At 39.1% G+C, this 138,233-nt stretch overlaps 2 protein-coding genes across 6 annotated transcripts in view; one reads left to right on the forward strand and one right to left on the reverse strand.

The window, feature by feature from the left end:
- Positions 1-21,494: 21,494 nt before the first annotated feature.
- TPD52L1 (tumor protein D52-like 1) lies at positions 21,495-114,525 on the forward strand. Of its 3 annotated transcripts, XM_008572454.1 has the most exons (8): positions 21,604-21,727; positions 81,551-81,666; positions 88,898-89,046; positions 100,127-100,228; positions 103,571-103,585; positions 105,700-105,738; positions 108,740-108,800; positions 113,864-114,525. In XM_008572454.1, the coding sequence occupies exons 1-8, from the start codon at positions 21,709-21,711 to the stop codon at positions 113,990-113,992; spliced, it is 630 nt and encodes a 209-aa protein (XP_008570676.1). In that variant the 5' UTR covers positions 21,604-21,708; the 3' UTR covers positions 113,993-114,525. The 3 variants fall into 3 exon arrangements, with proteins under 3 accessions (XP_008570684.1, XP_008570692.1, XP_008570676.1); XM_008572462.1 differs by lacking the exons at positions 103,571-103,585; positions 105,700-105,738 and having other exon boundaries at positions 21,495-21,727; XM_008572470.1 differs by lacking the exons at positions 103,571-103,585; positions 105,700-105,738; positions 108,740-108,800 and having other exon boundaries at positions 21,500-21,727.
- A 3,977-nt stretch (positions 114,526-118,502) lies between these two features.
- Positions 118,503-138,233, reverse strand: part of HDDC2 (HD domain containing 2) — a 20,197-nt gene continuing 466 nt past the window's right edge. For 2 of the 3 annotated variants that reach the window (XM_008572480.1, XM_008572489.1), the window contains exons 2-6: positions 136,907-137,028; positions 135,084-135,186; positions 129,796-129,864; positions 123,118-123,256; positions 118,503-118,886 (exon numbers count right to left, since the gene is read on the reverse strand). In XM_008572480.1, coding sequence (XP_008570702.1) covers positions 118,786-118,886; positions 123,118-123,256; positions 129,796-129,864; positions 135,084-135,186; positions 136,907-136,965 — 471 coding nt within the window. In that variant the 5' untranslated portion in view covers positions 136,966-137,028 and the 3' untranslated portion in view covers positions 118,503-118,785. Of the gene's footprint in view, positions 118,887-121,133; positions 122,354-123,117; positions 123,257-129,795; positions 129,865-135,083; positions 135,187-136,906; positions 137,029-138,233 lie in introns of those variants that run through there. The other variant, XM_008572494.1, reaches the window with a different exon arrangement.

Consider the following 138,233-nt stretch of genomic DNA (forward strand, 5'->3'; position numbering starts at 1 on the left):
GGTTAAGATCCCCTTACCAGTCTTTTTTTTTTTTTTTTTTTTTAAAAAAAAAAAAGGATTTTGTGTTCTCAAACATATTACTTCCACTATGTCACAATGAAAACTCATATTTTATGAATGCAAGCAGAAGAAATACATAGCTTACAAGTAAATGCACTTCTATTTGTCTTTGATAATTTGCTAGTATATAAACCTTAAATAGAAGAAGACCAAAACAATTGATTTCATATACCATTGTCTCACAAGGATTTTCTTCTTTTAACAAGGCCCATTTGGATTTTATCACAACTTTGTCTTTATCAGTTATCATCTAAGCCGCTTAGTCTTCATCTGGAGTGAAACTAAAGAGAAAGCAATTTAAGTAGTTGTAGACAAAAATTTCATAACTAATCTGATCAGTGTTGCTGGTTGAAGTTACATTCCATCAAACCATTGTTACCATACAGCTACAGCAAAAACTCTAGTCCATTAGGCTGAGCCCCTCAAAAAGGTAGAGTTCAGGATTAGATCTTTCTTGAAGGTAATAGTTTATCAGGCAAAGTGAATCCAAGAAACAGCAGTGAGTGGCCAGGAAGAATGAGACAGGAAAGGATGGAACTCCAGTCCAAGGTTGCGTCATCGAGATGGTTTCCTCTGTGGGCAACTGTGCCTGAATCCCACAGCACCTGCTGGGGAGCCACAAAATGTGCCTCAGAATTGCACCCCCCATCCCAGGACAGAAGAAGAGGTATGTATCCACCTGCTCTGGTCCCCAACAGTCAAGGGTTGCTCTGTGGGGCAATAACCCTCACACTTCCACATTTCTATGTGAATCTCAAGGGCTTAGCAGTCTCCATAATACATCCTATGAAGCAGAGGCAGAGAAGTCCCAAGACAGAAATCTGAGGAAAAGTACTACCAGATTATACTTGCAAGTATGTACTTGCAACCGATTGCCTCTGTATGGCTGAAATAAAAACATGAGCCAAGGAAATGTGAGACAGAGCATAAGAAGGATCAATACAGAGTCGCAGGGATAGGCATTATCAAGGAAGAGAAGACATTTCAATTTCATGACATGTCAACTTCATAGACATTTTGGGCAAGAAAAATTACATTAGCCTCCAAAATATTCTCTCTCTCTCTCACGTTCTCTCTCTCCTCTCTCTCTCTCTCTCTCTCTCTCTCTCTCTCTCTCTCTCTCTCTCTCTCTCTCTCTCTCTCTCTCTCTCTCTTGTGTGTATGCCCTAGATCTGGCTTCCATCACTTTGTGAAAGTCAATTGTGTTCATCTGTTCGATTCCACGTTCAATAACATCAAGTCGGCAGTTTGATATAAGCAAAGATGAGAATGTTTACGCTACACAAACTGGGAAACTCTACAAACCAGACAGTTTTGTTTTTGGGGTTTTTGGGGGGAGACAGGGGCAGCAGAGAGCTGGCTTATCAGCATACTACTACTATGTGTGTGTGTAGTTGTATGTATATATGCACGTGTGTGCATACATGATAAAAGTATACATGATTTACATACATGATAAAAGTATATACTTACCTGTAATTTGTATTTTGGTAAAATAAGTGATAAAAATAAATTAAATTAAAAATAATAAATTCCCTGGTTCCAAAGTGAATCTATCTATATAGAAGCTTTTCTGTGAAGAAATACATGTAAAATATGAGTACAGTGTAATGCCACCACCTGCAAACCCATACATTAAACAGGGAGGGAAAAAGGGCACCAGCTCAGGTAATAGTAATATTACAATTCTTACCACTTGTTATGGGATGAATTTTGTCCTAAAATTCGTATGTTGAAGTCCTAACCCCTATTATCTTACAATGTGACTGCATTTGAGGATAAGGTCTTCAAAGAGGTAATTAAGTTAAAATGATATCGTTAGGGTGGGCCCTAATCCAATATAACTAGTGTTCTTTTTTTTTTTTTGTCCTTTTTCGTGACCGGTAAGGGGATCGCAACCCTTGGCTTGGTGTCGCCCACACCACGCTCAGCCAGTGAGCGCACCGGCCATTCCTATATAGGATCCAAACTCTCCTGAGTTTGCCACGGGCTCGGCCCAATAACTGGTGTTCTTAAAAGAAGAGAGATTAAAACATGGACATGTACAGAGGGAAGACCATTTGAAGACTCAGGGAAAAGAGGGCCATCTACAAGCCAAGGAGACAGGACTCAGTAGAAACCAACCATTCCAACATCTTCATCTTGGATTTCTAGTCTCCAGAACTATGAGACAATAAATTTCTGTTGTTAAGCCACATAGTCTGTGGTACTTTGTTTTGGCGCCCTAGGAAACTAATATACCACCCCCAGCAGAGAGAACAGGATGGGGATAGAATAGAAGGTAAGGCTGGGAGGGTTCCTGAGGAGTTCCAAGTCTGCCTTGACAGTCGGGGAGGACAGCACCTGCAGGGGCCGGGGAGCCCACCTTGAGCCTCAGGCAGCCCTGGAAGGAAGGCCAAAGATGATGTTATGGGTGAAATGGATGTACCCATGAAACTTACCAGGCTTTCAAAGAGCGCTCATTACTACATATTCAAAGGCCACTCAGTGCAAGTAGCCCTTCAGTCCTTCAAAGTTCCTCATGAAAAAAACAAGTGTGCTTTTACAATTCAAATATAGCAATTTGGGGCCTAAATTCTAACTACTGAACTCATCCTATTGCTTATATCTTCCTGTAATTTGCAAGATCTTAACTTATGACTTAGGATTTACAGTGTCAACAAGTTTAGTGGACAATCTGGTAATCAAAGGTAAAGAGTTTTGTCACAAGGAAGAGCACACAAAAGGGAGAAACCTCTACAAAGGCAAATGCTTCAATTTTATAATTATCTTTGCTGCCAGGAACTGGGGCTATATTGTCTATGTTTTTCCCAGGTGATTTATTAGTAAAGCACATATTTTAATGTAGGGCTGTCACATTTTAAATTTCACAATTCAGACATCCTTTGTCATATTTTTACTCTAACATATACTAAAATGTAAGCTTCTTGGGGTGAACACTTTAGATTCTAGTAATATGCACTGATAGCTGAATCAGGAGATAGTTACTAAAGCCATAATAATTACAATTATTACCCTGGAATCTTAGCCTTTTTTCCTTTAGTCAGTCTCTCTCTCTCTCTCTCTCTCTCTCTCTCTCTCTCTCTCTCTCTTTAAATAGAGCACTCTCTTGGTCTTAATACAAAGGAATTTAATCTTTTCTGATAAATATGAGTAAGAAAATTTTCCTTACCAGATATAAGCATATGAAATTTAAAAGAAAAAGATTGTAATAAGCTTCCATCACTTGTATCAACATTGTTATGGCCTGTATGCTGATTGCCTTTAAAACTTTAACCTATTACCACACTGCCATATGCTATATGTAATTAATATGTTAGATGTTATGTCTTTAATGCATGTGAAGAGAGGCAGGAGGAGATAAAGAGAAAAAAATTACTCTGAGATCCTTGAGCAATTGTTTGACTTAGTGAAATAGGAGGTGTATTAGTCCATTTTCTGTTGCTATAACCGAACACTTGGAACTGGGTGATTTATAAAGAAAATGAAATTTATTGCTTACAGTTTCTGAGCATGGGAAGTCCAAAGTCCATCTGGTGGTGGCAACAGTGACCCAGGGGTCTCACATTGCAAGATGGTGGAAGCAGAGCGAGCAACAGAGAGAAAGACAGACTCTCCTCTTTTAGAGCCCTCATCATAAGATTGGCTGAACTACAGTGGCAGTTCAATTATCAGCCTTGCAGGGTATCTACTGCTAAAGTGAGGGCATTGGTTGGGAAAGAATGGGACCCTGCAAGCTGGGATGGGGATGTGTGGGGACATGGAACCCCTAAATTGCATTGAGGCTTATTTACTAGAAATGAACTCCCAACCCTCATCCCCAGAGACAGTGGCTTTTCCACCTGTGCATTGCCTAGGGAAACAGTAATGGCTTCCCCTGAGGCAGATACCGAGCAAGACAATGTTGATTTTTCTCAGAACCATGCCCCCACCACTATTTTTAATCCATTCATACAGCGTGGTCCTACAATCCAACCACCTCTTCAAGGATCCATCTTTCAATTACCATAATAGAATTTCCCACACTCTTAACCGTCACCCTGGGGGCCCAGTTTCTAATACATAAAACTTGGGACACAGTTAAAACTTCAATAGTTTGGGGGGAACATAATTCAATCCACTACAAGAGGCTTTAGTTCAGAGTACCCACCTTTAACTACCCTGCCATGTAGTCTGAGTAAATTATCTACATTTCAGTTTCTTCATTTACAAATAAAGAATGCAATGCAGCATGAATCACAGGGTTACTGAAAATTGTAACTGAGATAATCTATATCAAAGCCTTAGCACAGTGCATGGAACAATGTTAAAGGCAAAAAATCAAATTGAAACAAAAACAAAACAATAAAACATTGTTATTATCTGAAATAATCTCAGCTACAAAATAGAGATAATAGCAAATCTTTAGGGATATAGTAAGGAATAAATGAGTCTATGTATGTAAATTGCCCAGAAAAATGCTTTGAACAAAATAGGTAATCAAGAAGTGATAGCGATTATCATCATTGAATTTGCCATTGAAATAAGGTCATTGACATGCCTATGTTCTAGAGTCCTTATGATCTGGCGCCGTCTTGTGTTCATATTGGGCACAGCAATTTCGATTCCGTTGTATGTGTTAAGCTAATAACTTAGATCAGTATTTCCTCAAACTATTATCATTTACATATTATTTTGCCATATCCAAATTAGTTGTTACTTATTTAACATTTCTATTTAAATTGACTTACTTCTTAAGGCAAAATCAATACATTGCCCAAACCAATTTTTTTATCATTATAAGCGGAAAACCGGTATATTTTTAATACACATTAAAATAAATGCATAACCATTAACATAGAAAATCTTAAAGTACCAATCAGAATCATACCTCATACAACACTTTTGAAAACCTCATTTTACATCAATAGATTTGATGATACGTAGGGTCAGGGAAGGCTTCACAAAGGAAACAGTTTAAAAATTGAATCTTCTAGAATTATGAGAAGTTAGCTTGATGGACAAGGGGACAAGTGACTTTCCCAACAGAATTAAGCTATATGTAAATCCAGAGCTGTGGAAGTGGCTGCCTCATTGGGGAAACTGCAAGTTGTTAACAAATGGCTGGACCCCCGAGTACAGGGGAGTGACTGGTTGGGGAGCGGAAGTACATGAAGAGAGGTGGGCCGTGGCCCCACCCGGGAAGGCCTCCTATGTCATGAGGAAGACAGTGGATTTGTGTCCTGAAAAGTCATCATTTTCTCAAGAATAGAGGTCCATGAAATTTTCCTCCCATCATCACTGAAATACGTATATTTGTGTGGCACGTGCATGCACGCACACGTATGTGTGATCAAATTTGGGAAATGCTAAGTTACATAAGATTAAGCAGCATTGTGTTTTAATTGGAGGAGGTGTTACAACACTGTAAAATTCTAGAAGGGAGTAGTGATATGCAGATTTCCTAATGTTTTGATCTTGGAATAGTTTACATTTTAAAATGTTGTCCGATTTGCTTCTATTTATTTTAGGAGATATATATATATATATATACACACACACATATTGGGCAGAACAAATTTTGAGAAATGCTCCTAGGTTATGGAGAGTTTATTTTTAATTTGTAAAGACAGTAATAACATGATTATATTTGTGTTTTAGAAATATCATTGATAACAATATGATTGCTGACTTTAAGGGGGAAAAAACCCTAGAGTCTGCCAAATGAATTAGTTGTTGGCTGGATCACCCAGAGTCCACTTGTAGAAAATGTAACACAATCACAGGCATATGTCATTAATTTTATACTATGAGAGCTAAAAATAGATTTAGGGTATCACAGTAATTTATGCCCGTTTAAAAAATAGACTCGTTAAATAAGGTAATGGTCCTTGTTGGAAGAAATGACACCACCTGAGAGAAAAAGAACTGACAGACTTCATAGAAAATTATAGAAATATCACATTTCAGTCAGAAATTAGTACAACATTAAGCAAATTTGAATAAAAGCAAATGGAGAATTGTGATGGTAGAATCAAAGGTATAATAAATGCTCCACGGCAATGCATAAATTCTATAATATAATAACTATAACTATAGTAAATATAAGTAAATAAATAAAATGTATTATGTACTGCAATATTCTCCTGCTGCTTTTATTAAAAATGACAGATCTAGGTAGAACACTTTAACTTATGAAATAGAAAGCAACTGTGACATTTATCATTGGGAGTTTTCAAAACCAGAGTGAGTAAGTGTGTATGTGCATTTATTAGTGCACGGTAGTGTCTTGGCAAAAGTGGCTTGGACAGAAGGAGAGGTGGAGTGCATAAGAGGTAATAAGATAGAAAGTAAACCTCTTTCAATACATAAGAGGAGTAAAAAGGGAAGAAAAAAATTTTCTACAGGACATTGAATTATGCAAGCAGTTTAATGGATCCTGTTTGCTCTCAGATTGATCTTATTCACCACCATTTAGAGTGGCTGCTGTACTCATTTGACAGTTATGGGAATAATTAGGTATTTTCCTTACTGATCTGGTTTAAAATGTCACACTGCTTGAAAGTTCCTGCAGCTTGTCAGATTGTGTTAATTCTCTTCATTTTTCTAGTGAATGCTTTAAACTGTTGACCTATCTCATGAATAGAGCAGCCCTTTTCTTCCTCCTATGAAAAAAACAGGTGATTGGTTAACAGAGATCGTTAGATATGCAGAAAGCGAGTAACCTGGTACAGATGTCGGTATATTTAAGAGAAAGTCAACTTTTTTTTTCTTTTTTTCATATTCTTCCACCAATATTGTGCAAAATTTATTTTAAGTGAATTTAATCCATTAATTTATATTTTTATATTTGTATTTTCCTTGAATATTCCCTAATCTTTTTATAGAATGAACTGATAGTAATTTTTAACTGTTCCTAAAAATAAAGGGAAAGAAAATTAGAAATTGGAGGCATTCTGGCATGATGTTAAGAACAGAGGCTGAGGAGTTTAATCTGAGTTCATATCATTGCACTGTTATTAGCTGTTTGACATAAGTCAGTTAAATAGTCCAAGACTCTGTTTCTTTGAATTTGGATTTGGCAAATGAAAATTTCTAAATCTCTAATTCTGATAATATAACCTAGACAGCCTGATACTATCCCACTAAATAAAAGTATAAATATTCTTAAATTATTGAAAATGTTAAATATACTTTTTAAATAGAGAGATGAGACTAAAATATAGTAAGGGAAATCTGAGGACAGAAGTGAATTATGAGCAGATATCTGGAGAGGCAAACGTTGGAGGCTTATGCAGATTCTTATCCCATTCTAAGAGAAATAACTCTTGGAACTACAAATGATGGGAAGCTAAATAGAAGAATACTCCTCATAAAGTTTGGACTCAAAAAGGACTATACCCTCAGGTAAAAAAAAAAAAACCAAAAAAAACCCCATTCAAATAAACTGTAAGCCACAGAAGCACACCACAAAGAAAATGACTCAGCTCTGTCTCTGGGTGGAAGTTTAAATACTGTTTCTAAGAATGTGTCCACAATGGTTGACCATCACGTGAGTCTGGAAAAGAAAGTTTAACACTTGAGTGAATAAAAAAATCAGTATTAAAAAACTCAATTGCATTTCTAAACATCAAAAGACTAAAACTTACAGTTTAAAAACACACTATTATTAATAGCAACAAGAAATACAAGGAACCTAGGAATGAATATAACAAAATATGTCCTAAGTCTTTATTAAAAATATTATCAAATGTTACTGAAAGATATTAAAGTCTTAAATGAATGGAGCTAGTTACTATGTTCATGGATAAGAGATTCTAATTTCTTTAAATTTATCTATAGGTTTCAGGAAATTGTGATCAAATTTCTAGCAGTAGATTTTGTAGAACCTGTCTTGGTAATTCTAAAACATATATGAAAGGATAAAGGGCTGTGTACAGCAAGACACATTTGAAGAAGTATAGCAAGGAGATGTTCTTGAGCAGATATTAAAATTTAGTATAAAATCATTTTAATTAAGATGCAGTAGTATTCATCTGGTGGTAAAATATTGACTAATGGAACAGAATAGATATTTTAGAAATAAAATCATATATATTTGGAAATGGGATATATGATAGAGTTGGCATTGCAAATCTGTGGGGAAAAAAGATGTACTAGTAATAAAGATGCCATCCCAGTGGATGGTATGGGGGAAGTACACTTGGACCCCGTCCTCACTATAAACAAAGTTAAATTCACTTAAATTGGAAGAAAATTTTATTTAACCGTGAAAAGCAAAATATTAAAACTTTTACAAGAAAATATATAGGAATATATTTGTAACTCCAGGGTAATAAATGTTTTCTCTTATTAAACACAAAAGCACAGAAAGTAGCTGAAAACTGATTAGTTTATCATATTAAAATTAGAATGCCTTTTTATCAAAAGGTATAGAAAAAAATTGAGAAAAGAAGCCACAAAGTGGAGAAAATGTTCGTAACCCATGTAACTGGCAAAGGATTAGAATACAGACTATGTAAAGAACTCCCCAAAATCAACCAGAAAATGCAAACAACCAAAAAGAAAAATTGGAAATAGACATAAACATATCATGAAAAAGGAAACAAAACAGTCACTAATAATATGGAAAGATACTCAATCTCATTATTATTCCAGATGAATGCACATTAAGAGTGTAATACACCAACCGGATTGACAACACTTAAGGAACATTCTATTTAATTTTTAAAAAGCTTTTGAAAATAAATATATATCGTTGAAGTATGTGCAGATGACTATAAAGAACAGCATTGATCATATTAGCCCATTCTATTTGCACAGACTTTACAATTTATAAAGCATTTTTACATGTTGTCAAGGATATGGAACAAGAGGAGTTTTTATGTGCTAAAAGAGTATAAATGAAAACGGAAACAATTTTTTAAATAATTTGGAATTATGTCATAAAACTGAATATTTGCATACCCTTCAACCTAGCAATTCCACTTCTAAGTATGCACTTTAATAGAAATGTTTTACAATTACACTGGAGTCTACCTGCAAGAATGTTCATAGTACCCCTGGTTTATGATAGCAAAAAACTGGAAACAACTCAAAGGATATTTAAGAGGAGAATAGGTACATAAATTGTACTACAATTAACCCAACCAAAATTACATGTGTTCCTTTTCTTAATGCAATTTTAAAGTTTTAAATGTTTATTCATTAGAAAGGCAATATATGTTCATTAAAGGGCAACTGGAAAAATCAGAAGTCGAATCACTTATACTCCCATAACTCAGACCATTATTATCATGTTATATTTCCTTCAGTCTTTCAAAAAGCATGGCTTATCTGCCTTTAAACATGGTTGAAATGCATTTTTTCTATGAAATATTTTTACCTTGGTTTTATTATTTGGAGAACCTTATATTGAATTCTTTTTCATGATACCATGTACTTTTATTTCCCTCTCTTTGGAATGTTAATTTTAAAGAACATTTAATGTTTCTCTAAGTAAATATACCAACTTATTTAATAACCCCCCCAGTTGAAACTTTTTGGGCTTTGCAAATTTTTATGATAATAATTCTCTGTAACTATGATTTAGTGCATAAAGTTTTTTCCGACTTAGAAATGATTTTAGAATAGGTTATAATAAGTAGGATTACTGGGTCAATTCTAAATGTCCCAGTCAATGCTAAATGTCAATGCTAAATGTCAAAAGGTTTGTACCACTTTACTCCCCCTCATTACCCATTTCACAGAATGTTAGCATTGAGTTAGCAAGTGGTATCATACTATTACAAAATATAAAATTATAGTTTGGATGTTGTTGTTTGCAGTCTGTGTAAATGGTATCACATTCCATCCAGTTGTGCAAGCCAGAAATCAGGGCAATATCCATGACACTTTCATTTCTCCCATCCCCCATACATACATAAACCAATATTAAGTCTTACTTTTTTTACTTTTGAAATATTTCTCAAGTCTTTCCGCTTCTTTCCGTTATCACAAACATCACCCTTGTTTGTTCTGATTTATTTATAATCCTGCAGCCATCTTTTAAAAACTTTTAGTTAATTATCAAATTTATAAAAATAATACTGAAAGCACAGAGTATAAAATAAATTCTGTGTGTTTTCCTGTGTTCTACCAAATTATTATGTTATTACCAATGTCAGATTTTTAAAATAAAACACTACAGAAGTTACTGAAGCCCTGTGTGCTTCTACTTGATCTTTCATGCTATTGATAAATATGCCTTTATTCATTATATTATAAATCATCATCTTGCATATTTTTAAAATTTATAGAAAAAGAGAATACAGTAAATATTCTGCACATTGCTTTTTTTTTTTTGCTCACCATTATATTTTTGAGATTTAACCATAGTGATACTTGTAACTCCAGTTAGTTTATTTCAACTGCTCTATAGTATTTCATGCGAATATTCATCATTTATTTATCCATGGTCTTACTGGTAGATATTTAGGCTGTTTACAAATTTTTTGCCATTACAATCAATACAGCAATCAGCATCTGTGCATGTCTCCTTGTGCATAGGGGCAAGGGTTTCTCTAAGTCTGAGGTGTAGATAAAGGTATGTATTTGATGAGTTGAAGCTTATACATAAACATCTTCAATTTTTCTAGATATTGCCAAGTTGTCCTCCAAAGCTGTCATGCAAATTTATACTCCCACCCAGAATTCATATTGCTCTTCATCCTACCAACACTATTCTTAAGTATTTCCCTTTATTAAAAATTGGTGGATATTTAATTGTATCTTGTTGTGACATGAATTTGCATTTCTTTGATGTCCAGTGAATTCTGATACTTTTCCGTCTATTTTTTAGCCATTTATGTTTCTTCTTCTCGAATCACTTTTTTATTACCTTTGCCCATTTTTATTGGGTTACTGTCTATTTTTCTTGATTTGTAAGTGATTAAAACATTCATTCTTGACTTATAAAATTCTAATGTTAAATGGTGATTTTACCTTCTTCCCAGACAATGCAGAATTCTGAGAATATTTTAACTCCTGACATATATGCAGTTGTGCTGTATATTTTCATTCCATGCAAATTTTAAACCTCCCAAGACATTTTTTTGTATTATTGAGAGTACTTCAAAAAGTAAAAATAGGGGCCGGCCCGGTGGCGCACTGCTACAGTGCGCCGCTTGGGAGCGCGGCGGCGCTCCTGCCCGAGGGTTCGGATCCCACATACAGACCGGCCGCTCACTGGCTGAGTGAGATGCGGGCGCAACACCGAGGGTTGCGATCCCATTGCCGGTCCCGGTCCGGTACGGGCGTGACACTGAGGGTTGCGATCCGTTGCCGGACACGAAAAAAGACAATAAGGAAAAAAAAAAAAGTAAAAATAGAATTAAAAGATAATACAAATCTTTCCATGAACTTTTTGAAGACCCCTCATACAGTCAATATTTACTTTGCTATACCAGTCATATTCACCATTTTTATTGCTTTTCATTCCATTCTGCATTTCTGACCTTTCATCCAGATTCATTTTCTTTTTGCTTGGAAAACATCCTATCCTATTTTATTTGAAAATCTGATAAGCAGCTTTCATGAATCAGTATGAGCTGCTTCCAGAACTACACTGTTTTTATTACTATATTTTTTGAAGTTTAACCATCCGTGGATTCCTGAGTTCAACCTTAACTAGTAAAGTGATAGACATGCACACATACACACACACTTGACACACTATTGAAATTGATTTGTCTTCATTTTATTTATAGTATTTATAGCATTTATATAATATTTATATATAGTTTATAGCATTTATAGTAATAATTTGTCATAATTTTTTCCTGTGACTGTTCTTATTGGGTTTTGGAATCAAGGTTATAGCTATACAAGGTCTTGTAGATTTACATGTCTAGAGATCTCAGTGCTCTTCCTATTGATAAGGTTTAGGACATGTAATCCTGAAATACATCCTATGAAATAGGACTTGCCATCCCAAAATATAAGGGTTTCAAAAAGTTGATGGAAGGATTTGTATTACCTTTTAATTCAATTTTTCTATGAACTTTTTGAAGTACCTATTTATACCACTTTGGCATATTGACTATTTTGAGCTAAAAGAAATTGAGAACCAGCCAAAGCAGAAGAAGCGCTTTACCTACCCCTGCCTAAAATATATATAAAACTTTCATTTTGTAAAGAAAATTTATATGCATAAAGGAGATTTTTCACTAGTAAAGGTATGAGACAACTGTGATCACCTGAGAGACTTTTATCTGCACAATAAAGGCAGCTTTATTCACCATGCATTTTCTCCCCTTACCCTCCTGTAATTTGTCTCCACCTCCTTTCAGAAGCCCCCAAATGGTATTCCTTTCTGTAGGTCAGGATGATATATAGTCTCAATCATATGGCCACTTCTTTGAGTCTCATATTTTTGGGGGACTCCTATGCATAGGATGTAATTAAAATTGGTTTTCTCCTGTTAATCTTATATCAGTTTAATTCATAGACCAGCAAAAGGACCTAGAAGGTAGAAAGAAGCATTTTTTCCTCCTCTACACTATTGTTTCCTACATCTTTTTTATAAATTATTTTCCAATTTGCTAATTTTGGTCATTTTTGATGAACAGAAGTTTTAATTTTTTGAAGCCAAATGTGTTCATCTTTCTCTTAATGGTTTCTTTCCATCACATCTAAATTTTGAGAGTACTCTTCAAAATTCAAAACAATAAACATTCAATTATATTTTCTTGTAGTTTTTATATGGTTTAAAGATATTTCATATTTTAATTTCTGTGGCATCAATTTTGATGTATGGGGTGAAAGAAATGTACAAATTGATTATTTTCAAAGTTCCTAATCAGAACTTTAAATGAATGATAAATTTTTTTGAATTTTTCCATTTTTAAATAAACTTTAGAAAATTTTTGTTTAGTCTTAGTAAGACCATTTCACAAATGTTCACTAATAGAACATGATTGTCATATGCTTAAACAATTTTTTAAAGCTTTGAAATTAATAAACTGACTTAAAACAACTCATGAGCAACAAAATAAAATTTACACTTTTTTTTTTTACACAGAATATGTGTTGATTGGAATTAGAAAATATAAAATGTAGATAACTCCTGAGTTAATTATAACTTAGTACTCTATGGGATATATTTGACTTACTATTTTTTCTGATACAAATTTGCTTCATAAACTTATTGCAGGAATGTTCCCTGGAGAAATAGAGTTCTGTTCTTTAACTATTACTAATGAGGACTCAGTACCAAAGAACAAGAACTCCTAAGAGAGATTTTGTAGAAATGTTTTTCTCTGCACAATTCCCTAAGTGCATTTTGTCTGCTGGCTTTTATTCAAAAGTTTAATAATAGAATATTTGAAGAATTAAAGTTTATAGTGCATATGAGATTTTTTAAATTCCAAAATGATTATTTTTAATATTATTAATTATGGGTTTATTTTTTTCTGCTTCCATAGTATTTTAAAACATTGGGTAACATGCAGTATTTCAAATTCAAATTTAAACTGCTTCATTCTATTTAATAGTTTGCAAAACCAAAAGTTAATATTATTTACTTATTCATATCCCTAGCAGAGCTGAGTTTCTGGTGGGGTCTTAACTGAAAAAAGCCTGCCTACCAGACCATATCCTTGAATTTGACATCAGCTAGTGTAACAGACCATACAATGGTATGTTCTTATTGACCTATTGCATAGTCTTTATGATTGTTTTGTAGTGTCTACCATGTTTATTTAAGACTCAGTTTAGACTATTTCAGAGTGTGAAAGTCAAGTCACTTTGAAGATTTGGAAAATTGTTATTGTAGTCACTAAGCAATTCTTTGCCATTTTGCAGTGTTATTTGTGATCTACCCTGTGACCATGCACGACAAATGCATACACTGTCATCGACATATCACCCAGATTTCTGCTTGCCAAAATAAATGAGCTTTCTGGCTGCTTTAACTTTTCCTAAGGACCTTATTACTAATCATTGTGACGTTCTACTTAACCTTTCTCTAATTTTTCAATGTCACTTGTAAATAATGAGTCCAGAAGTGTTTGGAAAAGAATCTGACACCTGACTTTGTTTCTGTTTTACGAGAATGGCAGTGTAATATCCATTCATCTTGAGGTCAAACTCTGCAAGGACAGCCATCAGAAACACTGCCACTAAACCTTTTAGTCCTCTAATCAGCAAAAAGCTGTCCAAGAGTTGTAAAGAAATTGCATCCTTGAATAAATAAGTAAAAAATCTAAGGAATGAGAAAAACCAAGTCATTGCCTGTGTGGTAGAGGCCTTTGTCTTTGTAGTCTGTCATTTTCAGCCTCCTCCTCGGAGTTCCCTTGTTTCCATTTCCTCTGCACATCCTGTGCTGGCCTAATCCTAGTTGACAACACATTTGTTTTCTTTCTTTCCTGAGTGCTAGTGAAAGATGAACATTTGTGAAAGGAAACAATAAAAACTAAGCAGAAAAAAACCCCAAAATATAAACAAAAGAGATGCAAGAAGCCTGAAAGTAGCCAATTTTGCAAAGTGTAGGTTTTGAAAATTAAGAAAACCAGATGCCAACCATGTAGTGACCAGTGCAGGCCTGGGCTCCTTTCCTCCCGACATTTCAGATTCTTTGTCTCCGATTGCCACATCCCATCCTGAAGGCCCATATAATTGACGTGTTCCCAATCCTCTTTGTTGCCCTTCTCTCAAGAAGAGAGATTGGCTGAGGACACTGGTCGGTCCAAAGTGTATTCCTGGGTAGAAATGATCAGTTCAACCCCCCAAAAGAGAAGGAACTTCTAGTACTTTCCTCATGCAGAGTTACAGACCAATAACCACACTAGTCATTCTTCTTTCTCTTTTTCTTCCAGGAAGAAATCAACAGGAAAGAGGCAAAGCCCCTCTTAGCCCTTTCTTGCCCAATGGCGAATGTTCAGGAAGCAGATAATAAATGACTGACAACATTAAAGAGACAGGAAAACTCCAAGAACAGCTCTTTGTGGAAATGAGGGGCAAAATCCTCATCCCTGCCTGGGCTGAGATAGGCATCCCTGTATTGCACAGGGTAATAGTTTCTATTCATAATGATTATGAGTATTCAAGAAAGAGTGGAAGCAGTGGTTCTCACCTGGGGGCAATTTTGCCCTCCAGAAGACACGTGGCATTGTCTGGAGATATTTTTGATTGTCACGACTCTGGGGCTGCTATTGGCTTCCAGTGGGTAGAGGCCAGTGATGCTCCTAAACATCCTACTAGACAAAAAAGAATTATTCAGTAAAAAATGTCAATAGTGCTGAGGTGAAAAAAACCCTGCATTAAAACCTTAGAAAGCAAATAAAACTTAAATGCATTTTAGAGATTGCTATTTAAAATGATTATATAGAAGTTTTTAAGTCTAAAGGAGTAAGCTTCAGTATATGGGAACCTCGGGATAAAATTAAATAATATGTTTCTTTATAACAAAGAAGAAAGCACTTTTATCCTCTAAAGTCTCTGAACATCCATGCATAATTTATGGATCCGGTAAATATGTGCAGAAATTTTTGTGAAACTTAGAAAAAAACTAAATTTGTTCACTAAGTTTTATGTAAAGCATTTTATACAGTGTAATTAATTTGTTGAGTAGTCACAACTTTTTGAGGGATAAACATGAAATATTGGCGCTTTTCCCAGTAACTAACTGTCCACTGAACTGGCTTGATAGGAGCTCTCTTTTAGGCAGCTGATCCAGATTTATTAATTTTCATTAGTTTTTTGGTAAGTAGAACAGTCTTATGTTGGTATATGACCTACATGATTTAGTTTTCTTCTTAATCTCAAAGTAAATCTTGTAGAAGAGAAAAAGTTTCCTCAACCCTCCTAGCGTTCCTGACTTGGTCTGAAATAAAAACTAACAAAGACAGATTAACAGGAGAAAACATACATATTTATTTTTTATTTTATTTTATATTTTAAGCTTGATATCTTCTCTTTTTTATTGGTTATGAATATTCATGAGATACAGAGCTGGTTGTCACCCCTTGTGTCCAAGATGTGAAGGCCAGATTCACACTAGCAGCTTGCCCATTACCGCAAATTGCGTTTGTATTCTGCATACACACTTATTTAATCAAAGTTTTACATGACACTAGAGGCTTCAGAAATGAAGACCCAAAGCCTATGGCAAACAGTCTATTTTTATGTTTAGATTTGACACAGCGTAGACAACTGCATAGAAATGTGACTGGACAGAAGGGTTTCATCTGATGGGAACAGACTAAGGGAGGAAACCTAGCAAGGCCTGTCTGCTGAGATTCTTCTTGGCCTCTCTGCAGCATTCCTTCCTGCTGGGTATAGAGCAGGGCCCTTCTGGAATGAGGGTCTTATGACCTACTATCAGACAAGATAGGTCAGAGGATTTCTTTATGGCCAGCTCTCCTACGCAGAAAGGCAGGGGAAGGTTACAGTAATATTTCTAGGTCTTCTGACTGGCTTTGGGGGAGGGGAATTCTAGTCTCTATGGCCTGCCTTGGTGGGAAAAGGAGTGCAAGAGAAAGATCTTGCTGCTGAGCCCCTTTCCTTCACGTCAAAGTATTCAGCATGCCAATGCACCATACTTTGGGGTATCATATTCTGAGCCCCGACAATTTCTTCTTCTATCAGCACTGCTTGGAAAATCTGTGTGTGTTGGTTATGAAGCAAAAGCTACTCTGATTTTCAGGCCCCTATTGCCCCTCTCCCTCTAGATACCAGTTCCTCTTGGCTGAGAGTGTGGGATGAGTACTGCGAGGCAGGGGAACCGCACAGGACTGCAGGATTAGCTGGCTGGGGTTGACAGCATGATCACTCACCTGCAGCTCCCCAGGTCCTGGTAGTCCCCAGCTCACGGCCTTGTGCTGCTCTCCTCTGATATTCACTTCACCTCTTGTCTTTCTACTTCAGTGGTCCTGGCAAGACTGCAGCCCCCCATCTCCTTTGGCCTCCACGGTCAGCTCCCTCGCTGGTGGACTCCACTTTCCAATCCTCATGAGAACTGGGAAGTTCGTGGAAAAGGAGGGAGGGCAGTACGGGGACCCTTCCTGAGCAATCAAACTTTGTCCCCAGTTCCTTACTCAGTAGTGTGATGTGAGCTGAGCTCAGCAGGTCCTCGGCCAGGCAGAGATCCAACACAGACACCAACTGCTTCTCCCTGTGCAGCGCTTCTATCTTCACGGGAGATCCTGTTGAACCCCTTCCTTCCTGTGGCTTGGGGGTGGGGGAAGAAACCACTGCTCTAAAAACACGAGGGCCCGATGGTACAGGAGGAAAGAACACATCAATTAGTATCTCATACAGCATCCTGCCTCAAATGCAGAAAACCAGGCACAGAGAGGCTAAAGAAACTTGCTTTAGGTTATACAGCTAGTAATTTGCAGAGTGACAGCCCCAAAGCCCATGTGCTCCTTTGATGTATTAGTAAGGTTCCAGGGGCGAGAGGAGCACACTTTACCTGTCCTCTCCTACTCCTTCCCCTCATTCCTGTGCCCTGCCCACCTCCCAAGGGCACCTTCAGACTTGTACATTACAAGTGACCTGGAGCTGGTTTAGGCAAAGACTGTTAAACATCCCTTCCCTTTGGACATTTAAGATTTCCACTGCATCTTCACCTCTGCAGAAAAATCAACTCTTGAGTGAACCAGGATTTCATCCACTCAAACCCCTGCCCATTGTTTTCCATGTAGAGTAGCTACAGAGATGAAGGAGGAAAGGGTAAAGATGGCTGATGTATTAAGCTTTAAGGAAGTTAAGGAAATTCACCACCGCAAGTGACAAGAAAAAGGAAGAATTACAAAATGTACAGTCTTTCTTTTTATAATATGATGACTTCAATCATCGTCTCCCATGGCTAAACCATTATTTGGAGGCTAACACAACTTCCCCGGCTAATTCCTTCATCCCTCAAGATGCAGGTGAAACAAACATCCTCCAAGAAGCCTTCCTTCATGTCCTTCTCAGTAGCCTGAGCGAGGACGTCTCCCTCACCACTCACAGGCTCACTGGGCTCACCTCTGGCACAGCATTTACTTACACATGCACTGCTTTATAAAAAGTGTGTTCATCCCTCCTTCCCACCAGATCATAAACTCCCCAGGCTAAAAGGTTCATATCCTTTATCTGTAGTCCTACCCTCCAGTAGTCCCTGGCACATAGAAGATATTCAGTAACTATTTCTGAATGAACACTAATATTTTATTATGATAAACAATGAAAAAAAATAAAGGGGTAGTAGTAGCTTAAAGTTTTATAATCAGAAAAATGAGTCAGAGTGTAGGAGAAGGTTAGATGATTCAACTTGGAAAGTCATTAACTATTTTTAGCTCGGTTTAACAGCTGGGAGTTAACCTTAACCTGGTATTTAATTTCCAGGGTAGGGAAGACCAGAACAACTGTGTAGCCTGTAAAAGTGCTTTAATCACTGATTCAGCACTTCATGCGTCTTTGGTCACTATCACCAAAAGTCATTTAAAAGCTCTTAGGCTTGTTGCTGTACAGAGCAATTTTACCAACGATGATTATAAGTCAGTGAGATCTTCAACATAACAAAAAAATACTGATGTTTTTGTACATGTGCCAGGAAACCATGAGCACTCCTTCTTTCAAACAAAAATGTAAGACTCATTAAAGTGTATTAGTGTTCTGAGAGTAACTTCAGCATGGGTAAAATATAACCTAATGGTTAGTCGTTTATTCAATGAACTTTTTTTCATCTATGACTTTGTACAAGTCTCTTTGGCAGGAATTGAGAGGCTTAATATAATATTGTTGGGGCTCAGAAAGTGATACACCAAAGTATGGCATTTAGCATGCTTACTTTGAACTGAAGTACATTTGTATTAGTCCGTTTTGTGTTGCTTATAACAAAATACATGGAACTGGGTAATTAGGAAAAGAAACAAATTTATTGCGTACACTTTCTGAGGCTGGGAATTCCAAAGTCCATCTGGTGGTGGTGACAGTGACCCAGTGGTCTCACACTGCAAGGTGATGGAAGCAGAGAGAGCAGAGAGAGAGACAGACAGACCCTCCTCATCTTTTAAAGCCCTCAGAACCACGCCCCTGACCACCATTTTTAATCCATTCACTATTGCACGGTCCTACAATCCAATCACCTCTTCAAAGCTCCACCTTTCAATTACCATAATAGGATTTCCCACCCTCTTAACAATCACAGTGGGGGCTAAGTTTCTAATACATAAAACTTGGGGGATGCAATTCAAGCTCCAATGAATTTGGGGGGGGGGACATAATTCAGTCCACTACAACATTGGAAGAGCCTCAGAAGCAAAGTCTCTATCTTTTGCCCTTCTTTCTCCTGCAATTCTTTCTCCCCCAAGGAAGGCCATAGAAACTAAAATACTACTCTAACCTTCCCCAGCCTTTCTGGGTAGGAGCTGGCCACAAAGAATTCTCTGACCTCCCTACCTTATCTAATAGGAGGTCATAAGACTCTCATTCCAGAAGGAATGCTGCAGAGAGGCCAAGAAGGATCTGAACAGACAGGCCTTGCTTGGTTACCCGCTTCAGTCTATTAAAATTACGTCATTCCCTTTTTTTCCAATCACATTTCTACACAGCTGTCCATTCTACATCAAACCTAAACAAAAAAATAGACCATTTTCTCTGGGTCTTTGGGTTTTCATTTCTGAGGATACCCGTGTGTGGCGCTAGGGCTGATGTCTGCAATCCTGTTCACAGCGCCAATTGTCTAGCTCTTAATCCTGTTCGTGATGCCAATTGTAAAGCGAGACGACCACGCCAGTTGTTGGGCTCTTTTACCTGCATCCCATCCTGTACTGACTGGGCCAATTGTCAAGCTAAGGCTGGGTCTGGAGCCCAAAGACCCCTCAAGCCTGTTCACAGACTGGGCCACAAACCCTTCACATACCAGGCCGGGTCCCCAGACCCCTCACACACCAGGCTGGGTCACCAGACCCCTTCATGCAGGTGTATGAGCTAGGTAACCGGCCAAAAGGTCCTTGGAGCCATAGGTTGGAAAGCATGGTTGCGTGGGGCAGACTCTAGAGGTGGACTCCTGAGGCCTATGCCCACCTGCCTGCTTCCCTAAATCAATCTCTCTCTCTCTCTCTCTGATCTGCAGAGGCACACAAGACTGCAACAAAAATAAAAAGATACATTGGTGTGCATGTGCACTAACTACACACACACACACACACACACACACAATGTTTACTGAACCACCCCCAACTGGCCCTGAGGCGAGAGGAGCCTGATTAAATTATTCTATTTTCCCAACACCATGACATGTAGAACTTTGATTAAATAAATCTGTTATGCTTTTGTCTTGTTAATCTGCCTTTTGTTATAGGAGTGTCGACCATGACCCCAAGGATGGGGGAGGAAAGGGAAAGTACCTTCCTACCTCTACAATACCCACCCTCAACCTGACGGACTTTAACATCTATTTCAAGAAAGAAAGGGAGAGAAAAACCACAAAAATGGCAAACTTCTCAAGACCAAATGTAAATAAATATTACACTGTATTTTACAGATGAAGACTGTGTAGATGTTGAGAAAAAGCGGATACAAGGAACAGCTTAAAGACCAAAGACCGTGGAGGTGAGAGGCCAGCTAGTAGTACTTGCTTTCTTTCTAATCACACTGCCTGGCAATCCTCAGACAGGGAAGGGGTTTCTCGTCTTCTCTGAAAACGTGGCTGCCTCATCAACCTACCAGTACAGCCCACAGATTTGGGATTAGAAAGTATACCTGTACAGTCAATGCTTATTATTCACAGATTCCATATTTGTCAGGTCACCTTCTCACTAAAATGTACTTGTAACACAAAAATCATTACTCTCAGCACTTTCCCTGTATTTTGGAGACCATAGAGGCCCAAAAGCTGTTTCCCAGCTGAGGCCAAACAGGAGACTCTGCTTTCTTGTTTCAGTTCTTATAACATAAACTAGTGCCCTTCTCCTGGCTTATAAATAGGCCAATTTTGCTGCTTTTTTGGCGGGTGATTTTGCTGTTTAAAATGGCCCCCAAGCATAGCGCTGAAGTACTGTCTACGGTTCCTAGATGCAAGAAGGCTGTGATGTGCCTTAGAGAGAAAAGATACGTCCAATAAGCTTAATAAACTTCGTTCTGGTACGAATCATACTGCTGTTGGCCGTGAGCTCAATGTTAATAAATCAACGATATACATCAAGAAAGACGTCTTTAAACAAAAACATACATAAAACAAGGTTATGTATTGACAGAAACGTTGGAACCAAGGCTTGCAGGAACCTGACTGTATCTCCACTAGGAGCAATGGCCGAGTACTGTAAACTCAGCTCACTCCCCCTGTCCCAGGGCGTTTGCTCCTGTACCGCCCCGCTCAGGGCCAACTTCAGTGGGCTCAGGCATTTTTGGTGCCGGCGGTGGCCGCCTCCCGCCTGCTGTGCAGAGTGGCCGGCAGGTGGCGCCCAGCGGGACGCTCTTTCCAGCGTGGTGCCAGGTGGACTGGAAGGGGCGGAGGTAACCAGAAGCGGCCAGTGGTGGCGGCCCGCGCTCCCCCACCCCCTCCACGCAGCGCTCGCGACACGCGTGCCGGGAGAGGGCGCGAGCGGCGGGTCCAGCTGCATTCTGAGCCCGGGCACTGTTGCCATCTGCTCTGCGAAACGCATAGGAGTCCCCGCCGCGCTCAGTTCGAAGTCGGCCACCATGGAGGCGCAGGCACAAGGTGAGTGGTCGCCGATCGCCCCGAGGGTCAAATCCTGGAGCGCGCAGAAAGGCTTTTTTCTTGCATCACCTAACTTTGCTCTCGGACAGAACCGATTGGTGCCATCTTACACGTCCGGAACCCGCTGCTACCCCCGCCGCCTTCGGGCTAATGCCCGCTCCCCAACTCAGGATTTCCCGTGGGGCTGGGGAACGGTGAAGGGGCTGGGGATCAGTGAGTGGAGAGGCTCCTCCGCAGGAAATGCGCCCATGGAATGTTCTACCCCTTTCCGCAGCCAGTCGCCCCCGACCTCCCCAACCTCGCGGGTGCCCCGAGGACCTGTTGTGCAGGGTCCGGAATCCGCGTTTCGTTCCCTTTTCCTTGGGGAGTGGGGCAGGGAGCCGACTCCTCTCGCCCGGGGCCGTGGACTCGCGCCCTGCGGCTCCCAAGTTGGGGGGTAAGCGGGGCGCGCGCCGAGATGGTGGCGCCGCAGAGACGACCCGAGTCACCGGCCACACCAGGGGCTTCTTGCCTTGCGAGGCGAAGCGAGCGTGACCAGCCCCCTAACCTCCGGCAGGTCACACGTGTGTCCGGGCTTCCCACGATCCGGGTGCGACCTCTGCTCCCCAGGCGCGAGGGTACCCCGGCCGCTGTCTGGCAGCCCCGCTCCCTGTCCCCGGCTCCCGGGGCCGCCCGCTGGAGGAGCCCGCGTCAGCTACACGTAGGGCGGCCTCGTATCTCGGAGTCACACTTAGACCAGGGCTGGGGAACTGCGGTGGAATCGTTCAAGGATGGGAGTAAACGGAGCGTGGAAACCGGGCTGACGTGGAGCAAGGGAAGGAATTAACCCTGGGAGCATCGCCCAGAGGGATGGGTTGCGGAGTTCAACCTTTAAAACAGTCATTGTCACCTTTCTTCTACAAATTCTGTGATGGCTTTTAATATAAATAACAGCCCGTTTTAAAAAAAAAAAAAAAAAAGAGGTTCACGACCCTGTGCACTTGCCCTCTAGGGGCAGAAGCGTCCCGAACGAGAGAGGTTTGGCGAGTGGGTGGGCCTGGAGTCACCCAGCAGGTTTACTGCCAGGATTAACCAATTATCTGAACAGCGCGAACCATACTTGTTCTTTCCATCAGCCAAGATCCTGCCCAGAAGGCTGCCACTTCCAATGGTTTCTCCCACTATCTAAATAGGAAAGAAAATTCACCAAGGGTGGGGCACCTGGTCAAATTAAAAAATGAAGGTGGAGTTGGAGTCCTTCACACTTGAACTGAAGCGGGCGGGATCACTACTGGAGCGTTTCAACCTGACGTGAAGATTAGAATTCTTTTGAGAGTCAAATACCGGCCCTGGCTGACCCCATACCAATCAAATTGGAATCCCTGGGGCCTGGGCATAGGGATATCTGAAAGTTTCCCAGGTGAGTCTGTTGTTCATTGAGGTTGGAGAAGAGCTATAGGCACCATAAGAAAAGTTCATCCAAATTCTGAAGACATCTGCAGCCAGGACTGGGAACCCCTAGTGTCATTAGTTTGCTTTACTGGCTTGCTTTACCTCAGAGAATTACCTGACAAATATTCCAGTGCTTTCCCTTGCCAAGCTCTGTGCTAGGAAGAGCAAAAACAGATTTGATTTCTGCTTCATGAACCTTACAGTGGAGGAAGAGACAGATATTAATTTGATAGCTATCTGATAAATTTAAAATTGCCACCGTGTTAATGCTAGGACAGATGGCCACATAGTTCAGTGTGAGCCAGAAAAACTTTAGGCCTAGTAGGCGATAATCAAAATAGCTCGGATGAATTGTATACTGTGTCTCTCTCTCTGTTTTTTGTGCTTCGCATGTATTGACTCATTTCATCTGCACAGAAGTAGCACGAGGTAGGTAGTGTTCTCAATCCCATTCTACAGAGAGGAAATACACACAGGAGGTAAATTTCTTGTTTACGACCAAATAAGTAATGAGCAGCAAGTTGATGCTGTGAGGCCTCATTCCCACTCAAAGACTAGGACTTCTAGGGGAAATATAAAACGTAAGTCCCTACCTACCTCTCCAGCTGCCCTCTGGCACCTTCCCCTTCCCTCCTGACTGGATGGAACCTTTGTGGGTGGGGAGGACTAGTAAAAAGGCAAATGAATATGAGAAGAGCGAACAGACTTAAGAAACACTTAGGAAGAAAAATCAAAATAATTTGGATTGGATATGAAGGAGGCAGTACCCAGGATGACTCCAACTTCTTGTGCAATCAAATGGGTAATGTTTACTTCTTAAGTCCTCATTTTCCCAGTATTTTAAGTAATTCATTTTCAGGCTTTTTTTTTTCGTCATTTAATCAACAAACATATTAAGTTCCTTAGGAATAGAACTTTTCACAAACTGTTCAGAGTTATATTAAAGGGAAATCTTTTTCCACTTGGCACATTTTTCTGGCTAAAATGAATATTTGCCTCATAGATTCTAAGATAGTCCTTGATTTCCAAAGGGTACCCTTCTATGTTCAGCACAGTTATGGTATTTTAGAGTTATCTAGAGTGGGGATGGCTTATCTTTTTTCCTCTTAATCTAGAGACCAGCAAAAATGAATGAGGTTAAGAAGGCAGCTGCTAAAGAGATTCCCCTTGTACTGTCCAAGGGGTCGTCCAGATGCTTTGGACATTATTTGCACATAGCTCAGTAAATGCTGGAAACTTTCCTATCAGTGAAATTCTGCAAATTCTGAAAATATGTTCTTTATCTTTGTGAAAGAATAGATAATTTACAGCAAAACAAGACTTTCTGGGGAGTTGGTAGGATGGAAAACATGAAGTGGGATTTGCATGAAGCCATTCGATGAGGAGGGGCTGGAGAACAGTATGGAATAAAAAGTCCACAGCAGGCAGCATTCCCACGGGCTTTCCACTGGTACTGGAGGGTTTTGCTTTAATGTGTATAAGAGAGGGAATTTGGTTAGGATTGTAGCATTTCCCTGAAACATGGCAGTCCTTTCAAGTAAAAACTTCCTGATCCTTTTAAACTACCTTTCAATATTTCATTATTCTAAATGGAAATTACTTTATTGTTTTTACCTTTCCCAATGTCTTTAATGTTAAAAGGAAAACATTTTCTCCATTTAACAATTGTGTATATTCAAATGAATAATACCACAAACTTGTTGGCTTAAAACAATGGAAATTTACTCTCTCATAGTTTGGAGGTTGGAAGTCCAAAATCAGGATCACTGGGTTGAAATCAAGGTGTCAGCAGTGCTGCACTCCCTCTGGAGGCTCTAAGAATCTGTTCCTTGCCTCTTCCGAGTTTCTGGTGGCTTCCCACATTTTTTTTCCACATGGCTCTAATCTCTGCCTCCGTGGTTACATTGCTTTCTTCTCTTCTGTCTGTGTCAAGTTTCCCTCTGCCTCTCTCTTATAAGGACACTATGATTTCATTTAGGGCCCACCTGGATATTCCAGGATAATCTCCCTATCGCAAGAAAATTAACTTAATCACACCTGCAAAGACACTTTTTCCATATAATGTAAAATTTACAGGTTCCAGGAAGAAGGACCTGATATCTTTGGGGGCCATTATTCAGCCTACTACATAACTAGTTTTTAAATTCAGATGTTCAACTCAGGAGGATTCTTTGAAGTCTATGAATGACAAAAAGTAATAAATATCAGATTGACCCTACTTGTTTGCAAATTCCATTCAGTGAAAATGTCACGTATACCTTATACTTTGCTTATAGGACATTTATTTACTCTTATCTTGTTCCAGGAAGGACATAGGGTAGTTTATATGGATATAGAAAACACAACAAGACAGTGTAAATTAGAAACAGATGAAAGAAAAAAAATAAGGATGAAATTAAGGATGAAGTTCCTGAAAAATGCATACAATTATATCCTTTTTACTGATACTGCATGGAAAACAAATTCTTCCTTTGTAAATGAAGTATGGTATTTTGTTATAAAACGATAGAATAACCCCTCCTCCCATTTCCAAATAGCAACACGTTCACTCTTTTATAGGGACCAGATTACCCAAGACAAAAATTTAGTTTGCATTTTATACTTTATATTTTACACTTTATATTACATTGCAGGAAATATAATCATAAACCTAAACAATGAAAGCTGGCTGTTATACATTTTGGTTAATGATTTTTAAGAGTATTATTAAGACTATTGATACTGACTTCAAAGCTACCTCTTATAGTTTTGTTCCCCCTTTAAGTAAAAGTTTTAAAGTAGGTAATGATGTGTACATTAGATGAAGTCAGTCATTTGCAGCAGATCATACACTATTGTTGCAATTAAAATTCTCATAAAATCTAATCATACAAAGGATAGATATTGTAGTATATTAAAACATACTTTGAATTGCCTTTCCTACATATGCTTTGTTTTCTTAATACTCTGGGTTGGCAGAAGCTGCGAAGTTTTAAAAACTTCTAGGCAAAAGAGGTTTTTTTTGTGGGCTATGGTAGGATTTTCTACTTAGCAAGATATAGTAAATAATAAGAACTTCAGCACATATTGATTTGTTAGATAAATATTTCAACAAATATTTATTGATTACTATTGTAATAGCAAATATTTGACAAGCATGTACTATTGGGAGACAGTAGGGTATAGAGCTGAAGACCCCGGAATCAAGGCAAACTGCCTGGTTATTAATCCTGCCATTGTTATTTACCATTAATATGACTGTAAACAAGTTATTGATCTCTCTGGGCTCACTTCATATATAAAGTGAAAATAATAATAGCTCCAATATGATAGGATTGTAATGAGAATTTAGCCAAGTTAATACATGGAAAGTGCTTAAACAATACCTGGCATGTGGTAAGTAGTATATAAATGTTTGCTGTTGCTTTTATCAGCGTATGCCAAAAACTTTATATGCATTATCTGATTGAAACCTATAATAACATCATGAGGTAGATACCTTTACTTTTTTTGTTGTTGTTACTTTTATGTTTTGTTTTGTTTTTTGTTTTTTGTTTTTTGGTGGCTGGCCAACAGGGTATGTTTAATACCTTTACCTTTAACTCATTTTATAAACATGGAAACTAAGAAAAAATTAAGTGAAGAAGACCAGTTTCATCTTCTGGCCCACGTGAGTCCAGAGCATGAGCTAAAACACTATGCTACACTGTCCCTCAGTGTGTACTGAGCAGCATGTGCCAAAGGGGAAGCAAAGATAAACTTGACATGGATCATCTTTTCAGGGAGGGTAGCAAAGAAGAGATGAGAGTCATCCCTACAGGTAATAGCAGGAAGAACTGATGAGATGATGTACTTCCATCCCGATGGGATTTTTAGAGTGCCAGAGTGCCAGAGGGTGATAGTATTTTAGTGTTTTTTTTAATGCCAGATAGCATGGTATGCACTTTTTAAAAAACATCATATTATTGAAAAATACAACAAATTCACAAGGAAGGTAATGTTATTTTCATTTTACAGATGAGGACACTTAATGACAGTAGTTTAACAATTTTCTCCAATTCATACAGCTTGGAAGTGTTGGAACCAGGATTTGGAATCAGAGAGTTTGACTTCATACTTTCAGATTTTAATTATTATTCTATACCCTCTCTTTAAGTTGGTGTGCATAAGCAGTGTGCAAAATTGCAAATAATGATTTTACTTTATAATCTATATGGTCAAAGGGATTTTAAAAGGGCAGAACTTAATTGCACTGTTTATTCCATATGTGGCAGGTTCTAGGTTTAGGAATATGAATTTGACTTGGTTTACCTGAGGTCTTCAAGAATAAGCCTTATGATATGGCAAGTTGGGGGCGGGGGTGCTCATTTATCTACAGCTTGCTGTTTTAGTTCTGTTTTCAAGGTGAAGCATTCTATAAAAGTCACACAATATATGATTCTTAGAAACAGTATAGAACTTTATCACTAGCTCAAGGAAAAGCCAGTTCAAATATGGAATGGTTTAAGTATGTTATTCCACTTGATTTTCATCCATATCCGATAATCTTAGGACTTCAAAATAAATAGGTCATATGATCTGTGTGCTTGTTTCCAGAAAGCAGGGTATGTATTCTTCAGATGCTGGCTGCAAGGACTAATTTCAATGAATACCCCAAAAAGGAAAGATCTTTATTCCCTCATGAGTATTGTAATTACTTCTTTACATGAATATGTTTTATTCATTTAACCATCTCCAAAGCAAATTAGCACAATACTACTTTAAGAAAATACCTAATAAAATTGTTGAAAAAAAATGAACAGTGAGAGGATTTGTTCTTAACTATTTTAGCAATCTCATTGTTAAATTTTCATGGTCTAAAGTGGCAAGAGAAGAAAAGATGGCAGTGCCTCAGTCATCAGCTGGCTTGCTCTCCACATATGCAGACGCTCACTGCTGCCACTGTTCTAGAATGTTCTGAACAACACCACTTAGATTTACTGAGTCACTATGCAGTTAAGAACTCATAGAAGATGACCTCAACATGTGGATTTTCAAGTCTGTTTTTCTACTTTTCATTGAATATTTAAGAAATAAAGGGTAATGTATTCAAACTACATGCATTAAATTAAGAATCCTTGTTAATGCGCCAGGGAAGGCAGTAGAACATTTTAATGAATTTGAATTGACTCAAAGGAAGCTTTGGGTCCTCAAGGAAAGACGAATTTTAAATCGTGTCTCACAGTGTAAATCATTTATAGATGTTGCATTTTGATGAAGAGGAAGTGAAATTCCCAGAATAAAATCATAATTCTCTAAGAATACCCTTAGTCACCAACATGTTGCTTCTTTCTCAAAAGGCAAAAATCTTTGCTGTAGCCAGATCATATACCATACATGGAAAATGCCTATATATGTTACACCTCCTCTTCAAATTTACCTGTGGTTGTTTGTATATTAAACAAATTACATTTTCCCTGACTGTGTCTAAAATATAGAATCCTCTTTAGCCCCTTGAAAATTGCAAAATGCATTTTTCTTATAATTAGAAATGTTTTCTTCATTCAATATTAAGAACACCTTGTCAGGATCATGGGTACAGAATGATTCAAGATGAAGAATTTTATAAAAGTCGCACAACATATGATTCTTAGAATCAGTATAGAATTTTATCACCAGCTCAAGGAAAAGCCAGTTCAAATATGGAATGGTTCAAATATGTTATTCCACTTGGTATTCATTCGTATCCAATAATCTTAGGACTTTAAAATAAATAAATCATAGGATCTGTGTGTTTGTTTCCAGAAAGAAGGGTTCTGTAGTCTTCAGATTCTGGCTGAAAGGATTAATTTTAATGAGTTCCTGAAAAAAGAAAGGTTTTTATTGTCTCATGAGTAATATAATTACTTGTTGATATGAATATGTTTTATTCATTGAGCCATCTCCCAAGCATATTCATGGAGGCAGAACTGATTCCTTAAAAAGAAAAAGACAATTTGGGATGAGGGTAGTGGGAGGGGATCTTTTCAGACCTCTCAGTTTTAGTGTCTGTTGGATATTTGTGGTTTTTCACTGACTTCCCCCCTTACATATGAATGAACTGAGAAGAGCAATAATGAGAGCAAAAAACATTGTCTATAAATATTTCCCAATGTTTTCTTCCAGAATGGATTCATTTCTACATAAAGACATCATGGAAAGATGGTTTAGTCCTTGGCCTTAGATAGTCCTTATTCCTTTGTAGATATCCCAGGGCTCCAACAGGAAATTCCAAGATATCCATAATACCTGCAAAGTTTATTTTAAATGATTGGAAGTCTCTCATAAGCATTGTAGGAGAGAAAAAAATTTTCTCTACTTTCTTAGGTTTCTTCCTAGGGCCTGTGAATTAAACCAATAATAGACAGATTAAGAGGAGAAAAGGTGTATAAATTTCTATATTTGCACATTTTACTTGCAAATAATTTTTTTAAGGTAAATGGGCCTTTAGAAGAATATGTGGGAGATATGATAGTTTGTTGCAATGTCTAGAAGAAAAGAAAGAGTTTCTCCTGGGGAGGGAATTTATCATAGTTGAGTTCTTTTTGGGAGGCTCTGCTTTCAGGCAGATAAGGGATTTCAGGAACTCAAATGTTTTCAGCTCAACATAATTCTTATGGCAAGATGACATATTTCTACACTCATCACTTGCTCATATTTTACCCAGTACAGGAAGGGCATTACTGGCAAAGAAAATATCTACTTATTGTTGGCCTACTGTGCATCTGGCATGGTTCCAGTCATTGATAATATGCTCCATCAGGTTCTCAGCCTGTTATTAACAACCCTGTCCCTCAAAGAAGGAGGTGCATTCTGAGGATTAGGACTTGCAGTCTTTCACTGTGACAATTTAGAGCATGTGTAAAAATAAGAACACATTCAGAAATTTTTTGAAATAAGATTTTGTTCTTTTCAAAAAAATCTGCATGCAGAAGATGTTAGGGGACTATCCACCACCCAAAGCACAGGTGATTACATCATGGAGTGCTTAACTCATGTACTTTACAGATTCTCTTGCATATCAAAAAAGACCCTAAGACCCTGGTCCCTCCTTTCCAGAAATTGTTTTGGCATTCACAGGGAAGGATAGTCTGTACTCACAAATAAGCAATCTTACACATTTGAAAAGCAAATCTTATACTGAAAAAAAAATGGTGTGGATTGAATAAACGAAGGTAAAACATACATCTGAAAAGAGATTTAGACATACATTTGAAAAGAACTGGAGTCACAATATTTTTTCCACATTGACTTAAATTCATTTGATTATGGAGTTGCTGACTTCTTTCATTATTAAGATATCAGGGCAAATAATAGATCATTGATATCAAGCCCTACAATTCCATATCTTACTATCCCAAATCTTACAATTAGCTACAGAGAGAACTTTTTATGACCTTTGCTAATGGAGGGCAACAGTGAAAAACTGTATATATCTAGCTCGATCCCACATTGTGGGTAGTTTCCATTAAATATACTTGTTTATAATGATGCAGGAATTCACACATATGAAAGTACAACTACAGCATTGTGGAGATCTGACCTCCGGAACTGAAAGAACTTGGCGCCAGTGTTCCACTTGACTCTTGACCTCTCCCCTAAGACTCACCACAAGGAGTATCCTCCCATCTCAGATGGTGCCCTGGACCTGCCTCTGCAGAACTGGCCTCTGTTCTCAGATTTTTGTCTCTTCTTTTTATCCCTTCCGCCAGGCTGAGGGAAAATAAATGTTTTGGTTTAGTGTGATAGGGCCTGTTATATATGCTGGAGACATAATGGCCCTATATAATAGGTTTAAATTTGGGTTCCATTTGATTTGGAGAAAGAAGATTAGCGCTCTGTCTCTGTCTCTAAACATACCAAACCCAGTGGTCAGGTCTCGGTCCTCATCTTAGTTGACCTGTCAGCAGCACTTGGCACAGTGGCTCAGTATCTCCTCCTTGAAGCTCTTTGTTCACTTGGCTTCCTGGACACTGAATTTCCTTTACTTTCCTCCTTCTTCCCAAGCCTCCTCAGTCTCCTTTGCTGACTGCCGGCATGCCCCTGGGATCAGTCCTTGGCCTGCTTTTCTATCTACACTGACTCTCTTGGTGGTCTCCTGTGACTCATGGTATTGAATTCAATCCATATGCCAACAGCTGCAAAATTTATTTTTCCAGCCTGGACCTCGCCCCTCTACTTCAGGCTGCCCATGTGATGTGTCTGCCTGAGTGTCTAACAAGCATTATGAACTTAATATGTCTAACATTGATCTCCTGATCTCTCTCCTACAGAATATCAGGTGCTCCCAAAGTCATCCTCATTTCAGTTAATGGCAACTTCATTTATTTCAAATGCAGAAACCTGAAGCTTATCCCCTGAGGATTTTTCCCCCCCAAATCATACTACATTTCCAGTGTGTCATACCAGCTCTGCTCTCAGAACACATCTAGAGTGGAACAACTTCCCACCACCTCTGCTGATACTCTTGGTCCGACATCTCTCCTGGGTTACTGCTGGAGTTTCCTAGCCAGTCTCCCTGCTTTGGCCTCACCTTTCTTCAGTCTGTCCTCTGCGTGGTAACCAGAGCAATCCTCTCAGTCACAGCATATCCTGCCACGCCCCCCTTGGAAATTCTCCATGAACTCCTCAGTTCACTCAGAAGAAAGGGGAAAGTCCTTACTGTGGCCTACTAGGGCACTATGGGATCTGTTCTTCTCCCATTATTTCTCTGACCTTATCTCCTAATGCTCTCCTCCTTAATTCCCTCTGCTTCCTTTCAGAGCCTTTGGATTTATTAATCCCTCTGCCTCAAATACTCTTCCTCAGACATCTTCTGGGCTTGTTTCCTCACCCTCTTTGGTTCTTTACCCAAATGTTGCTGGACAGTATTACCCTTAGATTTGGCAGCTGGACCCCGGCTCTTGGGAGACAGTTCTCCCTGGGTCTCTCCAGTTTCCGCACTGACTGGTCTTCTGAGCAAAGGCATCAACAGTGGATTGTCCCTGGACAGTCTTTTTAAGAATGTTTGCATAGTAGGCGGTCTTGGAAGACAGACACTGTTTCCCTTAGGGGCAGATTTATGTGCTGTGCAGGATAATAAATATATCCTGGGCCAGATGTTGGGTAGATTTCCTAGCAGCCCCTGTATAAATTGAGGTTTCCAAATCTCAGTGTTACTCCTGTAACACATGCCACAGTCTAAACAGGCAACACCTGGCCTTCATCACGTCACCCTTTTGGAATTAGGCTCAGGGGGTGGCACAATGATGTTTCTCTGGCTACTGCCATTGGTGTGAGTAAAAAAATTGCCTTTTGTCTGTCACCCAGTAGTCTTATGTCTTCTGCCAGCATACATGAAACTGGCAGGCTAATTTGTTGGCTTGCGGGTAGGATAACATCTGACCCTTCACAATTCTTGACATCTTTCTTAAGCTTTTGGCTTTAGAGGGCCACATGTTAGTCCTCTTCTGGCTGAGCCTTTGTTCAGAATGAGTAATTTACAAGCCCACCTGGAGCCGGTGCCTTCTCTTCTGGACCATGTTCTGGGAACCTGAGACTTCAGAATTCTCTGCCCAAACAGTCCTCAGTGTGTTACCAGGCTTACATGAACCTTCCATGGCAGACCTTGCTGCCAGAATGTACATTCCTAATCCTGAGAGATGACCAAGAGCTGGCTGGTTTTTGGGGTGGCAGTGAGAACATACAGCTTGCACATACAAGCTTGGAAACTAGTTCTCAAAGTGTGATTCCTTGACCAACACCATCAGCTTCACCTGGGAACTAGTCAGAAATGCAAATTCTTAGGCTCCACCCTAGGCCTACCAAATCAGAAACTTCTGGGCTGGGCCATTTGTGTCTTAACATGCCCTCCAGGTGCTTATGATGCACACTCATGTTTGAAGATTATGATGTAAACTCACTGGACTAGTTGTCCACATACATGTGCATTAGATTCCTGCAGGTGCATGTGGCAGGCAGACCCTAAGATGACCCCAGTGATTTCTGATGTCTGTTATAATCCCCTCCTCTAGAATGTGGTCAAGACCTGTGACTTGCTTCCAACCAGTACAATAGGATAAATATGATGGGATGTAGCTCCCATGATTACATCATGTTGTTAATACTCATTAGCAGACTGGAGTTGAGACCCACCCCCCTTTGTGGGTTGAAGTAGTAAGCAGCTGTGTTGGAGAAACCCACATGGCAAGGAATTTGGGGCAGCTTCGAGAAACTGTGGGTGTTTCCTAGTACCTAAGGAAAGCAGCAAAAACCTGGGTTCTTCTGTTACTGCCAGGAAATGAATTCTGCCAACAATCTGCATGAGCCTCGAAGCAATTCTCCCCCAGTCAAGCTGCTAGATGAGAATGCAGCCCAGCTGACACTTTGATTGCAGCCTTGTGAGACCCTGAGCAGAGGAGCCAGCTAATCAGTGCCTGGATTTCTGATCCACAGAAACTCTGAGATAATACACATGTGCTATTTTAAGCAGCTACTTTTGTGGTTAGTTGTTATATTGCAGTGGGTAACTATTGCAGAAGAGAGAACAGGCTGCATGCCTTCCTTTGTGCTCATGTCTTGGGTTCTGCAAATGTTGGTGATGGTCAGATCTGGGCCTTTTGTATATAAAATTGCACCCTGATATTTCACTGCATTGGTCACTGTTTAATCTCCAGCACCCAGAACAGAGCTTGACACATAGCAGGGCTCCATCAGAATTTATTGAAAAATGAAATGAGCTGCAATCTTTTTGAAAGTCTACTGGTTCCTGGTAAATGCTCCACTGAAACCAACAGGATCTTTCTATTTTCTTCTCTCAGTATCATATAATTGCATGAATGTTAAACAAATGTGAAGGAAATAGCTTAAGCAAACTAGTTAAGTAAATGAAAAAACTGATTCCATTCCCTAGACTTCTCCCATAGTAAAGAATAAATTGACCTGAGTGTGCTGTTCTTAGAAGACCAGAGTTCATCTACCAATATTACCATTGAATGTAACCCCTACTTTCTATCAGCAAGTTTCTTCTTACTCTACTGCAGCCGAGCTGATATGAGTTTATATATAGGAATCCAAGGGGAAGAAAGAGTCCACCTTCCCTGTTAATCTGTGCCCCATTTTTTAATCTCTTTTCTCTTCCTGGCTCAATCATTTGAGCCAAAGGACTTTCCACTTTGAGTCAGGCACATGGTCCAAGGACTGGTCTGTAGAGGACTTTGGTTGTCCTTGCCAACATCAATCTAAAATCTTGTTCTCTGTTATCCATGTTCTCTGTTATCCATGTCATGATCAAACTCTTTTGGGAGGCAGCCCAAGGACGAGGGTGCACTGGTCTGGAGAAGCCAGGAGGTCTGGGTTCTGGTCTTAGCTTTGCCACGACTGTCACTCTCTCTGAGGTCCTTTGTTTGCTCACCTCCCACCTGAGGGGTTGGATCAGATGCCTTTCAAAGTCCTGCTTAGCTCATACTTAAGAGGCCCATTTGAATTCATTCAACAGCTGTTACTAAATATATGTATACATTTAAATGTGCGTAGGTAAGAAGCTGTTCCTTAAACTATGTTAGCTTCTGTTTCCTATGTGGAAAGTTTGCAGCCAGCTTAAGTACTTTCATATTCTTTTTTTTTTTTTTTTTTTGTCTTTTTTCATGTCCGGCAATGGATCGCAACCCTCAGTGTCGCGCCCGTACCGGACCGGGACTGGCAATGGGATCGCAACCCTCGGTGTTGCGCCCGCACCTCGCTCAGCCAGTGAGCGGGAACCGGTCTGTATGTGGGATCCGAACCCTCGGCGGGAGCGCCGCCGCACTCCCAAGTGGCGCACTGTAGCAGTGCGCCACCGGGCCGGCCCATATTCTAATGCACTTCCTAAAATTTTATTCCGGATCTGATACTTCTCATTTAAAAATTGACTACGTGCCCAGGTAAGCTGCTTCTCTAGTCTGAGATGATTGTGGTCACATGGGAGGAGGTCAGGAGGCAGAAAACAGAGGAAAGACAAATAAGGTTTCTGTCATATAAAGGATCCCTTTGTGGTGAAGAGCATTAATGTTGTCACAAAGATTTGGATTCATTTCCCAATTCAGTAACTTCTTAGCTGTGTGACCTTTGACTTACACAAGTCTCAGTTTGCTCATCTACAAAATGGCGAAAATGGCAGCCACCCAGTGGGTTTTGTGATGATTGAGTAGATGACGTACGTGAAGTGCTTATGACAGTGCTTGGGTACTATTATGGCAGTGAAAAACAAAGGTGAGATTCACTTATTAATTTCTCATGAAGTATGTGTTGAGCACCCCCTGTGCCTGGCTCTGGACTAGGTGTTAGGGAAACAGGCGTGAATGAACCCAAGTCCCCCCTTTGTGAGCTTACCGCCCTATTTTTGTTGTAGCACTTACGGTTGTCAAGCTTTTGTTTTTAATTCCTTCCTTTGCCAGAATATTCTATGGATTTTTGTACACTACCTACCACAAAGTTAAAAATAGCTTTCGGGAGCTAAAGGAAGATAAGTAGGTTGAAGATAGAAATAAATATACATGAGCATACTTCGAAAAATTCATGGAAAAATAAAGTTAAAAGAGAATACAAATCTTTCCGTGAGCTTTTTGCAGAAACCTTGTAACTTGATGGAATTTGGTTATCTGGCCTGCATGAATTTTTACCTACTGAAACACACTGAAATTTTACTAACATAACTATAAGTGTTTCAAATAGTTGTGCTTTCAGGCCTTCTTTGTTTACTAGGATGAAAGCTTAAAGATATGTATAGAAGGCATACAATGCAATGTTCATTGTTTGGACACATTTTGAGGAAGAAGATGTTAAATGTTTTGCTTATATTTCCATTGCCTCTTTCATAACAATTTAATAAAGCATCAGAGGAGATGCCGGCAGTGCTTATCTTTTCATTTGGCGGATCTTATTTCTGATCTCTTTTGGCTGGGATGTTTATGATCACGGTACAGGTTTGCTGAAGGAGGACAAAGCCCATGGAGAAAGGTGCATGGTCTATATGGCAGGACTTTGGAAATCCTGGTGTCTATTGCTTAGCAGCATGCTTGAAATATCTGAGTATTCCAAAATGCTCCTAATGACAAATGGAGATTTCAGCTGTTACAATTTCAGATGTTTCAAAAAATAAATAAAGCACAAATGAAAACTTTTATTATGTATGTGTATATGTACATATGTACATGTACTAGGGTACTTCAAAAAGTTCATGAAAAGATTTGTATTATCCTTCAATTCTATTTTGTCATGATCTTTTTGAAGTACCCTCATATATATCCCCTTTACTATCACATTTATTTTGCCTTATTTTTCTTCATAGAACTATGACATTTTATATTATGCATAATTACTTGTTTTCTTTTTCTCCCCACTAGCTTTTAAGTTCCTTGTGGGCAGGAAATTTGACTGTTTTCTTTTTTGCTATTTCCCCAATGTCTGGAATAATGACTGGTTCATGGAAAGCACTTCATAAATACTTGTGGGGAAATCAATGAATTAATTAATAAATGAATGAATAGTAGTTAGTGGATATAGCATCATATATATTCCTGGCAGGGAAGAAGTGGGGGATGGGAATTTCAAATTTTATGAGAAATGAATAGTTTTTTTAAAATTTTATTATAATTTCTTATAAAAACTCCTAAAACTAGTGAAGTACTAGAGTGATAGTAAGAATTTTCATTACTCTACCATTGTCATTAAATCTTGCTCCCAACATTGAAATCCTGAAGACAATATAAAGCTTAGGAGTCAGGGTGTGTCAACATAAAGATAGAAACTGGGGTAGAACTAAGATTCTCTTCTAAAGAAAGGGAGAGTGAGGGGTTGTGCAGAGGGTAAGGGGGAAATATGGTAAGTGGGGAGGAAAGGATCCCCCAAGAGTGAGCCCTGGAGGGAGAAAAAGAAATACAGAGGGAGAGAGGACAAGATGCCTGGAGGCTGAGGATGGAAAACACAAGAGATGCTTCTGATTGAGTTTTCCAGGAAATGCTATAAACCAACTCCTAGCTTCCCCTATAATGTCTTTAGTAAATTCTGCATTGCTTATTCAGCCTTTTGTGGGGTTGGTTTTGTTGTGTGAGAGCTCAAAAGAAAAGAGGTCTCGGGATAGTTGTTGTATATTTTACAAAGAAACAGGTATTCTATTTCTCTCCGTCTCCATTGAACAAATATTGAGCAAATTTGTACATACTATCAGTGTGAGATATGCAAGTGAACGGTGTGTTTTGGGTGTCCATGTGTTTCTGGCTGTCCTGGTGTGGATGTTCTAATATGGCAGAAGAGGAACGGAAGGAGAACGCAGCTGACCGCCATGGGGGAAGGTTTGTCTGGACAGCTGATTTTTCACTGCAGTGAAAACCTTGGATTGGCAACACCTGTTCAAATTATTTTAATTAGACAAATCAAAGTCTCACTTATGGAAACAAAAGCTACAATAATTTGGTGGCGTTTTCTTTTATAATGCATGTGTGACCTGTTCTGCTTAGCCAGTTTATAGCAATTTATGAGAAAATATGCCCATATTCTTGTAATGCTTAAAAACTTTATTCTGCATGCCATGAGTAGTTATTGAACTAAACTTATAAAACCCTGATTTCCTTCCCTGAATGTGCCACCCCCCCACCAAGTCCTCACTGATAGCCTGCTAGAGTTTGAAATATTGATGAGTATGAATCTATTCATCTCCAAATTTCACTGACCTTTCAATGGAGAGTATTTTTAGACTTGTTGAGAATTTCAGGCAGAGGAAATCACCTACAGAAATATCAGATTATGTGGATATTCTTTTATAGAACTCAAGATGGATCATGTAAAATGAACATTTAAATCACCACTAACCCTATACTAATACAGTAGTATAAAATCATTTTTAAGTAAGTTACCAAGAAAGACTGTGTAATTTAAAAGCATATCCTTGTTTCAAAAATCTAATCTTAATACAAATAGATATAATAATTCTCATAACCAATTGTTTGTTTAGTTCCTGTGTAAATGTCATCATTGTGCTATTAAACTGTATCTGGTGTCCTAGTGGATATGGTAAAGGCTGTTACCGATAACCTTAATTTTTTGAGCTGTGAGATATATTCATCAACACATTGGTGAAGTCTTCCACTCTTTTTGAAAAATTAGTTTATTTTTTAATCTTTGTGTATTGATTGTACATATTTATGCGGTACACATGTATTTCAGTACATGTGTACAATATGTGGTGATCAAATCAGAGCAATTAGCATACCTGATTTGAAGTCCATTCTTGACCAGACCGGATGGCTAGCTCTCCATTGGACATTTTCCCTAACTCCACATTTTCCAAACCCACTTTCTGCTTTCCCATGTTAGAGCGTTCACTTAGGTGGTTTTGTCCTCCTGGAATGCTGTTCCCCTTCATTTCGACTTGTCAGATCCCACCCATACTGCTGCCTGTGAATTCTTGATTTTCCCACTGGAAAATCCTCCACTCTCACATTTTGAATCTGTTTTATGTCCTTAAGAAACAGCAGCATAATTTACAGTTGGAAAGGACTTAATTAATGTTCTAATTGAATCTCCCCATTTTGTAAAAGATGGCACTTCAGAGATTAGGGGATTGACCTGGGCCGGTGTTTTATGAATGGGAGCTCTGGAACAGGAACTGTGACCCACAGCCCTGTGACCCTTTCTCTGCATTACACAGCCCTTCACCTTCAACGGCACATTACAGTTATTCATCCATATGTCTTGTTGAACAGACTATTTTTGATTTAAAAGTTAACATTTTATTAATTAGAGTTTCCGATTCAGAAAACTTAACACTTTTAAGTCCAGCTTGCAAATCTTATTCTATGTATAAAATTAGCAAATGTTAATAATTGCTTCTAAAGCAACTTTGAATAGTTTAATGATATTCAAATAGTATGATATTAACTGACATAAAAATTCAGTTAATGTATTCAATTTCATTTTTAACTACTTCAGTTTTCTAAGTGGCTAGCCTTCCTAAGTACCTAAATCTTATAAATCTAAAAAGTAAATGTATAAGCATAGTGAATCTAAAATTCTCTTAGCTGTTCCAATATTATTTAAAAGCACACAGTAAGATTTCCACTTAAAAATCACAGGTTTAAATTAATTACCCAATTAAACATTTAAAATTGTAATTATGAGCCTGATAGCCCATCAATAGACCAAATTCTCTCAAACAAAATGTAAAATGCCAAGTATCAGATGCCTTCTCATGAGAACACTGGTTCTATGGTTTTGATTTATTTGCTTCTTCATTTCATAAATATCTAAAATATCTATGTACCAGGCAATGCTCTAGGCACTAGAAAAACACTAGCAAGCAAAATGAAAATTTCTGCCCTTATGAAGCTAACTTTCTGGGGAAGAGGCAAGTAGTAAACTACGTAAATTAGTAAAACATGTAGTGATCTACGTGTTAATAAATGCTAAGGAAAAATTAAATTGATGAAGTGGGGTATGAAATGTGGGGGTGGATGGAAAGGTGGTTGTAGATGATTCTGCCTCTTTCTGGGATTAATACTCTGCACAGAGACCTTATCAGCTAATTGAGGTTACTTTCCAACAGAGCATGGTTACGTTCTGAATACACTTGAGATTATACAAGGACCAGAGATTTGGTTTGGGACGTTGACTGGATTGCCACTGGTGACCCTGGTGAATACTTTGAACTTAACAATTGTTATGTCCACAACTTCATGGTTTTTAAATGGAAACCTGCAGCCCCCACATTACCTGATTAGATTTTGTATTTCTTTGGCTCTTAAAATATGTAAACATACTTTCCACCCAACTGGAAAGAGGTGGAAAGAGGAATTCCTTCATTTTCTTCAGACCACTCAATCTTAGCAGACACATCTGATGAATCCTGGCATCCCTCATGGTTTCATCCTGCAATGTGGACCCAACTTCCTGGTCACTTTCCTGATCAATTTTAGCTCTCCAGGAGGACAGTGAAATTGAAGGGGACAAACACTGTGCCTTAGCTCTGTTTTGTTTCTCACTACCGTGTCCTGTAGAACAAAGCGAGTTACCCACATAGATCCCTCAGTACGTGTTGTTGTAGGCTTGTATAGTGCAGCTCAAAGACAGAGTCAGGTGCTACTCAGCCTCCTGGTTGCAGGCAACTGCTCAAACTGGATTTCCTCACATGTGAACAGGAAATGTAAGAATCCCCATGTGCCTCAAAGCACTATGTAAACTAAGAACCACCATATGAACGCTAGTTTTCATTACTATTAATGGTTGAAGGTTTATTTTAAAAATCCCTCAAAGCACTTCACAAGCAGATAGTCCTTTCTGTTTCCTTTTAGGCTTTAGGATAATGTGAGTTGTACCACAGTTTCATTTTTACAATGCTGATAATTTTGCTATGTCTGGTATATATTTAAGGCATAGGTTCTTTCTCACAGGATAGTGTCAGTATAGCAGAATGAACTTTAATTTCTTCTGTTTTGCTCTATAGAACTAGCTTGCTTCTTTTTTTCTATTTATTCAATTTCCCCGCTCTAAATATTAGTGATCTTTCTATGGATAGAAATATTGAGAAGGCAGCTCTTATTTAAAGTGAGTCTTTTCTGCTCTCATGCACTATACCATTGTTTGAGCATTCTAAGAAAAATTTAGAAATGGTTTTTAAGAGGTCTCCTCTGCAGAGCAGCATCCTATGGTTCAATGGGAAAGTCACTTTCAGCCTAGAGTCTGCGTACATCTAAACCTGCCATTGCACAGAACTCTGATACTGTTCTGAGGGTGCCCTTCATCACCTTTAACCCCTAGCTCTGGTTATTGCTGTTCATCAGTTCTCGCTCTATCACGTACTGTGTTATAGTCAAGAATCCTGGGGAATCATCAAATGTCTGTTTCCCTTTGTCTTTTAAGTAACTACTGAACAAACCCTAGTTTATTTCTATGTAATTATTACTTCATCACGTATGATGTTGTAAGCTAGTTCATCTCTTTTATGAACAGAAGGTGAAAGGGAGGGAAGGAAGGAAAAGAATGGCAGGTCTGTACTATCACATTTTCAAAGACAAATTTATTTGAATGTGAGTCTTTTCCCAGAATTACCTACCACCTGCTATGGTTAATTGGACACAGCAAGTGCCAAGCATGGTTTATAATTTATTTTTTTAATTGAGCAAAATTTTACTTTAACTTTGAAGGTGCTAAAATTACTGACACGTAAGAATTTACAAATTAAATTCTGGTACGTAATTTAAAATATATATATATATATATATATTTATTTATTTATTTATACATATGTAACTATTCAGCTGTTTCTTGAACAGAGAACATAAAGGAGAGTGTTAATTACCCCATTCTGGAGAATTCAACTTACAATTGAAAACATGAAGTGGGACTGTTTAACATCTGTATAGAACACTTGTTTCCTTGTCCTTCTAATGAAACATGCAGATATCAAGAATATTTTCTATTTACTTGCTCAGAATACATTTAAATAAAGGAACAGAATCACACACCGGCTTCCTGCTCTGGGGGCTTACAGAGTTGCAGCCAAATGACTTGCTATTACCACAGCCCTCTATGTTTGCTGAATGCTTTCCAGTACATCTAATTCTGATTATTCATAGTCCTTTCTGGTGGCATGAAAGAGGCTGGTGTTGCTCTTGTGCGGATTACAAAGCTAGAAGCAGAGGAGGGGAAAAAATAATGGCTTAAAGTAATCTTAGAAGTTGGGTGGGCCTACAGTTTGTTTTTTTTACTAAGAAAAAGTAAAGGTGAAAAATATGATGGCAGTGAACCCAGTGATAAATATGATATCATAATTAATTTATTTATACAGTGGAGTTAATTAATTTTAGTAATTACGTAGTAAACCTGATAGTAAGTGATCTAAATGATTAGCATAAGGAACTATGCCAATACTAAAATTTAGGAAGACTAAGAGGTCAGAATATGAAATACCTTTTTAGGAGCACATAGGAATAACCAAGAGAACTGAATAGTAGATCTAAGAGAACCAAGAAACATTTGGGTCAGGATACCACAAAGAACTAAAGCAGATGGGGAGTTCAGTGATGATTTCAAGAGGCAAACTAGCTATTTTATCATATTATGTACATGCTGTCTATTTTCTAAAGAAAATAGAGAGAGAGGAAACCAAACCAAGACTTAACCAGCATCATGGGATTTAAATACAAAACTGTGAACAGATAAAGAAAGACAGACCTAAGTAGAGACATGCGCTATTTTAAGATAATATGTATTTAGTCACAAATATTTGGTGAACATCTCCTGTGTACCAGGCAGTGTATAGGGTCTGTGGATACAATGATGAACTAGAACAGATGCTAAAATGTGTCAGCATAGATATTATGAACATCTAGGCTTCATCAGGTTACTTTGGCATTGTGTGAGCCGTAGATCTTTGGACAATTTCTCTCTTCTCCATGGTTGTCAAAGTCCAGTATTTTCCAGGAGAACTGTTTGCAAGTCAATATTGGATACTGCACTGATTCCAGGGACTAAGAGTCTCTGGGACATTAAGATGATTCTGGGGCAGTTGGGCTTAATTCAGAAAGTTGGCCTTGGGCTGCCCCTCTCCAGGCAGCTCCTGTCTAGATCATGCTTTCTGGTCAGTTCTTATGGGCAAGGCTGCCCCTGGACCACCTCTGGCTTTAGGGAGATGCTAATGTGCTTCTTTGCAACTGTACCTTCTAAAAAACAGTTAAGCATAATGACCAAGAGTCACTAGGAAGTCAGGCCGGCATAGACGGTGAGTGACTTCCAGGGGCCTTTATTAAGTCAGTACTTGTAAATATGGGTTACTTGCTGGGCATCATAGAGACCAATTTAAACAGATTCTGTGCCTTCTCTAAGGCAGATGTGCAAACATCAGAAGCACACGGAGGCCTCAGGGTAAGCAAGCAGACATTGAACAGACACACAATTCTGCGTCACTTTTCGTGGTGGGGGAGCACAGCTGCCTTTTTGGGGAGTCGTGAGCTGAAGTCGTGAGCAAAGTGTTGTAGGAGTTGCATTTTTAGGGAGAGTGAGGTGGAGATGAGTGGTTCCCTCTCAAATTGTCAAGAGAGGATTGTTGAGGGGGTGGTTTTTGAGAGTTGCTTGAAGGTAGAAAGGGAGGGGGCCTGCCATCTGGATGTGTGATGATATTCCAACCACTGGGTACAGTTTCTTAAAGTAGCCTTTGCTTTTGGGATAATCTGAAAGAAGGGGACATTAAGTTACCTTTACTGAGAAAAGCTGAGGGAGTGAGGATGTTTGGAGCACTTGCTTAGCTGTCAGATGCCATCATCCCTATAACTTCCTGGCCTCAGGACCCTGGACAACTGCTAAGTAAACATTGCCATACAGGATTCCATTTTATCTTCTCCACAACACAGCTCTGCTCACAGATGAGTGAACAGAGGCCTAGAGAATTTAAGTCACTTGTGCACCAACTACTCAAAAATTACTGTGTGTGTGTGTGTGTGTGTGTTTACATACCACATATAAATTCACACACACACATGGTGGGAATTAAGAATGCAAGGAATGTTATTTTTTGAGTACTTCATGCCAATCAGTGTTATAAAGTATGAAGACAGCCAAAAAGACAAATTCCCCTTCTCTGAGGAATTTCCAATATAACCAGTTCTTATACAGTAAATAGGGATGGAAAGAAAATAGGAATGAAAACTAGTCATGAAAAAAATATTTGAAAAGCAACATTGAAGGTCATGAAGCATACTGAAACATCCAGAAGATTGCAGGGTGGCCAGCCTGGGACAAGGCTCTACAGGAGAATTTCTTGGAGGGGTGAGCTTTGAGACAGATTTTATAGTTAGAAATGATAGGATATAAATATTTGAAAGAAGCATAGGCAGGAGTGCCTAGTAAAGGTTGTGAATAGAAGCACATAATGATATAGTTGATATTTCTCTGTATGGCTGCACTGGAAAATCTTAAGGGAAGTATTTTTTAATAAAAGCAATAAACAAAGCATCACTGGATTGTATGAGAATAAAATTGGAAAACATTTATAAAACCTGTAAAAGTGACTGATATAGAACAATAAGACAGAGATCAAGTTTTAGCAGCATTTTATTCTGCAAAGCTCAGTTCCTGGCAACTTGATTGACACTCAAATGCTGGTTAAATGTAAGTGGATACTGATAGTGACTGGCAATGTGTAATATAAGAGCTAAATAAGTATTCTTGATGTAGAAGGGATATATTGAAAGGAAAACTAGGCCTAATACTAAAAGTAGTAAATTATTATGTCAGTAAAAGCTGGGAGTTTTGGGCCGGCCCGGTGGCGCACTGCTACAGTGCGCCGCTTGAGAGTGTGGCAGCGCTCCCGCCGAGGGTTCGGATCCCACATACAGACTGGTTCCCGCTCACTGGCTGAGCGAGGTGCGGGCGCAACACCAAGGGTTGTGATCCTGTTGCCGGTCCGGTCTCGTACGGGCGCGACACTGAGGGTTGCGATCCGTTGCCGGACACGAAAAAAAGACAAAAAGGAAAAAAAAAAAAGCTGGGAGTTCTGTGGGGAGAAAGGAGGAATGTCTATCATTTAGGGTCTGGTTGCAGGGGATAGAATCCACCCATCTATTTTAAACATGAAGGAATTTGTTACAGAGCCATGTTAAATAGCCTCAGAATCATTATATAGCAGAAGTAGTAGACTCTAGACTAAGCTTTCATGAACAAACCTCAAAGCTGCTTGGAACAACTGGGGTCCCACATTGCCGCTGCCCTGGCTACTTATTAAGAATCTGTTAGGATCAGGAAGCCAACTGCTATCAGGACCTGCCTTGTCACCAAGCTGCAGCTCCTGCCATTGGCTCCAGAACTGTGTTATACCTTCTCCTGTCTGCACTAGCAAAACGGATGTGTCATGCCTTGTTTTTTGACACTGAATTTAGGGACAGGACACTGGGAGCTCAGCCACAGAAAACTGATGCTTCCAAGACTGTACTTGGCTACAGGAACAGCAAAAGTGGCCAGTCTCTCACAAATCTCTTGGGAAGGCATCTAACTGACCAAACCTAAGTCACATTTGGCTCCCTGGTTCCAAGGAGGCCAGCTTCTAGGACTTCGCAGTGAAGTCAGTCATGTCTATACAGAGAGGGAGGATCCAAGCTCTCCTCTTGCAGGCACAGGAGGAAGCAACGTAGGAATAACATGTCTGGAAGGAAGAAATAGTATTGTGTTTGTATAGGATGACAAATATATGATTTGGTTTGATTACTAGTGTTAGGCATTTTGTTTTCAGAAGATTTTAAACAATTTTTTTTTGACTGATAAGGGGATCGCAACCCTCGGCACGGTATGGTCTGCACCACACTCAGCCAATGAGTGCACCGGCCATCCCTATATAGGATCCGAACCCACAGCCTCGGCGCCAGGAGTGCTGCACTCTCCTGAGGGAGCCATGGGGCCAGCCCTTAAACAATTATTTCTGAAGGGAAGGCAGCAACTTACAGAATTAAAAAGAAGTAGTCAAACTTTCAAATTAATAAGAGGAAAAAAGCGAATGAACTGCAGCTTGACTGAGCCAGCAAAAATGTGAAGAGGGAAAAGGAGAACACATCAAAATAAACTAAATTGTAAATATAAAATAGGAAGAAAAAGGAAAAAATCAAGTATACCACTGTTACATTAAAATTTAAAAGGTCTAAACAACCCTACGTAAAGAGAAAGACTGTTGGAATAAAGATAAAAACATGGATAAGGGTTGCTTATAACATATATACTTTAGGGCTGGCCCGTGGCTCACTTGGGAGAGTGCGGTGCTGATAACACCAAGGCCAGGGGTTCAGATCCCTATATAGGGATGGCTGGTTAGCTCACTTCAGAGAGCATGGTGCTGACAACACCAAGTCAAGGGTTGAGATCCCCTTACCAGTTATCTTTAAAAAAAATAAAGAAAGAAAGAAATATACTTTAAGAAATATTTTTTAAAGGTTGGAGGAGAAAAGGGATAGGCAAAAATACACGAGACAAAGAGCAAACAAAAAAACAGAAGAAGGAATATTTTTATTGGAAAGAATAATAGAAAAAAAAAGAGGCACAATTGGTGAAATCATAAACTTATATATGCAAATAGCATAGCAACTATAAATACATAATCAAAAGCTATCACAATTGCAGGGAGAATTGGTTAATAATTCAGTTTTATAGTGGTGTATTTTAATTAGTATAGTAGATAACAGTTAATGACAGAGAGGCCTTAATGATCCAATTATCAAACTGACTTAATAGTATAGAACTTTATATAGAATTTCATGTTCTTTCTCTAGCTCCTTTAGTGCCATGAAACATTTAGAAAAATTAGTCAAGTGCTTGGCCCAAAGAATAGCTGAAAAAATTCAAAAGAGCAGGCTACATTTTAAAATTATTGTCCAACAAAACTAGAAATAAATATTAAAATATAACCAAAAATTTTTAATAATTTGGATATTGAGAAAAACACTTGGGCCAAAGATAAAATCAAAATGAAATTCTGAACTATCTAGGAAACAATGAAAAGGAGAAACTATAAAGTCTATGAGACAGAGAAACTGCTAATAATAAAAGTTAATACCTAACCAATAGAAAAAAAATAGACTAAAAGAAGAGAGAATTTAAAAGGATGGAAGCAGAAATTAATGAAATAGAAAATAGCAACAACAAAAATAGTAGAAAGGATAAATAAATTCAAAAGTTAATTTTTGGAAAGATACAAACCCCTTGTGAACCTGTTCCCAGAAAAAAAGAGAGTAAAGTTAGAAATGAAAAAAGAAACATAACTAAAATACAGAAGAAATTTTAGGGTCACAACTACTTTACCCTGTCATTGTAGAACAAAAGCAGCCATAGATAGACATTATAAAGACAAGTGGGCATGACTGTGATCCAACAAAACTTTATTTACAAAAATAGACAGCAGGCCGGATTTGTCCTGCAGGCCATAGTTTGCTAATCCCTGAACCAGAGGAAGTGTAGCAAAATATAAACTACCAAAATTGATCCAAGGAGAACTTAAAATTTGAATAGATGAATTAATAAATATATTTAGTGTCATTCCACTTAAAGTCCCAACAAACATATTTTGGAATTGGATCAAATGCTCTTAGAGTGTCTACAGAAGAATAAATTGTGAGAATAGTCAAGGCATTCTGATAACTACATTTGGGGGAGATGGACTCATGGGCTATTAATATATACCATAAACTCACTTTCCCTAAAACAGCATGGCGTTGACACCATAGATAAATACCACAGAATAAAGACTTCACAATGGGTCTTAGAATTTTCTGGAATTCAATATTTGCAATTCAGTGGGAAATAGGCTTTATTTAATTATAATTGATTATCCATCTGAGAAAAGTAAAGTTTGACTTTTATTGTATGTCTTACAAAATTAATCTTATATAGATAAAATCTTAACTATAAAAAATTCAACTACTTTATATGGATTAAAATCTTAACTACAAAATAATATAAATATTAAAAGAAAAATGAGATGACCATGTACAATGTAGTAATTGGGGAGCTTGCTTCAACCAAGGGGGTAAATACAGAAAAAGTACAAAAGAAAAAAATGGGCATTTTTATCCTATAAAAAAATTTTAAATATTTGCATGTCAAAATATATTATCAAATTCAAGAGACAAACAATAGATGGGAGAAAGAATTTCAACACATATAGCAGTTAATGAATTAATATCAACACAATATGAAATACTCTAATAATTTGATATGCCAGTAGAAAAATAGGCAAATTTACAATTTACAGAAGAGCAAATCCAATTGCCCACCAGTATATGAAAAGATTCTTAAATTAACTATGTTAGGGAAATGCATATTTAAGTAACATTATGGTAATGTGTTATATACCTTGGAAAGACAAAAAATTAAAAGTATGATAACTCCAATTGCTGACAAAGATGGAGAAAGAGAGCATTTTTGTGTGTTGCTGGTAGAAGAGTGTATTACTAGAGTCTTTTTGGAAAATAATCAGGCAGCATCTATTAAAATTTAATTCTTCTCTGGGAATTTTCTGGAACTGAAATTACTTTATATAATGATATGTGCACAAAGATTATTCATTGCAGCACTGATTATAGTGGGCACCCCTCCCCGGAAAAAAGTGAAATAACATAAATATCCATGAAAAGGGCAATGTTTGAAACATGCAGCATTTGCTTACCATGAAATATTCAGCAGTCATTTAAAAGAATGAGTTATAACTGCAACATTTGGCACATACATCCAGTATGAACTGTTAAGCAAGAACAGCAAGACAGAGAGGAGTATATAGAATACGATGCCATTTTTGTCAAACAGTGGCAGAAAAATCTGCATGTGTGTGCCTATGTATATGTGTATGTCCACACACACACACACACACACACACACACACACACACACACACACAATGACAGAGAATAAATGAAATCTTGTGTTGTCTTAAATCCAGAAACTGTCAGGTATCATTTTGATACCTCCTCAGAGAGAAGATAATGCATTGAATTACCCTCTCAAACACTAGAAACTAAATCATGATTTTTTGTATGGGGTTGAGGAACAAAGGGTTTTAGCTGGGGGAAGTAGAAGGAGAAATAGGGGGACCACTTACATTTAAGATTAATTAATAGAGGTTTTGTTTTGGAAGTTTCTGTTGAGATGTCCTGGTTGCATGGCACCACCTATTAGGTAAGAGTATCCCATAACTATCCAAGCACATTGCACAATCTGCCCAGGCCCTCACAGTTTGTTAGGTTTCAGAACAGGTTACAGTATCTGAAAAACCAGTGACTCAAATGGAAGCTTTACAGCGCTTCCCTCCTCTGTTAAGGTATCCGCGTCATCAACCTGTTATCCAAGTGGAGAGGCACGTTTTTATCCTTCAGTGGATCTCTCTTCCCACGGCTGTGTTCAGAGGGCAGCTAACAGCGGCCTCACTCATCCGCTTTACTCCCACCCTTACTTTGTTGGAAAGAAGGAATTACATTGGTAGTGCGTGAACATTTAAATATTATATTAAATAGTAAAATTAAATGTCCTTAGAAGTGTTTTCAAATTTTCAAACATTGATACAGAATAGTAGGTATAGTTTATATCACATTGTGTTGTGTCGGTGTGTGTAGGCATATGTATGTATATGTGTGTGTGCGTATATATAAAATGACGATAACTAAAACAAAATTTCATGAAACATTACTTGCATTGCCTAATAATTTCTACTCTATTTTATTTTATTTCTTTAAAGAAATATGGGTCACAGCCCACTGAGTTTACTTAGTGACCCAGTACATGGGGTAGTGACTTGCAGTTTGAAAAAATACTGCCTCGAAGGACTCCTATCAAAACTGCATGCATGATGTATTAGTCTGTTTCTATTGCTTATAACAGAATACCTGGAACTGGGTAATTTGTAAGAAAATGAAATTTATTGTTTACAGTTTAGGAGGTTGAGAAGTCCACCGTTCAGGGAACACTTACAGTGAGGGTCTTCTTTGGTGGTGGCTTTACAGCAATTCAGGGATATCACATGGCAGAAAACGGTGGAACAAACAGAGAGAGACTCACCTCTCACACGCTATCCTTTTAAAGCCCTCAGAACCACACCCCTGACCACCATTATTAATCCATTTAGCATGGTCTACAACCTAATATCATCTCTTTCAAGGCCCCACCTTTCAATTATCATAATAGGATTTCTCACCCTCAACAATTACAGTGGGAATTAAGTTTCCAACTTATGGACTCTGGGGGACACAATTCAATCAATCCACAGCACACAGCGTCCCATGGTCAGAAGATTTCCATTGGGTTGGTGAAGCAGCTGCTCAGTGAGGTGAAATACAGACCCGGGCATGTTTTGCTTCACTTCATATACGCCAATAAGGCCAACTCATGTGAAAGACACTCTGATAGCAGGTTCTTAAAGGGAGTTTTAAGTCTACCTTAGGCAAAAGCATTGCAATACTTTTTAAGAATCAGCTTAAACTGGAGGCAAGTAATTTTTTGCTGCTTGGGTAGATGCGTTAGGTAACAATTTTTCTCAGATAGTTGAACCTGTCATGAGAAGACTGGTCATCTTGGTATAAATAGAAGGCATATCAGCTGATTTCACTTCTGCCCTGAGCTTTCTTGGATTACTGTTCCCACCTAGACTATTTTAAAGTCTATTTTAAAGACTATTTTAATATGCTCAAGTTGGAAAAAGAAGAATTTCCATACCAAACTGAACAACAGTTAAAACAACAATTAAATATACTCTTTTTTTTTTTTTTTTAGGTAGCTAGCTGGTAAAGGAGAGATCTGAACCCTTGACCTTGGTGTTTATCAGCACCATGCTCTACCAAGCGAGTTAACCAACCAGCCCTGTATATATTTATAATTACCCCAGTTGGGCAAACTGCTAAATTAATTCTTCTTTGGGCCAGTAGAGATCAGTTGTACACTCCATTCCAAATCCAGGATTTGTGTGGGTCATAAGGACAGAGGTGACTTACGTGCAGGCTTATAAAGTGGAAGTGTTTGAAAACGTGACTCACACTTTGACCATAAAGGAAAATGATGTTTGTTATACCTAACTGGACTTGGGAGCAAAGAATTTCAAAAAGAAGGTGGGAAATGGACTCTGCCTATGGAGTACACCTAACTTACAATGTGTATAGGAAACGTTTTTAGATATGCTCCAGGAAAGAAAGGCTGTTAGATCCTGCCATTAACTTTATTTTTTAATCTAACTTGTTTTGCCCAATGATTAACACTGATGCCTTTGATTTTGTAGGTGTTGTCAAAAGATAGTTCGTCACATGAGGAAAGAGCAGAGACGGGGTTTGGCAACCTCTCTTTGCCTGGTACTTTTTCATGAGCCTCTTTTCAACAAACTCATTGTTATTTCCTTTTCACTGTGAAGTAGTTCCAGATCTGATATTGTGGGAACTTAATTTTATTTCCTGACCCCATGAGAAGTGGAAGCACACTGAGCCATTTTTGTTTTCAGGTTTATTTACAATGCACCACACAGAGAAGAATGTAGAGTAAAAGCAATAGCAACAATAACTTACAGTTGACAAAGCACATAGCAAAAAGGGTAAACTGAGACATAATCAAGTTACAGGTACTCCTAAAATTCACCCCTCCACTTTCCTTTCTTTACTAGAATTTTCTACCAACATTGAAGTATGGGGGGTAGAATAGAAAGGAAGTACATAGATGGAGCCTTCTGCTACTAAGACATTTGCCACTTGCATCTGTAGCTGAAAGCGATTAACCTCAAAGTAACACAAAATGCCATACTGAAAATAGTTTATTAACTATATTGGTCATAATGCGAATTATTTCTACCAGTGTAACTTTGTGAATGGTGGGAAATAATATACCTTTCTTAGTTTGTAGGACTGTCAAAATATAAGACACCAAATTTGTGACCAGCCCCAAGTGAAGCTGCCTATTATCCCTGGTGCTTCCTTTTCTGCATCGGTTCTAGGTCAATCTCTCTGAAAACAGTACTAAAGTAGGTGTCACGTGGGAGTCACTGCCACAACCAAACTCATGATGGGAAACGGATGAGACTGAAAGCCACCAATATTACATCAGCATGCTTCAGAGTTTTTGTGATGTCCTCAAGATCTCGTTCTCTTTTGCTATGCCAAGGAAACAATGGAACCATCCATTCCTGTTGTCTTTACATATTGACATATTGACTACAGTGATTGGAATTATATCATATGACGTTATGTAGAATCTTAATACGATTTTAAATTCAGTTGTCTTCCAGACCATAGTTAACATTTTTCTCTTAAATTGAAATCATTCCTTGCTGACCTTGGGCTTTGTTTTGTTGTTGTTGTGGGGTTTTTTGTTGTTATTTTGTTCCAGTTACAATTTCTTTATTGTCAATAACATTGTTAGCCTTATTTCCTAGTGGATGATTTTGCAGAAGAATAAATCGTCCTTTGGCACTTGCGTCTTACCCGTTGTCCACTTGCTTGATGTGCTACCGTGAGCACAGGCGGCAGCTTTTCTTTCTCTAAGTGAACAAGACAGAGGTCAAATGTTCTTTTCCAGGAGCCATCAAAATATGGATTTAAATTCTTTTCTTTATTTTCAAAAGGAAATGGTGAATGGATAATGATGTGCTTAAAATTCGGTGAATAGTGTTCTTTCTTCTAACAGTATAGAAGAACCTACCCAGCATCAAATATTACTTGTGCAGCATTAAAGATGCCCAAGAACAGCAGTGTTTTCCATTTGGCTGACCAAATGTACTTTGTTAAACTAGAGAAACAGGGTGCAGACATTATGAATGTAAGACCAAATAGACTCTGAGTATGTTTCTTTCCTTATCATCTGAGGACAGAGAGCTGTGAGCAAAAGAAGAAAGAAAAAAAAAAAAAAAACACTGTGAGGTATCTCACATCCTCAGTGGCCTTCAGATACCTCTGTTTTTTCTCCCTGTCCTTCTGTTCATTGGACACCAACATACTTTGTCATGATGAACTATTACTATTTTTTAAAACAAGGTAAGCTCAAGAAAAAAAAAAGATCCAGAAGTCACATGGAGTATTAGCATAGGGAAATTGTTATTCTAAGGCAAAATCTAAGTAGAATCATAAAAGATTTGAACAAAATTATGAATGAAGGACCCCTGCGTAGCCACCAGCTTTCCTGATACCTTCTGTAGCGTGCTGTTGGGGGAGAAAATTGTGTCCCCTCATCATTGTTCCCTCAGGGCCTTTTTGCTGCATGAGAATGGTGGGAGGGGTTGAGGTTGGCATCGACTCCAAGTGGAAATTTTTGTTTTCCTGATGAGCTTGGCTAGCACTCAGGACCATACTTAGCTATTGACACCCATCCTTAATGCCAAGAGTTTCAGAACCTAGTTCATCTGAGCAGCATAAAGTTCTTCTAGGTTAATCTTTAGCAACCAGAATCTTGAGATGAAAGAAAATCCTGCTTTTCCTTATCTGGTGGTGCCTCAGCAGGATTCCAAAATGTACTTGCTGGTAACTTAGAACATAGGCTATTAAGGGAAGGAGAAAAGTACATGCAGCTGTGATATGACTCATTCACTTTATTCCTTTAATGGAAGAACTCCTACTGTGACATCACCTGGCCACCAGGGGACATACTGTTGCCAGAGAGCTCTTACTTCATCTGCTAGCACCTCATGGGGAAAGAAGAAAGGCTATTGTTTAGTTTGTCAGTTTGTTTTTACTGCAGTAACACTTTGGCACCTCCTGCTGCCCATCTTCATTTCTAAGGAAATAAGCATCATTCCCTTTGTTAACTTGCCAGCTAGGGCTGAGCCCACTTTTCTGAGAATGAGACCTCAGAGGGAGAAGAGACTGTTAGCTGTGGTTCCAAACCCCAGCCACGCACTTTGCCAGGGCCTGCATTGGTGGTGGCTTGAGTCTACACTGACTCATGTGGATGCCCCTCTGTCACATGCTGCACCTGACCTGCACACATGCCTTGTTGATAAAGCCAGGTCCATGTGTGGCCACCACAGTGAAAGCTGGATCCATCACAAGTGTCCCACATGATTTCTTGAAAGATTTTATTAGCATCCATGTCCTCCACAGCAAACATTTAATTATAAGGGCCATGATAGTGCAGTTCAGCTCTGCTTGGCTGGTTGTTTGTAATAATTATTGCTAACATCTATTCTGTATTAAGCATTGTACCCAACAGTTTACATGATTTAATCTCATTTAATCCTCCAGACAACTACTTGAGATGGTTACTATTAATTTCTCTGTTTTACAGATGAGGAAAGTGAAGTATGAAGAAGCTATATGATAAATCAGATGGCTGGGATTGTTCAGCCGATAATTGTGTTGCTACGACTAGATTCAGGCCCATCTAACTCTGAAGGCCGTATTCTTCAATTATATTGTGATTCTCAATTTGAGGGATTGGGGTTGCAGCTAAGACCTGACCCCCAGTGGGGTATAGCAGAAGGACTTAGAGACTTTTTTCAAATTGCTTATGTTTATATTCCCCTTTCCCATCATCCCTCTTCTCCTTCTCCTTGTTATGGTTTGCTTTCCAAGGTAGGGTGCAGTAGGGAGAGTGTCTGTCCTCACCATTGAAGGTCCCTGCCACATTGAGTCATGTTCCTGATAGGGGTGCCATGGCCCTTAGCAGTATGGCAATGGAAAAATAGCTTAGACCAAGTGGGCTGAAGTATGGCTGAAAAATCCTCAAGCAATTTTTCTGTGAGTCCCTGGGTGAGGAGCCCTCTCTGTGAAGGCATAACTTCAGGTGGCACTATATGGCAGCACAGTGTTGAGGAAGGACAGAAAACAGCTGTATGTACATGTTAAACATAGGTATAGAGAAATATGAAGCTGTATGTGTATGTATATATATATATATATATATATATATACATATATATATATATATATGGAAAAATACATATACAAAACACATACATGAAAAATATATGCACATATGAAAAATACACAGGGTCTTCAAAAAGTTCATGGAAAGATTTGCATTATCTTTTAATTCTATTTTTCCCCAAACTTTTTGAATATCCTTCTATATATGAAAAACATGTATGACTTTAGATATATATGTTCTTCTCTCCCAGTTCCAGCATCAGCATTAGTAGGAGTGCAAGCTATTATATATGCAACAACTTTTCACTGAGCACCTGCCAGGTGCCTTGCAGAGTGGTGAGGATGAAGGCCTTCAAGGAGCTCACAACCCAACAGACTTTTGTTTTTCTTGAGGGTGACACTGACAGTTCGTAAAGATCACTTATGTTATCATAATTCAGAGAGACAGAAAATTGTGTGGAAAAAACAAAGTCCTCCAAAAAGTGGGGGAGGGGGGGAGCTAATACCAGGCCACATGCTTTTTTTTAGTCCCTAATAATGGACTGGGACTACCTTTGGACTTCAAGTTTTCTTTACTTCATTATAGGATTAATATTAAGTGTGACCTTTTCCATCTCCCTTGGCAACTTCTAGTTTATAATCAATTAGAAATGGAAGCTAACAATAGGGAAAGATCCAGAAGAAGCTCAAACTCTACATTCTCAGCATTCCTGAGCTTTTTGTTTAAGGATAGAAATGCCATTTGTAACTCAACAGCCCCTGAAGTCATCTGTGAATTACATCATAGCACAGAAAAGTAGTGTTTTCTTCCTTAAGCACATCTCTTATCCTATCATTCCCCTGCTCAAAAGCCTTCTGTACTTCTCTACTGCCTCCAGACTCCTTACTGTGGAACTGAAGATCCTCTATGGTCTGGACCAAACGTCCTTTTTGATTTATTTTCTACCACCCTAGGTTGCCCTAGAACCCTAACCCCAGCTTATCAAGTAGCTCTTCATTCTTGTAACACACCTGAACTTTCTTGGTTCTGATACTTTGCCAGTGCCCTTCCCTACAAGAAGATCTTCTCCCCATCTCTACCTGTCAAAATCCTCTTATTTTGTAAGACCAAACTGAAATAACATGACCTCTATGAAGACCTTCAGTATCAGCTATTGGAACTAAACATTCCTTATTTGTGCTACAAGCACATGGTTTAGACCTTGACTGGAGCATTTGATATCTTCTATTTACAATTTATAGTTAGCTAGGTGCATTGATGATCTCAAGTTCTTTGAGGGTAAGAAGCATATCTTGTACATTTTTGTGTCACCGTTCAATGAGAGAAAACTTTTGCATAAAATGAGTAATTTTTAAGTGGTGTAAACAAAGTAAAATTTGGATCTATGGAAAAGGCACTTGTATGAAATTCCTTGGTAATACTGAACAGATGGTGGTGTTTTCTTAAATTGCTGTAGTCAACACTTGGATCCTCTGATCCTTTAATGTATCAGTCAGGTTTTAACCCTAGGGTATTTGGACTTGCTGTTAGTCTCCTTGGAAATCTCTTGTCTTTTGGAGTTTTACATGGAAACTTCTTAAGGCCAGCACAACTGACCCATCTAAGAAAAGCTCTCTCTGACTTCTCAAACTCTTGTTGGTGTTGTGTTAAGACAGAAGCCCCATCAGCAGTTGCTGTCTCTCAGTTTTTTGCTTATCACTCGTCATGTGTCTCAAACTTCCTGAGAGCAGAAGCCCTGTCTGCTTGGATAATCATTGCATCTCCACGGCCTAGAATAGCGCTGGACTCACAGTAGTGCCCTTTACATCACACTATATTATTTAAAATCAGTGGTTTTTGTCAGTGACTGCCCAGCAGTGTCACCTGTGGGGCTTAAAAAAACAGATACTCAAGGTTAACCTCAAAGATTCCAATTCAGTTGGCCTGAATGATGCTCTTAAATTTGGCTTTAAGTGTATGACTCATCAAAGATTCGGGAAAACAACAAAAGCTTTCCATAGCTTCCGAAGCTGTGGTTGTTTTTAAGACTCTATATTTTATTTTAAATCCTTATCCCATATCCCTAATACCGTGATTACGGCAGAGGAAAAAAAGATCAAACATAAACTTACATTAGCCACAGAAATATCTGGGGCAGCTCCAAAATTTTTATTTACTGCTTCATTAATGTAAAAGCTTAATTATAGTTTTAATGTATCAACAAGCTTTGGTATGTACCCAACAAATAAAGGAAATAGAAATAATTATCATCTGGGTTCCTGTCTCAATGCAAGACCAACAATCGCCAAATTATTTTAAGAAATGTCCTATGTTTAATTGGTTATTGAATTGTTTTTTCTGTTAGCTTATATAAAGCACGTGACATTTAATAACTTAAAATAGATGCTTACTTTATTTATAATATATACTCTGGTGTTTATCGGATTCCATTAAAATTATACAATAAATTCCCTTGAAAATAAAACTTTCCTTTATTCCTCACATTTCTGTATTTGATATCAGACTATTCTTAGCCTCTCACCTCGCTAATCACCATGGTGGCTAAACAGGTTTGTGAGTATGACATGCTGCCACCCTTATTTTGCACATGAGGCATGTAGGGGGGAGTGAATAAGACTCACTCAGAACCACTTAGCCAGTTAGTTGCAGACCCAGCATTGGAATTCATCTCCCTCAGTCCCAACGTTGTAGCCATATTCCTAAATCAGGAGGCAGGAATAAAAGAAAAGAACCTTAAAACTACTCAGAACAGTCAGAACAATCAAGTGGTGAATCTCCCCCTGGGATCTCTAGATAAGCTTTTCTCAACCTTCTCTATACCATGTAGAGCTGCATTTAATTTATAATCTGAAAATATTTCCTAAAACAGACCCAAAATCATGCTTGCTGAAATTTTAGTCCATTTTCTTATTGCCTGGTGGGAAGAGAGCTGGCCGCCCTTGTCCTTTGGACAAGCCTCCCCCTTTGAACAGTCTCTAGGGATCTCCCTTTTCCAGATGAAAATCTGTTTCATGTATTATCACTCTGACCTTCCCACTCCTTGAATCATTTTACTTTTACATCTTGGTAGGTCTGTTCTCTCCGTACTCTCTAATTTAATAGCCTTAAACCACATATATTCGCCACGTGATATGGGTCAATATCGAGCAGGTAGGAAGCAAGTTCACAAGCTCAGAAGTGCAAGGAATGTAACTTTCCTTATTTTTCTGCAATTCATTTATATTTCTATTTTGAGTTCTTTTTCTACCAGGAAGAATTTGAGGAAATTATTTGCCCCCACGTGAAGAGACACTCCCCTCTTTCTGCCTGCTGGGCCCCAGAGTAAAGGCTCTTTTGCAAAGTTCAGAACTCTTAAGAGGCAGAACAGTTGGCAGGATTTTTTGCAAAGCAAAGTGTGTTTTCTACCTAAGGTAGAATATGATGTGAAGTACTAATCAGGTGTACAAGCTTGCTGTTTATAAAATAACATGTAATTTAATGTTTTCCTGGGGTTAAGCCACACTTTAGAAACAATAGTGCCTTTTACTCTCAACTAAGATGTACCCCAGAAGATTATAACACTTGGCTAGTTGTTTTTGCTTACATTGTAGTGCTAAGGTTCAGATTATCAGTGGGAGGCAGGAACTAAGCTTGCAGAGTGTACTTAACTGGGTAAGTGGTGATTGGAATGCAAAGGGACTTGAAGATCACTAAACCTCAGACATGAGGGGATACACCATCCAATGTTCAGAGTCTAGAAAAGGTATTTGGATGAGACAGTAGAGTCACTAGTGTCTCCAGAAAAAAGGAAATGAAAGAGGGAGGTAGGGAATGTCACAGCAGGCTGTAGTTAACAGCAGCTCACTGCTGGCATCTGCTCAGGTGAGGCTGGGCAAAGCCACAGCTCTAGGCCAGTGTGGGGCTGGCCATGGGATCCGTTAGCCCTGGAACCTCTGAATGAGCCCTTGGCTCTCATCCTCAGTTAAATAAGAGGAAGCCAGGATCAGGGAAGGTCAACACCAGCAAAGCCCTACCAGGAACCAGGATTGTACTCTGGGGCTTGAAGCCAAGACCTGGGCCCTCTGCCTGATCTGACTATGATCTTGACCTCTGCTTTGCCCTCTGAGAGAAGCTTGAGATCTGTCCACCTTCAAGGATAGAGCTCTGCAGTTAGCCTCCAGTGTGTGCTGGTTACAGCAGCAGCCCAAGAGGCCACCAGCTGTTGCAAGGCTCTTACAAAGCTTTAACCTCTTTCGGGCAATTTGAATTTCAGTCTACTGTCTTCATAGGCGTCCTGTGTAGTGTTTGAACCTGTAATGACCAGGTCGATAAGTGATTTTCAGCCTATTTACTGGAGATGGAAAAATTGCTAAGTTCCCCTCCTTCATTTTCCATCTGTACTCACTGGGTGGAAATACTACCCAATACTATCCCTGTACTTACATACTTGGATGCATAGGGTAAGGGAAGTCTATTTACAAGGACAGGACCATGCGTGCATGACCAGCTTGGAGGGTCAGGGACACACAGAAGTGACTGGTCACCTGAATATAGAAAAAGCAAGGGAACCCAGCTCTACCACTTTGTCTCTGGGAACATCAGTCTTCTCATGTATAAATTAGGGATGATGATACCTATCCATGTGAAATAATGTGCATAAAACCTCGGCACAGTACCTAATGCATTGTGGACACAAGTATCAGTTTCCTCCCTGCAGCCATACGTGGGGACACTCAGCCTGCCTCTGTGCCCGAGCAGAGCTTCCTCAACCGTTCTTAGCTGAGCTCAGTTTTGCTGCACCGGGGACATGGGCAATGTCTGGAGACTTTAGATTGTCACAGCTGGAGGGAAGAGTACTGCCGGTATCTAGTTGTCAGAGGCCAGACATATTACTAACCATCCCACAACGCACAGGACAGTCCCCCACAACAAAGAATTCACTGGCCCAGAATGTCAGTAGTGTCGAGGGTGAGAGACCTGAGGTGAATAGTCATAGCAAAAAGGGAAGAGGTTAGTTTCCTTCATCCTTAGGACAAAAACATGTTAACATGCTAAACTTACTGACCTCTTCTGGAGCTTAAAGAGACAAAGAGCCTATTGAATCTAGACAGTACTGTGACTCTGTCTCATTCTGGTGAAAGAAAAACTCTTCCTTGATTCTAAAGAGAAAGTAAATATTTAAATAAGAAATATTTTTTAATATTTAAATAAGAAATTCTCACTATTCAACTGGCTTACTAGACTATAGATTGAAGATCAATAGCTAGATTTTGTTGATTTTAAGTTTTACCAATAATGCAGCCTAAAAAATGTTTTGCTAGATGTGTATGATTTACTAAATAATTACTAATATTTGCATGATGTGTAGAACCAAGAAAAAGTAACATGTTAAATTCTGTGTATAGAGAGATTTATTTCAATTCAAATGAAACTCTGAAGACAAAGATACTAAGTTTTGCTTGCCTGAAATGGATTAAAAAAAATGTGCTAGAATTGAGCTCTTATATCACAAAATATTAGGAATAAGATGTTGATGGAAATTTTAAAATGACTTCAATGCATACAAATGCTTTGTAGTCATAGGGCACATTTTTTTTTTTTTTTTTAAGATTACCTGTAAGGGGATCTTAACTCTTGACTTGGTTGTGTCGGCACCACGCTCTCCCAAGTGAGCTAACCAGCCATCCCTACGTAGGGATCCAAACCCATGGCCTTGGTGTTTATCAGCACCACACTCTCCCAAGTGAGCCACGGGCTGGCCCTCATAGGACACTTTTCAAAGTGGGACTTTCACTGTATTCCCACATTGTTCCATTATTTTAGGTGACGTCTCCTTAGTGGAGGATCTGTGCCTCACTGCCTGGGTTCGGTTAGCTGGGACACAGGGGAGAGCCTGCAGACATTGACGTGTTTAACTGTGGCTAGACTGTGTAAATTTCTGAAGTGGCACCTTTTTAAAGAGAACATGAGTTTTCAAAGCCATTGATCATTAAATCTTTCTTTCAGTTATCTTATCCACAGGCTTTCATTTTTTAGTTTTGTTGGCCAATCTAGAAAGGATTTTGAAAGCGAATTTAGGCCTCTTCCTGCTTCTGTGTTGAGCATGCCATAAATTCCATTAATGAATTCTTAAGATAGTTTGATCTTTTATTTTTAGAACATAGTTCAATATTCAGTCATTTGTTAAAAATGTGTTTAACATGGACGACAGTTGCACTAGCCACAAACAGATTTATTTATTTATTTATTTATTTATTATTATTATTATTTTTTTTAAAAGATGACCGGTAAGGGGATCTTAACCCTTGACTTGGTGTTGTCAGCACCACGCTCAGCCAGTGAGCGAACCGGCCATCCCTATGTGGGATCCGAACCCGGGGCCTTGGTGTTATCAGCACCGCACTCTCCCGAGTGAGCCCATTAGCAGTCACTGATGATCATTTGATTCATTATTTCAATAGGGGCTTGCAAAATAACATATTCTGATTATTTTATTCCCTCTTTATTTAGTAGCTGGGATATTTCACTAGACAGAAATGTTCCCTCCTCAGCTATTTATGGTTACTCTGAGGAATAATTCATATAGGAAAGACAGGATAAATGCTTGACTCTTCCCTTTTTTTTTTTTTTTTAAAGATGACCGGTAAGGGGATCTTAACCCTTGACTTGGTGTTGTCAGCACCACGCTCAGCCAGTGAGCGAACCGGCCATCCCTATGTGGGATCCGAACCCGGGGCCTTGGTGTTATCAGCACCGCACTCTACCGAGTGAGCCACGGGCCGGCCCCACAAACAGATTTAAATGAATATTTACTCTGAAAAAATTTCCATTCAAAATATAGGAAATGTTTTCAGAAAACAGAGACAAACAATATACATAGTTTCTCAATAATTTAACTTGTCCTAAGTTTTAAATGTTCCTCATTAGTTATTTACCTCCAGAGTAAGCAAAGGTGTGTGTTTGGGCATCTAGCACTACTGGTGAGCTCTGATTGCTGCAAGCACGGGAGCACTGTCTGAGAGACACAGAGGATACTTTTACTGGGAAGTTGAACTTTGAGACTGTGTGATTCTCCCTGTCCCTGCCCAGCTGGTCTCCGAAGACACTGTCCCTTCAGCCATGTTCTAAAATCTGGATTGGCTTTGGCTAGGTGAATGTTTGTTTGCATATGTTAAGATTTATTCGTTCATGTTCTTTCACCCATTTTACATTTGAAGTAGAATCATCATTCATGATTTAGAAGAGTATGCATTTGCCTCCCATTGATACCAAACCTGTGCAAAGTGAAATGAACTATTAATGGTTTATACTTACACTGTACATATATATTATCCCTTGGTGATAACATTAAGACAGTCGAAAAGACTCATCTTTCTATCCTTATACATGTAAAAATCTATCTTTACTGAGTATGGGTTAAAAAAATGGCCTCTGATTTTTATTTTTAATTGTAGTTTGTAATACAGTTTCTTTTCTATAAGCTTCATGACACCCTTGCATAGGGAGAACTTACTGATCCAGTGATCCTTCCTTTTTTTTCTATTTTCTTGATGATTTTTGGCTGGAAGTTCCAATAATCCAAGGTGATTTCATAGGATATAAAATTATAATTCATTTTTATTCAACTATATATTGGCTTATTCATCAAATACTTTTTAGCATCTATTATATGCCATGGCTGTGTTAAGTACTGGAGACCCAGGCTGCTTAAGACAATGCTTCTACTCTGGAAGAATTTATAGGTAAGGACTAATAACCACTAAATTCAATGTGGTAAGAGCTAGAATGGAGCCAGTAGTAAAGGGTGAGACACATACATGAGGAATCAGTTAATTCAGAGAAAATGTTCACAGTGTAGGCAGCATTTGACCTGGGCTTTGAGGATGAAGGAAAGTTGAATGAAACCATGAGAATGGTAGGAAAAGACATGTCTTGCCAAAGAGTAGCATGAGCAGAGGAATAGGAGGAGAAAGCGCCCAAACAATGAACTGGTGTGGCTGGAAAATAGGCTGCTTCCAGAGAAAGCCTGGAAGGAGCCACTGCAGACAGGCTCCTGGCCTTGCTGCTCTGCTAAGAGGGTTGTATTTTATTTTGTACCCAGTGAAAAGCCATCAAAGACCAGCTTATCATTAGGTGGGATAGGTATGATGTAGGAGCTCCAAGGAACCCATTCTAGAAAGAACTATGATTTTTTTTCTTAATATATGTTTATTATAGGGCCAGCCTGTGGCTCACTCGGGAGAGTGTGGTGCTGATAACACCAAGGCCACGGGTTCGGATCCCATATAGGGATGGCCAGTTTGCTCACTGGATGAGTGTGGTGCTGACAACACCAAGTCAAGGGTTAAGATCCCCTTACCGGTCATCTTTTTTAAAAAAAAGAAAAATATATATATATATATATGTTTATTATAGAAAATTTGAAAAATATAGGAGAGTAGTTGGAAGTAAATGAAAAAAATTATCCATAAATCCACTTCTCAGTAAGTTTCATTTTTAAGGTTTTTGTGGATTTCCTCCTTATATTTGTTTTCTATACACAGGAAATATATGCATTTTATATATCTGACACAAAATTTGCAACTACTATTTTGCTATTTTCTATATATTAAAAATTTAATTTAAAATACAATACAAATTAAAAAATTTTTTTAACAATTATGTGCTTATTGTAACCAGTCAAGTTACAAAGAGGAATGTAAAACAAAGTTAATAATCTCCCTATCCAGTCTCACGCTTTGCAGTACCAGCATTAACAATTCGGTGTGTATTCTTTTTCACCTTTCTCAGTGCTTATGCAAACACGTGGACATTTATGGTCACATATAAAAGATATTTTTATTCCTTCCTCAAATGGATCATGTGCAAACATGACTCAGAAACTTGCTTTCTGCATTTAATGATACACAATGAAAATTCTTCCTGGTCAATACTTGTTGATCCATTGATCCAATTCATTATTTTTATTTATTTACTTATTTATTTATTTATGCTGGCAGCTACCTGGTATGGGGATCCAAACCCTTGACCTTGGTGTCATAACAATGCACTCTAACCAACTCAGCTAATCAGGCAGCCCTCATTATTTGTAATAAGCGAAAAATAGTATTCAGTGTGGGTGTACTGTACTTGTTTCAATTGTTGCCCTGCTGATGGGCATTCAGGTTTTTGCAGTTTTCTACCACTGCCAACAATGCTGTAGTAAATATTTTATACATATCTCCTTAGGTCTGCTCCTTTTTCTCTGTAGGATTGGTTCTCAAGAGTGGAATGGCAGGGTCAAAGGCTCTCCTCCCAATCCGCTGTCTCATGCAGAAGCAGCAGTGTGTTAGAGGATCCACTTCTCTACAACCTTGCCAACACAAGCTATTATCCAACTTCTGCATTTTTGCTAACCTCTTAGATGAAAAATGTCACATCTTTGTGATTTTAATTTGCATTTTTCTTATTACTAGTGAGGCTGAGTGTCTTTTCATGTTTCATTTGTCCGTTGCATTTTCTTGTCTGTGACTTGCCTTAAAACTTTTCTAATTCTTGCACATTTTACTTTTGCTAAACATTTCACTGTTCAGAAACACATATATCCTCGGGGCCGGCCCGGTGGCGCACTTCATAGAGTGCGGCACTTGGGAGCACGGTGGCGCTCCCGCCGAGGGTTCGGATACCATATACAGACCTGTCCGCTCACTGGTTGAGCGTGGTGCGGGCGCGACACCGAGGGTTGCGATCCCGTTGCTGGTCACGAAAAAAGACAAAAAGGAAAAAAAAAAAAAAGAAATACATATATCCATCTCCTTTAGCAGTTATTTTCCCATCCGGATTCTAAGAGGAAAAGAGATTTTCTCCTGGACAAGTAGTAGCAGCTATTTGAAATGCTGAAGATTTGATAAGAGAAACTGGAGAAATGTGAATGTTATTGAACTGATTTGCTTCACATACAAGGAAGACTGTCTATACCTCTGACCAAAGCTTTTCAAATGTTCTGGGCTCCGAGTCTGGCTGCAGTACCAACAGGCATGGGTCTAGGCTTGAAGGATTGGTGGCTGCCTGATGTCATCAGTCTCTAACCCTTGCTGTAGCCTTGCGGTTGTACAAGGACTAGACAACTTTAAAAAGCTCAAGCCTGTCTGAAGAGTTCTTTCTTACTATCTACCCCTTTCTTTAAATATGCCTTGGGGGAAAAGTTACATTTTGTCCTGCTTCATGTTTGTAATAGATGCCTTCCATTGCCAAGGGAATATCTTTACTATTTTTCCTGAACTGGCCCTAAAGGATAACCCAGGACTTTACGAAGATGAGTGAGCATTCAGGGAATGACCTAGGATGGAATGTCACCTGTCCAGGGAAGCTGGCTGCAGGCCCAGCTTGTGTTCATCTCACTCCCTCAATGGCTGGAGGAGATGAGAAACTGGTCCCAGAGCCCTTGAATGTAGATTGGGTATCTCAGAACAACTCGGGTCATGAAATATTTGAATGGAAAATCCAGTACTCAAGTCTACTTTTTTTTTTTTCCTTTTTGTCTTTTTTCGTGTCCGGCAATGGATCGCAACCCTCAGTGTCACGCCCGTACCGGACCGTGACCGGCAACGGGATCGCAACCCTCAGTGTCGCACCCGCACCTCGCTCAGCCAGTGAGCGGGAACCGGTCTGTATGTGGGATCCGAACCCTCAGCGGGAGCGCCGCCGCGCTCCCAAGCGGCGCACTGTAGCAGTGCGCCACCGGGCCGGCCCCTCAAGTCTACTTTTGATGGTGTGAGAAGGAGGAAAAGGACAAGGTATTTTTTTTTTCAATAAAATGAGTGATTTTATTAATGAGTTTGAATTCAGAATAATTTACTACACTGGAGTTTTCTTGTAGTACAGGTAGTACTGTCTACCTTCTCGCTTACAGCAAAAATTAAGGAGGTTTGGCTTCCTTTTCCAAGTTTCTTGAGAGGTGAATTTGAATGTGTGTGTGTGTTGGGGGGTGGAGGGAATGGTGGTGAAATGAGGGCGGGAAGCAGAGAGGATGATTTAAAGGTTTAGATGGTCTCGCTGTTTTGGGTGTGTCTATACCCTTTCCTGCAATAGGTTTTATTTATTTTTCCTGGTGCAATGTGGGAGTTTGTTCAGAGAAGGAAATTCCTAGAGCCAGTCCATCAGGAATATTTACTATTTTTTTGTTTTTCCATAACTATTTTTAGTTTTTTATTCACAAATTTGTGGCTGCTGAGTTTTTACGATTTTATTTTTGGGTTGTTTTGGTCTGACTTGTAGTCTTATCCAGTAGGCATCTGTTTTATGTATGTCAAACTGTGCCTTTCAATAGTAGCAAATAATGGTTTGAAATGAGAAAAAAAAAATCTCAAATGCTTTAATCTTATATTTGAAATGTAGGAGATTGGAGAAGTTGAGCAGATTTGTGATAAATGTTTTACATCTTTTAATTGAAAAATGACCTAGTGTTTTTCTCCATGGTTTTGAGGATGGCCCCTGAAATGCTAACTACACAGCAGGTGAGGTCATGGTCATGTGACCTCACATCAGGAATAAAAGCTCAGGTCTGAGGGGCTCACTCTTTGGTTGTGATTCGAGTTGGCCCTGCTGGAGTGAAGTTAGGAAGCAACTCCTGGAGGAACACATCTACCACACCATCTGTAAGGAACTTAAGCTTCTCTATTTCTGGCTTTCATCTCAGAAAACCTGATGTCTTCTATACTTGTCCCTTTGACCTACTTCTAAAACAGTTTTTAACAATTTCTGCAATATTCACTAATCAAAGAAAAGTTTTCTTTAATTGGTATATTCTAAACAACATAAATTAAGATGGAGATTGGAAAATACAACACAATTATGTCCTAGTGACATGAAGAGACACTTCTCTACAACAGATAGTCTCAGGTATATGTCAGTTTTCAACTTGTTAGGATGCTGGATAAGATCCTGCAGCATGTGTCTTCAGTCAACAAATGGAACTAACATTCTAGGGTCATCATCATGTTATGAAGAGCCTGATTCATCTTAATCTTTCTCCCTTTACTTTAGTCTTTTCAAGGAAGTAGGGATTTATGATTTGTTTTATCTTGGAATATAAAGGTATAAACTTGAGCAAAACATTGATAGAATGAAAGCTGGCCTCTAGCTTAATGTAATCCTTGAAAGGGCAAGATGCAGTAGCAAAAATGGAGTGATAGTACCCGTAGAGCTGATTTACTGGTGTGTGCTGATTGTTACTTCTCTGTCGCATGTTATTTGCCACGCTTGTCAGTGGTGGTTGCATTGGCTGTAAGCCTTGGTCATTTTATCTTCAACTCTACAGGAAGAGAGATGCCCCTCTTTCTGAATATCAGATATAACTTATAGGCATTTGAATGGTACATATGTAAGGCTGTGATAGCTAATCAAATTATTCCACAAATATTTATTGAGCACCTAGTATGAATAAGGCAATGGTGATACAGAAAATAAAGCACCTCATAATCTAAAGGAAGAAAAAGGTAATTAATCTTGCGGTTAAAATACAGCATATTAAGTGCTACAGTATTTGAAGTCATCTAACTCTCTTTATTCTTTACAATGCTTACCAAACCATCTTTTGCTGTTCATTTGATTTCTCCAGCAGATTTTGTTCTGAGGAGGTAAAGAACAAAGAACTTGCCATTGAGATATTTGGTCTACTAGGCAAATCAATCTCCCAGAAGATTTGTTAGTGGACACTATCATCCAAGAGGCTGATCACCATAGTGTGAACTGGTGACATAAAATTCCTGGTCCTAAAAAATCCACAAATGACAGCTTGGAATATGATAGCTCTCAAATATGCAGCCAACCTAGGGATCCCAACCTGAAAGGCCAGCTTGTCTTCCACAGTAATTAAAGCCATTTCTTAATGCAGTGACATTTTCTTTTTGGTGGCTGGCCGGTACAGGGAGCTGAACCCTTGACCTTGGTATTACAAAGCCATGTTCTAAGCAACTGAGCTAACCAGCCAACCCTACAATGACATTTTCTGTAGTTAGCCCAGTGCAATGATGCCCTGAAACAAGCCACTTCCATGGTCCTGGGCAGTATCATTGTAGCCATACAGAGAGCAGGTCCTACTCATCACCTCAAATTCCCACAGCTTTCAATACCTTCAGGAGCATCCTACAAACATAAGTTAGGCATGGGAGCAGGGAAACTGTGGGTAAATGGGGCCAGTTAAGCCTCTCTGAGATTGTTATCCCTAGAGGTTCGTAAGAGTCCTGGTCAAATCTTGGCCACAGAAATAATAATTTAGGTTTATGTGCATCCCAGAAAGCTTTAATTGGTTTGAGCTCCTTGAAGGTTGCCCACACTTCAGGACCGCCTGGTGCTTGGTTAGCTATCGGGAACCATATGCTTTCTGTTATCTTTACTATTCCACTGGATTTTGTTGACTTTGACAATACACGGTTAGTCCAAGAATTTTATTTCAATGGTAAGTTTCCTCTTGCTTTCCGGAGATGGTCACCTTCTATATATGGATGAGTGAGAAATGAAAGGAAATAGTTCCATGTATTTGTTGATCTCTGTCTGTAATACCATGTTACTTTCATCTTTGGTTTTGCCCAGTCACAAATCTTTCTTTACAGATTAGTCAATTTTAATCAGCATCTAACTATTTGGATTGTCACCTAAGCAGAATGTTAAAGAAAGAAAGAAAAGATGGAGTATAAGAATTTAATTTAATCTGCTACAACCTTAGAAGCATCTTTAGATAAAATTGTTAGTACGAAGCATAAAATCTTTCTTTATCCAGATGATTGGTATACTCTTAGGTTGAGCATTACAGATATAATTTCTTTTTTTAGTCACATTATTAAATGAAACCAAAGCTTTAGAAAATAATACTGCACTATTAATAGTGGTGACTCATGTGTTCTTTATATTTTAACAATAAACATTTACAGGAAAGCCTCTGAAATATCTTCTTCATAAACTTGTTTAACTGTAATTATAGTAATATGTAAATATTACATGTTAGTGGAATTTATAATGCAATTTGCAATGTAGTTTATACTATATATAGTATATGGTAGTAATATACAGAGAGATGGAGAAAGTCAACATTTTAGATCAAATTAAGGCACACAACGTGATTCTCATTAGTCTAGTGTTGGTGACAACTGGATAAGATTCTTAGAAAAACTGAGGAGGAAGAGGAAAGAGGCTTTCAAAAGTGACAGATTGGCACAAAAACATAGGACTGAATAGAACATGACTGAGGAACACTGCATGTGACAGCCCAGCTGGCCTAGAGGCTTTGGTTGGAAAATCAGAGCAGTCAAGTTGGAATCGTCTCTTGTAGCCAGCTGTGGGAGGTTTGAATGTTCGTACAAGAATTTTCAAATTTAGGCTGGAAGCAGTGGCGATCCATCTATTATTGAATGTTTTTTGAGCTGGGTTTTGACATGATGAAAGTAATGTGTTCAAAGTATCAATTTGAGTGTTGTGTTGGTTGGGTGGTGGGGAAAGAGAATACAAACAGGGAGATGAAATTTAGCTAAGATTTCAATAGTCTGAGTATATAGTGATAAAAGCATGAATCACTGACATAGCAATGAAAATTAAAAGGAATAGACACATAGGACATTTATCATGAAAATGGCTTGATAGTTTGATTTTTTTATCTTACAGGGTTAATTCAACAAACATTAGTTGAGCAAGTCCTATAAGAGAGAGTGCGGGAGATGGAAGCCCACCTGGGCTCTTCCCGGTGCGCAACATGGGGAGGCGGTAGCTGTTAATGCTCCAGGTCCTGGCCTTCAGGAGCCCAGTCCTAGGGAGCAGAGCAGAGGGTTTGGTGGCTTCTTTTATGGGATAGTGTATTAGTCTGCTTTTGTGTTGCTATTAACAGAATACCTGAGACTGGGTAATTTATAAAGAACAGAGGCTTATTTGGCTCATGCTTCTGGGACAGATGGATCTGGCGCAGGCCTCAGGCTGCTTCTACTCGTGGTGGAAAGCAGCAGGCAGTCGGTGGGAACAAACAGATCACATGGTGAGAGGAAGCAGGAGAGAGAGAGGGAAGGCGCCAGGGTCCTTTAAACAACCAGGTCTTGCAGGAACTAATAAAGTGAGAAGTCACTCACTACCCCTACCCCCCAGGAAGAGCATCAATCCATTCATGAGGGATCCACCCCCATGACCCAAACAGCTCCTAACACTGCCACACTGGGGATCAGATTTCCACATGAATTTTGGGGGGACAACACATCTAAACTCTATCAGATAGGGAGACATTTTAGTTCCTGTCCAATCTGTGCATGAGGTGTGGTCAAGCCAAAATAGCTTGAAGTCTGTAACCTAATATACTTGCATTAAAATCTTAACTGCACCACTATGAGAACTTGGCAAGTTATTTAATTTTCTGAACCATCATTTTCTATGGAAGATGATTCTCCATAGATCTCTTGTGTTTCTGCATGTCTTGCAAGCAGAGGCACCGACCGCCTTTTCCTGGACCATCTTTTCAGGGATGTTTATAGTAAACAGCCCTGGAAGACAGAGAAAGTGTCTCCCTCTGAAGCAGAAGTCAGCTTTGCTTACTGCCTGGTATAATAATGATAATGTCTTCCTCCAGAGCAAAGGGCAGGCAAGTTTGCTTACTACCTATTAAAAATGATTTGAATTTTCTGAGCTCAGGGTTCTTCAGCTGAGATGTAGACCCAGTGTGTGCACAGATCTAGACCCCTCCTTGTCACTCTTCATGGGACTTGGTGACAAGGGGAACCAAGCCAAACATGAGGTTCAGGCTGCTTGCTGTGCCATGAGTCTCTGATACAGGAGTCTTGGGTCTTCTGCCAGCATACATGAAGCTGTGGCAGGCTAACTTGTTAGCTTGCAACTTGGGTTAAGTCTCAGACCCTTTCTAGTTCTTGATGCCACCTGCCTAATGGTTTTCTGGGGAGGATGAAGCAAGGTAAGATATATAACACACCTGGCACATAGCATGTGGTTAAAATAAAAACATTTATTCTACTCCTTCCCTTAAGGGAGTAATTGAACAGCTGCTGAGAGAAAGTTCCTGCTCTGCCAGCAGCAATTACGCCCTTTTCAATATGGTTTCAGTCAGGACAGACTCTGTCTGGGTTTCAGGGTATATTTTGGCATAATTCATAGAGAGGAATCCCCAAAAGTGTAAGAACAATGATTATTATGCTGCCTGCTTGCAATGGAAGGCCTGGGATCCTCACTAACTTCTCTCAAGGCCAAGAAGTATCATCAGACAGCAACAAAGAGCAGCCTGATAGCAATTCTTCATGTGTTTTACTAGGCTTGAGCTGGAGTAAGGAGGGGTAAACACAGTTCATCTAAGATGGTCTTCTATGAGAAAGGAAAAGAGTCGAGGCCTGGGGAAGAGGAGAGAAGCTGCTCTCTCTCAGAAAATAGTGATCGGAAGGAGAAGATGGAAAAACCTGTCCCTGTAAGAAGGACTGATCATTCCCAGAAGGGACTGATGGAGGAAGGAGTGTTTCCCTTGCAGTCTCAAGCTCTGTCGTCCCCTAATGCCATTCCTTTGCACACCTTAGGATGACATTCAAGTCATGCTAAGATCCTGGGTTAGTGTTTTCAGAGACATTTTCTCATGAGTGGCTCCTGGCACAGCTGGTGCATTTGCTCTTAGCTGTGACCTGCCCTTACGTCATCATGCAAGGATACATGGGGGTGAAATAAACTGGTTTTCTGTCATTTAGTTGCTTACATTTGAGAAAGGGAGATAAGATGTCTAATCAAATAGACATAACCCAAGGAGAAAGGAGCAGTGCCTGAGAGGGCTACAGGTGCAGGGTGGTGGCGAGCAGAGCCAATTTCACTGCCAAGGGCAAGATTGGTCCAGAGCCCTCTCAGCCTTCAGCTTCTACTCCCTCGGCTCACTCCAGGCTCTTCTCACTAAAGAAGGGTGAATGCCAGTGAAGGGAGCCTTTAAATCCAAAGGGAGGAATGAGCTGCAGGCCCTGGGTTGCAGCTCAAAGCTATAGGAGCCTGCCCCAAGCTGTGGAAGCAAACAGTGCTGAGCACTGCTTCTGGGTCTTGAAATCTTGTCCCATCATGTGACTGTGCCTCTGACACAGCTTTATGTGTTTCCCAGACACAGCGTTGAACTCTGAGACTGGACGTTACCTGTGTCAGGTTACTTAGCTTCTTGGAAAACAGCTCAATTTGCTTTAGATCCTTGGCTTCAGGCTTAATTCCTAGTGACTCATATCATTAACCTGGAGACCCAGAAGTCTTGGCTACCACCTATGTCTGTATGACCCAAATGGACCCATGGTTCTGCTGTGGCCTCAGGGCAGGTAAGGAAGAACACAGCTCTTAAAGTCCTAAAGACAAACCCACAGTCATGGAGTCTGTGCCAATCTCCCCAAAAACCAATTACTCAGGAAACCAGTTCTGTACCCTCACTTCCAGGAAATTCCTGGTTGCTCTCTCCAGAGATATTTACTGTAGATTGTCCCAGCAGGGTTTCCAACTCTTCTGGTTTAGCCAGTATATCAGGATTTTCCACCATGCATGTGTACAGATGTATCCAGATAAACTATTGAAAGGCCAACCATTAATGACCAACCAGATCTGCCTTCAGAATCCAAATAGAGACCACAGAGCAACAATTGGTAGCAAGAGTCCCATCTGTCTCAGAGTTGGAATGCCTGGAACAATGCTGCTGTGTTACGTGCTAGAGGGACTGTATGCCTCGGTGACTACTGCCCCACACCTGGCCTCTGCAGACAGAGGGGGCTGGGCTCAGGGAGAGCAAAGAAGGAGGTTACCATTTATTGTTCAGATGTGGTTTAGGTTCCCAGACCATTTGTATCAGACAAGATCTTAAAGACTGTACATGACAGTGACTTCTACGGGTATAGAGAATGCCAGTTTGGGGCAACAAATAATTTATTAAATTTTTGATTAATTTAATTTGAGCTCATGGCAAGTTATTGAAGTCAATGGAGCTGAAACGATAGAGAGTTCATAATGATCTCTCTTTTATCTGAATTATATGATATTATTCATATTGTCTCTATAACTCAGAGGTTTTGTTTGAAAAAAAGAAAATGGCATTCAGAATAGCCCAAAGGAAAAATGAAGTTTATTTAAAGGATAAAGAGAAAACTCATGGAAATTCGGGAGAAGTCAAGCAATCAGGCGACAGGACGATAGAATTGTGAGTTCGAATGACGTCAGAGACCTGCATAGCACTTAATAGATTCTCAGTAAATGTTTGTTGAATGAATGAATGAACAAATGAACTAACAAGTGACTTCAGACAGCTCTGAGGAAGATTTAGGCCTGCACTGCACTGTTATGCCAGTATCTGATTTAACCTTACTCCACTTATCTGTCCTGTGTCTCTTGGTTCGAAATCCCAAGAGAGGAATCCAGAGACTACCCCTGGGTCAGGTGTCCATCCAAGTCCACTAAGCAATGGCCAGAAAGGGCAACACAGAATGATGAAGGGCTCCTTTCTAAGGATCAAATAGATTAAGCCAGAAGGATAAGCTGAGTGTGGCATGTGGTTTTATATTTCTCTAGGGCATTGATTTTGTATGTAATTGAGGACTACTATGTACTGGTGTTATTTAAGGTATATATGTGAGTGGCTCCACAGTGAAATATTTTTGCCTCTTGAGGACAAGAGTAATAGCTTTTATTTTTTTCTCTCATAGTGCTTGAATTTTATAAATAATTCTAAACAAGGAAGAATGTTACTCAAGTAGGACCAGATTGGAAGGTAACATGTGCTAACTGATTATTATATGCCAGACACTGTGCTAGACATTTTGAAAAACTGTAGTCCCTCTCAGCCTACCCTTGTGGGTAAGGATTATTATCTCTTTTGCTGATGAAAAGACCAATGTTTAAACTATAAAAAGGTTGAAAAGGGGTGGAGCTAGAATTCTTCCTGAGATTGGTTTGTTCCCAAAAGATATACTCTTCCCATTATCACTACACTGTCTTGTAATCACCTAATGAATCATTAATCAAAATATTGGGATGAATTCTGCAGGGAGGAGCCAGGTCTCTTCCATGAGTCATTAGACAACTAGAAGAAGAGAGGCTTATGGCACTTAACAACCAGGTGAGTAGGCAGTTGTGGATTGGATGCTGGTTTGGACAAACCAGCTCTAAATACATTATGGGACGAAAATTGAGAACCCTTGATATGGTCAGAATGAGATGAAAAAGGATGAGAGGAGTAAGTTGTCTGAAAAATAATCAAGTTGCAAAACAGTGTGATCTCATTTTTAGATATATGGATATATAAAAATATATATGCATAATGAATATCTATATATCTACATACCTAATAAATAAAATATTTTACATACCCATTGTTTTATATACCACCAAGAAAGAAAAAAGTGCTGCCAGTTAATTGTAAGACACCATTGACTGTAAAAGTCATCCTGATTTCAAAGATGTTAAAATGTGGGGAAGAATATATGTGTGCTGCAGTACATAGGAAATGATCTGGAGGGATGGGCAAGGAGGTGTTATAGTGGTAATCTCTGGGAAGTGGGAGTATGATTTGTTTTTTATGATTGCTTAACTGGGTATGCAAATTCCTACAATGCCACCATCTCGCTGCTCCACTCTAACCCCACTCTCAAATGCTAGAAGTAAGTGATCCCCAGGCCTCACAGAACCAGTTTTAAAATCTCTTGGCATGTCATGCATTAGGGTTGAAATCTTGGCTTTAGGATGTGGGGGTGTAATGCTCCCATTGTATTGTTCTCGGCATGTGAAGCCTCTGCCAAACTCCAGGGCAACAGAAAAAAACACATTTAAAGACCTTTGTACGTATAGACTTGAGAATAGGCTAGATACAAGTCATAGCAAATGAAGGAAAAACAGTTCAAAGATGGAAGTGCAAAATAAATAATATTTAGGTTTTTGTAGTACATTGAGTAAATGTGCAGAAAGTAGGATTCTAATAAGTAAACTTGTTTTATATCTTTAATATCCACCCTTCTAGAATTGACGTATTAGTTTTTTTGTGTACTTAAAGATAATCATAAATCCAACAATGATGAGATTAGCTTAATAGTTTTTCCCTTGGGGAATAAATGTAGATATTTTGAAGTTTTATGTTAAAAGCATGCCTGAGGTTATTTTTACCAAACATCATGAAGAAAATATAATTAACTAATAAGTATTACAGCCTTAAATCTATTATTTAAGACATGGAAATTTTTCATTTAAGCTACTTTATTGCATTCCTTCTTTTATTAAGTCCTGGGATAATTTTGTATTCTTTCTCAAAGAATATGCTTTTCTCTCTGCTCTTGGTTACATAGCTGGATTTATTTAATTCCCTAATATAGTGCAAGATTATTTTACTATTTAAAAGAAATTCTGTAACTTTTATGTATTTGCCAACAGTGCAGGATATGGTCACTGATCCAAATCACAGTTTGTAATCTCTGTTAACTCATGGCTGGCTGTACTGTTTCGGTCACAGCCATGAAGCCATCGCCTAATCCGTAGGCATGCTTGACAGGATGCTCTAAAAATATGAGGATACCAATGGGTGATTTCACTTCAAGGCTAAAGGAAGCACTTTAATCTAAAGCTCATCTCTTGGTTCATACTTGCCAACATTTTGTTTACTATTCCTCAGATGGTTATAAGACAGGGAAGGACACAGGCTTTGGAGCCAGACTGGTCTTGGTCAGAGCCCAGCAACCCAGGAATGAGCCCCTGTCCCACGAGTGCAGGTCCTCAGCAACAAATCTGAGACCAGCTCACCGTGACTTCTTAGTTGGATCGATTAAGTTTCTTGTGTCATTTCGCTCTGCATTTGGGACTTAAATGAAGTCATCACCGGCCAGTTGTAGGGATAGTGAAAACAGGCATATGGTAGCATTTGACAAGTCCTTTAAGGCCTGCCTGTTTTCTAGAGATCTTACCAGGCCCTTGGAGAAGCACAATTGCTGCACTATTTGTGGTTATTTGTTATGTTTATTAAAACTATTCTGTATATTTTATTGCATGTAAAATGGCTGTCTTCAAGTGCAAAATACTCCCATAGCAGAGTTTCAAAATGTATTCACATTATCTTGGTGTACATACAAGTGTTCATTTTTTTTTTTTAAACCTATACCTGATCTGGGTGTGAGCTACTAGGCTTTGGGTAGTGGGAAAAAAATGTTAGGCTTAGTCCATTCCAATGCAATAAATTTTAAAGCTCCTTTAAATAATACTCAATTCCTCTGTAAAACTACCTTCTAGCTCAGATATCTCCATTTTCAGTTCCATTTTTCCTTTGTCCCAGCTAAGGGGGTACCTCGTGTTTCTGGGATATGGAAGCAGGAAGGACCTATGTAGTGCCTTGTATTCTCCTCTGGCTCTTCAGGCAGCTAGGAACATGATGTCCTGTGATGCTCAAGTTTTCTGTGCCTATTACTACTGATCTTGTCTCCCTCAGCTATGTTTAGGCCCGGTAGCCCTTGCAAGCTGATTCAGTCTTACCTTGGCTCTCATTGTTGAGAGATTCTCTCTACCTCTCCTTCTAGATCTCTGGCCAGGGCTGGTAACTCCAGCGCCTGCTACAGAGGTAAACAACCCCTTGCCAAGTACTGTGGAAGTTTCGGATCCTATCCATGACTAATTGAGTGCAGGATAGTGAGTTGGGGAACTAAATATCAAGGGCCGATCTACCCAACCACCCTGCACCTGCCAAGTTTATAGTGATGTGACTGTGCACCATGTTTTGAGCTCTTTCTAGATCAAAAAGCAAATTGGGGAAGTCTTCCTGTACCAATCAGGAACCAAGAAAGAAGTAGTTGATGGCATGCCCAAAAGAGGTGCCTGATTCCGGAGAGTTTAATGAATGGACTATTAGAGAGATGGCAAGAGTTAGGGGTGTTCAACAGGGAGCACTGAAGCACCTTGGGACAGCAGCAGTAGGAAGTCAATATAACCCCTAGGCCTACTGCTCCCTTTTCCCTCTAATATCCTGCGGGAGCTCCCTGTTGGCCAACACAGAAAGGGAGCAGAAGGGCAAGGGAATCATATTGATGTAACCCTTAGGTCATCTCCTGGGCACAGAGCAGGGTGGAGGACGGTAGAGAGTGGGTTTGGAGGGGCAGACAATGTCCAGCAGGTTCCTCTTATAAACCTAACATATTGCATCCTTTCTGGGTCAAAGCCCAAAGGGAAAGATTGGACATACACATCTCGAGGCATCTCTCTCATTCTTTCTCTATTTGCTCTCCCCACTGGCTTCCAGGGATAGAACAGGAGGCACAGATCCTTGGTAAATCTTAGTGCACTGTATACCTAAGGGGATCTGCTTGGGCTGGATGTTCTGGGCTTAGCTTTGATATGCAAGAGGGAAACAAAGATATGTAGGACATAACCTCCCAGGAAAATTGCCTGTTTTGCAAAGCTGTTGTCTTTCTGGCAAATCCAAGTGCAAATGCCAAAAACTTAAATATTAACCTTTTCTTTGTGTTTCTTTTACTTCTCTGCTCCACCACAAGCCTTAGACCAGCTAGGGAAATATTATAATCTTAGGGAGGCAAAAGAGAATGTAGCACATTAATATTTTTAAAAATTATTTTCACAAATATATTGCTGTAGATTGTATGGAAATTTAAAAATTTTATAGCATTTTTACATGTATTATCTGACAATGTCATTTAATCTTAACAACAGTCTTTTAAGGTGCCCATTTTATAGAGGAGATGATGGAGGTCAAATGTCCTCTGCTAGTTAATGGCAAACCCGTAGCTAGAATTTCAGATCTCCTGATTCCCATCGTAGTCCTCTTTCCTCTGTGCCAGAGATGGGGGCATAATTTGCATATTTGGAAAAGGGAACTAAGTTCATGAAGTTTGTTCATAATATACTGGTACTGGCAAAAAATTGTGATATTTGAGCAGTTTTGTCCACTGATAATTGCTTTTATTAAAAAAATATATACATGGTTTTAGTCTCTAATATCTGCTTCCATGATAACTAGGTGATTTTATACTTATTTTATTGCTCTTCTCACATTATTATCTGTCACTTGATATCTTTTACCATTTGCTTTTTTTCCCTCCTGGTTCTGACTCGGTTTCACTGGTTAATCACCTTCTCTAATCCAACTCCTCTTTTTACTTACCCTTTGATTCTAAAATCCTTTGACCTCATGACTGGATTGCTGCCTCCTTAACCCAGTAAGCAGAACATATTCTGCTGAAAACAGCAGGCCTTGTTTTCAGTGTGTATGTGTGTTTACATGGCACCCTGTGCTGCACTGTATGACTCAGAGAACACCCACTGGGACAAGATGCAGCAGGGAAATATATGCATAAGTAGAAAAAGAAGATAGGGAACTTAGACCAAGACTAACTGGCAACCTGGTCTCTGGGCAAATTTCTTGAATGGTTGGTTTCTAGCAGTAAGAGTTTGAAAGATTCACAGTGTTGCTGAGGAGTGGAATGTGTGACAGATCAGAGCTGAAGGCCAGTGCAGAATATGTCACTTTATAAAGTTTATGCACTTCCCCCATGAAAAGCAGAAGCTACCTGCTGCATACTGTGTCTGCCTTTCCCTAAACTCACCTGAAGCTTCCCAACTAAAGTATCATCAATTATATAGGATTTTGAATTTTTTTTTCTTTCTAGAATATAGGAAGATACTAAAGATGTTTGATGTCCTGAAAAGTCTAAGTATTGGAACTATTGTCTGTTCCCTGGACTGTGTTTTATCACCCTGTGAAGACAAGGGAGGCCTGAGAGTTTGGGCTCTAAGTTTGAGCTATATCCGGAAGTCCCTGGACCAGGCCCAGCTGGGGAGAAAACCACAGTGCCGTGCACTTCCCACCGTGGCTCTCACCTAACCCCAGTGCACAGGGCAGCTACCTTCTGGGTCCATCTCTTGTGCCTGTGCTTGGATTGCTGCTGATTCCTGGTTTAGATGGCTATCCTAGAACACTGGCTAAATATACGTTGGTCACATAGAAACATACATATTTACTAACAGAAATAAGTGACAGTATTTTCCCCCTTTAAGTGGCCTACTTACATTGTCATACCCAGAGTCTATTCTCTATATTCTCCTGAGTCTATATTTTCATAGCTTGCTGATGTTTGCATAAAACTGGTACAGCCTTTCCAGAGGATAATTTGGCAATAAGTTTCAAAATGTCTATTCAAAATGGCCTTTGAATAATCCAGTGTAAAGGAAATCGTTAAGATTTTGCCTAATAACTTAGCTAGGAGGTGTTCACTGCAGCTTCCTAGCAAACAGAGTAAATTATCAACCATCTGTGAGACAAATTACTGCACCAACATCAAAAATATAGAAGTGTGGAGATACGGTTTTAGGCATGAAAGGATATTTATGATATCCTTTTGAATAAATAAATCAAGTTTGTAGCAGTAAATGCAGTACATATATACAAGAAACTATTCCTATGCACACAAGAAATACCAGAGAGACCAAAATAATAGTTGTTTCTGACTAGTGTGATGAGTAGTGTTTTTTTTTGTTTTTTTTTAAAAAGATGACCGGTAAGGGGATCTTAACCTTTGACTTGGTGTTGTCAGCACCACGCCCAGCCAGTGAGCGAACCGGCCATCCCTATATGGGATCCGAACCCGGGGCCTTGGTGTTATCAGCACCGCACTCTCCCGAGTGAGCCACCGGGCCGGCCCCAGATGAGTAGTGTTTTTAATTAATAATAGGTAATTTTATTTCACTACTTCTATAGTGAACAGGAATTAATTTATGAAAAAGAAAATTGCCTAGCATTGAAACTGGACTCTGGAATAGACAGAGGTGACAAGGATCTGATGAACTGGGATCAGCAATGTACCATGTGTACTAATGTATGTTAGTGTGTTAGCAGTGACACCAGGCACAACTGACACCAATGATTCAGACAAAAGGATGTGAATACAAGAGACTCAAGAGTGGGCCTGCTTCAGAAGGACAATGCAGACTTGGACCATATTTTTACTCTCTTTACCTAAAATGTTCTGATTTTGTAGGATAATTGTTTACCTTCCTCATTTGACTTTAGACAAAATCCATTTTATATTGTTTTATTAAATAATAATGAATATGCAAAAAAACTTACAAAATAAGGATAAAGTGCATAAAATACTCATGCACAGAAATTCAGTGTCCCAGAAATGGAGCATTACCATTAACCCTATAAGTGTCCCCTATAGGCTCCTCCTTTCCCCATCTCCCTCCCCACCCTCTCTCCTCAGAGAAGACCATGGTTCTAAATTTTTTATCATTGCCTTGCTTTTCTTTATCGTTTTATTCCTAAACAATATTTTGTTTAGTTTTACATGGTTTTTGACTTCATGTAAGTGGAATTATACTTTATCATTCTTTAGCAACTTGAGTTTTGTCCATGTGATGTGTGTAGCTGTAGTTCATTCATTTCGCTATTGTCAAGTTTTCATTATGTAAATGCTCCTCAGTATATTTATGCGTGGTCCTGCTTATGGATTTTGCATGACTTGACAATTTGTTGCTACTCTGAAAGTTTTTATGAATGATCTAATGCTCACGTATAACGTCTGGTGCTTATGAGGAGTGTCTCGGGTTTATATAGAGATGTGGAACTGCTAGGTTGCAGGGTGTGTGAATGTTCAACTTCAATATAAAATGCTAAGTTATTTTCCATATTATTTTTATTTATATTCTTGCCAGCAGTGTATGAGTGCTTCTATCCTCTAGATAGTCACCAACATTCAATAATGTCAGATTTATAACTTTTTGCTAATTCAGTGAGTATGAAATGATTTAATTTGTATTTCCTTGAGCATAATGAAGTAGATCATGTTTTCTTAGGTTTATTAACCATTTGTGATTTCTCCCTATAAAGAATCTTTGAGTCTTTTGGCCCATTTTTCTATTGCGTTATTTCTGCTTTTAAAATTGGTTTGTAGGAATTCTGAATATTCGGAGAACAATCTTTTGTTAGTTATACATGTGAGAGAGATCTTTTTTCCAATTGTGTGGCTTTTTTTTCATTTTCCACGTAGTGCATTTGATGAAGAGACATCCTTAATCTTATCCATCCTTCCTTTCATGGTTTGCTTTTTTGGTGTCTTGTTTAAGAAATTGCTTCCTATGCAGATGTTCATAAATATAAACTCCTAGTTGTCTTCTGTTTTATAGTTTTGCCCCTGTGAATGGTGTGAAGGTGTCCAACTTCGTTTTTTCTATATGGATAAGTATTTGTTCCAGGACAATTTGTTAATAGACCTTCTCCCCAGAGCTCTTTCATAAATGAAGTTGCCATGTAGTGTGGGCCTGTTTCCTGGGTCCTCCAGAGAACACAGGCATTTGAGTCAGCCAGATGCTGAGGCACCTACCAGGAACATCTTTATCTTTTATATAAGGCGTTTTCCTCACATAACAAGTTACAAGTTGAGCTCTTCTGGGTGAATCTGTTGCTTCCCATCTTTTCCTCTGCCAGAATCAGTTCATCCGTGATGTTTTCTCACAGCTGCAGCTGCTCCACGTTCCGTGAATTACCACATCCAAAGTGGGAAAAGGCCTTCATATGTTCAATTCTGATCTTGAGGTTGTTCTGGACCACCCAAGCAGTGTGGGTTCAAGTTGCAAGTTCACGTGCAGTCCTGGTCAGCGTTATGAGTTCTTTTGGGAGGATTATTTTACCTGTCCATTCAGTGCTGATTTTTAAGACAGGCACCTGTCTTGCAGATCTCTGTGGGGAACAAAGGTACCAGTATTTATCTCTAGTTCACCCAATTTCCAGGGTGTAGCCCTGTGGGGGTGTCTCATCTCACATTCAACTCCTCTCCTTGAGTTTTTTGGGCTTTGTCCTCTGTCCCTCTACCCCATGAGACAGTGAGAAGGGCAGCTGGAATTCATCTGTGTGGCAAAGGTAGAACTCAGTGAAAGGTGGTTTTGTTTACATTTCTGGCTTCCCGTTTTCCGTTTGTTTTTTTGGCTTCTTTAGTATTCTTTACTTTCTTGGAGCTCATCATACATGTAGGAAGATTTTTTCTTTTCTGGAATTCTTAGTTGTTTTTCAGGGAGAGGGTCAGTCAGTGTACCTCTATGAAAACAGAACTTGGCTAAATTCATTTTAAAAATTGCATTATGTTTTATCAATTTTGCCTAAAGGTTTGTTGGAGACTGAACCGCTGCACGGAAGAGATGAAGATGCAGTAGCCAGTGCTGACTTCTCCAGCACGCTCTCTGAGGAGGAAAAGGAAGAGTTAAAGGCAGAATTAGTTCAGGTATGTTTAGTAATCTTATTATTATTGTCATTTCTATCTCCGGATATTGAGAGTTATTATTAGTTTGGTATAAGTCCCATATTGCCATTATGTTGTCTTTTATGTTGTCTTTTACTTAATAAAATTTAATAATGAATACATTGCAAGATGATTCCGTCTTTCCAAGGTATTTTTGTAATGCTAATTGTCCATTACTTGTTGGTTACAGCGGTAAAATGAATGGTTGTACTGCTTAAGCAACAATAACAATTAATTTTAAATATGCACCTCTTATTCTTTTTAGTACCAGAACCCTTTGGGAATAATAAAACCCTTGCAAACCTGAATTCATTCAAGAATTCATTCAAGACCCTGGGACAGGTGCATGCTCCTTTCTAACAGGGGTTCTTGTTTTAGGTCAGCAACTTAGCTCAACAAATATTTTGAAATATTTTTTAATGAAAAAAGTCAATCATAGAAGCAGCTGAATTTATAAAGTTGTCTACTCTTTTGCAGATGAATAAAGGTCTGTGGGTGGAGAGGAAAGTTATGATTAATTGAGGCTTAATTAGATCTGTGTAGTTGCTGTGGGGACTGGGACTAGAGGGGAGGAGGAAGGCAGGTTCATCATGAATACAACTTCTTGTTCCAGCATGTTGTTTGCAGGACCCGTTAACCCTCAAATACTTTGCTGAGGAGCCTTTATTTTCTAGGAGGAGAGGGCTGGAGAAAGGGACAGCAGGACAAGAGGGGCAGAGGCCGGCATCCCCTCCCCATCCTGTGTTCTAGCTAAGAGGGCAGGAAGCTCCTGTTCCCGCTGGAAGCAAGGCTTTGCCTCCCTGCTCTGATCTTTCTAAAGGCTGAGGACACAGCTTTGAACTCCCCCTTACACTCTCTCTCCCCCCTTGTCCACTCTGGACTCTCCCAGTTCTAACGTTCTGCTAGTGCGTGTTTATGAGAGCTCATAATAATATTGAAGACTTTTCAGGAGCTTTTACAAGGCATACCCTAGAATAATTTCATTTTAAAATAAAAGAGCAGCAGGGGCCGGCCCGGTGGCGCACTGGATAAGTACGCTGCTTGGGAAGCGCGGCGGCGCTCCCACCTGAGGGTTCGGATCCCACATACAGACCGGTTCCCGCTCACTGGCTGAGCGAGGCGCGGGAGCAGCACCGAGGGTTGCAATCCCGTTGCCGGTCCCCGGTCCGGTACGGGGGCAACACTGAGGGTTGCGATCTGTTGCCGGACACGGAAAAAGATAAAAGACAAAAAAAATAAATAAATAAAATAAAATAAAATAAAAGAGCAGCTTGTTCCTCTGCTACAACTAGAAATGATGTCAGTAAGCACAGTACCTTAAATCAAATACCTGGGTCTGTCTGTGGCCAGTGACTGGCCACACATACCGGAGTGTGCAGACCAAAGTCAGCCTTAATGGAAAATGGACTAGCTCATTTTCTTTCTCCCTGAAATTCTGGTTCATAACCTGTTCATGTTAACTGCAGGGTCCAAAAGCTATGTTCTGCAGACTGGTGTAAGCTAACTGACTCTAAGCTGAATCCTGACTCCTTCACAGTGGTAGTTCCAGTCTAAGTTCAGATACAACCTCTGTAACAGACCAACTGCTATAAAATGCCTTGATTTTTCTGGGTTCTGGGATTACTGGGATATACATACATACACACATGTATCAATGTATGTTTGCTTTTGTGCAATTTATATTTTCTAAATGTTTGACAATGAACATGTATTTCTTTTATAATCAAGAAAAAAGTAAACATTGATTTCAAATGGATGCCCCATGAATATAAAAAACTGGAAGTGTTTTCAGAAATTCCTGTCTCATTTGGCTCCAGTAATATGTTTCATTCCTAAGACTTTTTGAGCCTGACTTGTGAAAATAACACCAGACTCTGTTACTGTGTTCAAGTTTCTGGGATTCACATTTTCATCTTCAGAATGCATCAACCTCCCTGCTTCCTGTCTTTTATTTCTGGGTTCTTCAGAAATGAAGAAGTACCACACATTGCCAAAGGTAGCATCATCACTTCCAGAGGCACATGGGTTCAGCTGTCTGCCCCAAGCCCAATGAAAAGCAAAGGAAGTAGATCTTTGCGATTTTTCCTCTTCACGTTTCCATTTCTTCTCCCTCCACCTCAGGCCTCCTTTGCTTTATGCTCATTCTTTTCTTAAATCTGCTTTCCCTACCCCTTTACAGGTACGTGCATGCACACGCACACACACTCCAAGCGGGGTCTTGGCACAACAGACCCATTCAGATTTCACCTCCAGTGCTAGGATCTATTATAATGAGGAGACACAGAGAGCCCTGTCATCTTTCTCACCATGGGCCTTACAAAGAACTGAGATATCCCTCAGACAGCTCAGTTCCTCTGTCCCAACTCTCCTCAGACATTCTTCCTAGACCCCTGGTCACAAGCAACTCCTTTCTGTGTATAGGGGAAGATCCCCCTTACTGGGTCTATTAGCCACTCAGGTACCAAGACACCTCAGAGGCCAGCCTGTTGAATGGCTGCTTTTGAGTCAGGCACTCAGTTGTGGCCATGATCCAGAGCATGCATGACCTTTGTGTACTAGGACTTCTTATCTCTGACTGCTTTGCTGAAACGGGGTCTTGAGTGTGCCAGGTATCACCTCCTCTGGCTCACTCCTCTCCCCAGTTTCATCTGATCCTCCTACCACCTTCTGTCTACACTGGATCCCTCAGGCCTCCTCTCTTCCCTCTCCCGTCCCTCTTTCTGCACTGCTTTGTTATGAATATTCCCACAATGGTGCCCTTAGACTTTGGGTGATCTAGACTTCTCCTTTTGGTGGGAGACATAAAATAAGCCAATAGTGTCCAAAAGGCTTACATCTTGGATGAGTTCAGCATTTTCAAAGAGGAGTCTCTTTTATCACAATTTGATCTTTAATTTATTACTGTGATCATACAATATGTGTGTTCTTGAAAGTTCCCTGAATGGGAGGCCAGTATCACCTCTGATCTGGTGCAGTGGTTTGTGCATAGAAGGTGTGCGATTAATATTTATAATTAGCTTGAATTACTTTACAGGCTAAACTAGTATTGATATCTGTAAATGCCAAAAGTAGAATATGCTTTTTTACAAACTTTATCAATGTATAAAGAAGTACTATTTTGTTTCGGATATTACCAGCTGCTCCTGACATCTTCAGACCTTTACACATCTATTCTGTTTTTATTTCTCTCTCTCTTTTTAAAAAAACCTGTTCAATAATTCTGTGCTTTTATCATCCCACTCTCACTTTCATTTCACTAAGCTGCGTTCCGTGCTTAGCATTTTATAATGTGTCTTGGCTTTTGAAAAGGATGAAGTGTTGGCATTAGCACTGTGTATTTGTGATTACATAACAATCAAATTCTGCCAATGTCCCCAGATAAAATGACTCAAGAAATATAAGCATTAATTAATAGGAGTGGGAAAAATACCAGACTGCATTATCGAGGAAGCAAAGCCTATTTTCATGCTCCCTCCATCTCTCTTTTGGCTCTTTCCTCTTCCTTTGGTGTGTGGTTCCCCAAGAGGAACACACAGTGCCCTCAAGCTCCTCTCTAGCTATCCTCTCTCAGATTTGCAAGGAAATGCCTTAGGCTCTGTGTCTTTCTCTCTTGGTTCCATCCTCAAAACCTTCATCCTTTCTGGACTGAGCAAGTGAACAACTAACCTGTTCGTGACTGATAATGCTTTATTGTTATGCCCCTCCCAGATAGTATCTACATTTTAATCTTGGTTCTCCTGGACTCTTAGCCACAGGCAGGAGTAGCCAGAAGAAGACGGTGCAGGCCTTTAAGCAGTGTGTACAGGAAACCAAATGCTGTTACTCCCGAACATCACACTGATGATTCATAGTTTATGAAAGTATTTCTTCTTCTGGTTTCAGTTAGAAATTTTAACCTAGCAGATAAAATAGAAAAGTTTTCAGTCTTATAATAAATTTCATATTGAAGTTAATTCAGATTAGTTAATTCACTTTTTTTTGCATTTTTATTGAGTAAATTTATAGAACATAAAATTACCCATTTTAAAGTGAGCAACTCAATGGCATTTAGTACACTTGCAATGTTGTATAACCACCACCTCTATCTAGTTTCAAAACATTTTCCTCACACTGGAAGGAAGTCACTTACTTCCCATTTCTCCTTCCCCCAGCCTCTGGCAACCGCCAATCTGTGTTCTGTCTCTATGGATTTACCTATTCTGAGTATTTCATATAAATGGAATCATACAATGTGTGACCTTTTATGTCTGGCTTTTTTTGCTTAGCCTAATGTTTTTGAGGTTCATCTGTGTGGTAGCATGTATCAGCACTTTATTCCTTTTTATGGCTGAGTAAGGTTCCATTTTATGTATATACTACATTCTGTTTTTCCATTCATCCCTTGATGGACACGTGGGTTGTTTCCACCTTTTGACTATTGTGAATAGTGCTGCTATGAACATGTGTGTACATGTATTTGTCTGAGTACCTGCTCTCAGTTATTAATCTCAGGAGTGGGATTACTGAGCCATATCATAATCCTATATTTAACTTTTTGAGAAACTGCCATACTGCGTTTTTCACAGTGGCTGAACCATTTCATATTCCCACCAGCAATGTACAAATGTTCCAGTTCCTCCAAATCTTTGCCAACACTTGTTATTTTCCTGTTAATTCTTATTTAAATAATTAGGTTTAAGTATCTATTTTGGGGCATAAATATTTACCCTTTGAGAAGATTATCTAGGGAGTAAAGAAACCAAAAAAAGCAGAGTATTAGTTTCTAATGAAGAAACAATAAATTTAAAATTAAAAGGGAAAAGATATATTAAATATTTTAATTAATATATTAATAATATACTCCATCTCATTCTGAATTTGATGTGGCTTACAGAAGCACTTACAATATAGAGTTTCTATACTACCTGCATCAGAATATCTGGGGATGCTTGTTAAATAACATGAATTAGTCTGGCCCCACCAAATTTAAGAGACTAAAAGGGACATACACCTGGGAATCTGCATTTTAAATATGCTGTCTGGTGACTGTTACATAAACTAAAGTCGAGAACCATTGGTATAACTAGACCAAAAAATCTCATTAGTCAAATGAGCATCAATTTTCACCATCTTTATTTAAAGTATTTGCGATTAAAGACCTTCTTGTGGCAGGATTCTTGGCTCTGTAGAAAGAGAAATGGTTGGCCATTTTGAATCTTGCAAGTTAATATAATTTAAGATTGCATTTCCAATGCAGGTTTTGCTTAATAGATTTTTTTGGCCTATGTTTAGGTCTCTGGTAAACATGCTGAAAGCTTTGAGAAGTGTGAGTCTTATATTTTATGGAAATGGTTATAATTTTATTATATAACTTGAGAATAGACCCAACTAAGTAACCAAGTTCATGTCTCCATCATTAGAAGTCTCTTCCGCAGAAATGTCTTATAACATGTGTCTGTATTTTTAAATTATTAGGTGTGAGACTTTATATTTCTTTCTTTAGGATGATGTTTGGTAAATGGGTTGCTTCGGTGTTTCAAAAAAATCACTTTTTTGGCATCAAGATTTCATTAAAAATCTGATAACTCTGAATCCTTGCTAAAGTGAGTATTTGTATATATGAAGGTTCACAACACTGTTCTGTCCACCATAGGGGCAAAATCTTCCTTGCACAAGTAAATAGACTAGTTTTTGCAAAGGCAGACAACTTTCTTGAACTGCTTTTCTAGCAGCAATGTCTCTGGTGACCCAAGGAACACAATTTGCAAGGTGACTGACAGGGATAATGATGCAGTTTATGGTCAGAAGTAGAGCGACACTTTGAATGTAAATGAGACACAGCTACTCCTTTTTTTTTTTTTTTTAAATAAGAAATCTAGTAAAGTGGCAGACTTTTAGTACCTCTATACATAAGGGATACTAAGAGCGTTCTAATGATTTTTTTCTGGCTTAACAAAGAAAAGTCACAAATATCTTTACTTTTCAGAAAAGAAATATGTAAATTTAAGCACTATTACCAAGGCATTACATTATAGAGCATGACAACGGATTAAAACCAAAGACTTTGTGTAGGTCCAAATTTGTTTTCACAGGATATCACAACAGTCTTTAAAATCTGGGTATCATACAGACTCCTTGGTTAGAAATTACATTTGCAAGAGCAATTTTATAATGCTGAAGAGATCTGCTTTTCTGCAGCATGGGGGAAAGAGGAAATATGTCCATATATTTTCACTAGTCAAATGCAAGTGTCCTTCAACAGGTGAATAAACAGTAAACCTGGTACATCCATACAAGGGTATACTATTTTGCAATAAAAAGGAAAGAACTGTTGATGATGCAGCAAAGTGGATGAATCTCAAATAACTATGCTGAGTGAACAAAGACAGGCAAAAATGAGTACATACTATATGATTCAATGTATATAACATTCTGGGAAGTGCAATCTAAACTCTAGTGAAAGAAAGGTCAGTGGCTGCCTGGTGAGGCGGGTAGGGAAGAAGAAAGAAGAGGGAGGGAGGAATTACAAAGAGCACCTAGAAGGTGATGGGTTTGATCTCTGCCTTGATTGTGTGATGGCTTCATGGGTGGATGCATATGTCAAAACTTATGAATTATACATATTAAATGTGTGCAGCTTATTGAATGTCCATTATACTCAAGAAAACTGTTAAAAAGAGAAGGCAACACAAATCACTCCCTCACATACATCCTCTTGTTCCTTCCTTCCTTAAGGCACTAGTTTGGCAAAACCACAGTGTCTGTCAAATCCATTCCTGCACCAAAGCAGTTATGCGTGATTGGCAAAGATAAACAACACCCACTGGTGACACTTGAAGTTGTTTTACAAAATAAGGTGTACTGTATAAAACCAATTTTTGTTCAAAAATTGTATCTATGTGCAACTTAAGAGAAACATTGGAAGGTTACAAACCAGAAAATAAGCAATGGCTATTTCCTAGTAGGTTTTCATTTTCTTGTTTATATTTTTCTGTACGATCTGCGTTTTTTTACAAGGAGTGTTGACTAATTATAATCATTAAAACTAAAGAATTGATTTCTGTTTTTAGATATTGGAGCAGACTAACATCTGTACAGGATGTGTTTGGCATAGCCAAGCATGGACTGTATAAATAGGAGGATCAAGAGGCTGCTTTGGAGCACCAAGAGCTTTTGGAAATGTGCTTTTCAGCTGATCTGACATTTTCCTCCACCATTCTTCTTCCCACCTTAGCTAGAAGACGAAATTACAACATTACGACAAGTTTTATCAGCAAAAGAAAGGCATCTGGTTGAGATCAAGCAAAAACTTGGCATGAACCTGATGAATGAATTAAAACAGAACTTCAGTAAAAGCTGGCATGACATGCAGACTACTACTGCGTAAGTAAGATATTAACCGAATTTTTTTTTTTTTTTTTTTTTTTTTTTTTGTCCTTTTTGTGACCGGCCGCGCACCGTGCTCAGCCAGTGAGCGCATCGCACCGGCCATCCTTATATAGGATCTGAACCCACGGCGCCACGGGCTTGCCCCTTAACCGAATTTTTTAAAGTTTACTTTGCCTATTGTCTTGCCACTCTTCTGTTGTTTTATTTTGTTTTGTTTTCCTACAAGGCTGATTTGGTACTTGTGGCTAGGAAAAAATATTTTCTCCAGAAGCAAAATAAAGAAATATGAATAATCATTAAATATATCGTATGTGAAGTAGACTTTATAAAATGGCTTTATGAAATAAAACTATTCACTAAAGCCATTGTCACTCACACTACTTTCATGGGGTTTTATAGCTTAAATGCTTTTCTCTATTATTTGGTTTTAAACATTGGAAAAGGAAGAATTAGTAAAGGACACAAAAATCAACTCCATTGTATATTGATAAAATAGAATAAATAAAAAATAAACAAACATTTGTTAAATATATATTTTACTTTACCTTTACCATAAAAATTATAAATGGGCAGGTGGTTTTTTTCCACCAATACTTGACACTCACTGTGTATTTTGATTGCCTTTAAAAAATGGTTGGGGGTCAGCCCCATGGCTCACTCGGGAGAGTGCAGCGCTGGTAGCACCGAAGCCGTGGGTGGGTTCGGATCCTATATAGGGATGGCCGGTGCACTCACTGGCTGAGTGTGGTGCAGATGACACCGAGCTGAGGGTTGCAATCCCCTTACCGGTCAGAAAAAAAAAGGTTGGCAATTTTAGTACTTACTGACTTGTTGGTAATTGATTTAAGAAAGAAAACCTTGTACCTCTCATCTTTTGGCATGTGCTTTTCATCCTCACTATTCTAGGGAATATTTAGAACTGGGTTTATACCAACAGATATGATTTTGGCTTTACCATTGTGTTAGGCAAGGTACAAAATAACTCTGATTATTCTACAGTCATGGTTCTATTGGATTACTTTTTTAATTACATGAAATACTTAACTATGGTGGTACTTTTCTAATGATTTAAAATATTTTGCCTGCCAGGTGGTCTTGTACCAGAGGGAAGAAGGTACCCACATAGATGATGTGATTTTTCTTTTTGTGTGTTGAGGATTAGGGACTGATGGGGAAATCACAGAGACTTTCTATCTTTAGCCCTAAATTCCACCATCAAGAAATTTCTGTCTTTGGTTTTTGTTTTTGTTTTTTTGGTGACTAGCTGATACGGGGATCCGAACCTGTGACCTTGGTGTTACCAGTACCACTCTCTCTCTCAAGTGAGCTAACCAACCAGCCCAAGATATTTTTATCTTTGGGTTATGCATTTTCTTCCCTACTATCATCCATTGGAAGGTAAAGATACTGCATTTCTGATGCCTAAGTGGGAATCAGTTATTCTTTTTGTAGTACTTTTCTCCTAGGCATAGAGAGGCCTGGTAGTAAGAAGAAGAACCAATGATTAGCAGCTCTTTTTCCAGGAGCCAGCTTTGCCTGCAGTTCCTAAGAACTAAGGTATAAAGCCTTTTGCTCCTGTGCAAAGATGCCCTTTGTATGAGGAGTTGCATCTAAAAGGAGCCAGAAGTGTCCCCAGAGTGGCTCCCTTAGTTTCCATGAGAAGGAGAATGTTTCTGTCCTCCATAACATGGCCTAGCAATCCTATTGGCTTCTATGCTTGTGCACCCTAAGGACTCATCCAGACAGGGTCAGGGCACAGCTCAGAGTAGGGCAGGATGGAGCCAGGAAGCATATCAGTTTATCTCCAGAGGCTAACCTGCCTTCCCCAACCAGATGTTGAAAATTATGGAAGAAAATAAGAAACCACGTATTGATGTGCAGCAATGTAAAAGATATATTGCAACACTGTATGAACAGTCTCCTGAGAAGGGTAGTTGGGTTTTAGGCACTGTATTAGTCTGTTTCTGTTGCTTATAACAGCATGCCTGAAACTTGGTACTATATAAAGAAATGAAATTTATTTCTTACAGTTTTGGAGGCTGGGAAGTCCATGATCCAGGGGGCATATATGGCAAAGTGATTCTCTGCAGCAATGCAGGGTGTTGCAGAATGGCCCAAGCAAGAGAGCTAACCTTCTCCCTCACTCTCCTACAAAGCCATCCTAACCATGCTCATGACTCCATGACTGCATCAATCCATTCACAAGGGAACAGTTCTCATGATCTAATCACCTCTTAAAGGTTCCACCTTTCAAATACCATAATTGGATTTCCCACTCTTAACACTGTTACAATGGAGGTCAAGTTTTCAATATATGAACGTTTGGGGGACATATTTAACCCATAGTGGGTGCTAAATTACAAGCTTATCTGTCAGTAGTTTTGGCCTCAGTCTTTTCACTTTGGTGGCCAATACCAGTTAATGGCCCTGACAGGGTAAGGCTGAACAATCTCCAGTTCTCTGGGTTGGATCACCTCTGAATTTAATCCAGGTTTGGGAGCTTCATGTTCTACTGATCTGAATTTCCCTCTGGGGTGTAAGAACCAGAAAGGATCTTTCTGCTTGGCCTTCCTAGCCACACTGCAGGAATAAACTAACCACAAGGAGGGCAAAGCAATTCTAGTAACTCTGTTGCTGAAGGGGGAGGGGCAGGGAGCTGGGAATATCTGGGCAGAGGGTGTGTCAAGTTTGCCCTGTGCCTGATGGGGCAGGGTGGAAGGGGAAATAAGGGAGGGGAGAGATTCATACGCTTCCTGGTACCTGGAATTAGATCAGGCAAGTTCAAGGAAGGCTCCTAGCATCTTCCCACAGGGGAGAATAGTAGTTTACATTTTCCCATGCTCGAAAAACAAACTGGTTTTATAGCCAGGCGGTCTACTTGGTGTAAAGCTTTTTTTGAATGAATAGATAAGATTTACTCCCTGCGGTTATGGAACTTATAGTCAGAAAGACAGAGTTTGGGGATTTTACCAAGTTGGGGACAGAGAGGCGATAGAATTTGAAGATAGGCCAACTGAAATTCCCAATGGTTTGGAGGTGGACGATGAGGAGAGTAGAGGGACCGAGTGTGACTTTTAGGCCTTTGACTTGGGCTCCCGGGTGAGTATCGGTACTGTTTACTGTGAAGGGAGTACAGCACTGTGGTGAAGCTCTTGGGTTACAGACTCCATTGCTTTGGGTGAAATCCGAGCCTTGCTCTGTCTGTGAAATGAGATCGTATTAGTACCTGCTGCATAAGCAATGAGGATTCAATGAGTTATTATTTGTAACACATGCAGGACGGTGTCTGACACTTTGTCGGTATGCAGTAATTATTCTCTGTTGTGAGAATGATTGAAAAACAGGTCTGGAGGGGAGACTCAGGAATTCTGTTTTGACTGTGTGAAGTCTGAAATGCCCAATAGACAGACAAGTTTATATACTGAGAGGGCAACTCTGAGGAAAAGTTCAAGGCAAAGGTGGACATTTGGGAGTCATCTGTGTATAGATGTCATTGAAAGCTATAGGATTAGATGAGATTTCCTCGAAGATTACTTAAGAAATACAGATGATTGTGGACTCACTAACCTTTAGAAATGAGGCGAACTTCCCTTTATAGGGAATAATCATTCCCTTTCTTGAGGAGGAGGCATCAGTCTATCAACCGTATAGTTTCTGGAGAGGGTCTTTCTCCAACCCTTTTTTCTTGGCTACTGAGGGAAAGGGAAAGGTCTTAATCATAAGCTGGGGGAGAGAAAACAAAATCTACTCTCCCCCTGAATTAATTAGATCCCTGCTCTGTTAGTGATCATGATACCATTCCAGGACAAGATCTATACCTCAAATGATGAAATATTTGATGTGAGGGAATGATGAGCTGTGGTCAGGTCAGGTTGGGTAGAATTAGATTTCAAAACAGTAAAAAGAATTTTGGTTGTCAGAGGATGTGTGTGATTCCCAGAGGCAATACTGTGCATACTGATTAAGCAATCATGACCCATTTAGTTTGATTTATAATGAAAAGAAAATCTATGGTATGTTAATAAAAGATCTTGGCATATTTTAGTCTGCAATAGGATTCAAATTGGAATAGGACCGATGAGTAGGAATAATTACACAGCAGACTAAAATGATCTTTATAGAAGATTCCAGGAACACAGGAGCAGGTGATCATCTGTGTCCAGGGTTTGGTGTTGCTGTTGTTTTTGTCATAGTTTTTAACATGCTTAGATTTGAGAGAATCTAAAAACACACAACCCCACATCCCCTTATTTTCTCCTGCTTTTCTATGTTGTCTTTAGCCTTCATGGAGGCATGGGGGAGGTGAGTGGCTTTGGGGTGAAGAAAGTAGAGAAATTGAAACTCTTCTGTAGGTAGAAGTTAATCAGGGCATGCCACGTTGTGGTGGGCTGTTCAAACCGATATACTTCATTTATTTAATAAGTGTTCTGCTTTGCTAACCTCTCAATTTCCCCCACTGGCAAACCCCACTAAGTTATGCCAGAGACCAAATGGTAGGTCTAAAGAGGGTGAAAGATTTTGAAAAGGAATTTAAACTATCCCATATTTTTGAAAGGTTAAAACATAATCCTATGTAAAAAGGAGTAAATGCCTCATAGTCAGCGTTTAAAAAATGCACAGTGCTTGAAAATTGAAGTTTAGTTGATGATTTATTTACTCTTTCCTTTTGTGCTCCTAAGACTTTCAAGCCATTATGATCAGGAATGACTGTCATCTCTTTTTGTGGGGAGCCTGTTGTATAGCGTTGTTCCGTGTGGAAGTGCCACTGAAGATTGAAGACCTAATTTAAAAAGACTTACATAGCAATCTCTCACACAGTTCTCTATTCTTCTTAAGGCTTTCATCTTATTACACAAGGCAGAAGTGGATTCTTTTTTTCTAGATTCAAGTGGTAAATTTATGTTTTGATAACATGTTTAAGGAGACTTTAGAAGAAAATAATCCTTAAAGTTTTTTGTGTCTTTAGTGAAATGCTGCATATGCAACCATTAAAGGAATTTTTAAAAAATCTCATAATGGAAAATATATTTGTGCTGTGAAATATCTTCTTGTAAATAGGACGTTGAATTTTTTATTTTTTCTTCTTGTCATGTGTAGAAAAATATTTTATGTCAAAACAGTTTAGAAGATGGCATGCTTTCTCCTTTTGTATATTAACACTGATTTTCAAATTAGTAACATATGCCAAGAGGATTATGCATGAAATAATCAATAAAATGCTTTTTATTTGGCTTGCAGAGACCCTTACTCTGCACTTCTGAAGATCCCATTTCAGTGTGCTGGCTGAAAAGCTAACCTGCCCTGGACGTTAAATGCTGTCCATTCCAGCAAACTGAATCTCTGAAAAAAGTAAAGCCTATTTTCCTGTTGATTTTCACTGAAAAATAAGAGGTTTACCTGGACTCAAAACAAACAAACAAAATTCTCCCAGTAAACAGCCTTAAATGAGTTAATGCATATGAAGTACTCAATAAACATTAGTGGCTATTGCTGTCAGGGTTAAACCTCTGCCAAAGAAAGGTTCAGCCCTAGACCAGATTCGAGATTTGTTGGGAAGTGCAGGTCCCTACAGAGCGTCTGTTGGCTGCAATGGGTTTAGAGCACACAGGGGCGAATTTCCCCTCACTCATCTTAAGGCATGTCTTCTTCCAGAGTCAGGAACTTCACACTGGAAACTTCTGACTGCACCTGTAGCTGAAGTCTGGGAATTGAACTAGACTCTGTTTCCATTGTCTGGCTTTCATGTGGATGTTCCTGTGGTTTATTCATTGGAGATACAGTGGTGGCAAACAAGATTGTGGCTCTGCCCTCAGGAAGTTCAGGCAGGTCATGGAGACAGGTTTGAAAACCATGATTACAATACGTGGAAAAACATTTCGAAAGGGGATGTGGGAACACAGAAGACAGTCACAGAACAGATTTCTGGAAGCATGTTCTCCCAATTTTTCTGCCAGCTAACGAACAATTGACAGCAGCACCCTGAGCATATCTTAGCATTTCTGCTTTTACCTAAAGAAAACATGATGTTCCTCTGCTTTATCATTAATGTAAGTTAGCAATGGTGTAACCTATGTGTAGCTTAAAATAAGAGATGCTAGATCTCATTTCCGTTTAAATCACAAGATTGTCAAGTCAATCACAAGATTAGTATTTTAAGTTGTTTTTCATTATTTGAATATTACTAAACATAGGTTTATATGATAGAGTAGAAAAAAATTTTAAGTATCAGCAGTACAAATTATGTACCAAATTCCACAGCATAATAAAGGGAGTAAAATGCATATATACCAGCTTCTCTGGGAGTTACCAGTGGCCTGATAGGAGGATCTTTTCTCAAGACTTAGGCTTCTAGCTTCTGGATAAGGATGTATATTACTCAATGTTAAGGTCAAATTCAATCAGGGTGCCCCATAAAGTTACAAGGTCTGTGCAGCACACAACTCCTGAGGCACTCTCACTTAGACTATGATGTGAGTGGTGCTCTGTAGAGCTTTTAAGTACTGTGAGCCCGATGGCCTATTTCTCACAGAGTCCCTGGTTACTTAGTTCTTGGAAATTACTTCCTCACATATAATGCTTACCCCCCTTGAAATCTTTCTCTCAATTACTGCTCTCTGAGTAATGTGTGTAAATGGCTACTAATTGTTTTCAAGAAATGTGGGGGTTGGCCTAGGGAAGAGGTATAAAAACATGAAAAAATGTACATCTTAGAATTCTTGAAATACAGTATTATTATTTCCTTTATGAACACTGGAGCTATAGAAAGCTGACCTAACTCACCTTCAATTGTCTACCATCTCCAAGGCAATAAGACATTCTGATTGACGGAGGCACAGTGGACTGGGTGCTAGCCTTACCTTAGTCACTGAGGAGTCACACGACTCTTCTGTGCCTCAGTTTCACTATGTGTAATTTGAAGAGACTGAGCTCTAGTGCCCTTCAGATTTGACATTAAAGAATTCTCAGAAATAAGGTGTCTTAACATTTTAACACCAGTATTAGTCAGTTATCTGTCGCTTATAACAGAATACCTGAAACTGGGTAATATATAAGAAAATGAAATTTATTTCTTACAGTTTCAGAGGCTAGGATATCCAAAGTCCAGAGGGCACATATGAGGAGGGTCTTCTTGGTGGGGAGTCTCTGCAGAGTCCCATGGCTACCAGGGTATCACATGGCGAGAATGGCAAGATCTCTTTCATGTGCTCTCCTTAGAAAGCCACCAGTCCATGCCCATGACAGTCCATTAAACCATCAACACATTACTCCATGAATGGATTAATCCATTCATATGGGCACAGTCCTCACAATCCAATCATCTTTCAAAAGCCCCACCTTTCAAATACCGTAATTAGATTTCCCACCCTCTTAACACTCTTACATGGGGGATCAAGTTTCCAGCACATGAGCTTTCGGGGGATACATTTGACCCATAGCAACACTGCACTGAACTATCCATATGACTGAATTTTAACTTGGAAATTTCACATAGAAATAAAGTTGCATTTTTCGTGGCGGGGATATAAATTGCACTAATACCATACTTAAGCAGTTAGATTCCTGAACACATCCACCTCCATTTTGCTATAGAAGTGTGTTTAAAACACAGTGTAGCTAACATCTATTGCTTACAGTATGTACTTCCTTCTAGCTAGCTGTCTTTAAATCAAGCCATCAAATTCAGAATGTCACACACACACGTGGACATTCAAAAGTAACCTCATCTCAAATTTCAAAGCATTCTAAAATACATACATAAAGTTAAACTACACGGAATAGCTTTAAAGAAAATCAAATGTTTGGTTTAATCATAAATAATTCCTGGAGAAATGCAGGACCAGCACAAGAAGGCCTTTTCCCCCCAGTAGTCAGTCCTAACTTCATGTAGAGGCCACAGACATTATAGAACATTGCTTCACGTTCCCCTTGAGTCACTTTTCAGGCAGTACAGAGCCAGTGCTAGGTGGATGCCTGATAGACTTTCCTCCCTCAGCTTTCCTTGATTCCCTTTTCTACTTCCATTTCTTCCATTCCCCACAGAGTTCAGCTCCATTCTGCTGGTATCCACTTGGCCAAGGCCCCAAGGACCTCTGGCCCAGATAGGACTGTCTCTGTCCAATGCCTCCTGAAGGGTACAGGCTTAGGCCTTTTTAATTCTTCAAAGTGGGACATTTACAATACAACACAACCCTTTTTTTTTTTTTTTTTTACTAGATTTGATGTCATCACAAAGCAGAACAGCTGGAGCAGAGGCCCTAAGGTCAGACAGGGCCTGGTATGTTCCAGGAACAGTAAGGAGGTCAAGGTGGCTGGAGCAGAATGAGCAAGTAAAAAGAGGAGATGAGAGCTAGTGGGGGCCATCGTAAGGCCCACCATATGGACTTTGGCTTTTTACTCTGAGTGAAATGGGCCACTGAAGGGTTTTGAGCAGAGAAGTGACATGCTCTGGCTTCATGTTTTGATGGATACCTCTGGCTGCAGTGTTGAGAAGGGACTACAGCGGGATAAAAGTAGAAGTAAGGAGACTAGTTAGGAGGCTATTGTAAGAGCCCAGGTGAGTGATGATGGTGGACTGAGCTAAGGTAGAGAGCAGTGGAGGTGGTAAGAAAATAGATGCTAGATTTATTTTGAAAGCTGAAATGAACCAACAGGGTATCCTGATGGATTGGATATGGAGGGTAAAAGAAATAGAAATGTCAAAGATGATGCTAGTCTCCTATTTGGGGCATTTAATGGAGTATTCTGTTTCCTTACCAAATTCATGTGAAACTTTTGCAAAGGAAAAAAGTTTTTCTTGACATTTTTCAGAATTGTGATGTTAGTGGAAAGAGTCCTAGAATGTGCCTAATTCTGAATGCCAGTCCATAGTGCGAGAACACGTTTTATCTGCCCGTAATGCTGTGATCTCCTCACTTCTAGAATATACATATTACATTTTTTTAAATGCACTTTCCACAGATCTGGTTTCATGGACCAATTACTACTTTGTGAAAACTTTGTCAGCATCCTAAAAGTATAACTGGGATAGGAATTCCAGACTTTTATTTATCTGTAAATATGTCCTTTTATTTTTAAGACTAAAACCTACATTTAAATCTTGCTTTTAAAGACTATTTCTGAACCTGGTTAATTCAGTGTTCAGGATCCTGCTTCGGGAGCCCATTTAGAAGCAAGTTTCTTTTGAAGAATTCTCAGCACGTGTCATTTCAAGACCACACCTTAAATCTTGTAATGATGATCGATGTTTTTATTTCTGGTCTTTAACATTTAGTACTATTTTAACTGCCTTATCATCAATGACAAGTTAGATAATAACATTTTATGAAATTCCATGGCTTCATGTGGTCAAAAAATGTGGGTTTTTTTCATAATTAAAACCTAAAATCATGTAGTAAAATTGTAATTTGAATAAGCCAGTATTTTTGTACCTTCTCATTAAAAATAGGCACACTTTCTAAAAGCTGTTTATTTCTTGCATCTTCTCACTTTTCTTTAGTTGCCTGATCCAGTGCCATCTGGGATCCTCCTTCCCCATTCTACTCCACAATCCCCTGTAAGACACAAATTATCTCCCAGTCACCAGATTCTTCTTTGATCCTTATTCCCCTTGGTCTTTCCATATTTTGGTAGGAAATGTCTCTTCAGTAAATGCATATTTGATCTTATAGTCTAGATCTATATGTTTTTTACACTTCCTGAAAGACAGGCATCTTGTAAGTAAATAACATATGGTACTAATTATGTTATAGACTCATTCCACCCTGTTAACAAGAAGAGAATAATAAAATGCCTATTAATAAAGTGATTTCAGTCCCAGGGAAGACCAAGGGGCCTGTTTTCAAGCATCCACTAGAGTCTTATAATATATTTAGGGATGGATGACTTGTGGAAGATGGACGGGGTATAGGGATAAGGGAAATTACCACACAACTAATTTTATCTGATGTAAAGTCTTCTCAAAGGTACCATATACGTGCAAGTGTTACAGGCTTCAGGTAGCTTTGAGCGAACTTACCTGGAGCAGCATGAATTGAAAGAAGACAGCATATGTATTATGAGTTTTGGGTTTGTTTGGTTTTTTTCTAATCTGTACAAAAAAAATTTGCTGATTTTTTTTATTCCCTCAAGTTATGGACCTTCTATTTTCCCCTTTATTAACTAACTCAGAAATTTCTCAGCCCTATGGACAACACCACTGTCCTTCCTCTCATCATGGTCACATCCTCAGAACGATCTTTCTGTCTCGTTCTTATTTCTCACTTATAATCTCCTGTCAAATCTATCCATTCTGTCTCTGCAATCCACCATACTTCTCTCTCTTCCTATTGCCACTACTCCCAGTTCAGTGTCACAGGAGCATCCTCTTTGATGTCATCCAGTCATTCATCTAGTATTTATTGTTTTTCCTGTATCCTTCTGCCAGATACTGCGGACATAAAGGTGAATGGCTTCCTTGCCCCCAAATTGTCACAGTCCAGTGAGGACATAGGCTTATAACAAATAACCACAGTACTGTATTCCTAAAACTGTTTAGAAAAAAAGGTCACTATATTATCTTCAGATTATGTGCCCTTATTATTCTTAGCTATAAATATTAGAAAAATAAGTTAAATAGCTAGTTATATTTTACCTTTTTCTGGTTAATTTTACCCAAATTAACAGTAAATGCTTAAGATTTCTCCTCAAAATCTACATTTTCTAACTTCTGTGTTAACTTTGGTGGCTGGAGCATTCATGGACAGGTGTCTCTTTGTAGAACTGATACATTTCTTTAACTCTCTGTGAGTAGTTCCATTACTTGTGATGAGAGAACTGCACATTCAGATCTTCATTTGTACATGTATATTCTTCCCAAATTCAGATGTAATAGTCTGACTTTCCCTCTGATGAACAGAAGTCATCCCATCACCCCCAAATAATCAATGGAAACAGTTAACTTCTGTGAATCCTCTTCTTCCTAAATCTATTTAGAAAGAGCATTTTCAAAGTAAGGAGAGAGAAGGAAGATGAATGTTTTATGGGAGGTCATGATTTAGAAACTGTGTTGCTTACTGCTGTTCTGTTTTACTTCTAGGTACAAAAAAACACATGAAACCCTGAGTCATGCAGGGCAGAAGGCAACTGCGGCTTTCAGCAATGTGGGGACGGCCATCAGCAAGAAGTTTGGAGACATGAGGTACTATGCGAAAGAACCATGGGAACAGTGTTTATTTTATTTTATTTTAATGGATGACAGTGTTATATGGCTGATATTGATTGGTGACCAAGACAAAGTTTTATACTGGGACATTTTCTGCCTAAATGTCGCTTAGGGGGCAAAGATGCCCTTCCCACTAGGACCTGATGTAGTGAAAATAGAAGACACAGGGTAATGAGGAGAGATTCGAAAGAATGCAGCCCATGCTGAATCTTACTAGACATAATTACAACGATAAATTAAAATATGCATTCAGTGAAATATGCTCTGATAAACTATTCTAGGTTACACTTTTGTATAGATCCATCTAGTATATTTTTTCAGTGCTAAATACATACAGACTTATTCTTTTATTCTGAGTAGATACAATATGGTCTATGCTCCTGGTAGTTTTCTTTCTTCACTTTAGCAATATATTGTGAAAATATTAATAAATATTTAGTTCACCTTTATTTTTAAAGGCTATATTATCTTCTAATACATAGCTGTAGCAATACATTTAAATAAGTATTATACACATTTTGGCTATTTTCAGTATTTTTCTGTTACATAAAACTAGGATGAACCTCAAGGTAGATTTTTGAGCTAAGAACCAAATGTTTTCACTGTAGTTACCAGAAAAAAAATGTACTGTTTGCCATTTTTATTTTTTATGTTATGTACAAGGAAGTTACTGTACAGAGAGTTATGGCTCTCATAGTTTATGCTTGTTTAAAGACCTATCATAGTTTATTTTGAGTTTGACTGATATGCTTTGGGAGACTTTTCTTTAGAAATCAGTTTTATTTTTCTCTCTAGAAATCAAATTCATTGTTTAAAATTTTTTTTAAAAATCTGTATGTACTTATTTTACTGGATTCTTAAACTATTACTTTATTACCCTTCAACTTTGATACCTAGAGGCAAATATTTATATCTTAATGTTTAGATTATTTTTTGGCTTCATAAACTGCTGGATTGTGCCCAATATTTCATGCACCATCTTAACTATGCATTCACGAGGCTAGAGTTAAGTAAGGACGTATGCATATATCTGAGCACATTGTTTTATCTTAATTTTTACTAATACTGAAATAACAAAAAGCTCTCGAAATTCTTCAGAGGCAGCATGTGGTGAACAGGTAAATCTCCTGGATCATTAATTACTTCTAATTTTATTACAAATAAAATAAATAAATTTTATTACAAATAAAATTTGCAGCAATTTCAATGGCATTAAAAACATTTATCTGAAATAATTAAATAATCCTTTAAAACAGCAAAGATTCTGTTACTTGTATCTGAGAAAGTATATTTTGCCATGTTTATAAAATTCTTTACCTTCTTGTTGAAATCTTTTACTTGAGCTCTGGGATCTCAGCATAATACTGCCAAATAGAATAGTGTTTCTCCATCTTTAGAGGACCTTACAAGCACCTCTGAAGCCTGTTTAAAATACATGTTCCCAGATTGCTCCTTGCAGAGATTGTGCCTCAGTGGGTCTTGGGTGGTCCCATCAAGGAATCTGCATTTGTAACAACCTCCTAGGTGATTTGGCTTCAGGTGGTCAGGTTATGAGGAGAACAGATTTAACTTAGCTCACCTGTACCTGAGTGTTCTCATTTATAAAATGGAGATAACACTAACTACATCATTGGGTTGTTATAAAAGTAGTAGAAGAGAACCCGGCATGTATTACACACTCCATAAATGCTAGTTTTTATCTTTACTAAGTGACTGTCTCAGTTACAAGGTGACCCCACATGATGGAAATTAGGGAGAGTCCATTACCAGGAACCCACTGCATTTCATAAAGGCTCCATTCATTGTTTTTCTAAGTAGTGAAGAATGAAGACTGTGTTGCACATGTGCAAGGAATAAGTTGACATAGTCATGTTCATATATAATTGGGTATAATATCAAGGCTGTGTTGACTGCCTTTCCTTCTGTGTCAATTTGCTTTTGTTTTAGCATAATGGATAACCTATTTCCTCAGAGTTCCAAACTTTTTATCGATTATTTCCCCATATAGAGGAGACAACACTTTCATTATAAAGTGTGACTAAAAATATTGGAAAATGCAGCCTGTGTTACTAGAGACTTAATTACAGTCCTGAAATATTTCTTAGTGTTTGAAAAATTTAGAGCTGTATTTTTATGTAATATTTTATATTTTTATATTTTTCTCAAACTATAATGTCTAACATCAGTATATAAATGAGGATAACTCCCTTTGAAAGTAGTAAGTTTTGCAAAGAATTTTTAGTTTTAAATTATGCTACAATAAGTAATATACATAAAAGTCATTTTTAAATTGATTAAGTTTACTAATTAAAGACTCTTAAATGAGAAAAATTAGTAAGTTTTGCTTTTTTCTTCAAATTAATGTGTCAATTTATAAAATGATCCTGGGGCTGATAACATCAAGTTCCAGGGTTCAATCCCTGTACTGCCCAGCTGCCAAAAAAACCAAAAAATAAACAAATATAAAATGATAGTGAGGAAATGTTAAAATTTTACCACAGACATTTTATTTTAAGCCCCTTTTTGATTAAAAGTACCATATTCTTCTATATTTTTGTTAGTTACACTTTAAAATTTTCTTGTGCATTCTGCAAACAAATTTATGAACTTGTTGAAAAAGATTGCCAGCAAAATTCAGATGCTTTGGAAGAAAAACAGTACCTCTCAGTTTTTTTTAAAAGAAATTCCAAACTAATACGTACAGATTTTGAAAACCTCGAATTTGGGCCTTTTAATAACTGAACGAAAAGCACTATGTTAGGATTTAATTTATATGCTTTGTAAAAATAAGTTGTATTTCTCCAGCTATATAAGATTCTCTTTTTATCCTGATGCCATTAAGTGGATTCACTTTGGCCCAGTCATGGAATTGCCCAGTCTCTTCCTCCATCTGTAAAATGACATTGTTCATACCCGCTAAATAAAAGGTTTCTTGTACAGTTAAAAGAGGTCACATTTAGGAAAGTAACTGAAGAAATGCAAGCTGTTGAAATCATTTTTATAATAATACCGGCATCTTTTTGGAACTTCTCCATGAGTCTGTTGTAACTGTGATCCAGTAGGGACAAAATGTTTGGGGGAGGCATGTAGTTTTATTAGAGAGTCCAATCATGGCTGTATATCCATGGAAATAACAGTTAGAAGCAAAACATATAACAAGTTGCTAAAGTAATCTGGAAGACGTAAAAAAGTCAGTGTACTTAAAATAAGAGTGATGGATGGAGTTACCTCCTCTTTGCTTTGGGGCTCTTGAAAGGGGACATTGCCTGCTCTCTGCTAACTCTCTCCTGCTTTTCTCTCCTGTGCTGCTGGCTGCAGGTCTCACTCCATCGGGTAAGTGCTGGCCTGGCTGCGGGGGGCTCTGCCAGCTCCCTGGCTGCTCCCTCACTTCCCAGAGCTCCCTGTTTCTCTCACACTGTTCCTCAACCAAAAAACTAGACTCTATTTTCCAGAGTGTGTTCACGATCAGGAAGAAAGATCACACGGCATCTAATATATTTGAATTTATATAAATACATATTTACCTCATTTCTGAATCATTCATACCAATTTTACTTGCTGAGTAATCTTTTAGGAATCTCTTTTTCTTCATCATTTCTTCCTACATTGGCAGAGGTCCATAGAATTGAAAGAAGAACAAAAAGGAAACTGGAAATTGAGAGTTGTGTATTTTTATAAAACTTCTAGAAAGTAAAGTTGAGAAGTAGAAAATTATTTTCTCTAGATTGTTGTTTCTCTGCATTTCTCATAACTGTTACTTGTGCCTGTCTATCACCTTCAACTTTCTGTACCTTTTGAAGTTGGAGGGAAGAAAGATTACTGGGAAAGCACATATATTAAGAAGTCTGTGTTTCTTTGCCCCCCACGGATTTGTCACCCCACTTCCTCTGGGTGATGGAGCTTCAAAGGATTTCTCAAAGCCCATCTCTTGCAAGCACTTCCTGAAGTGGTTAATCTCTCCTGAAACCCTCAAGCGAGAGGTATCCCTTCCTTGGGGAATTAACCCCAAATTGAGGTTCTCTTCCTGCATTTATTTTCCAGACCAGGAAGTTACAGGAAGAGACATAGGTGGGATTATAGTTTAACAATATAGGCTGGTAACTTTCAGTGAAACAAGGCAGATGACATTCCATTAGACAATTAAGTGCTCTTACAGCAATTTCTCAGTATCTTTACATAACAATCAGTAACTAGTCTGTCCTTGAGCCAGCAACCTTGCTGTGCCAGAAATCTTTATCTTACACCAGAGACTTTATAGCCTGAGGAAAATTTCCAGTCCTCCTCAAGGTCAATATTTGAAACTGCAAGGCTTTGGAAAACCAGGCCCTGTGAAGTACATTTGCTTTAAGAATCCTCTACAAGTCTGCAATTGTCAGCCCCAGGCCTCTGAATTATGCCTTCTTCTTCTTCTTCTTTTTTTTTTTTTTTTTTTTAGTTTTTTCCCCAAGAAAACTGCCTATATTTAAAGAGATGAGCAGATTGGTAATGCTAATAAATTTCTTTTAGTGATGCTTTTTAAATGTAATTTATGAGGAAATATTTTTCTAAATAGTGTCCAGGGTAAGACCATAAGTATCCCCTGAATTTCATTGGTTTTTTTCTTCTTGTGTTTTAGTAACATGCTGCACATACTAAGGACCTCACTGGATATGGTCGGGGAAGGGTTAGGTTCTTGGGACAGGAGAAAGCAGAGAACGTGTTGGAAAGTGTGAGGGGGTGCAAGTACTAGCCCAGGAAAGTGGGCGCCATTTTGATTCCTCCTCCCGCCCAGCCTGATTTCTGAATAAGACAATATAACAGGCAATCAATCAAAGGGGAGATGGGTCGGCTAATATAGGAGTATAAGATGAGAAAACTTAAAAGTCTCAGGAATGTTTATAGTCATACCAGATGTTGTTGACAAGCAAACCGGATGGATGCAGAAGTCCCTGCCCCATGTTGGCCTGTGTGAGCTGTGTTTGCCTGGTGTGTACTTGCTTGAATGTCTTATGTTAGCTATGCACATTCCTCTGAACAGTTTCTCTACAATGGAACGATTCTCTACCTTCCTGCCTGTACTTCTTGGATACTGCCCTCTGCTCCTTACTGTCTTCCTGAGCAGGAGAAGGGAGTGGAAACCCAGGCTGGACCTGGAGAGGATGCCCATGGGCTGTTGGGCTCACCAGGGGAACACCAGACATTCTCAGATTTCCTGGCACAGGGAGCCTACAGGAAGTAACATGTAATATGAAACCATGAGCCATCTATTCTTCCTTTATACCTGTGGAAGCTGACTGTGGCCTGTTATACCCAAGAAAACAAATATCATCTTGGTTGGGTGGGCAGAGAATACTTCAGATAATTGAAATTGCTGTTTTAGAACTATGAATAGGGAGTTTCTCATGTACTTATATTGTACTATCTTCTTTTTTCTTTCTTTTTTTCTTTAATCTGCTTTTGCCCTGAAGCTACTCCATTCGCCATTCCATAAGTATGCCTGCTATGAGGTAATGTGTATAAAATATTTTACATAACATTAATATAGAATGTGTTCAAAGTGCTACCATATCAATATTTACTTGTGGGTTTTTTTCCTCCTTTCTCTGAAAGGAAATTGCTGTGGTGCTGTGACCTGACTCATTCTGCTCTCTAATGGTCTTCAGAAGAAAAAGCTGACAATTCTGTAGAAGTATAGTGTAATAGGTTGGACTTTTGACCAGACACTGGTTTAAGTTCAGCCTTTCCTGTGTCTTAACCTATCTCCATTTCCAGTCTCTTATTTGCACATTGCAAGAAATAAGGCCTCCCTCGTATGGTTGTTTTGAGGCATAAACAAAGCAATCTGTGTAAAGCACTTAGCACAGGGCCTGTGTAACATTCTGAGGACACTTGCAAAGGTGGAAATACATTTCTTATTTCAGCAGAATTAAATGCAAGCCTAGGAGAAAGTTTAAATGAAAGGATAGGAGACTAAGAGCTATAGTTCTAGAAAAGATATTATTAGGACTTTCAAAGCAGATATTAAGGGGAGATGTCTGTTGAACAATCAGATGTCATTAAAATTACTGGCTGGAAGAAGACTTATAAGAAAGATGTTGCCAGCTTCAAGTTTGCATGGCTTAGTGACAGAATTAGTTAAAAATCAAACTAATTGTAATAGAGGATACAGGAATGTAATGAATGTTAGGTTCGGAATCAGAAGATGCAGGTTGTAGCCCAGCTCTGCTGAGCATTAACTTTGCAGCCTTGGGAAAGTCACCTCAGTGTAATCAGTTTCATCATATTTAAAATAAGAGGCTAGAGCCAGATTTGTTGCTCTTCCCAAGGTGCTCCCAGGGCCCTAGAGCTGCCTTGGTTGCCATAGGTAGTAGGAGAAGATTAAGCCTCTGGAATCTTCCCCCACTTCAGTCAGAACTATGCCTCTTCTACCTGCTTTATACTATGGTTTGAGTACATTATAGTGGGGATTCAGTTGCTTTAAGTAGTTTGACATCAGTCAAGATCTTTCTAGGGTCACTTGCAGTGCTGAAAGTTTGTACTCATACATGATATGATTAAATCTGATTAAACAGTTTCTCCGTGTTCTCCAGCATACATTCTAGTGTAATTAATTAGAAGGATGTCTGTTCTAGTGTGTCTGATGAAGTCTCTTCTACACTGGGGTTATTTGGTTAATTGGTTGATTTGGAAATTTGACCACAGTATTTGGATTTCTGTATTTGGTGGTTAATAGGGAGTATAGACTCAAGATTGCTTAGTTCCTCTTCGAATGGCTTAAGAACACCCAAATTGAGTAATGCAGCCTGAGGCTCTGAGATCCTTTACTCATTAAGTTGTAAGTGTAGGTGTCCAAAGCAGGTTTGCAAAAAATTAACATGGTTTTGCTCTGTGAACCAGGAATCCATCTATTCTCTTATGGGCCAAATGCAGTCTGCATAAGCTCGCCTGAAATTACCTTTTTTTAAAAGAATGAGTTTACTCAGGTAACATGTTATCATGGACCACTAGGCTTGACCATCTACCCACTGTGGATCTGTAACTGATGGATGACAGGCAGTCATGTGAGCAGGGTTGGCTAGATAAAGCCTGCAGAGGAAGTGAAGTGGGAATAAATATATACTTTTGAGTCATTCAAAGGTAATTACATAAATATTTCATCGTCAAACAGAGGTATAATGGAGGGTTGATTACTCATGGGAATTTGATTCATGTTTGAGTCATACGAGGTATGATGCCATGCCTGGGTCCTCTAGACTCACCGCTGTTCATCCATACGGCCTGAATGCAGGTGCATTTCTGACCACGTGGAGCATCAAAGACTCAGGAGATAATACCCTACAAAGCCGAATTCACTCAAAAACATATTCTCTGTGCTAGTCGCCTCTTGACAGTATCAGGGCCATGCTTCACCCCACACCACACAATGAAACCCATCGCCATTTACCCTTGTAAAGTTCCTCTATGCAATTCCTCTTATTTTACTTTTCTGCACTCGAGAGAGAATAACAAGTGTCTTATCAAGTATAGTAACATTTAGTTGAATTATATGACCCGATGGCAGTCATTGCTACTGAAAGCTGACATGGATACAAGATTTAAGATACATTTAGTTCAGTCCCTGTTTCTTTATTTGGACTTGGTGATATTTTTCATGGTGATGATGTCATTAAACTGTCAAGTCCTGTGGCCAAATCCAATATAGGAAACCAGAAAGCACCAAATGAAGTATTTAATGCTTAAAGCAACAAGATGGTATGTAGATGATTTAACACAGTGAATGAGTCTTATAAATAAAATACCATAGGTTCTGTCTGGTAAGAGAATGAACAGCTATCTCCTCTTTAGGAGGAAAAATAATAGTTGCTAATTATACTATTTTGATCAGGTAATGGGTATATTTCAACTTAAAATAATAAAAGCATTGACTTTCACAAATACCGCTTCATGGAAGTTGTCAAATGATTACTTTTTAAGGCATGGAAAAGGAAAAACTTACGAACTTTTTTTTTTTCCTTGAGCTATTTCTGTCTTGTCTCACATTTGCTGAAATAAATAACTTTAAAATTCCAAGTGGAAAAACTCAACATGACTTTCTTCAGACAGATTCGTCATTGCTTACAAAAAAACTGAGTTGGGAAGAAGAGTGTCATGATAGAAGCAATTAGTTGGTAAATGAAAAATTAAACTATCACTCACTTCATTGACTGATTGGAAATGATTTACAGTGTACCACAGAATTACTATAGTTGTATTGCTGTCAAATGCTGTATTATTTAGTCTGCAGTTGAGTATCTGACCATTTTACTTGGAAAATCTCATGCCAGGTTATGATTTCTGGACCTAACCTAGCAGAAGTGAAATATATTTTGCAACATGGTTGGTGTAGGTGGCAAACTGACAGCCAGCTCTGCTGCAGAGGCGATGTTTACAAATAACAGAAAACCAAACAGCATGGTTGCTAAGACAGCTAGGGCTTTGGAGCTGACCTCTCTCTTTTTGTTATTTTAGGAATTCTCCTACTTTCAAATCATTTGAGGAGAGGGTTGAGACAACTGTCACAAGCCTTAAGGTACAGATGAAGTGCATTTTGTGTGATTGAGTCCATTGAATCAGGACAGCTTAGTAATTGCTGCCCTTAGTTCGAAGGCCAGGCAGGGCTGCCAGCATTCGGTGCAGCCAAGAAGGCAGACTTGCATAAAGTCAGACCTTTTTCTTCACACACACGCACACACACACACACACACACACACACACACACACATCTATTAAAATATATATATAATAAGTCCATAAGTGAAACCAGTACTGATTAGTGTGATTGTATCCTTAGAGCTGTTTATATAAACCTCAGGGGTGAATTGTTCATTAAAGTGAATTGGGATTTGTGTTCACCACTCAGTCTCTTAATGCTATCCCCCACAAAGCAGATATGTGAGAGAGGATTGTGAATAGGGTAAAGGATATATGAATTCTGCATTTAAAGTGTAAGTGGAAGTTCCATAACCGCACAAAGCTCCTTTGTTTTGACATGAACCAGCAAAAACAAATTTGGTGCCATGTATACTTCCATCCACTGACTGTCAGCTATCTAGACTAAGTTCACATAACTGACCACAGCACAGTATGGTCATCACAGGGGGAAAATTAAGCTGAGTCACAAAATGTATTATTTTATAATAATGCATTAGATCCCTGAATGTAAAGTGCAAATATGCCTACTACAGGATAGGTGTTTAAAAAATTCACTGGACCTCTTGTTTGAGCATAGATACGTTACTCTATAGAGGAAAAAAGAGCAAAAATAAAAATCAGTCTTGTCTTAAAATATATCAAACTTTTAAAACAGGAAAAATCATTGAAACTGCTAAGATTATATTTTAAAAAGATAAACAATGACTAATATAATAACTAAACAATGACCCCCTAAACAATGACTTATATCTTCATATCTTTATCACTATTTTGTATACAATCCATTTCTGTATTTTACTATTACTGGGAAAATTTAGGATATGTAGGGTCTTTAACCATATCAAAAACAGTTGTGTGCACATGCTGATTACCCAGCTGCTTCTGAATCCTCCATCACATGCTGTTCTCACATGCGTGGCCTGATTAGCATATAAGAAGTTGCAAGTTATTCCATACTAGAGGTCCCAAATGCTCTTATTGATTTTGACCTGGAGGGTCTTTCTCTTAGGGGGGGATCTTTTCATAGTCTTCTATTTCTTCTTTATTAGGCCTGTGATCAGGTGTTTAAGGCTCAAGAATGAAATTATTACTTAGTGGGTACTATGCCTCACTGACATCATTCACCAGCAGTTTCTAGTTGTGCAGTTTCATTACTCTATTTGTCAACATCATCACTTATTGAGTGCACAGGGACCAGGAGAAACCATTAAATTGGGCCATTTGTAGGGAAATTTTTTTAAAGGCAGGGACATGCAGTGTAGCAGACATTTCTCTTGCTAGAATATCTGCTATCAAAACAAAAGCCTCAAAAATCCTAGGAGTCAGTTTCTCAGCTTTTGGTTTTCAACCTTAGACAACTCAAAGAGGACAGATTTTGTTGCTGACATAGGAGAAGTTGTATTTTGTAGGTTTTATTTAGAAGAAGGAAATACAAACAAGCACAAGAAGGAAAAAGAACAACCTATTTCCATTTGCTTTTAGGAAACTCTGGTAAGGTCATGGCTCGCATTTGATTTCACTGATCACACTCTCACCGTACTCACCTCATTGGTATGGAAGGTAGGGAGCCTGCCTCCTCCTTCAGATGTGCACATAACTAACTCAGCCCACCAGATACTAGTCTGAGTGAAGACCTCCAGAAAGCAGATCCCATGCTTGTGTGATTGTTTATGGGTTTAACAAGGCATATCCCACACACCACCTCAAAGCCAGTGCCTAATTCCTATTTTTCTGCCTAGCCAGGCAATGGGGAATAGCTGATAATCATGCTTGGTGTAAAACCTCCCGCTTCCTCAATATTACAAATTTCTCATTCCTTTTTTTTTTCTCTATACTAAATAATAGGTATGTTTAACCCTTCTTAATATAGCTTATTCTCTGCAGAGTCTACTTTTGTGTTCTAAATCTTCTCCAAAATTTCTACATCATTCTTCAGTTATGGAGCGTGATGCTGTTTTCTGCTGAGGGAGTGACGCATGAATCAGTAAGGATGAGTGGAATTCCTTGCAGGTTTATATTTCCACTCACATCCTGCTTTAAGTTTGATTTTAAAACATCATTGGAACAGAATCATGATCATATTTATGTTCCATGAAAAATAATGTTCTGCTGTGACATGAGGCTCACCCTGCCACCTTTTCACACAATCTGTCACGTACCATGTGGCATTTGAACCAAAGCAATTGCTCTTTTTTTTTTTTTTTTTTTTTTTCTTTTGTCTTTTTCCGTGTCTGGCAACGGATCGCAACCCTCAGTGTCGCCCCCGCACCGGACCGGGGACCGGCAACGGGACTGCAACCCTCGGTGTCGCTCCCGCGCCTCGCTCAGCCAGTGAGTGGGAACCGGTCCGTATGTGGGATCCGAACCCTCGGGCGGGAGCGCCACCGCGCTTCCCAAGCGGCGCACTTATCCAGTGCGCCACCGGGCCGGCCCAGCAATTGCTCTTTTATACCCAGTTCTGTAGTTTGTTTTTCCATGAAAAACTTTCCATTTCATCATTATCATATAAAATGTAGTCCTGTGTACATCCTTGTAATGTGTTACTTGCTGACACTTCAGCTGATGTCTCTTGTACAATGAGCACATTTTCTATTTCATCCAAAACAAACAGACACAGAACCAACTCCTATGAAACCACAGTTGACATATTCTACCATGCTCCAGTGAATCATGAGTAACTACTCCCAACCATTCAGTATCCATGTCAAGCAGATTATATTTTTAGTGCACCTGCTTTTTGATGAATCATTACATGGTCTGATTCAAAATCTTTTTAAAAAGGCAAGATATATTACACATTTTGTTTCTTTGTGTCCTCTCAACAAGCTATTTTATTATGAATGATTAGGAAGCCCAACTTGGCAATTCAAATGAAATTTTATGCAAAGAACAATGATAGTTTTGTGGACAAAGTGACAAATTCTTGGATAAAAGTCATTATGAAGGAAGGGTCCAGGAGAGGTTTATTGTTCACATTTTTGCTTAAGCAGGTCCTTTCCTATTGCAGTTTGCAGTCATTATACTGACATGGTTAAGAAGCCCCTTATTCCATTCCCTTTTTGTCAAATTGATTCCTTTCAAAGAAGTTCCTTCCATTTTTATCTTACTATTCTGATTTGAAAAAAATCAAGAAGTAGGAGGGAAGAATGAAACAAAAGCCTGGAAGAAAACATCAGTAATTGGTATTCACCTGACTTAATTCTGTTTCATTCAAAACAGACACGTGTGTTACTTCTAGGGCAAAACAGAAGCAAAAGAGAATGTGAATGAAAACAAAAAAAGAGGAGAATGAGAACAATCAATAAAGTAGAGTACACTGAATTAATCTTATTTGTTTCTCTCAAGAAAGAAAGAAGCATGGTGAAATATCACATAGTTGTAAGCACCCCCACCCCCACCCAGTGCTGATAACACAGAGCTGAGGCAGAATCAATGCTCAGTGCCAGACGTCCACCTGCGAAGGCCTGTAGGCCAAATCTAGTCAGTCACCTAATTTTGAATTATCTGTAAGCTAAGAATGGTTTTACATTTTTTAATGGTTAAAAAAAATCAAAATGAGAGTAATATTTTGTGACATGTGAAAATTGAATTACATGCTATTCACATTTTGGTGTCCATACATAAAGTCTTATTGAAACACATGCTCATTCACTTATGCCTTGTCTGTGGCTGTTTTCTACAACAGCTAATTTGAGTATCTGCGACAAGAGACTATGTAGTTCCCAAGCCTAAAATATTTACTATCTGGTCCTTTACAAGAGAGTTTTCTTACCCCAAGTCAAGTGGAAAAATTCAATTTAGTAATTGAATTTAAGAGGCAGAGAGGGATTTTAGTGACAACTGGAGAAAAATGTTTGTTTTGTAATGACCAAACTGGTTTTAACCCTGGGTTAAGTTTTTAAAAGGGCAGACCAGGTGGCACTGACACATCCCCCAGAGTTGATCTTATGCCTCTGAGTGAACACTTTGATGACAGTGAGGTTTGGCAATAGCAACATTATCTATTCTGTATCTTCCTTTTCTTTAAAGTGTTTTCCCACATTGTGAATAAATAAGGGAAGGTCAATGTGTCTATTAATAAGACACATTAAGCATTTTAGGCCATTAAATATTTTTGAAGGGTTTTTTAATAAGGAATTTTTCAAAACACTTAGCCATATTTTTAAATTGCAAGTTGTTTTTTAAATATTTCTATTCTCAGTCAACAAGAAGAACACAAAAAGAGAGTCTTAGAAAGCATCATAACTTTGCATTTTAGGGGACATTTTTACAATAAAGGCTATTTCCTAGAAAGAAGTGAAATTAACAGTGCTTAAGACTTGATCTTCAACTCTCAAAGCAGAGACCAGAAGCCATGTTCGATTGAAGTAGTCTGCCTTTTCAAGAGACATTTGTCAGAAATCCAGATTGCCCTGCTAAATCCCAAGAGGAAAACCTATGTTTAAGTCACTTAAGGGTGTTTGTGAAATTGGGGGAATGAATCTAAAATCCAATTCCATTTTGGTAAATCGGTTCTCTGGGTGAGTGAGTAGAGGATGCAGTCCACAGATCTGATTATGCTCCTGAGGGGATTAGACTCTTAGATGTGGAAGAGATAAAGAGAGTATTGCTAAAATTATACAAAATTAAAGTTTGGGGGCTGGCCAGTTATCTCAGTTGGTTAGAGCATGGTGTATTTAACACCAAGGTAAAGGGTTCAGATCCCTGGACTGACCAGTCGTCAAAAAGAGAAACAAAACAAATAAAACAAAACAAAAATAAATAAAAAGTTTGGAATCCTATCCCAGAACTCAGGACCTAACTTCCCTACATCCTTACATCGCCTCTAAAGAAAAAAAAAATTTCTGAACTCGAATCTCATCAAGCCTTTGTTATTCTTGTAAATACATTACCAAAATGATGACAGACCTGACTGCATTTTTGCATATCTGCCCATTTCAGACGAAAGTAGGCGGGACGAACCCCAGCGGAGGCAGTTTTGAGGAGGTCCTGAGCTCCACGGCGCATGCCAGCGCCCAGAGCTCGGCGGGAGGCCCCCGGCGGGCCGAGGAGGAGGAGCTGCAGTGCTAGGTCCAGCCAGCCTGTCGCAGCGCCCACGAGCCGGCCACTGCCCAGCCCATCGCCGCCCGCGCATATCCAGATATGAAGACCAAAATCCAACTGGGAAAACCGAGGCCTTGACGTGGTTATTCAAATGGCCTCTCCAGAAAGTTTAATGAAATGATTTCCATTTGTATTTGTGTTGATGATGGACCAGTTGACCATCACACTTCCATATTCATAAATTGTCATCTTTTAAAATGTCCCAACTTGAGCAGGTATGCAGTTGGTCACAACTCTTGTCTGTGTATTTCAACGTCTATTTTCCAAACGTGTAGCTATTATTCGCTTTGATTTTTGCTTGGCCTCCTTTACCATGTGCATGTCCCTGAAGACTGAGTCCCTCAGTTCATTCAGATCAACAGGATGGAGCTCTTCATGACTGTCTCCAGCAATAATAGGATGACTTACTGCAGCTGTCATCAAACTACTTGTGATCTCCCTCATCTACATCAATAATGGATGGTTATTTAAGCAATTAAAATGATTGATTTTAATGATGACTGAATTCTTCATTTCTTTAAGTCTTCAAGGCTATTAATAACCTTAAAGTTGGTAGCTCATATTCTACAGATGTTATTTTAAATCTCTGCTAATTTGATGAATGTGAGAGAGAATATGAAAGTAATTATAACCTCAGCTACCCTACGATACTAAAATAATCTCCAATTCTAAAATTATCTCCAGTCTGCATAGAGTAGTAGTTACTCAGGTAAGGAATAACTTGAAAAGGTAATAGCTAGAAAATGGGAGAAGTAGAGTTCTGCAAGCTGTTCCAGTTTGCAGATTGTTCACATGGATGGAAATAAATTATGTTTTTATTAATTCACTCAGATTTCTCTAGTAACTTTTACTTTCCACCTTATATGCTTCTCTTTCCTTCTTCTAAATGGGAACATACATTTGTTATTAGGTAGCAGGGATATGCACCCTGAGTAGACCCACTAACTAAAAAATCACAATTTAAAAAGCCCACATAATATGTATATCAATATTTTAATTGTTCATTATTTATATTTATTATTAAACAGAAGTAGATATATATGACATAGTGAAATAAAGCCAACCTGAAAAATTCTACTCAAATTAAAGGAGCACAATCCTTGCACCTAACTGAAAATCAAAACGTGGCTGGTTCAGAGCCATATAACCTCTGAGGCCTAGAATCTTGGCAGAGGGAATGGGACTGTAAACTTGACCAGAGTGGACAAATGTAGACAAAGAAGCCCTGCCAGATGGGGTGTTGGCATTCTCCCGAATTTGTCCTTCCAGCCCGCTGGATGAAGTCATGGCCTGCCTTGTTGGGCAAAAAGCCAACTGTCCAGCTGGTTTATAGGCTGTGCTGGTTCACAGGTACTCAGTCTCTCTGTGCCCAGTCTGCCATTGCCCAGTGAGTCTGAAATGGTCAGCTTTTGTAAACTCACTGCCACCTTCTTTTTTACTGCATTCAATTCACTGCATTATACTAGATAAAGCAGAGTTATGGTACTATAAACAAATATTTATTAAACCATTCACCAAAATTCTAAATTCATCAGTTTGGCAAAAACCATACTCACATCACCTTTATTAATGTAAAGGCTAAAAGCCTTTATTCATTGTGATCCAGGAGTGATATTCATAATGGCCATCATAGGGGTAGCCTTTTTTCATTTCGTTATTAAGATGTGTGCATATAAACCACATCACTCAGATTGGAATAATCAAATAGGTTGCTAGGTGGGTAGTCTCAGCCCACCAGTTGTTGACAGGTGGGCAGTCTTACTTAGACTAGGTAGTAAGCCCAGTCTTCGTCTCACTACCTCTCCACTCAAGAGCTGCCTATTTCCCCCTTACTTTGTATGTGCAAGCTCATTCCGATTTGACTGGCTGCTGAGTTTCTTAATTATGTCCAGGTAGGCTCAGTTCACATGCAGTAGTTTAAAGTGTTCCACAAGTACTAAAAACTATTTGCACAAAATAGACATAATCTTTTACTAATAAATCAAAATGATTTCAGGTCAACACCTCAACAAAAGATATATTTCAATCATCAAAAATTCCAATATGAATTGTGATTACAAAATAAACTGGCTTTTTAAAAAAGAAAGCCATTCTGTAAGTTAACCATTTACCATTTTTTAAAATACTGTTGCTATAGTGGGAAATATTCGTAAATTTATGGTGCAACTTTCTCTTACAACTCACATCTTGAAGATTACGACTATTGGGAGGTCATGTCAGCAAAAGAATCTGACTCTAAGTTACACATTTTCTTAGAAATCTGCTCTCAAACCATAGAAAATATAACAATTTGCATGCTTTAGTAGGGAATGTCTTGATATGCCATGTCATCGACAGTGGCTAACATGGACAGAACACTGGGAATCGTCTGCCACTGTACATTGTTCCAAATTACCTATCAGCTTGAAAATGGTTGGAATTTCACTATAAAATGGTGCATGAAGTACTGAACTTCAATCCCATCACCCCCCTCTCACCTAAGTATTAAATTGGGGTGAGAGAGGGTGTGATAAAGGAAGGGCGGTAAGGTTTAAAACAATTTAATATAAAATGTGAAACAACTTCTTCAAGCCTGGCATTCAAATATAATTTCAAACTATGACACTATTTGGAAAAATCTTATGGTTACATTTGATATCATCTAAAAATGGTAAAATTCTTTATGCTACATTTCTACTTTACTTTTAGTTCATACCATAGAGGGTATATATCGAGTCAAACCAAAAATAACATAATCATAAGTCTCCCATAGAATTCATCCCATTTCACCTTTGAATATGAAGACTAGCAAATTACTTAAATTATAATGCTGAGTACAAAAGAATACTTTTTTCGCAAAGCACTTCATCAGTCATTTACCCTAGAGTATATATCACCACCAAAAGGCTTTGAGAGGAATCGACATTTTTCAAATAGAGGACATTGAGAATTATGTAATAGCTGGTGAAATTCCACTCCACAAGGCAAAAACAGTAACAAAGAATTCTTTTTTGTTGAGTTTAAGCCAAAAAATAATTATCTACTGTACATGATAATTACAGGGTTCGTTATTCAGAAGACCAATTCCAGGAAAGTAGTGGGCATCTTCCATGCTCAAATATTTGTAGATACTGCTGGTGGATTCAATAGCTGTCTTTAATTGATCTTCATTTTGTTCTTATTAAATGAGATTTTATTTATGATTACATTTTTTCTTTCTTTTTTTAAAAAACATTATCTCAGGAAGGAAGGTTTAGGACCAATTGTGAACCCCTACTTGGTAGGTAGATGATGAACTGAAATAAGGATCAAGTGACCAGAATAAGTTTGACCAGTAGAAGCTTCCAAAGTCTCTGCAAACTGTGTTAGATATTTATGAAAATTACAGCAGGCAAAACTTTCAAAATACAACTCCAGAGCCACAAAAAATCTTCTGGTTATAAGTACTTGAACTTTATCTAGGGTTATTTTGTTTGCATGTTTTCTTGCCAGGAGGAAAAAAACCCTACGATACTGATAGATGGAGTTGTTTTCCTCTTAACCATATCCAACAATAATCAGATTTTGTACTCTTTCTGCTTTTCAGTACAGAGCAACTGTATGTACAAATGTGGGTTGCTTCTGAAGAGATCATGCACCTTGCTTCCTGCAGATTGGGTATCCATGGATACTGCAAAGAGTTTCCAAAGAAACGCTGCCTAGAATTTTCACCATGCCAGCCTCAAAGGCCTTCTTCAAATGGAAACTGACATTTGAATTAAAGGGACAGGCATCAGTGTTCCACACCAAAATACTGGGCAGGTTTGCATGGATGGACTTTTGCACTATTCAGTGGTTGTGCATCGCTTAAAGGAAAGCAGGCATGGATTACTTATCCTATGAAAGGGAAATGAGGGGAAGAAACCGCATCGATGCATTCCCTACCTAAGGCTCAGTGACCCCCAGCCATACTCTATTATATATTTCTCACCTGATGATAACTTTTCTCATAATCAAGGTCTCAAGTTTTGTAAACCAGACAGGGAAAAATACACAGAGGCGGCGGCTCTTGAAGTTGTATACCCCAGTTTATATCCCCAAGTAACCAAAAATATTGAGGGGAGGGGTGGATCCTGTTAGCAGGTTTACAAGTCTATGATCAGGGCCTGAAGCAGAGTGCAGAGAAATTCAAAATCTGGCTAAAGAGCGATCATCTGAATAAGGCAGCATTTCATCTGGGGACAGAACATATTACAGCACTAATACATTTTCTTTTCTGGATCCTTATTAAGTCAGCTAAAAATCAGTCCTTAAAAACAACAATAATTAAATTTTCTATCATTCAATGAATCGGGTCTTGAGGGATGTAGGTTATTAATTCAGAATAAGATGATTTAAAATCTCTAAGGGGCTGGCTGGTTAGCTCAGTTACTTAGAGCGTGGTGCTAGTAACACCAACGTCCAGGGTTCAATCCCTATACTGGCCAGCTGCCAAAAAATAAAATAAAAATCTCCAATAAATATTCCAAAATTTTAGATGTTTAATATTTATATAGTTAGTTCATTAAAAAGGCTTTCCTCTCCCCCCTCCAGTCTTCATCCACGGCATTTTCATGTCGTTTTCTGTTCTGTGGCTTCTTTTAGAGCCCAAACTACATCATATTTCTTGCTGAAGTCCAGACAACTAAAAATAAACAGACTCACATGTGGGGAAATTAACAGACCAACAGTGGTAAAACATAACGCCATGAAACAGAAAAATAAAGCATCTGTTACAGGAGTGCAGCAATGTAGAGAGCGGCTCAGGGGCGCGGCTCACTGGCGGCCGCAGCTCGTATGTTAGCGTTTCTTTCCGCCTCAAGTTCAGAAACAAGTTGGACTATCTCAGGGTGACTGAATTTTCCTGTAAAGCAAAAAGATGGAGAAAAAGACATTGCCATATTGCCAGGAGAATAGGTCCATTTCCCCAGCTTGATCCCAGGACTCATCAGGGGCTCTACTCTGTGGTCTGACTCGTACTTTGATCCAAAGCAAGAGGAAAAGTTTCTGGGTCTTGGGAAGTGGCCAAAGGGGACCACTTGGCATTTATTCTGTCCCCCCAGGTGCCACTGAGTATAAGGATGAAAATCAGGCAAGGAACCATCAATTAGTCAGAGCTAGAGGAAATTTCACCAGGCAGCTAGTAGAATGCTTCTGCCAGGAACTATGGCAAAACTCAGGTGTGAGAGCCCAGAGAGCTGAAAACAATCTGCCCACTCCCACACTGCCATCAGTTACGGGGGACAGAGCACCTACATACACAGTGACAAGTAGAACGATCAATGGGAGGGTGTCCAGGCCATCCCAGGATGTAAACAAGAATGCAAACATCTCTCTTGCAAATACTTCACCTGACTGGCTGATCTGGGCTGTGGCTCCTGCTCCTCAGCCTTCCCGATTTCTGCCATGAGCAGCAGCCAAGCACCAAGCTCTCTTAGGCCGATGGTGGCTAGTGCGGGGACTGTTAAACCCTCTTCCTCTCTCCCCTCACTGTCTTGTCTTGCCTGTGCCTTCTGCTGCTTACTATTCATTCTGCATTAAACTCTATTCCATTTATTCCCTATCCTCAACCTCTTCTCTGAATGTTCCCTTCCCTTCCTTTTCTTGCCTTAACTCATCCTGAGAAGGCGTCTTCCCCTGCCATCCCTTGGTGTAGTGGCCCTTTTCTCTCTCACACGGCTCCTACTGTAGGGTCTGGGCCCGTCCCGCCTGCTCTTGTTGCTACTCAGCCCCCCTGGGTAAAGGTCACACTGTCAGACTATACCACTCACTGCCCTCCCAGTTGCCACACATTTGCAATCAGCTCCTTTTCTATGCAAAGAATTACAGCCTCAGGTTCTCTACTACTAACACTATCCATCAGAATTCTTGGGGATTTCATGCTCACACAGATGATCCTTCCAATAATCAGGCCTCTCAGTTCCATGATCACCTTCCTATAGAAATCCTCCTGCACCTTACCTAAGCCACCTCCTGCTAGAGGCACACCCTGGAGTTCGAGGATGAACTGTCCCTGCACCCAAGACCAGCTCTCCACTTGTGCAGGAGACCCCATCCCAGCAATTCTGACCCGCCTTGTCCCCTTGATTATTTCTATCAGCACATAAACGTGCCCTTCTTATCTCTCATCTTACAAACTCACCCTCACTTGAGCATGCATGTCTTTTTAGCCTAAATCCCATTTGTCCACTTCCCTTTACATAAATTCTCAAAACGATAGTAATACTGTCTCTCATTCTTTCTTCCCACCCTCTCTTCAACCCACTCCAATCAGGCTTCTGTTACCCCCATTCCATCACGACTGCTCTTATCAAGGGTCCCAATTACCTACATGGTGCTAAACTTGATGGCTACTCTTTCTCTCTTGAAATACTTTCTTCTCTTGGCTTGTGGGAGCCCTGACTTTCTTCCTCCAAACCTATTCTTCTCCATCTTCCCCATCTAGTCGCAACTCCATTCTTCCACTTGTTCAAGCCAAAATCCTTGGACTTCTCTCACAAACACCCCACAGGCAATCCCCCAGTAAATCCTGTCAACTCTATTCAAAAGATATCCAGAAGCTGGCCATTTCTTACTTCTCCTACCACTATCACCCTGGTCCAACCCACCATTGCTTCTCACTTGGATAGTGCAATAGCCCCCAACGGGTCTCCCTGCTCCCAAGTGACACATTTAAAACACAGTCAGATCACAGCACCGCCGGGCTGCAGATCCTCTGAGGGTCTCATCGCTGGTGTGCAAAGCCCTGCATGCCTCAGCCCATGAGCTGTTTCTCTGGGCTCATCTTCCACTCTCTCTCCATCCATCCCCACCAGCCATGGCCCTGGTGCTGTTCCTCAACACACAAGGTTTCAGAAAGCAAAAACACAAAAAGACAGCACTAAGCTGTGGGGCGAGTTAGAGAAATAAAATTCTGTTATCAAACTGAAGCCTTTAAGTTCCCTTCAAAATCCTCATAACAGAAGCAGTCTACATACATCCTCACATCTAATTAAACGTTTCTTCACGCACTAGTTACTAAGAAACCATTATTTTTATTTATTAGTAAAACATTATTAGTTTTTATGTATTAATATTTTAACACATTATTTTTATTTATTAATATTTTAATAGGTATAATGCACCAGAGTGAAAGTGCAGTAAATTTTAATCTCACCTTGGCTGCAGGCAACACCATCTTTCTGGACTCAAATTTATTCCTCAGTTAAAATGTGAAGTTTAAACTAGATGACCCTTCCAGCTCACACATTTTTTGATTCTATTAGTATTCTCATGTTTCATTTTCTATTTTTCACTGTGAATGTATTATAATAGAGGATAACAGTGTGTAAAATTCAAAGAACCACATAAAAAATGACTTGTAGTTACATTATTGGTGAAATATGCTATCTTGTAGTCCAATCATTGCTTTTAACATGGGTCAGCAAACCTTGTCTGTAAAGAGCCAGACAGTGAATATTTTAGGCTTTGTGGGCTATATAATCTCTGTTGCAACTCCTCAGCTCTGCTATTAGAGCACAAAGGCAGTATAGACAAAGAATGAATGTAGCTGTGTTTCAATAAAACTTTATTTACACAAACAGGCAGCAGGCCAATTTGGCCCTTAGGCCATGGTTTGCTGTTTCCTGATTTATAGCATTATTCTATTTAACTGAAGTCAACATGTCTGAGTACCTTCTATATCAAAGACAGATTAGACAAGGTTGCCTTTGACCCTCAAACGCTTAGCAGGTGGGGGCAAGCAGGTAGGGCTTTGGGTAGAGAACCAGAGAGGAACATCATTAAGGAGAATGCAAGTCAGACTGTGGCACTATGGCAAGCTCTAGACCAAGCACAGATTGAGCAAAAAGAAGGGAACACTTAATTTTGATAGGGAGGATGAGGAAAGGAGCACAGAGAGGTGGGTGGCCTTAGACTGCAGGGATTCTTAGGTCACTCAAAAGTGTCAGGATTTCATTTTTTGGAAAAATGAAAACCACAGGAGTTCTTCAAATGAAGATGTGGTGACACCCATATCAACAAAGGAGGAGAACACTGAGACATGCAGGATGAACTAGCGAGCCTGTGGGCAGGTTAGGTTAAGTTAGGGGGTTACAGCAGCAGTCTGATACAGAAATAATGAGGGCCTTGTCTAGAGCAGGGGAATTGGAGCTGGAAAAAAGGGAAGGAAAACTGAATCAATTTCATTCTAATGCAAATTAAATTCTGGAGTAGTCTGTGAGCTGAGACCTTCCTATCTGGTGAGGCCATTTGGGGGTCCTAAGAGGTCAGAGAAAGGCTATCCCTTGCAGTACTCTCAGGAAAGATCGAGGATGAGCTGAGTCTGCAGAGCTGCCAGAAAAGAGTTTTGCTTCAGGGAGCAACAAGAACAGCAGCAGCTGTAACTAATACAATGTGCTTAGCTTCTCACTCAGGAAACTATCAAAATAAAGAGAGCTGACACCCATTGCCAGGTACTGTTCTAAGAACTTCCTGCGAATTAACCCACTACACCCTCAAACAACTCTATAAAGTAGATCCTATTATTATCTCCATTATAAAGATAAGGCAACTAAGGCCCAGAGAGGTTAAGTAATTTACTGGAGGTTACACAGCTTGTACATGGCAGAACCAGGATTCAAACCCAAGCAGTTTGACTCTAGAGCTATGCTATGAAGTTCTATAATGACAAAGGTGACTTGAGCTGTTTTAAATCTCTATTTCTACCTCCTTACATGACCTTACATCTGTAAAGTACTTATAGGTTACAAAGCACTCACACAAGTTCTCTCTCGTGAATCTCAAAACCAGCCTTTTCCTTAAGTTGGGTGAGTATTATTATCCCCATTTTTCAGATAAGGCCACAGGTGCCGAGAGGTGAGGAGACTGCCTAGGGCACACAGCTGGTAGGTGGCAGAAGCGGTGTATGACTCCAGGACAGCAACGCTGTCCTGAGCCGGCCTGCCTCTCACCAGGAACCCCACACCATTTTCTTTTAAGATGCTCCACATGAACGGCTCACATGAAGGTACCAACGGTGGGTTGCACTAACACACTAAGAGTACTAAGAGTAGGCCAAACGAAAACGGATTCATGCTGAAAATAGCACTGAGCACCTGCTGTGGAATCGTAGAAGTCTTGTAGTCTCCCGGGTTTGTTCTCAAGGTCTTCATACTCAGAGGCCTGAAGAATCATCTCACACTGGTCCAGCTGCTTCACAAATCTGGCTTCTGCAGTAGACTGGGTCTCGTACTCCTAAGAAAGGGGACAATTAGAGCAGCATCATTAGGGCTGCCTCACAGGACATTCCAGGAAAATTCTGATTCTGGTACGTGAAATCAGAGTCAAAGTCAAAACACAACGTGCACTGGCCACATCTCCCCACTGCATATGGACCCTTCAGAGATGCTTCACCTATGATTTCACAGCTCAACACCCAGACTCCATGCAAGAAGGATGTGCTCAACATCCCAAGTATTCCACCAGACGCCTTGGAAGTCTCATTTGGTCATCTTAGATACTTCCAAGCTCTTTCCTTCCTGTTTAATATCCTGTCTTCATTTCAATATTATTCTTTAATCCACCCGAGTAGTTCAGATCTTTTTAACTTTAAGCTTATATTTTATCTTATGCTTCTCAAACTTTTATTTCCCTCTCCACTTAATGTCTCCTTTTCCTCTCTAAGTGAATTTCTAGCTCTACCATTTACTTTTGGTTACTATTTTACTTGGGAATTTCTGTCCTTACTTCCACATATAGTAGATTTAATTAAGTCCCTGTGGGTTATGACTACTGATACAGTCAGGATCTGTGCACTTTATACTCATTGATGTGTGTGCATGTGTTGGTGGTAGGGGCTGATGAAGGTGGTGGGACAGGAGAGCTTTTTCACCTTTCCTCTTCCCATCCACCCTCCCTCCTCAATGCAGACCTGAAACAAGAACCACCAGGAGGTCTGCTTCTTAGAGCATGACATATGTCACACAACCACAAGTCCCAATTAATATGATATAAAACGACTCTTCGAATAAGACCAAAGTGTTCCCAACTAGTTTCCCTGCAAACTCCTAGTTTGTAATTCCACCCCAGATGTGTTCAAATAATAAACCTGTCATGCTTTCTTGGCAGGGTGACGTGATATGAATCACTGAAAGATTTCTCGGTTTTTATTAGATGCCTTATTCTTAAAAAGGCAGCTATTTGGCTTTGGTAGAGCTGAAAATTGTACAGGGGAATAATTTCAATAGGAAACCAAATACATTTTGCCTTATCTCAAAGGTACTTAAAAATAATTGCATTTTATTTAAGTATTTATTCACATTCATGGCTGTATTTAATAAATTCAAGTTCATGATTGAACAAAAGGAAATGGAATACTCCAAGCATAGCAGTCTAGGGAGGTTGAAAGTGACAAAAAGATTTCAAGACCATTAAGAAATATAATACATTTTATAACAAATTCTAGTGAACTTACAGATTTCTTTAGAGAAATATAAATTGTTGGATTTTTCCCTCAAAAAATAAAATGGTATAGGCATTCTCCAAATTTACTTTCTAATAAAAAGGCAGGGGAGGGAGAATACTTCAGCCAAAGCTCTGGGGGTGAGAAGGACACATGGCATTTGGAGAAATTACTGCAAATACTTCCTAGTGATAGAACCAACTTCTGCAGAGACGAAGAAGAGAGAAGAGGCTGAAGACAGAGGCAAGAGTCAGCTCCTGAAAGGCCTTGTGCATTACACCAAGGTGTCTCAGCTCATTCTGCAGCTACTGAACATCACTGATTACTGGGCATTACTGGGTTTCAAGCAGGAAGAGTCATGTTCAGATTTGCATTTCAGAAAAATCACTGTAACTACAGTGTGGATAATAATTAAACTATAAGCCAAGAAATCAGGTTCCAGGACTCTGTAGTACTAGCAGAGAAAATTTGAGAATCTGGTCTAAGACTGTGGCAGTGAGGATGGGTAGAAATAGGAAGATTCAAGAAATGTTAAGGATGAAAACGTGAACTAAAATATGAAAGCAAATGAGAGGTAAAGTTGAAAATGACTTCCTAGTTTCTGGCTTGAGTAACGAGGTAGATGGTAAAATAGGGAACGAAGGAGAAGAACCAGATAAAAAACTGATAGAGCAAAGAAATACCAAAATCAAAACCTCATAGATAACATTTACAACAAAACTAAGAAACATGACATTCCCACAAGACTCAAAATAGACACAAATAGGGACAAACCACCTCTAGCCACAAGCTCTGCACGATCAGCATCTGCCTGGGAGCAGCAGGATGTCTGACAGACCCTGAGACAGGAGAATCTCAAAAGAGCCAACAGGAGGTCCCTAGAATTCTTAAGTTTTAAGAACAGTGGCCAACACTGGGAGGGATCTTGTTCACTTTAATAGTGGATGAGCACAAGGAGCTTACAGTAAGGGTGGCCCAGCCCTCGGGAATTCTCCCATCTGACCTGGTGGGTTCCCTCCCAGGACAGGGCCCTGCATGAGGAGAAACTGAGAGGAAAAGAACCAAAATTGAGTGGGATAAGGATAACAGAGACAAAGAATAGACAAGACCCACATAAAAATGGGAAAGGGGAAGAAAGCCAGGAAATCTTTAAAAGCAAGCCACTGTATTTTTTTTACACTACATTCAAAACAACAACAACAACAAAAAAAAAAAAAACAGAAGAGGAAGCTCTGTGAAGTTAGAAAAACAATCTGCACTCATCACAAAAAATGATGTTTGTGAGGTAATGCATATGTTAATTAACATCATGTTGTAAACTATAAATACAAGGGTAGTTCAAAAAGTTTGTGGAAAAACAGAATTGAAAGACAATACAAATCTTTCCACGAATTTTTTAAAGTACTCTCATATATATACAATTTTTATTTGTTAACTAAAAACAAATAAATAAAAATGAAGAAACCAAAAAAAAAAAAAAAAAAGAGCAGTCTGAACCAAGCTCTTTCCCAAAGTTTAGGAAAATTGATTGCACATCAAAATGAGCAACAGAAAAGCACAGAGCTCAGATCCCACACAAACTTACCATGAAATAAAGAGAATAAGGAGCAAAATAATATCTCCACAGACAATTCACATCAGAAATACTCAAACAGAAAAAAAAAAAAAAGATCAAATCTACGACAAACTACTTCACAAACAGCTAAGAAAATGATATAAAACTAGAAAAGAACAACATAAGAATTAAAGAAGAGGTCATTTTGGAAATTCAGGCTAAGCAATAAAGAACACAAGGGTAATTAAACATGATTACTAATGCCTTAATAGAAATAGAAATTTGAAAAGGAGGTTAAGTTTAAAAGTCAAAAAGAAATGAAGATATAAAGGACTTGAGAGAAGATGACAAGTATTGAAGATAAGCAAAGGAGAAACAACATACAAATATAGAGGAGTCCCCCCCAAAAGAAAACCAAAGCAAAAGGAAAAACTGTAAGAAAATTTTCTTCAAATCAAAAAATGATTTGAAAGTATACACTGAAAATGCACATTAAATAAATATCTGCACAGCATGTTACTGTATGAATACTACAGGCGACTGTAACCCATAGCTACTAAACAGGGGAGCTGGTATTTGAATCCTGGAAGTCTGATACTAATCCCACGTACGAACACTGGACATGAATTATAAGATGCATCAACTATTATCCCTGTGCTGTGTTCAATAGTGTACTGAAATACTCACGTCTACCTGGGACCTGTAAATATGGCCTTATTTGGAAAGTCAATCTCTGCAGAAGCAATCAAGTTAAAACTTGGTCCTATTGGATTAGGGTGGACCCTAACCCAACAGAGGGAAATTTGGAGATACTGACACAGGGAGAACACCATGTGACTACGAGAAGCGGAGTGATGCACCTACGAGCCAAGGAATGCGAAGGACTGCAACCACCAAAAGCTAGAAAGAGGAAGGAAGGACCCTCCAGGGGTTTTAGAGAGAAATCTTCTTTAAACAGCTTTATTAATTCCAGTTGTCACCTGTTTGGAAGTTATCAAGTGTTTTAATTCTCTGTATTTTATATTTATCCAAATCCAATGCAGACCTGAAACAAGAACCACCAGGAGGTCTGCTTCTTAGAGCATGACATATGTCACACAACCACAAGTCCCAATTAATATGTTGCAGTGTTCTCTTTGGAAGGTACTGTCTTAATTCAAGTGGATTTTATATTAAAATTTTTAGCCAGTTGCTAATAAACTAACTAAAAAACGAATTTAATAGATACTGTCACTGTGTTTACAATAATTAGGGGGCACAAGAGTAAAAATTCCTGTAAAAGGTTTTCAAATTATGAGGGTGTCTCATCCTTATGAGACGACACATGGGATTACTTTCATAAACTCAAGTGACAGGTTTTTTTTTTTTCTTTTTATGTATGAGCTGCAACCTAACTCCATTCTGTTATTCACCAACTTATAAAGAGTGTTCCAAAGGTTCACTTGAAAGTACATACTTGGAAACAATTACAGATAGATCTACCATATGATCCAGCTATTCCACTGCTGGGAATATACCCAGAGGAATGGAAATCATCATGTCAAAGGGATACCTGTACTCTAATGTTTATTGCAGCACTATTTACAACAGCCAAGAGTTGGAACCAGCCCAAATGTCCATCATCAGATGAGTGAATAAGGAAACTGTGGTGTATCTACACAATGGAATACTATTCTGTTATAAAAAGAATGAAATACCATTCACAGGAATATGGATGGACTTAGAAAAAATTATATGAAATGAAACAAGTCAGGCACAGAAAGAGAAATACCACATGTTCTCACTTATTTGGGGAGCTAAAAATAAATAAATAAATACACAAACAGGGGGGTGGGGAAGAAGACACAACAATCATAATTACTTGAACTTGTTAAGATAAGCGAATGGGCCGGCCCGGTGGCGCACTGGAGAGTGCGCCACTTGGGAGCGCGGTGGCGCTCCTGCCGAGGGTTCGGATCCCATGTGGAGACCGGTTGCCGCTCACTGGCTGAGCGCGGTGCGGGCGCAACACTGAGGGTTGCGATCCCGTTGCCGGTCAGTAAAAAAGACAAAAAAAGGAAAAAAAAAAAGATAAGCGAATGGATACGATGTTGATGGAGGGGGGAGAGGGAGGGGGAGGGAGGATTCGGTAAAGGGACATGAAAATCAACCACACTGTATATTGATAAAATTCAATTAAATTTTTTTAAAAAAGAAAAGAAAGTACATACTTGGAGACAAGGGACACTTTTTCCTAAAGAAACTCTGTCTTACCTAGTAACAGATACAACTGTGCCAGGCTCCTGGCCAGATACTACATATACTTTGCTAGATTTAATTCTCATAATCATTCAATAAGGTGGGTATTAAAGGCCCAAAATCTGTTGTCTGAAATCCTGGGGCCAGAATTGTTTCAGAATTCAGCATTTCAGCATTTTCTTATTTTAGAAAAACAATATGGTACATATAGTGTCTACTATGGAATATATCTCTAGTGAGGTCTGGGGCAGCACTCAGTTACCAAACAGATGAGTATTTCTCCATCAAAGCATATTAATTTTCACACCAAGGCGGGTGAATGAGGACACTACTTAGCCTCATGTTAGTTCAGGTAAGATTTTGCTGCCAAATGAGTTCAGGGCAGGTCGAGTTTTTTAAAAACTGGTTCTCTGGGCTTTCTGAATTTCATAATTGTGGATAAGGGCATGTGGACCTATATGACTCATTTTCTAGAGAAACTGAGGTTACCTAGAGTCGAGTAACCCACCCCTGGCTGTGTAGACAGGAGTTGGAACTCAAACCAACATCTCTCTGGCTGTAAGGCCCTGGTCTCTGCACCACACACCACTGCCTTAAAGGGGCTATTTCACACCATAATCAAGCCAAACCACAGAAGTAACAGTGCACTACAGAATCTAATGCTGCATAGCATGGGACTTCTAGGAGAAATATCTATTTGAGGTTCAACCCCAGGCCCTTCCCATCCCCCTCCCAAGGCAAGGAAAGACCTGACCCAGCACATAGAGCAGTGGGAAAGAGAACTCTGCCAGCTTTGAGGCTCGGGAAGAGGCAAGGCCTGGTGGGGGCCTAAGGATGTGCAAAGAGAAGGTAAAAGATCGGGCTCTGAAGACAGGAGTGAGTTAGGGCTTTGAAGGAAATGTGATAGGTGAGCATGGGAGTAGGTCTATCCAAGAGTAAGAGTGGTTCTAGGGGCTCAAGCAAGGAGGTCCAGTGTGGACCAGATGGAAGTGAGAAACTGAGGTAGGAAGGGAGATTTCTCTACACGAATGGAAAACTGGGAGAAGGAAGCAATGGGAAGGGAGTGAGCACTGGTTGTGCCTTGTTCTGTGCCAGGCATCACAGCAGCACTTCACCTTGACCTCGCTCAGCCCAACAACCCTTCGAGGTTATAGAGGTGGACAACAGACTCAGCGAGGGGTCCATGCCCAAGGTCACAGAACCAGGAAGTGGTGGGGAGGGATTCAACCCCAGCTACTCCAAAGTCCATGTTCTCTTCAAGGTCTAGAAATGAGGGGTGGGGAGTGGGGTTGTGGGCAGGGCAGCAGGGATGTGACTCAAGATCTGTACAAGGCATTGTGGTGGCACAGGAAATGGGGTATTTGGATTCCTATCAGCCTTGAGAAAGTTCTGCAGCAGCTGGGAGGTGAGAAACAGACACAAACTAGATAGTAAGATGTTAGAGACAGTTTGTTAAGATAATGTAAGTCAACTACAACATCGATGAGCCATATAAATTCGGTTACAATAAATAAAAAGTAACCCATCATATATACTTACTTCCCAAAGTTCACAGAGCTCCTTTCTGAGGTCCTCTGGTAGGAGCTGGGTTAACTGCTTCATAGCTTCCTGAAATATCAAACCATTATTTTAATTATGCTCACATTTATCCAAATTAACAACTAGTTAACAACTAGTCTACAAAGCTCAGACTTTTACAAATAACTCCCAAATAAATTGGCCTATATTAGATGATATTTACAGCTTGCAAGGAAGACAGTTATATACATTAAATAAGTAAGAGCATTTATTCGTATGGGCTTCACTTAGCACTTATTTTGTGATTTGCAGCACACCAGACACAAAAAAGGACAATGAGGAGGGCATGAGACAATTATAGAAATATCGGAAGTGAGTTCAAGGATTTTACATCTTGTGGATGAATCACAACATACACATGTAAATTTCAATCACAAGCATACTAGAGTTCAAAACAAACCAAAGAGTGAGAAGATTGGGAAAGCAACACTGAATTATAAAGCTCAAAAACTTTTTTTGCACATTATTATATTCATTTTCTACTGTTAATGTTTTATTGCAAAATTTATAGTACTACACAAATGGGCAATTATTTATTGTCATTAACATAAAGGAAGCTGCATAATAGAATTTTGTAGGTTCATAGACTCACAGGCTGAAAAGGGATATTAAAGGGCAATTAGCCAAACCATCTATGTAGCATCTAAATCCTTCAAGAGCATCACAGAACACTTGGGTCCTCTCACCACAAATGTGTCCAGTGGTAGAGAAACTAGCACTTCAAGAGGCTGCCCACATGGGCTTTAGGCAGCGCTGACAGAAAGAGCTTTCTTACATGAAGCTGAAAATTGTCTGTCTTCCACCATGCCAGGCCCCATCCTCCCTGCTTTCCTCTCTCACTCACAAACATAAGGTCAAACAGGTGGGCAGTGACCCAGCTGAGCCAGAATCTCTGTGAGCACAGTGATTGATCCAGGCCTCCCAGGGGCTATCTGAATGATCTGTCCAGCAGAGACTGGGAGACAGAAGCCACATGCCCTGCCATGAGGAGAAGCCTGAGAGCCAAAATCCAAAGAAAAGCAGACGACAGAATGAGAGAGTGGAGGTTTTCGGTACTTATTTCTGGTCTCCAAGGTCCAAGAAGCTACCCTTATTCCCCTGCTCTTCCTTGATTTGAGTGGCTCCAGTATCCTTAAATGTCGTGTTTTGCAGGAAACTTACTTTCAAATGGCTTTAAATTCCTTCACCACCCCCAGCCTACCTTTTAATCTGCTTTAGTTCTTCTAACCACAGCAGTGAGGCTCCTTGAAAAGAATAGGCTTGTAAGAACCATTTTTGGCAACATAAAGGTCTCAGATAAAATGAAATAGTGAGTTGAGAAAAAGCAATAGAAAAATGGGTATTTGTGTGTATGTTTATTTATTACTAAGAGGAAAAAAATGTTATAGAATACAGTCACTTCCAGAGTTAATCATAGTTGCCAGTCCGGTGTCAACAATCTGCTCTTACAAGTAACATCACCATCCTGAATGGCTTGTTCAAAAATAGAGCTGTAGCATCATACCACCCTTAGTTGCACGGAATTTATTGCATCTGTACCTGCATTCTTCCTTGTTCCTTTTCCCAAATTTCAGCAAAAATACTTTAAAAAATACTTTGTATTTTCACAAGTTAAAGATGTCTGTATAAATAGATTGCCTTTCTCTAAAGTATTCCAGAAACACAAGTTTGCCTGTTCCTTTTGTTTGAAAAGAATGAACAGAATAACATGTGTATACACACAGAACAAAATCTAAACTTTTAGAATACAAACACACAAGTTCTATTTTGACGGGAAACTATTTTATTCCCTTTAAAGTGATGCACCCAGCACGGAATACTGTGATTTATGTAGGGTCTGACCAAGGTGGAACAGAATGGAATTGTCACCTCCCTCATGCTAGATGCTATGTTCCTGTAAATGCAGCCCAAGTCTGACTTGGCTTTTTGGCAGTCACATCCAATTATTGACATTAATTGTTGAAAATCACCCTGTTCTTTGAAAAACAAAGCAGACAGCAAACAAACATGTTGTTCCTCTCTTCCTAAAACTGAGCAGTGATTTTCTGGATCTAAGCTAATTGACGTTAAGTTGTTATTATACAATCAGAACTGCATTTTCAAGACTTCTTAGACAGTTAATATTCTTTGTTTGGCAGCATATGCCACAGAATCATGCCTACCTTATCACATGAAGCTTCTGAAATCAACTTCACTAAAGTCCAGGGACATGGCTGAATATGCCAGACTTTCCCTCCCTGGCCATGAGCCTGCCACTACTCTCCCACTTCTAAGCTAAGTTTCACCTTGTTCAGAAATAGATTCAGAGTGACAACTTACCTAGCCTCTTCCTCTGTTAGCAAAATATGTCAAGAATTTGCCTAAAGTTCTGAGCTTTCGGCAAATCTCATGTCAGTTTTGTGACAGGCATCCGGAAAACATCATTTGTCATTCACACACTGGTGAGTCTGAAGTCACCAATTAGTCAACTGAAGACTCCAGATTGGGTTTGAAGCCTAGCTCACCATTTACTAGCTGTGAAACCTTAAACAAGTTACTTAACCTCACTGTCCCTCAAGTTTCCCATCTATAAAATGAGGTTAAATAATGGTACCTACTGAAGAGGACTGTGAGGATTAAGTAGTTAAAATATAAAGTGCTTATTAACTGGCAAATAATAAGTACTCTATAAATGTCTGCTGTATTTTTCATTGTCTATACCTTGCCATGTTCACGCCCATGATAAAGTTCCATTCTTCTTTTCACTTCTCAGTTTTTTAGCAACTGTAACCCTCACAGATACATACATACCATAACTCTGCCTTCTGTTTTAATAAGGTTTTTCCTTTACAAAGGAACATAACCTGATACTGCTGTATTCCAACCTCAAGTTCCATCCCACTAGATCTCAATGATTCCTATCAGGCATCATTTACCAATTTGCACTATAACATAAAGTTATGTTATCATGCTAAAAAAAAAAAAAGGAGGACCAGGTGGGCAGGGCAGGGAAAAGAAAAAAAAAAAAAAAGAGAGAAAGGGGACCAGCCTACAAGTATGGCTTTTGGTCTCCTTCATAAATTTTTTCTTCTATGCCCTCAATTCTACTTTTAATCTTGATACCTACTTTCCTCCAAAACAATTATCCTTTCAGGTTAATCAAGCAGTATTTCTCCTCCCTTCTACTTCAGCTTAAAGCCTTGTTGATCCATTTGGAATGCCCTGGGCAAATGATGCTTCCTGCTTCTCATTATTTGAGTTCCACTTCAGCCAAGAAACCCTCATTTAATTATCTTAATGCATGATTCAGATATCCAACTCTTGTTCATAAACACCATCTGCATAAAGAATTGTTCACCTCCTAGATCTTCCTCTCTGTTCCCAAATCCTGACCAGCAGCAGCAAGAGGCAATGAAATATTAGCTGTCTCCAAGCCTTTGGTTTCTTGTCCAAGAACTTGTGGTTCTTTAAGATGTTCCCTGGTCCCTTCTGCTTATGATATTTATTCCCCTATGAATAAGCAGGAGTTGGCAGCTGCCAGGAGACTAATGAGGCCAAAAAGGTTTTTCATCACAGTCAGGAGACAGCATCCGGGAAGACAGCAGTACTCTCCGATTGGTCAGGCCCCCTCTGTGCCCTTCCATAGGGTGTCACGAGCTAGGACTCAGCTCTTGTCAGGACAGTAGCAGGTTTTCCTCCCTCATGCTGACTCTGGTTCTTCTCCAGGAGGTTCTGACTTGCTCCTCTGTGGAGTAAATCTCAAATTCACTGTGCACCTCCAGAGGGACAGTTTGAATTTTCTTTTTCTTCTGTGTCCTTTTTCTCCATGGCTCCTCCTCACTTTAAAGTCTTTGATGACCCTCTGGTACTTCAGTATCTCATTTCTCCTCTACAAAGTCCAGATTTACCATGAATAAAACTATCACATATCCTGAAACGAGCTATATAATTGTGGAGTTTTTTTCATTACTCATCATCCTCTGGTTCAGGTGCCAAGTCCTTTCTGAACTCAGAATCTTGAGCTAATTGGGGTTTTTTTGTTATTAATTCTGCCAATCAACCCAGGAATTCCTTATTAACGGCAGTCTAGATTCATATAGAGAAAGGTTTTCTTAGCTTCCTCCCATTCTGTCATGGTGGTCAGTCTGGATTCTGGACCTGTATTTCAGTGGAAAAAACACATTCCTTACACTATTCCCCTGTGCCCATATTTTTGGGTGGGCTGGAACTCCTAAATTGAGACTGTCATTCCTTGTGGCTTTTCTTGCCTCCAGAGGTGCAAAAATCCTATTGGCTACTGAGCTCCAGTCTCCCCAGCTTGGAGAATATCCATTTACACCCACCTGCCTTGCTAAACCACCTCAATAAAGACTCCCTCTGCTCAGCAATTTAGGACCAATTTTTCGGGCATGCAATTAAATTAACTCACAATAATCCTTGAATTAGGAACTAGCCATCCAGCACTAAGAAATAGCCTTCCTGGATATTCCTCTGTCTTCTTCTTTGGCTCTGGGCTCTGGGTTTAGAGCCCAAGTTGACATTGATTTAATATTTTGTTAATGTTATTCCTTTCTTACCAATACAAATATTTTTTTCTTTACTTTTAATCACTGAGTTAAATGACTAACTTCAAATTTACTAAATAATAATTATAATAATGATTATACTTGTTATTTATAGAACTCTTCTCTTTAGAGCTTAACTAGCATGGAGAGTTCCCACAATTTCACTTAAGTTCCAGCTATTTCCATTGTTGTAATGAAAGGCATACTATCTATGTTCACATTCTAATGAGAAATGAAACCAACATCATTTTCTGTCCCTAGGTTCAACAAGGCGGGGTACAGGTATACACTCCTATTCTTGTGTTAAACAAGGCTGAGAATAAGCAACAACCAATTTGCTGCTTACTCCAGAAAATCCCTACTCTGGAAGATGAGACTGTAAACCACCTAAAAGTTAGCACTAACAGCTTACTCTTGGAGATGATTTACAGTCTTCTCTCACTGTTCCTACCAATCCAAAGCTATCATGTTCTAAACTCTGTGCAATCCCAGTTACTTGCCTATGCTGTAAGATCTGTCTTAATATTCTCCAGCCCAGGCCCTAAAACTCTAAAAATACCCTTCCCTTCCCTTCCCCTTCCTGAGACACTACAAAGACTGTCAAGGTGGTGCTCTCCGTTACTGCAATAGGTCTAATGAACTTAACTTTGTTTGAGCAACAGGTTTTTCTGGTGGTCCTTTGCAGAGTCAACAGTCAACACTGACCTCTTCTCGCCTATGTTTTTCTTCCTTGGGGATGTTATCTGCTGGTGCTATGTCCCCAACGATGCATTCTGCCATATCATGAACCAGGGCTAGGCGTACACATCTGACCAGGCGAGAAATGTTGAATAATTACACAGAATTATATTCACTAAAAGTTCTTTCTCTATATTATTTTGAAGTTACATAATATATTTTTTCCTCCACCCTCACAGAATATTTTAATGCTGTATTTTCTAAAGTAATTATATTCTGCCAGCCTACAACAGTTATGAATCAAAACTGCTAGTTCATACTCAACACAATGCATGAGAATGCAGGGGAAATCATTAGCACAAATTGTTTTTAGATGGCTGGTTTCTCAGTCTCACTTTAAGAGGTCGATAACTTCAGATTACAAAGCCAGGAGATGATCTGGTTATAGCATTTATTTACTGACACAAAATTCAGAAACAATCATTTTACCCAATGTAATAGTTAGAAGCCAAAATGAGGCTGTTTATAGAGTATTGGGTAGAATTGGACAGATCTGGGTTTGAGTCCAGCAACCAATATTTATTAGCTGTGTGACCTTTACTAAGTTATTTAATTTCTTTAAATGCTCAATTTTGCCACCCTTCATCTTATTATCTGTAAAAAGGGATAATAATACTTCATAAGATTGGTGTGAAAATTAAATTTGATAATTTATGTTCCTGGCACATGTTGATCATTCAACAAATGGCTATGATTATTAGTAATTAATGATTAGTGATTATGAAAATCATCAAAATAACAAAGGTAAGTAATGAGATAAATGCCCCAAAGGACCAGTCTGTTTTACATTTCCATTATTACCAAGACAGTACAAGGCCAAATAGCCTCCTCTTAAGTTTCTCTGACTCCAGTTTCTCTCTCTTCCAGTTCAAATCTCAGACAACTAAACTCATCTCTTTGACTTCACTTTTGTCTTGTACGACATATTTGCCAAAACTCTCCTCCAGTTCCGCACCATCTACTGAGTAACAGGACTCTTTAGACTCCCTAATGAAGCCTTTGCTGCAATCAAATTGATTCACTTCTCATTTCCAAAATACTCCCTTACTCTCCTACCGTCAGGGCTTTGGTTTCTATGCCTTTCTGTCAGTGCTGTGCCTTCTACTTCTCTACCAATGTCAACCCTTTAGAGCTCAACTCAAACTCCACCTCCTTGATGAAGATCATCCAAGAACAGTGGATCTCTGCTACTGTTAGAATACTTTGCTAACTTTCTACCATAACTTATTTTGTGCTTTTTATAGAAGCCACTTTGGGCTTCTATAAATGAATTCATTTGGGATGTATTTACTGTCTATATTGCTAGTAAACTTTTGTCCTGTGCTCAAAAAGCATTTTAAACACTGCTGACTGGCTGAAGGGGGAGAGGATACTTCTTTCTCAGCTATATCTTGCACATTTAACTCCAAAAAGTCACCTCACAAATGAGTGCTACTATTCGTAAAAGGGGCTAAATAAAAGCACATAGTATACCAACACAATGATAAAATTTTAGACATAACACACTCACCTTCAAGGCCCTAATATTACTCTAATGTCTCCTCTGAGACCAAGGCAGGCTCCATCACCTGCCAACAGCAAACTGGGACTGCAGTATACAGCTGAAGCAATCACAGAGTACTCCTTTCCACATCCTGAATCCGTATGATTTGCCTCAAATAATTTTTGGATAATCTTGAATAATCTCAATAATCTTGACCTATAAACTAACCTCCAAGAATCTGATAGTCATGAAAAGTGGTGCAAACCCACAGACCAGAGACCCTCAGTAGTATCAACGTTCAGCTTACCGGTCTTTGTTAAGATGGTCATCTTTGGTCACCATAGCCATAATTGCCATCCGATACATGTGATCTGATACACTCTCTGGCCTCTTGACATTTCTGTATACCCAGCCAGTCCGTGGGACTCTCTGATAAATATAGAGATGAAAAAGAAGTTAAAAAAAAAACAAATATTTTAACTGTCTGCTGTGCTCTTCAAATGATGTACAGAGAACAGCACACAAAAGCAGTGTCATGGTTTCAGAACCTATCAAAAATCCTTCACTAGGGCCGGCCCGTGGCTCACTTGGGAGAGTGTGGTGCTGATAACACCAAGGCCACGGGTTCGGATCCCTATATAGGGATGGCCGGTTAGCTCACTTGGTAGAGCGTGATACTGACAACACCAAGTCAAGGGTTAAGATCCCCTTACCGGTCATCATTAAAAACAAAATCCTACTAAACCAACGAAAATGACTGACATCTGTAATCAAATAAACTAGTGAGCTCAGAGAATAAAATGGTAGGGAGAGAGAAAAGGAATTCACAAGTATACAATACAAAAGTCCAATAGTCAAGATACTGTTACTGGTGTCTTCTACAAGTCCTTTAACATAAGAACAAAACTGTATTTTTCCTAACTACAAGAGTTATGGCTTTTTGCCTTCAAACAATCCCATCCTACACAAGTAGAAAACATGGTGATGAAGGCTCTGAACTTGAACAAGTGATAGGCTTCCAAATTCTGAAGCAGAAGGGGAAAGGGCATTTCTAACCAACAGTCATGTCGCTTCCTCTTATTCAACAGATCACTCGTGAAACTGCATCTCCGCCTCAGAAAATTTTATTTCTAAGTAATTTTATAAACAGTAGTCATAGGGGCATGAAACTGATAATCTGCTTTGAACAGAAATTCTACAAAATCACAACTGAAACGGGAGGGAGAGAGGAGAGGACGCACGTGATGAAACCCCAGTGCGCACTCTGTAAAACACTACTGGGGGGTGGGGGGAGGAGAGGAGGAGTCTGGTTATTTCTGGAAGTAACTGTGAGACTGGGTTCAATCGCTGCATTTAAAATCTGCAGGGCTGAGGGCCTCTGTTCTTCTCACTGGCTGCTCAGAAGCGTCCCCCTGCACGCACATGGCACGGGGTCATGGGCCCCTGGTGCGCTCGGTGCAGGCAGGGCCCGGGCGACGGGTAGCGCTCCCCTCCGCGCCGGCGGCTCCCCGGGCACCTCCCGCACCGCCGGCTGCGCGGACGCGCCGCACCGACACGCCGCGGTCTAGACTCCGCCCGGGCTCGGGTCGGCCCCAGCCACGGGCCGCGCCGCCTCCGCCTGCCGTCCAGGACGC

Source organism: Galeopterus variegatus, unplaced genomic scaffold, assembly GCF_000696425.1.
Source record: "Galeopterus variegatus unplaced genomic scaffold, G_variegatus-3.0.2 Scaffold47, whole genome shotgun sequence".
NCBI classification, from domain to species: domain Eukaryota; kingdom Metazoa; phylum Chordata; class Mammalia; order Dermoptera; family Cynocephalidae; genus Galeopterus; species Galeopterus variegatus.

Excerpts from the sequence above, each read along its gene's own strand:
- TPD52L1 (XM_008572454.1), top strand. Across the intron at positions 81,667-88,897 it reads TAAAGGCAGAATTAGTTCAG|CTAGAAGACGAAATTACAAC; the intron begins GTATGTTTAGTA and ends TTCCCACCTTAG. Across the intron at positions 89,047-100,126 it reads GACATGCAGACTACTACTGC|GTACAAAAAAACACATGAAA; the intron begins GTAAGTAAGATA and ends TTTTACTTCTAG.